The following is a 126,753-nucleotide window of genomic DNA, read 5'->3' on the forward strand; positions in this document are numbered from 1 at the left end:
AGGGAACTGAGGCAAACAGAAGTTGTGACTTGTCCAGGGTCTGGTGTCCAAGGCTGAATTTGACATCAGGTCTTTCTGACTCCAGGCTCTGTGCTCTATCCACTGTTACCAACTGTCTTTGGGGAGATGACATGCCAACAACTAGGTACAAACAAGAGACAGGAAAAAATCGGGGGGGAAGTGTTGGAGGGAAGGCACTAGCATTAAGGGGGGGACTGGGAAAGCTCCCTTTAGAACAGAGGATTTCAGCTGGGACTTGAATCAAAGTGGGAAAGCCAGCACGCAGAAACGAGGAAATGGGGGATAAAAAATGGGAAACGTCCCTAACCCTAATCCTGAGACTGGCAGGGAGACTGAGTGTTTAAGATAATAGAAGCTGGGTAGTTTTGAATGAGGGAGGATGAAATCTAGGATTTGACCACCCCTTTGTGGAGCTGGGGGACATGGGAGATGAAATTGAAGCCAGCATCCATAGACCACATATACAACAGCCACAAGGCTGTAAAGGACCCCAGAACTCTCATGAGATTAGAGAACTGGTGAGGGAACCTCTCTGCCCATCACTCTCTGGGGGTAGGATGGTTACATGTCAGGCCAGCAACAAGGTGCCGGCTGGTTTTTACTTAACTGGACACATTTATTTGTTAAAAGTGAAGTTTCTCTTGGTGAGGAGGAGGGCAAAGGTGAGAAGAAAATCCTACATATCAGTAAAGCTTTTGAATAAAAAAATCCTCACATCACCAAGGACAAGTGCAAGAGCAGAGAAGGCTGTGATCATGCCAGGTACTGAACTTGGCTGACGCCAGCAGGTGACAGAAACAAGGGTCTGGACAAGATGGTCCAGGTCAGAGGGAGTAAAACCTGAAGCTGCTGAGGTGTGGTAGCAGGGTAAGGTGTGGCCATGGAAGAGGGGAGCAAGGAGGGCTCAGGGTGTTAAGGTGCTTGGGTAGAGTGTGTCCAGCCCGGAGAGGGTGGCAAGAGGTCAATTTAGTACTCATTTATTAAGCACCTGGTATACAGAACATTATTGGGGAAGATCAGGCTTAGTCACTGACTTCATGATCCTCCTTGGTCCTGTAAGGATGGGCTGAGAGGAGGGAAGTGATTTGTCCCATATTACAAGTGAGTTTGCTATAAACAAGCAGTACGGTGTAGCAGAGTAAAAAAAAAGCCCCAAATTTGGAATGAATGGACCCCATAGAACTCCCAGGCCTGCATATATCTGTGTGATCTTGGGTGAGCCCCTTCCCCACAGGAGGCCTAGCTTCCTCCTGACCCAGATGGTTCCTAAGAAGCTTCCCGCTTGAAATCTGTATCCCCACAACCAGTGTTTAACCGGGTTTCAAAGTAAATGTCAATCATCAAAGACAAGAGACACCTTATACACAAAATTGATAACATTTATTTAGGCCAAAACCCACACATTCCTTTCTTCGCTGCACACTCCTCCCCCACAACTGCTCACACAAGTCATGGACTAGTTGGAAATGTGGTACCATCCAGGTATGGTCTAATCCGGTCTATCGGGCCACAGTGGTAACAGTGCATTGGGGCTGGATGACAGAGAACCTTTGAGGGGTGGGGGGAAAAGGTACGGACATTATGCTTTCGGATGGACTTGTTACACAAGGAGCCGAGAAGAGCTGAAAACCACAGCAAAAGAAGAGATGACAAAACCAGAGCTCAAGGTTCCCGGAACTCCCGCCAATGTCCCGGGTATCTTGTGTTTGTTTATCTGGCCAATCTGGTGACTCAGGCTCCTCTCTCTCTTTGTGCTCCCAAATTCCTGATCTTGTAGAAGCCCATGATTATTAACCTCTTGGTTAATATGAACACCCCCCCCCCAAAGGAACGGAAGTAGAATTCTGCCAAAACGAATCCAAAGCAGAACATCTGCAACCACCCGATCAAACCACAAGGTCCCCCGGATTTCCCACAAGTGACTTGGCCACCTCTGGCTGGGGTGTCGAGAGCTCGGCAGCCCCGTCAGACGGGCCGCTCCAAACACACCTCCCGCTCCCAGCAAGGAGAGAGGGCCTACCTGCCCCCCTAGCTCCTTTCTAGCAGGCTGGGCCCATTTAGAACTCTAACCACCTGAAGCATCCTGTCACAAGGATAAAAGAGCACACCCAAACACGGAGCACCCGTGCTATGCTAAAAAAAAAAAAAAAGATACAGCGGTTAATTTAAAGGCCACGCAATGAACTCTTCCCAGTGGTTTCAGCATACACCACACACATCGTCATCCTCTGAAGACAAAGCCCACACTGTTCCCCAAAGAGACAAGCCAAACATTCAACACACACACTCTATCCATTCCCCAACACCATAGTCTGCAACATCTGAATAAGACTGGATGCAAGGGTACACAAACATCCGCAAGCCTGAGTAGGAGACAGGTGGGAGGCACAGACCTGGAGCAAAGCCCACCTGGCCAGCAGCTAACAGATGGGAGCAGGCTCCAGTCTGAGCCACTCTAGGATTGAAGACCTTTCCTGAGCTGAGGCCTGACTAGGACTGTTAGCCTCAAGCCATAAGCTACAGGATATCCATTCAAATATGGCGAGAGCACCCGAAGACCAGATGCAGATGCTCTCGAGTGTTTCTGTCGTTCTTTTCTGTCGGGTTCTGTTCAAATTGAGCAGGGGAAGAGAGGAACAAAGAATCACAGCCAAAGGAGGCCACAGGCATGGAGGCAGGCCCCCACTCATCCTTGTCTGAGGGGGTGACAGCCAGCAGCAGGAAGAGGGGGAAGCCAGACAGCAAGTCAACCCCTCTCCCAGCCTCTGGACCAAGGTTGGGACCATGATGCCCTGTTCTTGTCCCTCTTCCCTCAGCACATGACCTGAGGGATTAATCCTGAAACACCATCAGGGAAAAATCAGGATGAGCTAAAAACCATCCTCCAATGGATAGGTGCTAGCTTAGGTCACAAACAGGCTGGACCCAGACCTTCCATTAACAGCAGCAATTTCCATCAAGTCTACTCTACAGAACTGGGGCTTCTTAGTACAAATGTCTGCCAATTCAGGGATCCCCGCAAACAATCTCCTCTTAGGCTCATGGCCCACCATGATTTGGATGTCCACACCCCCATACTGCAGATGGGAGAGTTGCTAATTGACACTAAAGAAGCATTCTTTTTTTTTTTTTAAGTGAGGCAATTGGGGTTAAGTGACTTGCCCAGGGTCACACAGCTAGTAAGTGTTAAGTGTCTGAGGCCGGATTTGAACTCAAGGTACTCCTGACTCCAGGGCCAGTGCTCTATCCACTGTGCCACCTAGCCGCCCCTAAAGAATCATTCTTGATCACAATTGCCTCTATTTCCTAGAGTGAAGTCTTAAAGAGTGAGGGGGTCCTATGTTCTTAAATTAAAAAAAAAAACAAAACAAAGACACAAACTAACCAGCCTTCGACTCCCACAGGTAGGAACCGCTGCCTTCTCGGCTGGAGAAGCCAAAGAAGCCTCTCCAACACTTCTTAATTCTTGTTCATTGCACAAACTGAGGGTGCTTCTATGTAGTGTCAAAGTCACAGCCAAACACACAGGGGAAAGGCAAAGGTCGCTAATGCTCCTGGTCAACTTTCCGGCCTAACCAAATACAGCTCTAACTTAGTATCTGTCCTGGTGCGCGTGCTGAGCTCTCTCGAGATTTTCCAAGGTCCAGAATGCACATCATTCCTTTCCCTTCGCACAGAGTGCATGGATGCTGGAGAGTGGTTCCACCTTTGTCCACTTTGTGCTTGACGAAGTACCCCTGGCCATAGGAGAGGTAACTGCGGAAGGCACCAAACACTCTCAAAGTGGTGCTCTTTATTCAGCGTTACAGTGCTTGGCAACAGGGAGGGCCAGGGCACTGCCCACGGGACTGGGGCCATGTCATACCAGCTCCAGTCACCGTTTACGTACGTCACAGTCCAGCTGGATCTAGGGTCTAATCCAAACAGTCTGGGGCCTCCACGAGTCACCACACCACACTAAGAACCATTGAGGAAAGAAAGGCACTAGCATTTTTAAAGACAATCGGGGCAAGTGCCAACTGCTGGCTGGGGGGTTCCTCCTCCAATGGTTCTGCCCATCGCCGATGGGGAAGAGGGTAGGATGAAGGTTAAATTAAACTTTAAATATTCATGCTAAGAGAACAGCTGCCTGGCTTCCACTGGAGTGCCTGTGCTGTGATAGAGATGAAAAAGGGCCTGTCCATCTTCCAGATGTTTTTAGTGATTTCGTGAAGCAGCTCCTTAGCCCAAGCCCAACCCTTCCACGTGAGCAGCACATGTGCTTTCATCCTGTATGGGGTAGAACAGAAGGGGGAAGCCAATTCCTCACAGATCTCTGCCTACCCCCCAAAGGTGCTGAAACCGGAGGCAGCAGATAGATGGTGGCTTCAAGGCCGCTAACAACGGTCCCTGGTCCTCAGTTCAGCTTTGATCGGCCAAGTATATGCTCTATCCTGCCAATGTGTCACATGATACAGTCAGTGACATTTAAAAAACAAGCTAAAATAACCACACCCAGAAGGAAAAAGTGAAATTAAATTCAATTTTATACGAATGTGACATCAGGTTTTCTCTCCCCTAAAAAAAAGAACCTGCTGTTTCCCACACCTGTGACAACAGGCCAAGTCTACAAGACTTCCTAATCCTATGGGATTGGAAGAAATCCAATCACCATGAATTGACTAATTTTCTTCCCTTAGGCAAATTCAATTTTCATTCTGACTAAGCTGATTCCCAAATTAAAGTTGAATTCTTCTTATATTCATATGAAATGAGACCAAACAAAGATGTTAACTGCATGCTAGTAAGATAATCACATTAAAGAGGAGACTTAGGAAACGACCAGTCTGACAAATGTCCCCCTCCCCATCTAACTTCAACATGTCAATTCAAACCTCTGTGTAAAAGAACGGTTGCTCCAGGGCAGTGACAGTCATGGCATACAGCCAACATGGGCTGTCTTTCCCACACAACTGGATCAATAACCAACTGATGCAGCTCCTTGCTGAGGCAAGCGCTGGTCACAGGGTGTTCCAAGAAGGCCCCACTGCAGACCCCCATGACTCTTTCCTATTGTGCCGAGTCCTAGAACAGCAAGTGACTTTTTAGGTGGTTGGTTGTCAATCAAGAGACATTTTCTTGAATACACTGATGAGGGTCAACTGATACCCAGCAACTGCCAAATTCCTTCCTTAGTTGTCTTTTCCTCCTTTGGCAGGGAGATGGGGACAAGACGTTAGAACGAGAACAGAGATGACCAAGGGCTTTGCACTTCAGGACCCCAGTCTCCATCACTGTCAGCATTTCTCCCAACAGGACAGGGGAGCATGTGGTGCAACCTTGGGCTCCCTGGACAGAGACAGACATGAAATAGAGAAGAAATGACTGGGTGACCCACAGGAACCTGTATACGGATGCACACCTCCACAACTGTGACTTACAAGCAAGGGGGAACTTGGGACATTTTACAAAGAAACAAGTCAGAAAGATTTTTTTAGGAGGGAAGGGGGTTAGGTACCAAAAACTTTTACAAGCCAACGGCTGAGCAGCCTTCCCAGGACGGAGAGAGAGAGAACACACATGCTTGGCTGCTGCACCAGGAGAGAGGTGTCTCAGAAAGAGAGGCCCTGTGAGCAAAGCCACACTCAACTCCTCTACACTGTTCTCCCTCAAAAGCCCGCCATTCTTCTCCTTGTCCAGCGTGTTCTCTTCCATCCATTCCCTACCAGCCACAGCCTGGTAAGTGGTCTCTGCCAGGTGAGGATACAGAACCCAGCAGCTGGGCTGCCACTTGACTCTTCTCAGGGGATGCCTTGGCAGAGGAGGAGGGGCCAGGGCACCCACAGGCAGAAGCTGTGCCAGGCAGAGAAAGCAAACCACGTATCATGCCAAGCACCACCTGGCTTGGGAGGGTTTTGCAGATCTCCTGAATGTGGAGCAGTCCCTGCTCGTGCACTGAAGTTTATCATAATGATGCACCATCTCACAAGCACAGGAATATTCACACACCAAAGGAATTATGTGGAAAGGTCTCTAAAGGGCGTCAGAGAAGGATGAGTGGGACTCTTCTCTTGCCTGAAATTCTTAAAAAATCACAACAGGAATTAGAGACTTGCTTGACTGGGCATCACTGTCCACGTCCACTAATAAGTGGCAGCCCATCAGTGGTATGGTGCCAGGGCTCCTTGCTGCAGCAGGCCTCCTGACCCAAGCATAGTGCCAGGCCTTCTGTGGCCCCGTGACCCATAGCGCTCAATGGAGCTTGGCCTGGGACTGCTTTTTCCCTGGGGGGGGCCGCCCGTGCCGGACAATGTGTTTTTCCAAGCTGTCCAGGATGGCGATGGCGATCTGCTGAACGTGGGGGTCGGTCTGGTCCTGCTCCTTGATGTTGTACAGATGCTGCAGCCCGCCCTCCTCGATGAGCATGCTGCAGTACCGGGCCGCTGTAACAAAGAGAGAGACGCAACTGAGCTCCGTGGCCTTCTGCCCTGGAGCTATGGCCAGGCCACACGAGCTAACTGCCCAGTTCCCACTGGGGGAGCCCCAGAGCCAGGCCTCATCAGTGGCCCCTATGTCACCTTGATATCCCCATCCTCGTCTTCCTGACATCTGCACGAGGTTCTCACAGCAACTCTGTGGAGCTCATCCTATTCTTAGCCCCATTGTACAGGCTCGGCAAGACCAAGTGAATTGCTCCTGTTAGGGGTCACGTTTGAACCCAGGTCTCCTTGGCTCCAGGCCCCTCAGACTTTGGATCATGGACTGTGTGGATCTAGGAGGGGGGCTCCTTAGCCCAAGGTGGTGGGCAGCCGAGTGAGGACAGTGCTACCCCTGCCCCACTCCAGATGCCCTCTCCCAGACTGTCCCCAGTCAGTGCCTACTTGGTGCCAGGTGTATGCCAAGTTCTGGGGACACCCAAAAAGGCAAAACCAGGCCCTTGCCCTCAAGATGCTCACTCTTCTGAGCAGCTGGTGGTACAGTGGGTAGAGCAGCGGCCCTGGAGTCAGAAAGACCTCAGTTCAAATCTGGCCTCAGACACCAGCTGTGTGACCTGGGCAAGTCACTTAATCCTGATTGCCACCTCCCTCCCCCTTTCCCCCCAAAAGCTCACACTCCCAAGGGGAACAAAACATGCACCTAACTAGGTACACACAAGCTATATCCTCCCGTCTCTGCCTCATGATGTTCTACACTCCCTTCCAGGACCCTCCCCTGACCAGTGGGGAGCCAGAAGGGATCCTGCCCTTTTCTAATGGACCTCAAGCCCACAGGCATTTATTAAGCACCTACTCTCCGCTAAGTCCTGGGCTAGGGGCTGGGTTAGACCCAACATGTACACAAGTCAGAAAAAGAGGCAAGATCTTAGTGTGCCTGTGGGGCTGAACTGTTCATCTTTGTTCTTCCTGCAGTACTTAGCACGGTTCTCATACACACTGTGGGCCTTTACTTAAGTTTGTCCAACAAACGCTGACTGACTGTTCTATGGGAGAACAGATATCCAGATGGGTTCTGCTTCACACCCAAAGGCACAACCAGGAACAAGAGACTGATATTGCAAGGCGGCATACTGACTCGTTATGACTTTAAAAACCTTCCCAAAAATTGAGAGTGGGCCAAGGAGCGACTGGATTGCCCTCAGAGACTGTTCTGTCCACTACACAACGAATCGAGACCTCGTAAAGCCACACCATAAGGACCAGCACAAGGAAGTACAGGAATTGGCTGAGGAAAGGAATTTAGGATGGACAAGACAATTATTATAACGTATTTGAAGGGCTGAAATATAGAAAAGAGATCATACTTTTCAAAAAGCAAGAAGCTGGAGTAATGAGTGAGAGATGCGAAGGGACAAAGAAAAGCTTCTTAACAATGAGCACTATTGCAGTGTGGGATGCACTGCCTCTGGAGGAGGTGCGCCCACCCTCTTTGGAGATCTTTCAACCAAGGCTGGACGGACCATTCTTTGGTTGGTTAGGAAGTGGAGAAAGCTCTTTGGCAGCAAATCTATGATGTGAGCAGCATCTTGGGCTTTTCCTCCAGAAATGACCGAAACAAAAGCATCACAGCCATGGTCGCCCTGGAAATGGAAGTAGCCTTTTGGACCATGGTCTCCTTTAACCCTTTCTAGTCAGCCAGGGAGCCACCAAAGAGACAGGAGCTTACCGGCACACACACGAGATTCCTCAGGGCATTTCAACCTCACTCACTAACCACACATCCAGTGAGAGCAGGCTGCTCTTTTTCAGGCTAACCACACAGAAATAGGTTGGTGACCGAATGAAAACCCAACTCTGCCACCCAGCGCCCTGATACATACGGTTCTTGCTGCAGACGTGCTGCATGGCCCACACCGCCCACAGCTGCACACCAGGGGTTGCAAAACAGCCAAGCAAGGGGAAAAATGGATTGAAGGACCTGAAAGTTAACAAGAAGATAGGTCACGATTTTCCAGAGCGGGCTTCTAAATGTAGGCATCCTATTTTAAGCTGAGGGGGAATGGATTCAAAGGGAGAGGTCAGAAACAGAAAGATGGGGAAAAAGGGACAAAACCAAATGTGAGTGAAGGGGAAGTCATGCTCAGGTAGGAGGAAGAGAAGGCACATGCTTCACATTTCTAGAGCACATCAAGGTTTACAAAAGGCTTTGTTTTGGATATGATACACCTGCCTTTTGAGACAAAGATCACTAAGTGCACTGAGAATGTGAAATAATGAACGATGATGAGAATTCTAATTTTTTAATCAAACAAAAATAATTTCTCTGACTCTTGTTTTTGGTTGTCTATCCTTTTTTTTTTGGGGGGGGTGAGGCAATTGGGGTTAAGTGACTTGCCCAGGGTCACATAGCTAAAAAACCCCAATAAGCTAGCCTTTCTTGTGCCCAATAAAGTTGGTCAGCTAAAGCAGGAGGACCAAGGCAGATGGGGACAGACCCTGGTTAGGCTACCTTCATAAGCAACTGGAGAATTTCCTTGAGATGTGACCACCAAATTCCTAGGTCTTTTAATACCCATAAAGAGCCTACAAAATGCTTTTTTTGCAACAAATCTGTGAAGCAGGGGAGGCTGGTGTTGTTAATCCCATTTTACAGATAAGGAAACTAAGGTTCCTTCCTAGAAGGGAAGTAACTCAGGTACCCTGACTCTAATCCAGCCTTTGTGTAAGCCACACCCCAGCTGTCTGGGTTTGCTTCTTCCATTTTTGAAGTAGTCTACTTCAGTCTGGAAACTGGAGGGTTGGAGGGGTAAACCAACAAAGAGCTACTAGGGAACAATCTCATGCTATTCTTTTCTAGGAAGCACCTTTGGGATCTGGGGGCAGGACTGTGAGTGACAGCAACCACCATATTAAGATTTTTTTGCATTTTGAGTCATTTTGTTTGCTTTTGGTTTTTTTTTTGCAGGGCAATGAGGGTTAAGTGACTTGCCCAGGGTCGCACAGCTAGTAAGTGTCAAGTGTCTGAGTCTGGATTTGAACTTAGGTCCTCCTGAATCTAAGGCCAGTGCTCTATCCACTGCGCCACCTAGCTGCCCCCAACAATTTGAGTCATTTTGGAGGACAACGTAGAGAACCAGGCCAGGTTGCTGTCACTTTGCAAAACAGCACTGACAGGGTTTGGAAGCCTCCAAGTGTGGCTCATGGGTCCATGGCCTAAGGGCAGGTGAAACCAGAATGCAGGAGTCAAAGAGGTAAACGACTTAGTGGTTAGGAAGACAATCACAAAAATGAACAACAATGACTTCCTCATGGCCCAGCTGCAGCTAAATATGCTTCATCCTGAATCCAAAGCCACACCTTCCTCCATGCTTCTATCTCCTCTAACTAAAGGGGCGGTGCTGGGAAGGCAGAGAGCAGAACACATTTAAAGGATTATTTCAAAGTCAGAAGAGAATCCAGGTATTGAAAAATCACCCACTTCTGGTGAAAAGGTCCACGTCCCATCGAGGTAAGCAACAGCCTTCTGCTCCACAAGGCTGGGTTACCCTACTACTGACTTTTAAGTTTATTTTTATTTTCAGATACAAGTTCTCTCCCTTTGTCCACTCCTTCCCCACTTATTGAAAAGGCAAGAGATAACAATTATATATGTATGTATATATATATATATATATATATATATGTATATGTATATGTATATAGTCATGAAAAACCTATTTCCGCGGGAGCTAGGTTCTAGGGGAAAAATAAAGAGAGAGGAAATGCTTCAATCTGCACCCAGACCATCAGCTCCACATCCACAAGGGGACGGCATTTGACATCACGAGTCCTTAGGAGCTGTAGTAGATTAGAGTTACTGGGTCTTTCACTGTTGATAGTCTTTATGATATGCCTATTACTGTGTACATCGTTCTCCTGGTTCTGCTCACTTCACTTTGCATCAATTCATACAAGTCTTCCCAGGTTTTTCCAAAGCCATCCTCTTCACCATTATTTATAGCACAGTAGTATCTGTCACATTTACATAACACAACTTGTGCAGCCATTCCCCAATTTGTGAGAATCCCAAGTTTCCTTTTTTTTTTTTTAAGTGAGGCAATTGGGGTTAAGTGACTTGCCCAGGGTCACACAGCTAGTAAGTGTTAAGTGTCTGAGACCAGATGTGAACTCTGGTACTCCTGACTCCAGGGCCGGTGCTCTATCCACTGCGCCATCTAGCTGCCCTGAATCCCAAGTTTCCAATTCTTTGTTGCCACAAAAAAAGTTCCTATCAATATTTTTGTACACATGGGTCATTTTCTTTTTATTTCTTTGGGAAATAGACCCAGTAGTGGTATTGTTGGGTCAAAGGGTATGCACAGTTTGATGGCCCTGTGGGCATAGTTCCAAATTGCTCTCTGGAATGGTTGGATCAGTTCACAACTCCACCAACAGTATATACTGGTGTCCTTATTCTTCCACATCCCCTCTAGCATTTGTTACTTTTCTTTTCTCTCATTTTAGCCAATCTGATGGGTGAGAGGTGGTATCTCAGAGTTATTTTAGTTTTCATTTCTCTCTTAGTGATTATGCACATTTTTTCATGGTTACTGATGGCTTTGATACCCTGTTACTGTTAATGCTCATCTATTTGCCTAATATTCAAGGTCCTCTAAAATCTGGTGCTCCCTTGATCTCCAGCTATCTTATTCTTACTCTTCCCCCAAGGACTGTACACTCTAGCTAGATTGGAAAAGGCTGTTGCCCTGAACAGTACTGGAATTGGCCTCAGGTAGACCTGGGTGTTATTTCTGACTCTTAAACTCACTGAGAGCAGTCTTGACAAAGAATAAGTCCTTAATAAACACTCTATTTGAGCACAGATAAGTCAATTCACTCTGAGCCTTAGTTTCCCCATCTGTAAAGTGGGGTTACTACCATCTGTAGCAAGGGGTTTGTGAAGGTCAAAGGCCATAATCCAAGTGAAGAACAGAAATGCCAGCTCCCACTGCCTCAATCCTCTCCCTTTTTTGCTCATAACATTCTTTTTTTGGGGGGGGAGGGGTGAGGCAACTGGGGTTAAGTGACTTGCCCAGGGTCACACAGCTAGTAAGTGTCTGAGGCAGGATTTGAACTCAGGTCCTACTGAATCCAGGGCCAGTGCTCTATCCACTGTGCCACCTAGCTGCCCCTCATAACATTCTTTGTATTGGAACCGTCTCCCCATACCCTCCTGGACAACTTCCCTTCAGAACTTCCATGGTCCTTTGGTTGGCCTTCCCACATGTTTCTGTTTTCTATGTTGGTGTCTGTCTCATTCCAAAGGGAGACAGTGAGCTTCCCCACCACAGACATAGCTCCCAAGTCCTCAGGGGCATACTTAAATACTTAACAGGTATTTGCCCAACAACAGAGGGACTGCTAATTACCTGTATGCCACCATCTCGCAGTCTGGCGTCGGCCATTTCAAAATGGCTGAATGCTGTAAGACACAAAGACACAACACAACTGAGCATTACCAAGACTGCCACAGGGCAGAGAGGTCCAGATCTGTGGCCTTGTGGCCACAGACCAATGTGCCATCATGCCATGAGAGACACAGGCTGGGCGAGGACCATACCAGATCATCAAGGAGAGCATTTCTTTGGGTGCGGCTCAATGTCCAGGCCTGTTCACCTCTGGATATCAAGTGGGCAATAATTCCAGCTGCAAAGTAGCTGACTTCAACCTCAACGCTGTGCAGGAGTTTACTGATGTGGTCTATGAAGTCCTTCCACATCAACTCTGAATGTAACTCTTTGACTTCGGCTATATTGTTCTGGAAAAAAGCAAAGCACATGAAAACTTTCGATCAGGACAATCTCTTAATGATATACTGCGCTCTACTTAAGTAGCTGGAGGACTGCAACCTTTGACACATTATTGGCACACCTTAGGGGGCCTCTGATGTTGAGTCCAGTCCAACTCTTCACGACCCCATAGACCATAGCATGCCAAAGCTGTCTATGAGGCTTTCTTGGCAAAGATACTGGAGTGGTTTGCCATTTCCTTCTGCAGGGGATTAAGGCAAACAGGTGAAGTGACTTGCCCAGGATCACACTGCTGGTGAGTGTGTCTGAGGTCGAATTTGAACCTAGGTCTTCCTGACTGCAGGCCCAGTACTCTTTCCACTGAACCAGATAGCTGCCTCATAGTGGACCTCTGGTTTGTGACACCGCTCTCCTCTACTTCTCTGATCACTCCTTTATTGGATTCTTAACCAAGTCAGCCCACTAAACCAGGGTGACACCCAAGGCACTCTCCTTTCTTCTTGCTTGGTGATCTTATGGGTTCCCATGGGTTCACTCAGATAGGTCCCACACTTGTGTATCCAACCCTTGTGTCCTAAGCCACAGTCTCAGATCACGAAGTGTCCATTTCAAAGTGGATGTTCTCCAACTCAGCACACCCCAAACAAAATCCATTCTCCTTCCCTCTTGATTACTATCCTTCTGGGCTCCCAGGCATTATAACCTCAGCATTTCCCTTCCTACCTCACTCTACGTATCCAAGCAGTTGTAGGATCTTGTTTTTCTCTTTTTTTGGTTTTTATCCCTTTCTCTCTCTATACACAGCTAATACATTGATTCAAGGTCCATCGCCTCTCATCTGTATTACTGCAAATAGCCAACCTCCTAGTCTCTCCATAATGATGGCAAGCCATTTTCCCAAAGCACTGATTTGGTCACATTACCCTAGCTCACTCTCAGCCTCCTCAAAAGCCTCTGGAGGCTCCCCAGTCTCTCTAGGACCAAAAAAACCCCAAAACCCCAAACTCCTATTGAGCACTTAGAGCTCTTCACTACCTAGTCCCAACCTTCATCATTCCCCATGCAGCCACACTGTCTACTTCCTATCCTCACACACAAGGCTCCATTTCTCCTTCATGAGCTGCCTGCCACCCGACCTGGAGTGCCTCCTGCTCCCTTTTGCCTCTTAGGACTCCCTAAGTCAAGACTCAGGTGAAGCATCATCATCATCTTCCTTTTTTTTTTTAATTAAAATTTTTTTCCTGCCTAGCCTTAAATCCATAATCATCTGCTTGATTTTTTTCCTTTTTTTTCACATTGATTTTTTTAAAACTTTGTGTTCCAAATTTTCTTTCTCCCTCCCTCCTCACCCATCCCTAAGAAATCAAGCAATTCAATATAAGTCATACATATGCAGTCATTCAAAACATCTTCACATTAGTCAGGTTGTGAAAGAAGAGACAAAATAACTTTAGAAAGAGGAACTAACAAAATTATACATCAACCTGTATTCAGATATCATCAGTTCTTTCTCTCTTGATGGTTTGCATTTTTCATACGTCCTTCTGATAGCATCCTGCTCATCATTTCTTTCACAGTTACTATTGCTAACTGTATTACCCTCCATTCTATTCCCTTCCCTTGATATTTACTTCTTTTACCCTATCGCTCCTCAAAAACATTTTGCTTTTTACTGTCCCCTCTCCCAATCTGCCCTCCTTCCCTTCCTTTGCCTTTCCACCCATATTCCCTTCCCCTCCCACTTTCCTTCAGAGCAAAATATATTATGATACCCACTTGAGTGTGTGTTATTCTCTCTTTGAGCCAATTTTAATGAATAAAGCTCACTCACTCCCCCACTCCTTCCCCTCCACTCCATCCCTTTCTTCTAGAGCATTCCTCTTATCCCTTAACTTTACCTTAAAGATGTCATCATGGGTCAGCTAGGTGACAGTGGACAGAGCAACAGCCCTGAACCCAAATCTGGCCCCAGACATAAGCCACCTCACCCTGCCTGCCCCACAAAAAACAAGGATAAACAAAAAATAAATGCTTTACAGATATCATCCTTCATATTCAATTCACACCTGTGTCCTCTAAGTAAATTCCTTTCAGCTGCTCTAATACTGAGAAAGTTCTTATGAGTTGGAAGTATTATCTTCACATGTAGAAATGTAAACAGTTTAACCTTTTAATATCCCTCATTATTTCTTTTCTCTGTTTACCTTTTTATGCTTCTCTGGGGTCTTGTATTTGAAAGTCAAATTTTCTATTCAGTTCAGGTCTTTTCATCACAAATGCCTGAAAGTCCTCTTTTTCATTGAAGTCCCATTTTTCCCCCCTAAAAGATTATAATCAGTTTTGCTGGGTAGGTGATTTTTGGTTGTAATCCCAGTTCCTTTGCCCTCTGGAATGTCATATTCCATGCCCTCCAGTCCTTTAATGTGGAAACTGATAGATTCTGTGTTACCCTGACTGTAGCTCCACAGTATTTGAATTACTTTTTTTCGAGCTGCTTGCAATATTCTCTCCTTGACCTGGGAGCTCTGGAATTTGGCTATAATATTCCTGGAAGTTTTCCTTTTGGGATCTCTTTCAGGAGGTGATTGGTACATTCTTTCAATTTCTATTTTGCCTTCTGCTTCTAGAATATCAGGGCAATTTTCCCAGACAATTTCTTGGAAGATGATGTCTAAACTCTTATTTTGATCATTGCTTTCAGGTAGACCAATGATTTTCAAATTCTCTCTCCCAAATCTGTTTTCTAGGTCAGCTGTTTTTCCAAGGAGATATTTCATACCGTCCTCTATTTTTTTATTGATTTGGATTTGCAATGTGTCTTGATTTCACATAAAGCAATTAGCTTCTATTTGCTCTATCTGAATTATTTTTTTCTTTTTAATTTGGGTTTTATGGGGTTTTGGTTTTTTTGTGGGGCAATGAGGGTTAAGTGGCTTGCCCAGGGTCACACAGCTAGTAAGTGTCAAGTGTCTGAGGCCAGATTTGAACTCAGGTCTGTCTGAATCCAGGGCAGGTGCTTTATCTACTTCGCCACCTAGCTGCTCTCCCCCCCATCCTAATTCTTTTTTTTTTTTTTGGGGGGGGGGGGAAGGGCAATGGGGGTTAAGTGACTTGCCCAGGGTCACACAGCTAGTTAAGTGTCAAGTGTCTGAGGCTGGATTTGAACGCAGGTCCTTCTGAATCCAGGGCCGGTGCTTTATCCATTGTGCCACCTAGCTGCTCCCCTCCCAATCCTAATTCTTAAGCAATAATTTTCTTCAGAGAGTTTATATATCTCCTTTTCCATTTGGTCAATTTGGCTTTTCAAGCTGTTGACTTTTTTTCCATGACCCTCCTGTATCACTCTCATTTCTCTTTTCATTTTTTCCTCTACCACTTTTACTTTATCTTCAAAGTCCTTTTTGAGCACTTCCATGGCCTGAGACCAATTCATATTTTTCTTGGAAGCTTTGGATGTAGGAGCTTTGACTTTGTTATTATCTTCTTCTGAGGGTGTATTTTGATCTACCTTGCCACCAAAGAAACTTTTGATGGTCTGCTGCTTTCTCTGCCTGCTCATCTTGGCCGCCTATTTCTTGGCTTTTAACTCCTTCTTAACATGGAGCACTGCTTCCAGGATGTATTGTTGCAAGCTACAGGGAGTCCCAAGTGGTATGATTAGGCTTGTTCTCAGCTCACCTGGCCTGTAAGTAACCATGGCCTGCTTTCTCTTTAACCTGGAAGCAGAAATCTGATTCTTTATGGTTGAAAGCTTGGCATGCCTGTGCCCCTCCCCCACTGGGACTCTGCCACTCAGGTCCATTTCCTGGGCAATGTGCACCTCCTCTGCTCCCTAAGAGACCCCCACTATATCCCCCCCAGGCAACCACTGGACCCCCTCACCAGTCCATAAACTGAGTTTCAGAAGAAGCCGCTGACACTGAAGATTATGAGGCTCCAGAGGCACAGCCTGCCTGGGGCTGAGCTCCTCTATCACCCTGTACAGCCGATGATCCCTGCCATCTATTTAAGCCGTCTTTGGCTGGAAAATAGTTTCACTCTGTCTTTTTGTGGGTTATGCTGCGCCAGGAGTTGTCTTATGGCATTTTTTTGGACGTATGTGGAGCATATGTCAGGAGCATGGAGACTCAACAGCCTTTCATCCTCCATCTTGGCTCTACCCCACCCAAAGCATCATCTTTTGTAGAAAGTCTTCCCTACACTCCCCAACTGTACCCACTCCTTTTATTCTACAGTTATCTTCCATGCACCCACTGATACGCATGTTGTTTCCCTCAGTGGAATATCAGCTTCTGGAGCATAGGGGCTAGGCTTACTCTTTCCTTGTATCTCCAGGCTTAGTACAAGGCCTGGCACACAGTAAATGCATGCTGATTATGTGGTGGGCAATGTGCCTGCCTGGGGATGGGAAGCTGAAAAAGAGAATACATGCCCTTGAGGAACTGACAGTATGGTGGGGGCGAGAAGGTGGGGGACAGAGGCAAATGACATTTTTTAAAGTTTAATTTTATTTTTTCTATGAACAAAAATCTAATTTCTCTCTAGCCTATCCTCCCGTGATTGGAAAACAAAATAACACCAAAAAGCAGGCACAGTCAACTAAAACACATTTCCACACTGGCAATGTCTGGAACATCTCAGTCTCATCTATACAGAGTTCATCGCCTCTCAGTCAGACAGTCAGTAACACCGAAATGTTTTCATCATGGGCTCTCTGAACTGCAGTTGGATCAGAGTTCTTAAATTTATATAAACACTGTCTTTCCAGGTTTCTCTGAAGAAGTCCCCATCACTTTTTCATGTGCCACAACGGCATTCCATTCCATTCCATCCATATACCATAATCTGGGCAGCCATTAGCCAACTGATGGGCACCCCCTAAGTTTTCAGTTCTGTCCCATGACAAAAAGAGCTGCTACAAATGTTTCTGTCCACATGAGTCCTTTCCTTTTATCTTTTTTGGGGAAAGGTTATCACTGGCTCAAAGGATATGCACAGATAACTTTTTGGGCATAGTACCAAACTGTTTTCCAGAATGGCCGGACCAGTTCCCAGCTCTACCAAAGTGCATCAATGTGCCTGTTTTTCCACAGTCCCTCCAGCATTTGTCGTTTTCCTTTCCTGTCAGTTTTGCCATGTTGACAGGTGTTAAGTAGTATCACAGAGTTGCTTTAATTATTAGTCGTTTTGTGCAAACCATCAACAGAGAAAGAACTGATGGTATTTGAATACAGATTGAAGCATAATTTTATTTGTTAGTTCCTCTTGCTAAAATTATTCTTCATATTTTCTTTCACAATTTGAGTAATGTGAAGATGCTTGGCATAATTGCACATGTATGACTTATACTTAATTGTTTGATTCTATAGGGAGAGTTAGAAGGGAGGGAGGAAGAAAATTTAGAACACAAAGTTTAAAAAAAAAATCAATGTGAAGAAACAATGAACAGGCAGATTTCAGAGAAACCTGGAAGGACTTACATGAACTGATGCTGAGTGAGATGAGCAGAACCAGGAGAACATTGTACACAGTAACAACAACATCATGTGTTGATCAACTGTGATAGACTTTTCTCAGCAATACAATGGTCCAAGATAGTTCCAAAGGACTCATGATAGAAAATGATCTCCAAATCCAGAAAAAAGAACTTTGGAATTTAGATGCAGATTGAACCATACTATTTCTACTTTTTTTGTTTTTCTTTTGTGAGGTTTTTCCCTTTTGCTCTGATTCTTCTTTCATAGCATGACTAATGCAGAAATAGGTTTAACATGATTGTACATATATAATCTATATCAGTTTGCTTGCCGTCTTGGGAAGCGGGGAGGGGAAAAGATTTGAAACTAGAAATTTTATAGAAACAAATATTGAAAACTATCTCTACATGTAAATAAAAAATAATGAAATACTATATTAAAATAATTATTAGTCATTTTGGAGCTCTTTTTCATATGGTGGTGCAAATGACATGTACAGAGGTAAGAAAAATAAGAGGCAGACTGTAAAAGAAGAGAGTCAAATGAGTTACTCTAGAAGATCTGAGAACATCATTGCCCTCTATTATTAACCACCTTGTATTTAACTCTTACATTTTTGTCTTTGTTGCTAGTGCCTTGCACAGAGCAGATAAGGAAGAAATATTGGCTGACTGATGAAGAGATCACACTGAGCTCAAGTAAGGAGGGAAGGCTTCACTAGGAGGCAGGAAGCACCTGAACAGGGCTTTGAAGGAAGAAAAGGATTATTTCCTTGTCCACCAGGGTCAATGATCCTCGTTCCCTGCTTCTAGACAAAATAGTCTTTCCAAATGTTCACCTTATTGCTCAGATTCCTCCATCTTCTTGGATGCCTAAATTATGAGAGTAGCTTATGTTTACAAAACACTTTGTAAACCAACATTACACAGGAGAGTTCCTATCATGGAGGCAGTTGGTCCATTATTGTTACTATCATCTTACAGATCAGTATCTGACCTTGACCATACACACCAGATTCGGATGGTTTCCCTGTTAGAAACAGTACAGTAAGACAAAGAGTTGCGTGAAAACTGAAAGGGCAGTCAACAATGCAATGCCCCAAACTGACAAACTACTCCTGTAAAAGAGCTTAATTAATTGTTGTAAAACAAGCAGAGATCCTCAAAGGGACTTGAAAGTTGGAGGGGTAGTTACTGACCCCTCTAGAATGTGGCACTGACTCCTTGGAGTTGGAAGAGCAACGAGAAGACCAGTAGCCAAGCAGCTGGTAACCGTGGTTAGGAGGGAAAGAAACCTCTTGTCATAGGCAAGAGAATACCAAGACGGTGGCACTAAATTCTGCAAAGATTTTTTTTTACTAAGGAAACTTACTTTTCCATTTCAAGGCTCTACTATACCTATTGCCAGAACAAGTGGCAAATGCTCGGCCTCAAAGTTGTTCAGATTTTTTCTCCCAAAGGGCAGAGAAGTATTGTCCTCATTGACAGAATATGAACCTTGATAAATATACTGAGAAAAAGAGAACGGTACCAGAATTACAAATATTACTAAATGAACAGAGAATATTATGAAACAATCTTGTAATGGGTCTCATGTCACAAAAGATTAAGAAATTTACCCAAGAGACATGGATAAACTGGCTTCAATGGCTTGTGAACATGCTTACTTTAAACTCCATTAAAAATATATGGGTTAGGGGGCAGCTAGGTGGCACAGTGGATAAAGCACCGGTCCTGGATTCAGGAAAACCTGAATTCAAATCCGACTTCAGATATTTGACATTTACTTACTAGCTGTGTGATCCTGGGCAAGTCACTTAACCCTCATTGCCCTGTCCACCCCTCCCAAAAAATGGGTTAGTGGCCAGCTAGGTGGTGCTGTGTGGATAAAGCATTGGCCCTGGATTTGGGAGGACCTAAGTAGAAATCCGGTCTCAGACACTTGACACTTACTAGCTGTGTGACCTTGGGCAAGTCACTTAACCCTCATTGCCCCACCAAAAAAAAAAAAAAGGGGGTTATAATCAAAGTTAGTGACTGCATTCCAGTGACTACAAAATGTAAATGGAAAGGGCTCCTACCCCGCCCCCCATGCAAACCCCAAACTTCAAGATAAAATGAAGAGGCTGCCCCAAAGAAGGTACTTTTCCCTACTTCTTTGTAGAAGTGTAGGATTACAGGTACTATTTGGGATTTGGGGTCAGAACTGTATAAGGGATAGCTCTGTGAGGGGGAAGGAGATGATCCTATTGGGAAATGTAGGTGCTAAAAAGACAAAAGGTCAGTAAAAGGCTATTTAAAAAAAGAATGAAGTGGAGAATGGGGGACCTTTCTGTGAGTGCACCAAGTGACACAAAGGGGGAGAGGGACGTGAATCACACCTTACCAAAAGGCCGAGGACTTTCTGCTGAATGGAGGACTCTGTCGGGAAGGACTGTAGAGAGAGAAGGAGAGAGCAGGGTCAGTCACTACTTCTCTGCCAGCAGGACGGGACCAAGCCTCCACTGCCCAGCTATCCTCACCTCCAGCACCCTCATGAAGAGCTCGAGCCCTTGGTTCTCTATGAAGTGCTTACAGGTCGTTGGGGACTCATCTGTGAGGTTCCAGAGGGCGCTCAGAGTGAACTTGAGGGTCGTGTCTACAGAGTTCTGGCTGGTTTTCTGCTTCACTATCTGGAGAAGTTGCTGGAAGGAAAGAAAGGTGGATTTAAACTCAACGACACCTGATCCATGAACCTCCCAAATTTAAAGCAGCCACCAGATAGCCTGGTAGAGAGCACCCTAGATCCAGAGCCAGGAAGACCTGGGCCTCAGCAAGCAGCCAGGCACAGTACTTGCGCCCCTCATGGCCCGAGGCACCATGGTTCCATCATTCACACCTGCCTCCCAGCAATCTGTGCTCACCTCTCCATTTTAGGAAGGACACTAATGGCTGCAAAGCATCAGGAAGCAGGTAGGCAGGTGTCCAGGATGGCAAAAGCCCCCAGATTGTGCTCTCTGAAGCAGGCTGAGCCCAGAAAAGGAAGACTTGGGCGAACAGGATAGCAGTCACCTGGCAGTTTAGACTTGGGATGCTTGGCCTCAGAGGGCAGGATGAGCAACAATGGGTTCAATTGCAGGATGGCAGATTTAGGGCTGACAGAAGGAAAACTCCCTAGTCTAGCACTACCACAAGAAAAACAAGCTGCCTTGGCAGAGTGGACTCTGCACTTCTGGCAGAAGCAGAAGCCTTTCAGAAAGAAAAGAGTGATTAAATTCTAGGCATTGCTGCTTACAGAGAGAAACCCAAAGGGACAGAGACATTTGGCTTTTGAAAATCTTTCTGAGCCAGGTCATTTTCTACTTTAAAATTTAAAGAGCTCAAGAACCAAGACAAAATTCCACAGTCAAAATTAAAGTTTGTGTCATAGTTCTTGTTTCATTGTCGGGTACAATAGTAACTTACCTAGAGAATCCTTTCCCTAAAGCTATTCAACTGAACTAACTCTGACAGGCAGAATTTCCAGCCTCACTTGTATAGGGGTTGTACTGGGTGATCCATATCCACAGATTCAGAGGATTTTAAAGCCAGAAGTTCCCTTAGAGGCCCCTAATGAAAATCCCTCATTTCACAAATACAGATCTGGCAGCAAAGAGGCAAAGGGACTTGTCCAAGCTCACCCAGTGGCAGACTCAGGACTAGCATCCAGGGCTCCCATTCCCAGAGCAGTAGTATCCCTTCCTTAGACCACTCTACTTCTCTATCAGAGAATGAAAAAGCTTCTCTCCCAATATCCACAAGGAACATCCCCCAACAGATTTGCTCCAATTCAACCAACATTGATTTAGGGAGGGCACAGAGGCTATGAAGATGAAACACGGTGGTCCTTATCCTCAAGGAGATTATAAAATGACACCAGGGAAATCAGATGCAAGCAGAAATCAGCGTGCTAGGATGTGGCCAGTGAGAAGGGAAAGGAGAGATCAGGAGGTGGTACAACAGGAAAAGCTGAAAGGAGATCATGGGCACAGAATGAAAAGGGGCAGTGAAGTGAGCTGAGCTATTTCAGCTGGCTGGTCTTCCATGGCCATCCAGGACAGGCCTGGCTGGATCAGTAGGGGTAGGGGCTATGCTTCTAGCAGCAATGTGAAGGGCACAGCAGTGGGGAGGACAGCGGGGAGGACGCTGGAGGTCAAGTTCGAGGATACTAAGGGCCGACGACCAGGCTGCTAAATCGAACACATACATCGTCTGAAAAGTGTCTGGAAAAGAGACTCTGCTCCCCCAGAGATGCCATCGACCTACCCTGACGATGAAGAGCTCAGCTCCCAGCTGGGCAGTCTGCTCCGTAGAAAGCTGCAAACAAACAGTAATAGGTAAATGCCAAGGAATTCTGGCCAGGAGTCACTAGGACAGCCTCCCCCCTTCTCTGCTGTAATGGGACGCTGTCCCAGTGGTGTGTCACTTGTCTTAAGAGGAGACTGAGAACAGCCTGGCCTGGGAGGTACCTTTGCGGCGAGGATGGAGATGATCGCCACAGCCATCCTCTGCATGTTCTGGTCTTCGTGGTTACAGAGCCACTGCATGACAAGCTTGGCAGCTTCAAACCTGCAAGGAGACGGGGGTTCCACAGATGATTCCTGAAGGCAGGAAATCTGCGGCTTAGCAAGATGGGGCAGGAAAGGTTCCAGGCTATTTCCTGGGAATCAGAGGGCCTGGATTCAAGTCTTGTCTCTACTACCTGGGGGACACGGGATTGTGGGCAAGTCACTTCACTTCTCGGCCTCAATTTTCTCATCTGCAAAATGGGGCTAGTAGAGCGGCCCTGCCCGCCTCCATACGCTGGGTGGCTCCAGTGAGCTCACGGACAGGATAAGTGATACCAGCTCATGGAATTATGATGTCCACTCTGGCTATGGAAACCAAAAGAGTAACCGAGGGGGGGCACGCGAGAGGAGGGAATTTCTGAACCATCCACGGCACAGAAGGGAGCTAGTACAGGATGCCGAGGGGAGAGCTCGGGTTCACATGCTGACTCTCTGGGCGACTGGAAACATTGCTTAACCTCTCTGAGCCTCAGTGTACTCACATTCCCTGTGCCACCTGCCTCACCTTAAACTGCTCTAAAAAAGAGGCACAGCTAACTATCTGGCACTTTCTACTCCAACTAGACACTTAATTGGTTCTCATCGGTAGTCATCTCTCCTCACACCTTCGACTAGCCTGTGACCTGAGGGTCAGACCGTGACATCTGTGAGGGCGGAGCAATGGCTCTGGGGTAAGAACGCCCCCAAAGGTTTGTGATCTCTAGAATGGGAAGGGGCAATGAGCTGCTCTCAGTCAAGGGTGCTCTCCGCCTCTGTATCTCCCCAGAGCTCAGAGGGGTTGCATTCCGTACACAGGAGAGGGACTGGGTGAAGGATGGATGAACCAAGATGCCAAATGACTCTCAAGACGAGGTCAAGCCTACAGAGAGGCCAAGTGGGTGATGCCCCAGGGCCCAGGGAGAATGCTTACTGCTAAGGACCTCACTTGCCTGTTAAATGGAACATCCTGAAGGATCCGGTCACTGCACAGTGAGAGGAGGCAATTTTTCTGCAGCTGTCAAGCCAAGGGGAAAAACCGGGTAAAAGAGCCTTTGAAAATGATTTATGACAAATCAGCCCCAGACAGGCCAGTTCTCTTCAGGGAGAGGCCAAGTCTTCCCAACACATCTTTACGCCACTCCCCAAACCTTTTCTCTTTCCGCCTGCTTAGTGCCAGCCCCGCCCTGTGGGGTCTGACCCAAGGCATCAACACTCTGGTTACTGATCTCACAGAGGAGCCAATTAATGAACATCCCTCAACCAGCATTAAACAGGCTCACACCAGGTGACAAGCCCAGCGCTAGGTGCTGAGGATACAAAGACAAATGGCACCCAGTCCTTGGCCGTAACAAGCTTACAATGGAGAAACAATGCCCAACACGTGTGAGAATATATGGAATAGAGACAAAAGAGATGAAGGGCAGTTTGATGCGGGAGGCACAAATCAGGGAAGGCTTCCTGGAGGAGGGCTGAGTCTGGAAAGAAATCAAGGATTTTAAGAGGTCGAGGGAAGGAGGGAGTGTATTCCAGGCATAAGTCAGAGAAGGAAGGCACAGAGATGGGGTTGTCGTGTATGGAGAATGCCAAGAAGGCCATTTAGACTGGAATGCAGAGAGGACAAGGTGGAAAGGTAGGAAGGAGCCCGGGGCTGAAGGGCTGTAAGAGCCAATGCAAGAGTCTATCGTCAGGGGCAGCTAGGGGGCACACTGGATAAAGCAACCACCCCTGGATTCAGGAGGACCCGAGTTCAGATCCGGCCTCAGACACTTGACACTTACTAGCTGTGTGACCCTGGGAAAGTCACTTAACCCTCGCCCCCCCCAAAAAAGATTGGGGCAGAAAAGGCAGATCTGAGAATCATCAGCTGAGAGATGGCAATGCAGCCCTTGGCAGCTGATGAGGTCACCACCAAGTAGTACAGAGGGAGAAGAGAAGAAGGCTCAGGGCACAAAGTCAAAGGCCAATGAAACTCTGGAAACTGCGTGCCAGGCACTGAGCCAGTCTGTGTGCAGGTGAAAGCTGAAAAGGCTCTCTGGGGGTACACATGCCCCATGGGGTAAGGGGGTTTGGGGTCATGTCAGCCATGGCAAGGCACCTCTTGTGAGGGCAGCAGGCCTGGCCCCAGAGCCATGCCATTCCACCTGCTTTTGGAGGGCAATCTGACCTGACCAAAGGCACTTGAGACACAGACCCTGAAAGATGCGGTCCACAGAGCAGACCTGTGCACTGGGACCTTCTAACTCCCACTCTTCCTCACCGGAGAGTTCATACAGGTGGGGTTAGCAAAAGGGAGGGAAGGTGAATAATTCATAGACAAAGCAAGAAACACCCTGACAATGGAGCAGTGAGTGACCCAGCTGGGACTCTGTGACCCCAACAAGGTCATTTATGGAGTGGGTGAGCTGCGAAATGTCATCTATAAGAGATCAATGTTCAACAAGGTGAAAAGAGGCTCTTACTGGCTTCAGTAAGTATCCTGGAGGGAAACATCTTGCTTAAAGGAGAGACAAAAAAGAAGCATAAGCCAGAAAATGGGCCACCTAGTCTCCAGGATCATCCACAAGAACGGGGGTACAGGTAGCAGAAAAGGAGCAGCTGAGAAGGCTGGGGTCCTATCAGAACACTCATGAAGATGTGTTGGAACCACCCCTCCCCCCCAGCTCTGCTCCTCACAACCGGAATGACCTTGCCTGGAGCAGGGCCTGGACCCTGGCGAGTGCCTAATCAGGTACTAGTTGGCTGACTAAGCTTGAGGAAGTCACTAAGCCTGTTTGGGCTTCAGTTTCCTTCTCTGGAAAATGGAGGGGTGGGTGGCTTGAAGAGATGGCCCGTCTGTGTCCCTAGGAGGAAACAATCAGCAGAGCACATGCTCCTCTGGGGAACACAATTCCCTGGGTCTGTATTAAAGGCCTGAGAAGAGTCAGGCAGCCCAGGCATACAGACTGTCCCATCAGTGGCTTGGGTGATGCACGTGGAGACGGCTGCCACCAGCACTAAGCAACTCCGCAGTCCTAGGAGGAGGCTGAGGCCCGAGGGCCCAAATGGAAAGCCACGGGGCCACAACACTGAGTGAAAGTGAGGGAGAGCTGGAGGAGGAAGGCAGGTCTGGGGAAATGAACCATGCCTGAGCCAACTCTGTGGGCCCCAGCTAAAATACAGGAATGACAGACGGGCTCTTCATAAGGAAGAACTAAGACCACCCAACAGAGGCTAGTGAAAACCTGGCAGTTTGGAGTCTTGCAAATCTAATTAAGAACACTTCTAACCAAAATGATGGGGAGAGAGGGAAAGCGGCTTGAAGAGGAAGGCCATGTAGTATTGTGCAAAAACACTGGACATGAGTGCAGAAGAGATCTAGGGTCCAACTCATCTCCAAGATTTCTGGGCTGTGTTACCTGAACCCATTTCCTCATTAAAAATAATCAAGGGGCAGCTAGGTGGCACAGTGGATAAAGCACTGGCCTTAGATTCAGGAGAACCTGAGTTCAAATCCGGCCTCAGACACTTGACTTACTAGTTGTGTGACCCTGGGTAAGTCACTTAACCCCCATTGCCCAGCAAAAAAAAAAAGAAAAAGAAAAAGAAAAAATAATCAAGGGGCAGCTAGGTGGCACAGTGGATAAAGCACTGGCCTTAGATTCAGGAGAACCTGAGTTCAAATCCAGCCTCAGACACTTGACATGTAACTAGCTGTGTGACCCTGGGCAAGTCACTTAACCCTCATTGCCCTGCCAAAAAAACCCAACAAAACAACCCAACAACAACAAAAATAATCAAATGAGATAACGGAGGCACCTCAAACTGCTATGTGTGTCAGATCTGAGGTGTAGAGTAGCAGGTACAAGAGAAGAGGAAGAGGAGGAGGAGAGGCCCAGTGACTCAGGAGACAACACAATCCATGCCCACGCCTCTACACAAAGGCCCAAAGGGTGGGCAGGGGACAAACAGTAGAGATCCTAATGGAAGGACTGGGCCAGTGGCTGGCATTTGTCTCCAGAAGGCATGATTCATTCAGAAAGGAGAAAGACAAACAAATGGTAGGAAAAGTAAGAAGAGTGAATTCTACACTTGGGCTCAAATATTCAGGAGGGAGACAAGACTTTAATTCTACCCAATATGTGCCGGATGCTGGGAATAGGGGTCAAAGACTAGCCTTGTGGTTTCGCTGGCACAGAAACCCCCAGGTGAATCTTCCCCTCTCAGTGCAGGACAGCACCATCTCCAGCACTTTTCATTTTGAGAGTTGTCAAGGGCACCGAGTGGCTGATTTTCCCAGGGTCAACCAGTCAGTGGGGATCAAAAGGAGACTCCAACCCCCATCTCTCTGACCATGACATCACATGGCTGCTCTAGATCACTTGGGCTCCAGGCTCCTGCCACCACCACTGGCCACCCACCCCAAGCCCAATCTGCCTGTGGGGCTGACGCCAGTTACCTGCTGGTGATTAGGAAAGTGCTCCATGGCCTTGAGCAGTAGGTGGGTCACGTCGGCCAGCAGCCGCACGGGCATTCCCACAGCTAAGTCCTGCTTGGTCAAGTTAAACACACACGCGCTCGCTGCCAGCTGGACCGGCAAGTTCATGGGGTGGTTCCTCATTCCAATGACCACCAGCTGAAATGAAAGAAGCCCTTCCTGGAATTCAGGCATGTCAGGAGCAGTGGCCCCCAGAGCATCAGGGAAGATACCAGATGTGACCACCTTAACCTATCCCTTGGGGCTAACGCTGGTGATGAATGGGCTCTGGGTCTGACCCTGGAGGCCTTTTTAACACTCCCACTGACCATTCAGGGAAGCTGCTGCTGCTGCTAAAAAGGTCAGAGTCTTAAGGTCTAAGGTTAAGGGGTTTTAATCCAGCAGCTCCTTCCAGTTGGATCTCCTTCCCATCATCTCTAAGCAAGAACATCTCTTGAGATCATTCTCCCACTGGTTTCTAGAATCTGTCTCAAGCAATACAGAACAGAGAAACCAGAGTGAGAGGCAAGAGGCCAAGGTTAAGTCCTGGCCTTGGCTGTAAAGTGGTCATGAGAGGAAGCCATTCCCCCTTGGCACTCCAACTTTACCTTCAATATCTCAGGCTTTGTTTTTTCCATGACATGGGTCAGGCTGAAGAGGTGAAAGAGGGCTTCCCGGACAAAGAAGGCCCTCTCACTGTATCGCTTCAATGCTTCCGAAATCTGAGTCTCGTTAGCTTCTCCTGATACCTTTAAAATAACAGCAGGTAAGAACAGCATGCTCTCAAAGCTCCAGAATCTGTCTTCCACATTTGGAAACATGCTATTTCCACATCTGACCAACCCATCACAGGTACTCCCTGGCCCAGTCTCTTTTCCAACTCTGGCCCTGAGTCTGAAAGCTGCTCAAAAATCTCTAAGACCACGAGGGTTTCTCTCTCTCATAGAGTTAGAATGCCTGAGTCAGGCACATCTAAGGACACAAATGGACAGATACAGAGCAAAGTAAGCAGAAACAGGAGAACGGAGTTTTCACAACAACCATAATGATGGAAAGGAAAACAGCCCAGGAAGATGACTTCAGAACCATGGCAAGGGCAGGGTACGGTGGCAACTTCAGAAGGCCAGCAGTAAAGCAGGGAGAGGGCGGACTACCAACATAAAATGAAGTGCACGTTGTCAGACAGGACTAATGGCATGTGTTTTGATGAATCATATTTTTGTTAGAAGGGAAGAAGAGGAGCATTATGATAAGTGTTGACACTGTGAAAAAAAGCAACAATAAAATGTTTTAATTTTTAAAAGAATGTCTATAAAGATAATCAAATTAGATGGTGTAAGCAAAGGGGTGTTTAGTGGGGAGGAGTTAGATGTGATAGAGACCTTTCTCTATTTTCTTCTCCTCCCTGCCTCAACCTCTCTTGTGTATATGTATAGGGGGGTTAGCAGGGGGTATACAGGCAGGTAGATATTTGAAGAGAAAACATATTATAGCAGAAAGAGTGCTGGTCTTAAGATTAAGAAAATGAGGGGGCAGCTAGGTGGTGCAGTGGATAAAGCACCGGCCCTGGATTCAGGAGGACCTGAGTTCAAATCTGGCCTTCAACATCTGACACTAGCTGTGTGACCCTGGACAAGTCACTTAACCCTCACTGGCCCGCAAGAAAGAAAGAAAAAGAAAGAAAAAAAGAGACTAAGAAAATGAGGGTTTAGGAGAACACTGTACACAGTAACTTTGTGTGATGATCAGCTGTGATAGACTTAGCTCTTCTCAGCAATACAATGATCCAAGACAATTCCCAAGGATTCATGATGGAAAATGCTCTCCACATTCATGAAAAAAACAAACCCATGACATCTGAATGCAGATCAAAGTATACTATTATCATTTTTTTGTTTTTTTTCTTTCTTGTAATTTTTCCCTTTTGTTCTGATTCTTCTCTCACAGCATGACTAATATGGAAATATGTTTAACGTGACTGTACATGTATAATCTATATCACCTTGCTTGCTAGCTTAGGGAGGGAGAAAAATCTGGAACTCAAAATCGTATAAAAATGAATGTTAAAAATTATCTTTACATGTGACTGGAAAAAATTAAATACTTTTAAGTTAAAAATAAGAAAATGAGGGTTTGCGTTGTTAACTCTGCTGTGTGACTAGTCATGGAAGCCTCAGCAAGTTAGCTTGCACATCTGTAAGAAGAAAGGGTGAGAAAATTTGACCTTTCTGATCCTTCTAGGTAAGACTTCTTAGAAGAACTGAGATCACAACAGCTGCTCAAAAGTCAGAAGGAAGAAGAGATCAGGGTCAAAGGAGGCAAGGAAAGGCATGCCCACTGAAAAAAAGAGAACCTGCATGAAATAATGCAGAGTGAAACAAGGAGAACCAAGAGAGCATTGTACAGTAACAGCAACATTGTTCAGGGAGTAACCGTGAATGACTAAGCTAGTCTGAGTAATGTGAACATACAAATCAACTACGAAGGGCCTATGAAGGAACCTGCTCCCCATCTGCAGAGAAAGAAGTGATGTATGGAAATGGGTATTCTGTGTCCGCACATGTATCTCTTATGAAATTTTGGCTTCCTGTAATGCAGGGAGGGAGGGAGACAACCCAGAACTCAAAATGTAACAAACAAACAAATGAAAAACAGGAACTGAGTAAACTTCTCTGGAAGGGCTATGGATTAGAAAGAGAACCCATGTCAAAGGTTGGGGGGGGGGGCAGATGGAAGAGAAGAAAAAGCAGAAATGAGTCCCAATCCATTGTGCCCTGGAATCTGCCAGCCAGCCAGCCAACTATGTGCCAGGCAGCAGAGATACAAATACAAAGAATGCACATAGAAAAAGTAGTTATAATGCTCAGTTTGGGAGGGAGGGAAATCACATTTGGGAGGATAAGGAAAGGCTTCGTATAGAAGACACTGCCACAGTTGTATCTTTAGTTTTTTTTTATATCGTTCATTTTTATATCACCTAAATTTTCCCCTGTATCCTTCCTCTTCTCCTGTCCTGGAGTCAACCCATTTTATAAGGAATATTTTTTAAGAAAAAGAAGAAAAGAAAAATAATAAGCAAAACTGCTAAACACACTGAGAAGAGTCTGAAAATCTATACATGTCCCACAGCTGTGGCCTCCTCCTCTGTAGAGAAGTGTGCGTGGAGGGCCACGGGCCTCCTCGTGTCTCTTCTTTAGGACCAGCCTGTTCTTTGTAACTTGCAACATTCACCTGAGCTTGTTTTGTGCTTGTTGCTCTTTCCATTCACTCTGTGTTGTTACTGTTGTTTCTGCTGACTCTACATTTTATTAGTCCATGTAAGTCTTTCCATGACTCTTTACTTATATTCCTTGATTCCTACAGCTCGGTGATTCTCCTTGACACTCAGGCTGCACACCTGTTCATCCATTCCTTAACTGATGGGCATTCACTTTCCTTCCCAGTTCTTTACCACCACCAAAGCGCTGCCAGAAATATTCTGGTATACATAGGGTCTTTCTTCTTAACTGACCTTATAGGATAGACCTCCTTGGGACATATGCCTAGCAGTTGGAAATCTGGGCCAAAGGGTATAGACAGCTCAATCACTTGATGTGCATAGCTCCATACTGTTTTCCAAAATGGTTATACTAATCACAGCTCCAGCAACAATGAGCTAGGGGGCCTATCTTCCCAATCTGCTAATCTGCTGGATAAGACAATTGCTTTTTCAAAACTATTGTTTTGCCTTTCCATTTCTGTTACGATTGGTGATTTGGAACACTTTCATACACTTGTTAGTAGTTTACAACCATTTGTTCCTATCTTTTGACCACCTGTGGGATGGCTTTTGGTTTTGTTACTTGAGAGTGTGTGTGTGTGTGTGTGTGTGTGTGTGTGTGTGTGTGTGTGTGTGTGTGTGTGTGTGTGTGTGTACAAGTGTGCCTATGTATGTGCTGAGAATGAGTTCCATCTTAAAGGAAGTAGAGGTAAGGAGGAAGTGCATTCCAGGCACAAGGGATGACTGAAGAAGTGTCTGATCTTCTGGAGAAGATGGGAGGGCATGGGATCGAGTTCCCATGGAGAGGGAAGGGCCAGCCCTGTCAGAGATTGGGGAAAGGGAAGAGAGTAGGACATAAAGTTATGGGGCTTTGAGATGAAAGAGAGAACCCAACTTTCTCAGAGAAGTCAAAGGCAGGGTCCACAGCTGAGAGAGAAGGGGTGTGGGGAACTTTAGGGAAGAAGAGGTTAGGGATAGCATCTGTGGGAAGTGAGAAAGGGAATCCATCAGGGAGGAGTAAAGAACAGCCTGGCTATGGGAGGGCCTATCCACAGGTGGGGAACATAAACTGGCAATGTATCTATTCAGTGGGAGTACAGGATTGAAAAGTGCAGAGCTGAAATTCCCAACTGCTTGGGTTAAGGTTGGGGAGGGAGGAAATGTGAAGTCAGAGTGGGGGAAAGGGCAGAGAGCAAGAGAGCGTTGAGGGATGGAGAAAAGTGAGTCTTGATGAGGGCAAAGAAGAGGTGTAGGGGTTGGGGGTAAAGCAGAGGGAGAAGGGGAATAAGAGGCAGTTGGGGTCTGATCAGGAACATCAGACATTCCAAATGAGGAAAAAGAACCCTTGTGCCACCCTTTGTATGGATGAGGCAGAGTGAGAGGGTGAAGGGAGGCAGATAAAATGGGAGGTGAGAGAGTTTGAGGGAGAAGCTATATGAACATTAATGTTTGGAAGCCCATCCATAGTCCTGAGGAGGGAAGGATTATGGTGAAGTGATGAAAGTGCCCACCAAGATGGCACCAGAGAGAAGGAGGCCTGAACTCAGGTAAGAGCTGCGGAATGAGAGAGAAAGATGTGGAACCAGGAGAAACTACCAAGAAAAAGCAACCTCATCTGACATCAGCATGAGCACTGGCAGGAAGGGACAACAAGGAGTCAACAATAGTCACGAGAAGGGTACAATGATGGTCCGAGGTCAGATGGCATGGCCTTGTAGGCACAGTACGAGACCACAACGCTGTCCAGAGGAAGGGACCAAACCCCAGCGAAAGTTCAGGGGTCAGAGGCAGGTTTGTGATCCCAGTACTGACTGTGTCTGATGTGCAGGAACGGGGTGATACCACCCACAGGACAGTGAAGAGCCAGACAAGGGACAGGGAGGTAAGGTGAAAAAGGCCAGTCACTCTTTCCTTACATCTCCTGTAACAGGCACGTTCCTCTATCCTTTTAATATGTGGTACCGTGTCCAAAGCACTCTGCTGTCAGCAGTTGTGTTCATTTTACTTCTCTGGGTCTTGGTTTTCTCTCTGTAAAATGGGTGTTTGGACTAGCTACATGACAGGGCCATTTGTTAAGGTCATAGATTCAGAGCACCAAGGGACCTGAGAGATTATCTTGATAACACACTCTCATGTTACAGAAGAGGAAACTTCATTAAGGCTTTATAAACTTCTAAGTGTCATAGGAAGTGATGTTTGTATTATTATGGTCATCAATGGGTTCCATAAGACTCTACCAGCCAAACTAACCATACTGGGTGCTGTTAGTTCCCATAATGTTCCCAATGTGATACCGTCAATGAGGAAAACGTGACAGCCAGTGATAAGAGAATCACAAGATCCCAGACCTAGATGGGATTTGCACAGCACCAGCCCAACCAAAGCCTGCAAAGTCGACCTCACTACACCAAGCCAGACAAGCCCTGAGGATGATGCTGGGGGAGGTGGGATGCTCCTGCAGTATTCTCTTAGCTGAGGAACCTGATGATGGCAACAACTTTCCTTTTAAAAAGAACATTTTCCTCGGTCACCATCCTCTGCCACCACATGAGCCCCCTCCCCTATGGGAGCCACAGCACAGAAGTTAGCTGGGGTTTGGCAGGCTGTGCACATGGAGAAGGTCCTCTGGAAGTCTCTGCCAAGTCAGTATGGTGCCAAGCACAGGACCAGTGACTGGTGACTGTTCCAGGGCCCACAAAGTTTGGAGAGATTGAGCATCAGGAAAGGAGCCACCAGCAGATAAGGATTTTTTTTTTTTTTGGCCAGCACAAGTCATAAAATTATCTCCTAAGGGGTGGGGAGGTTGTGGTCTATTCTGGTAGAGGGAGGACCCATACTGAGGAAATCCCTGTTCTTCCAAAAGACTCCAGACAGAACTCCCTTTACTTGTTTTGTTCAACAAGCAGAGGCATCGGGAAGAAGGCTGGGCCTGGGCTTGAGTGCCCAGTACTGACTCTGATCCTCTTGGATGTGGACGTGGGAAGTTCTGCCTAATCCTGAGTGTCTTTGCCTAAAATGGGGCTGAAGGAATGAGACAGCATTCGCTACTGAGTGACTGCTCTCAGTAATCTTGTTACAGCTGGCACTGTGCACGTATTTTAAAAAGCCACAGGCCTTACATAGGCCCTACAAAGAGCTTTCTATTAATAGAGGAAGACAACACATACAGGGGAGTGGTAACTAGGGAGGGGAGTTTGTTCTTTGGAGGTAAAAAGAAGGTGGGCGTAGGAGACAGATGGTGAGACAGTCTGAGGTCTCAGCCAGCCAGGCGATAGTGGGATAAGTGGGCTGCTCTATATATATACTCAGTCACCAATTAAGTGGGTTGGGCCCTACAGAAGGAGCTCAAAATGAAGGGAATTTTTCCTCAGGGCCTGAAGCCTGGATTCTGAAAACCCTGGTGTGGAAGTCCAGGTGTCAGGTCAGGGATGGAGGGTCCCGGTCCGAGTGGGGAAGACAGGTGACCAGAAGCAGGCTTAGTTCAGGGTTCTCTCTCCCACTGGCTTCTCTGACACACCATCTGTTCTGTCATCTCTCTGCAGATGACTGACCTCTCTCCCTCTCTCTCCTAGCTGGTCTCTAAATGTTAATCTTGGTATTCCCATAGTTCTCAACTGCTTCCTCTTATCTTGCTCCCCAAATGAGAAACAGAAAGAGTACATTATTCCAAAGTCTCCAGTCTCACCTCCAACATACAAAGATTTTGTCAAAGGTCTTAAATCAGAGGTATAAACACACAAAAGACCATGAGGAGGAAAAGATCTAGGCAAGACATTGTCCATATTCTGTTGGTTCCGGGGGCGGGGTGTGTGTGTTGTGAATATCCTCTAAAAAATACAGACCCAAACATAAATGAAGGGACTCTCCATTACTGCCATGTCAACTATTCACAGCCAATTAAATTGCCTACACATTTCATAGGCTGATCAAATGCTTTTCAGCTGATTCATCAACTGGGTTCCTCCAACTACCCTAAGGTTCCAGGATTTCCTTAGTCTGATTCCTTTCCACCGACACAGCTCAGGGTCCCTTCTCCTCCACGATGAACTGTCATGAGTTACTACAGCTCTTTTCATGATCCCATGGTCAATCCCAACGATGAACTAGAGTGGTCTATGGATGACGATCCCTTGCTGGCCTCCTTACACCTCTCACCAGGCTAGCCAACATCCGTTCGGCTTGGTAGGGCTTCGAAGGCACAACCTTGTGGATCTCAGGGTCATCTCCACACCATTTCAGGGAGACATAAGAGCTAGACTTAGTGGAGGTCTTTGAACTATACACAATTCAATCCATAATCAATTTTAATCATTACCATGCCAAATGACAAGTTTGAATGCATTTAGTTTTAAATCATGTACCCATTTTGACCTTCTTTTGGTATACAGTGTTAACAACATCTATCTTCCAGTTTTCCCAGCAGTTTTTGTTAAATAGTGAGTCTTTATCCCAGAAGCTGGAGTCTTTGGGTTTATCACACAGTAGATTACTAGTCATTTACTACTATGTCGCCTGTGCCTAACCTACTCTACTGATACACCACTCTATTTCTTAGCCAATACCAAACAGTTTTGATGACTGCCACTTTATATAGTATAGCTTCAGATTTGGTACAGCTAGCCCACTTTCCTGTGCATTTTTTTTTGTCATTAATTCCCTTGATATTCTTGACCTTTTGTTCTTCCAGATGAATTCTGTTATTTTTTTCTAGCTTCAAAAAATAATTTTTAGATAGTCTGATTGGTATGGCTCTGAATAAGTAAATTAATTTAGGTAGAACTGTCATTTTTATTATATTAGCTCAGCTATCCACGAGCAATTTATATTTTTCCAATTATTTAGATATGATTATATTCCTGTGAAAAATGTTTTGTAATTTTGTTCACAGAGTACTTGGGCTTTTCTTGGCAGATAGATTCCCAAATATTTTATGTTGTCTACAGTTACTTTATTTGTTTTGTTTTTTGGCAGGGCAATGAGGGTTAAGTGACTTGCCCAGGGTCACACAGATAGTAAGTATCAAGTGTCTGAGGCCGGCTTTGAACTCAGGTCCTCCTGAATCCAGGGCCAGTGCTTTATCCACTACGCCACCTAGCTGCCCCCTAGAGTTACTTTAAATGGAATTTCTCTATCTCTTGCTGCTGGGCTTTGCTGGTCATGTATAGAAATGCAACTTTGTTAAAGTTGTTCATTGTTTCAAGTAGTTTTTTAGTTGATTCTCTGGGTTGAATGCATTTAGTTTTGCAGACGTGTTGTCTGTGTACCCAGGGAACTTACAATCTAAGATCACTTTGTACATAAAAAGCCACTGTTTCTTTTCTTGATTGGACGGCCCTCTTTTGTGTCTTGCTATTCAATGGTAGCTATCACTAAGATCCTTCTTTTCTTTGGCTACTAGGACCGCTGGTTAGGCACTCTGGAATGGTTCTTAAGCACAGAGTCTGGGGAAGGAAAGCCCACTTCAGAAGCTTCAGAAATGCTGAGTTGGAAAAGACCTTTGAGATGATCCAAGTTCAACTTCTTCTGCCTGAAGCTTGAACCCCGTCTATGACATCCCCAAGGAATCATGCAGCCTCAGGCCCAAAGACCCACAAGAATGCAGGGATGGGAAGCCTCCTACTCCTTCACTGCCTGAGGTAGTCCATTCCATTTTGGGGAAGGTTATTATGAGGAAATACCTCCTTATATTTAGATGAGATCCACCTCCCTAAAACTCTCCACTCTATTCCTACTCACCCGAATCCAATCCAGGGTCAAACAGAATACTTCTAATCTCTCCTTAACATGAAGTTTGATGTTGTTCAATTGTTTCTGTCTTGTCCGACTGTGTCTCCATTTGGGGTCCTCTTAGCAAAGATACAGAAGTGGTTTGCCATTTCCTTCTCTGGCTCATTTGACAGACGAGGAAACTGAGGTAAACAGGGTGAAGTAACTTGCCCAGGGTCACACTGTTAGTAACCGTCTGAGGTCAGATTTGAACTCAGGTCTTCTTGAATCTAGGCCGAGAGCTCTGTGTACTATGGTACCAACTGAAGAGAACTATCATGGCCTTCTAATTTTACTTTGGCAGGTTCAACATTCCAAGTTCTTTCAACCAATTCTCATATGAGTTGGTGCCAAGTCACCTCACCATCTTGGTTGCCTGAGTAAGGACTCTGTGAGGACTGAGAAAGTGATGGAAACTTGATCAGGTGAACATTTGGGGAGCTGGACCTGACAAGACGGAAACCTGGGATGGGTGAAGTCAGTGGTGACATGAGTAGGGATTCCATGGGGTTCCCCAAGTTGCAGTAGGAAAAGAAACTGGGGTGGGGAGGGAATGTAACAGCCCTAATTCAAAACATCACAAAAACCAAGAAGGAAGGATATTTTAAACTGTCTATTTTTCTGTTGTTAAAACTGTTCAAATGTTTTTTTGTATGGCCTAAGAAATGGAGAGTCAAAAATAAATGTGAGATAATACATCTTTAAACCCACCCAAACTCAAAGCATGGGACATAGATTGCTTTCTCCTTAAGTCAAAGATCTTGTCTTGTTTACTTCTATACCCATCTCAATACATATCATACGGAATTGATGCTTAATTAATGTTTGACGAAAAGAAAATTGAACTGGAATGCTATAAAATTACAATGACCAAGCTTGGGCTAAAAATGCAGAGAGGAGACCAAGTCTCTCTCAATTCTTTGCAAAAGTTGGGGATTATGGATGTAGATGGGATGCACTAAAAATCACTTTTTTCCAGAGGTATGCAATGTGTGCTAGTACCAGACATCACACCTTTCTTAATCTGGGCTCAAGATTTTCAAATGTAAACAGTTTTAAACTTTTGAAAGCAATGCCTTTCACAAAAGGATGATAGAAAACATGCTTAAATTTCAGGTTTACGAGGTCACTTTTAAATCTTACTGAGTTCTGTGAGTTGAGATAGGAATCAATCAAGACCTAATATCAGAACCTGTGGAATCTAGTACTTCATGGAACCTTTGCCCTGATTATCACTTGGCTGGTGATTGACCCACTTATGCCATTACAGAATCAGTGCCTGGCTCATAATCTTTCTTCTCAATCTTCTGCATTGATGCTCCTCAACTATCCTAAATCCCTAGTTCCTCATGTTATCCAATTCCCATCACCTACATTTGACACAATTCATCACTCCCAAATAATCTTTCTTGGCCCCCCTCCTGGCTATATGACCACTCTTTCTTCTCGCTTCTGCTGGATCTTCAGCTAGGCCACACCTCTTGACTGTGGGTATCCCCCAAGGGTCTGTCTATTCTCCCTCTATATTATCTCACTTGGTGGTCAATTTTCATCTCTATGTTGATGATTCCCATATACCTGTAACAGGCTCTAAAATCTCTCTTGGGCCACAACACTGAATCTCCACCTGCCCTCTGGACATCTCAATGGATGTCCAGTGTGCACCTCAAACATATGGCCAAAACAGAACTCAGTCTTTCCTCCAAACCCTCTGCTCTCTTCAACTTCCCATTACCAGCATCACCAACCTTCCTAGTCAGCCAAGCTCACAATCTCAAAGTCATCCCCGCCTCCTCATTCTTATTTGTCCCATATTTCCAATTCCGTACAAGATCCTGTCATTTCTACCTCTCCAGAAAACATCCCTTATATAGTTTACTTCTCTCTATTCACAAAGCTACTCAACTAGTTCAAGTTCTCCAAGACGAGTGCAATGTTATTTGATGGATCTGTGACTCGTGTCTCACCCTCCACTTAGCTGTCAAATTGGGTCTTCCTAAGTTGTGGCTCTCACCACACCCCCAATATCACCTAGGATCAACCACCAGACTCTTCTGTTGGGCATTTAAAGTCCTCTATAATCTGGTCCCTTTGTACCTTTCCAATGTTCTCAGGCTTTCCTTGCCTCCACATATTCTATATCCTCCCTACTACACTGGCTTACTTTCCATTCTTCCCCCATGGAAGGACCCATGTTCCACTGCTCTGCCTCCACACACCTGGAATGCTGTCCTTCTCACCTGTCCTGGCTTCCCTGGTCTCCTTCAAGATGGCATTAAGTTCTACCTTCTGCAGAAAGCTTTTCCTGGTTCCCTTACTACTAGGGCCTTCCCTCCGAGGTCCCTTCCCATCTATTCTGTGTATATCTGGAATGGACCTGGCTGTTTCAGTGTTTGTTTCCACCTTGAGAATGGGAACTCCTCAAAGGGTAGGAACCATGTTTTTGCCTTTCTTTTGTACAGGTTTAATAAGTGGTTTTTGTTATAATCTTAGCATTAAAGTGAGGCCTTAAAGGCGCCTGGGATGATGGCCCTCTACCGCCTCCCCACCAAATCCCCTCCTTCTCCATGCGAGCTTCCCTCCTGTAACCTCCTTCACCCTATCTAGACCAAGTGGAGTCCCACTTCCTCCATGAAGTCAGTTGTTCCCTGACCCCTCCGCCGAGAGCAGCTAGGACCACCTTTGGATCTAACAGGAGTTCACAATATTTAAATCTGCAAAGGACATCAGTGATAGGCCCAACATCCTCATTTCATAGCTGAAGTCCAGATCAATGAAGTGATTTGCCCAACAGCACCACAAGTAGCAGAACTGATCACTCATCGACATGAAGCTCTCCAGCCTTGGTGCTACTGTTTATTTAGCACCTTTTTACTGATCTGTAACATCCACTTTTCAATATTTAGTAGATGACTTAAGGAAGTATACTAAGCACTAGGGAGTAGCATCTTATTTTCTCCATAAGAACGAGCTTTTGGGGGGCATGAACTTAATCTTATAGGGAAGTATCCCAAAATAATTAAAAAGAGCTCTAGACTTGGAGCCAGGAGGGAACTGGGTTCAAATCCTGATTCCAATGCTTACCAGGTCTGTGACCATAAGCATTTTATGTGACCCCTCTATACATCCCTCACTTCCTTCATCTAAAAGATGGGTATACAACCCGTATTACTTACATCAGTGAGTTGTTGTGAAGATCAAATGAGAATCTAAGAAGTGCTTTACAAACTTTAAAGCTCTGTATAAATGTCAAATATTATTATTTTACTTCTCTTGAGTCCTCACAGGTATTTAATAAACTAAAAGGCATTTTCCTGGCTCCTTCAGGCAAAAAATGGAATTTATAAATGGTTTGTGGCAGAAATGCTGGCCATGGCTCCACAGCTCATGGGCTAGAGTGAAAGGAACGCTGGGTTTGAAGTTGTAAGACCCATTTGGGGCCGTGTACCTCTCCAGCCCCAAGGTCAGGGGTCTCTCCACTCTGCCCCATGGCTGGCTGCATCTGCTTGCAGAGACAAGCCATGTCACAGGGCACTTTCAGGATCTATCTTCCTGATATCTATCCCTCTGGCCACCACTCCCCTAAATGTGCTGGTTTCCCCTATGAACATGTAAGTTCCTTTAGGGAAATGCTCGCCTCTACTTGTGTTGGTATCCCCAGCACTTAGCAGAGGGCATTCCTGAGAGCCTCAGTTTCCTCAATTGTCAAATAGAGACAATAATTTCTGTACTATCTTCCTTGTAGGGTTTTGAAGAAAGCAGACTAAGAATGCTAACAACACCTGGCCCTGAATATTACTCCCAAGGCTAATTCCTCATCTTCTCAGAGCCAGCACTTCTACCACTACTGTCCTGGTGCCTCCAAGCTGAAAGCGTTTTGTAAAATGTACTAACCTTTAAATGGCCTTCACCAGTGAGGAATTCTGAGTAGCCAGCATCAGTGGCCAACAAGCCTACAAACTGCATGGTAGGTCGCTGCTGGATAAAGGCTTCCACAGCTTTGTCGGTCACATGCTTCCTCCCAGAAATGTCCAGAGACACAAGATTGGGCAGAATATCCTTCTGCTCCAGGAGGCGAAGAGCTATGTCAGAGGTGAACTGCTTATCATCAGAAATATCCAGGTGGTTCAGGTGCTTGAGTTCTCTGATCACGTCCAGGATCTGCGTGGTCGTCATTTTCAAGCACTTCAGGTGGTGCATGGTCAGGGACTTGAGTCGGTCCTTGCAGGCGAGTAGTGCTGTGATGTCTGTCACTGATGTGTTGGAGATGTCCAAACTCTCCAGTCTGGGCAGTGAAGCCACATCAGCCAAGTCTTCATTGTAGAAGAGGACATTGGTAATGCTCAAAGCCCGGAGACCAGACAGCTGGCTGAAGCACCTTTCATAAGGATCTTCCAGGGAAAGAGTGAGTGAGTTCAACACCAGGCATTGTAAATTCTGCTGAATCCATTTGTTACTGCCAAGCCCACTGATGATGTCTGTGATAGTAATGTCGGCATTCACACCAGTGGCATCAAGTTCTACCAGCTTATGATGGCAAAAGGCCTTCCGGAAAGCTACTGCAGAGATTTTTGCTTTGCGGATACAAGCTCGCTTCAAGCGCATTTGGCTGCCTCGAAAAATTCCCACAGTTCCATCATTTAGTAAGCCTAGGAGAAAGGAACAGCATTCAGAAAATTTTCATCCTATCTTAGGAGGCAAGCTCTCCTGGTACATTATTATTTTTTTATTTTTATTTAGAATATTATTTTTCCCAGATTACATATAAAAACAATTTTTAATGTCAATTTTTAGAACTTCATGTTTCAAATTCTCTTTTTGTTTTTGCAAGGCAATGAAGGTTAAGTGACTTGCCCAGAGTCACACAGCTAGTAAGTGTCGAGTGTCTAAAGCTGGATTTGAACTCAGGTCCTCTTGAATCCAGGGCCAGTGCTTTATCTACTGTGCCACCTAGCTGCCCCCCTTCCAAATTCTCTTCCTCCTTCCCTCCCCACCCCCCATTAAGAACGAAAGCAATTCAATTTAAGTTATACATGTGTAGTCATGCGAAACATTTCCACATTAGTCAGGTTGTGAAAGAAAACAGACAAAAAAATTTAAGAAAAAGGGAACAAAAAATTATGCTTCAATCTGTATTCAAATACCATCAGTTCTTTCTCTGGAGATGGACTGCATTTTTCATAAGTCCTTCAGAGTTGTCTTGGATCACTGTACTACTGAAAACAGCCAAGTCATTCACAGCTGATCATCTTACAATATTGCTGTTACTCTGTATATAGTACATTTCACTTTGCATCAGTTCATGTAAGTCTTTCCAAGTTTTTCTGGTAGCATCGTAATCATAATTTCCTATAGCACAATAGTGTTTCATCATAATCTTATCCCACAATTTGCTCAGCCATTCCCCAATTGATGGGCATTTCCTCAATTTTGAATTCAACTTTTTGTTTTTTTATCTCTTTTTGGATAGCAACCTCTCCTGGTGCTTTATTAAGTCAATGACCAGAAGAACCAAGAATATGTTTAAATGAGCCACAGGTTAAAAATAAGGACTGGGAGGTACATGTATAGAAGTTGAAATTACTCAGGAATCATGCAGAAGATTATTCTTGAAGTTGCTTAGCCACTGATAAATATTCTCAAAATTAAATGATGAGGCCAAATGTGCAACAATCTGACATATTTATGGATAAAAGGAAACACCAGGAAAAGGGACACTAAGCAGACGTTATCAATACTAGGAGACACCAAAAAGGGAAAAGGCGCTATATTATGTAAATGTCTACTATTCCCTTCTTAGCCTCCCAATCTCCACCTGTTGAAATTGTATTCATGGGGCAGCTAGGTGGCACAGTGGATAGAGCACCGGCCCTGGAGTCAGGAGTATCTGAGTTCAAATCCGGCCTCAGACACTTAACACTTACTAGCTGTGTGATCCTGCGCAAGTCACTTAACCCCAATTGCCTCACCAAAAAAAAAAAAAAAAAAAGAAAGAAAGAAATTGTATTCATGCTTCAAGGCCCAGCTCAAATAAGCTTGAATACCAGTTCTTCCATTTATTAGCAGCATAACCTTAGGCAGTTTATCTCGATGAAGCCCAATTTCCTCATATATAAAATGGACACAATACTACTTGTACCACCTGTCTCACTGGGTTACTGTGAGTTCAATGCTTTATAAACTGTTTTTTGTTTTTGTTCAGTCATTTTCAGTCACATCTGACTCTCTGTGACCCCATTTGGGGTTTTCTTGGCAAAGATACTAGAGTGGTTTACCATTTCCCTCTCCAATTCATTTTACAGATAAGGAAACTGAGGCAAACAGGGTTAAGTGACTTGCCCAGGGTCACACAGCTAGTAAGTGTCTGAGGCCAGATTTGAACTCAGGAAGAGGAGTCTTCCTGATTCCAGGTCTGGCACTCTACCCACTGTGCTATCTAGCTGCCCCTTGTAAACTGTAATGCACCATAAAAATGTGACCTACTATGGCACATATAAATAATAGTAATAGCTAACATTTACATAGCACCTACTAGTGCCAGGCACTGTGCTTAATTCTTTACAGGTTTTACCCTTACAATGACCCTGAAAGGTAGATGCTATTATTATCATCCCCAAAACAGAATTGAGCTGTTAAGTGATTGGCTCAGGGTCACACAGCTAGGAAGTGTCTTGATGCCACATTTGAACTCAGGTCTTCGGAGTACAGGCCATTACATCCAATCTAGGGTCACCTAGTGTCCTTAAGCCCGCATGTATGCATAGACAGACAGACAGATAGACAGCTATAGATATAGATCCCACACACATATATACATGTAGGTTCTAATGCTATTAGTTAATGCTCTGGACTCACATAAGGTCTCCGTGTCAGACAAGGAAACAAACCACATTCATGGGCATAGTTCGACAAAAATAGATTTGTGCACATTAGAAAAACAAGTTGGTGCATGTGGAGGCTCCTGGTGTCCAAACCAGGATGACTGCTTGTCAGGGCTGGGAGTGAGCCCAAGGTCACAGGACACTCTTCAGAGCTAGAAGGGCCCTCCCTCTTGGGGGCCATCCAGTCCAAGTTCCTCAGTCATTTCACACGCCCCGGGCCAGATGCTAGTTGGTAGACAAGCCAGGATTTGAAGCCGAGTTTTCCTGACTCTAGTCCCTCCTCCATCATGACTCTTTACAGTGAGAACACACCCTTCATAAGACCAGCATCCCTCTGCAGTCAGGCACTGAAGCTGCCCCCATGGGTGCCCACAGCCCACGGGTGCCCACAGTCCACTGTTGCAGCGAGTCGATTCCCCTTCCCCAGCCTGGCTCACACACCCGGCATGTGCTGCTGCCTCCTTCTCCTCCCCTCTACCTCTTCAAGGCCTCGGCTGCCTTCCCTCCTTCCCTCTCAAATTAGCCTGTCCTTTCTTATCTCCAACAGAATGAATGTAGCAAGCTCCTTGAAAGAAGGGATGGCTTTTGGTTTTGTCTTTACATCCCCAACACAGCTCCTAGAAGGCAAATGCTCAAAAGGAGACCACTGAATGGAATTTCTTTCTTTTTTTTGTGGGGCAATGGGGGTTAAGTGACTTGCCCAGGGTCACACAGCTAGTAAGTGTCAAGTGTCTGAGGCCGGATTTGAACTCAGGTCCTCCTGAATCCAGGGCTGGTGCTTTATCCACTGCACCACCTCGCTGCCCCTTGAATGGAATTTCTGAATCTTGTTGTCTAACGTGCTTGAGGCATTCCTAGCTTTATGTCATCAGCAGATTTCAAAATCATACTACCTCCATCTTAACAATCGTGAACAACACAAGAGGGAGGTCCAATGCTTGGGGTAGTTAAATAAAGAGCTCTTTCCAAGGTGACACCAGCCTGTGAATAATTACTCCTGGGGTGCAATTACTCGATGAGTTCTGAATTAATTTCTCATTCCTCCAATTTGCTCCATTAAAGATACAGGAGACTGTCAGACGCCTGGCTAAAATCTAAGACTACGTCTACTGTGTTTCTATGATCTATTGATCTAGTTACAGTGTCAAAAGAAGAGATGAGGCTTGTCTGATGTGACCCATTCTTAATTAGGACATCATAACCTTTCCTTACCACTCTTTCCTATTCTCTTTAATACAATGTTGGGAATTTACTCTTCTGCACAAGTTCTCCTCTAATGCCTCAAGTCTGGTGTGGAGGTGGCTGTGCAATCTCAATGGACCCTTGAGTGCTGCTGCCTCTGAGAGTGAGACTTGAGAGTTGCCTCTGGCGGGGTCCGGCAGACTTGCATACCCAAAGGGAGGTGCAAGCCTACAGGGTAGTTACCCGGTGCAGGAGTTAGAGGAGAACAGAGTTGCCCAGGGCCGGAAGGCCAGGCTGGGGCCCTCCCCATCACTGGGCTCATCAACCCAGGCTCTCTGGTCTGGAGTTTAAGAGTTTTCCTTTTTCTTTCATTGCAAATCAGAGCATCTGGTCTTTCCTAGGGCAGCAATGGTGCTTCTAGATGCCAGCTTTTCTCCAGGATCACTGACTGCAGCTCAGCAATGCCACCCACCAGCTCTTTCAAACTGTCAGCATGTGTTGTGTCTCAGCCTAGGGATCAACTCACTGGGAGCATTTAGACACTGGACGACTACTGCCTTACTTAACCTCAGGGTGCTTCTATCCCCTGCTAACCATTTTTGTTCCATCACTCCTGGCCCAAAGAGCATTTGGCTTTCATGAAACGCCGTGAGCCAAAATACACGTACACTAGGACAAATCCATCAAACCACACAATTGTTTTATTGCAAAAGCCAAACAGGGCCTCAGACACCATCTAATGCAATGCTCTCATTGCACAGAAGGGGAAATGGAAGCTGAGAGAAATGACTTGTATATGGTCACATTGTATGCTGGAGTCACGGCCAGTGTTGTCCTAGCTGGGTCTACTGACTCCTGTGTGTTTGTGTCTATTGGCCTAGACGGAGCAGTTAGGATTTCCTTACCTCTCAGTAGTGATTCTGGGGAATAAATTTTAAAGGTTTGTCTTCATGGTTTGAAAGATCAAAAGCAGGATTTCATTTTCTCATAATAGTGCTGTTCCTCCTCCTCCTCCTCCTCTCCACTGAAAACATGGTATTTTGCACCAGATTTCTAAAAGTTATTTCAAACCATGTGTGTTTGAAGGGAAGTTATTCCTGTCAAGAGACTGACTACTCACACCAAAATGGGCAAGAGCCCAAGCCAATTTATGAGGCCCTCAAATCACAAAATGTGAGCTGGAGAGGGGTCTTGGGTCCTTAAAGGTCATCTGGTACAACTCCGACCTTACCAGACCTTCCGTACATTTCTGATAAGTGGGCCCTCAGACTCCCTCCTGAGCACCACTAAGGAAGAAGCCTTGGAGGCAGCTCTCATTGTAAGCAAGTTCTTCCTTACATGTCAAGCAGAAGCTGCCTCTAAAGCCATAAAGACGACATCACATCCTTCATCCAGGAGCTAGCCCTTCAAATCACATGTCCACCCTGTTTTTTCTTCTCTATACTGAACATCCCAATGCCTCCAACAAGCTTTCATCTGGCAGGCTCTCCAAGGCTTCTCCCCTTCCCCAAGGCACGCTCCAGTCTGTCAGCATCCTTCCAATATCTGAAGCAAACACAGTAGTATGGGTCTTGTTGGCCCAGTATAGGCCAGATGACATCCCAAACAACAAAGAAAGTACCAGAACTGGCTAGAAGCAAGTGAATTCTTTCCCCTCCCCTGGAATCACAGGATTACAGTTTTAAAGATGGAAGAGACCTCAGAAGTGATCTGGTCCAGCTCCCCCATTTTATAAATGAGAAAACGGATTTACTGGGGCTGTCTTGCCCAAAGCCACAATTTGTAATGGTCAGAAAGAAGAGTCCACTGGAGTCTCCTGACCCTGAATCTTGTGTTCCTTCTACCACACCATGCTTGCTGCCTTCTTTAACGTTCCAATCAAACATACAACATTAGCTTCCACTGATACGAAAGCAAAGAGTTGCGTGTGTAGCCACACTAGCTAGAAGGCAACTGGGTGTGTTTCACTGTTGGGTCTTACCGTGAAAGGCCATTGTCTGGAGGAGCCTATCAGCCACTTCTTGAGGGAACATGCCTGGTTCCTGCAGGCACAGAGTTCCATCTTGTCTTTCTGAACAGAACTTCTCCAGGTGAGTGGTCAGGAAATTCAAGCAAATATCCAATAAGGAAAAGGGAGATGCTTCCTCCTATATAACCAAAAACAATACAAACAAAATCCCACAAATCAGTGTCTGTATGCATGTGCATCCCCACCTACACACACACACACACACACACACACACACACAGACAGACAGACACACACACACACACACACACACACACACACGGCAGCTAAGGGCTAAGGGAATCCAAGTAAAATAATCAAGATTGAACACTAGCTTAGAGAAGCCTAATCATAACACAAGAGGGACTCACTGGGAATGTTAGTTCAAGAGAATCTTAGCTTAGAAGAGCTGGGAGGGGCCTCAGAAATCCCAGCTAGAACGCCAAGTGAGAAGGAGCCTCATTTCAAAAACGGTTTTCAGCAAATTCTGATGCTCAATGACGACGACACTTTCCTCTTAAAATATTCAGATGAAATGACAGCAATAGCAAACATCCCTTGACATGAAAATAGGTCGACATTTTTTCTCTTCTGCCCCATGATTCCCCTGGCCCACCTCCGTCCTGTGGGGATTCCGTGCTTCCCACCCTTCTGCACCAAGTTTGATGGGTTCTAGCCCTAAATGTCCCATATCTAAACTCAACTAAGGGATGCTGAGCTAGTCCAATGCCCTCCTAGTCCCTGAGGACCATGGGAGGTCCAGCACTCCGCCTATGGCCAAAGAGCCCATTGAGGCCGAAGGGCATCTCAGTCCTCTGCTCTTCCCATGGCCTCTACCCCAGCTATTTCAATGCTGCCTCAGTCAGATGACAACTTGGGACTGCCGAGCAAACTTCAGACATGGCCAGCCTTTCGACTTGTCTCCCCATAGCTCAGTTTCACTTGAGATTCCAAGAACTTTCATTTCTGCAGCACCTTCAGGTCAAACAAAATGTTTTCCTGTGAAGAGGGGTAGTGTCAGCATCGTTAGCCGCCTTCTGGAGAGGAGGAAAGGTCACTAGAGACATACTGCGATGCCTCTTCCTGGAATGGAAGGGGCCCTGCGCTCTCACAGGCCAGCGCTGACTGGGCCCACTCAAGCAGAAAAGGCTTAGTGATGGACTGCCTCAGCCTGAGGTCCCCAAGGACCAAGCTAAGGCTGCCAACACTCCAGGTCGGCCATGGAACACAAGGGGATTTCTCAGCCACTCCAGCTCAGGAAGGCTATCTGTTAAGACGTAGCAGGGTACCAGTCTCAAGTCACTGACCCTTGAGGTACTGAAGCAAAATATTCTTTAGGTAAGGAAATGGAGAATCAGAAAAGGGAAGTGACATCTAGGAGGTGGTAGATTTGGGACTGGAAACCAGGACTCCTGAGCCCTCCATCTGGTGTTCTTTCTGCTAGACCATGAGGACATGCACTTGTCAGATGGAACACCTCAGGGCTTGGGGCACGTACCAGCATACTGCCAACCTCCGTATCATACATTAGTCAGCAGACTCTGATTGAAAGGAAAACAGAATCCTCCCCAAGATTTTAAGCCCAGGAGATCTCATCTCCTAACAAGCTTCAACCAGTTGTCAGTGCTCTCTCCCTCCTCAAATGACCATTTATAGACTTACCCATCTCCTAATAAAATGCTCAGAGAAATGCTTTGAAAACTAAAAAGAGCATCTGCTAAACATGGCCTGTTATAACAAATACCTTCCTAAGCCACGCACTGCCTCTTGTCCCCTGGTCAGTGCACTTCCACAGACATGTATCACTTTTCTTTTTTTTTTTTTTCTTTTTCCCCAACTATGGAGCAAAGTCAGGTTTTCTATTTATAAACTCTGGGGTTTCAACTGTCTTTGTATTCCCCTATAGTGCCTAGAATAGCACCCTGTAAGAACAGGCATTCAGTAAGTATTGATTATATTTGACCTTAAACCTTTTAAAAATCTCTTCCGAGGTAGATCGTCTGATTCCCAGTCAGGGCTTCTTCCTCTTAAAATCACCTTGTGGAACTTTGCACATACTTTGCCTCTACTTCTCTGTGTCCATTCATGTTGTATTTCCAGGATACCCACAAATCCTTGAGATGAGGAACTGCTTTGTGTTTTTATTTCCAGCAGCCGGCACACAGCTAGCACTTAATAAATGTTTGTGGAACTGAATTTTCCCTACATGGCATTGCCTGGCCAGTCTTGGTCCTAGAACACAGATGCCAAAACACACTAGTTCCTCTGGGTAAAGAGATGTTGAATTCTGGGTACAGAATGCCTTACACACTGCCAAAAGACATTTGGGTTCTGCCGAATCGTTTTCCTTTCTTACAAATGATAGTTCTGGTGAGGGAAGGGCTGGTATATAGAGAAATGACTATGGTGTTAAAAAAAAAAGGCAAAAACAAACTAGCAACAAAGCTTTAAAATGCTGAATTAGCTATACTGTCATTCATGTTTTCAAGAGCCTTCAATAAATAAAGGAGTTCCTATAGAACAGAATCTGGCCTCTTCTACTTGGGGTATAAGATCTGACCTCCATAGGTTCTGCTTGGCCCCAGGACAGAACAAGAAGCAGCAAGTGGCAGAAGAGCTGCTTCCCAACAATGAGAACTGTCCAAGAGTGTGTGTGTGTGTCCCATCTTCAAACAATGGCTGGATGCTCATATCCCAGTTATTTTGATCACATGATACCCTGCTTTGGCCCTGGGTGCTCTCTATCCTTGTACTCTGTATACTCTGTTGTCCTTTCTCTTTCCCCCAGCTCTCTGTTTATTCCCTCATCCATTCAATGAATAATTGCTAAGGGTACCCCCAGGAAGAGTGTTATTCACCAAGGCAGCCGGAAAATCTTTCCACTGGTTAAGGATCCTCCCCCAAAGGGGGAGAAAAGAAGAGCAGAGGGGAAGATTTAAAATTTGTGTAGCAATCCTCGCTGTGACCTGAACATGTTTATTGTCAGACAAAAACAAAGTACCTGCTGCAGAATAAAGCTGAGATGGCTTCCCTTATCTTGTCCCTTTCACTGTAGAAAGACTACCAAGTTCAAAGGTTAAATGATTTCTACTTCAATTACCACATTTCAAGCAGCCTAAGCTGTGGATATGGTTCTTCGCCCTGAGCTGAAAGTCATCAAATACTTTTTCTGGAGGTGCGCTCCTTGTTTGTTTTACACATCAGAGATACCATAAAGGTAGCAGATAATCACAACAGTCAAACACCCCAAATAGAAAGGTAGTTGTGTAGATGGGCAAGAACTAGGGTGGGTCAATCAATAAGACTTGGCAACTGCCTAGACCAATCCAAGGCGACTCTGAGGCCTGAATCCTGCCTAACTGGGAGAATGCCAGCAACAACAGGAATAAGGAAGCTGGGAGAAGGGGCAAGTTTAGACCAGCACGACGAATCCTATTTTGGACATACTGAGTTTGAAGGATTAGGGGAAATCAAGCAGGAGATGTTCAGCAGGTGGTTTAAGATGTAGGACCGATATAGCTGACTGCTTACTGCCTCAGTGAGGGGGGAGGAAAGGAAGGATAGAATTTGGAACGCAAAACTTTAAATAAAGATGTTTATTATTAAAAAAAAAAAAAAGATGTAGAACTGAGGCTCAGGGGAGAGCTAGAGGCTAGACATGGATCTGGGATTCATAGGCATAGAGAAAACCATTGAAACCATGGAAAAAGAGAAAATAACCAGAGAGAGAGCCAAGGACAGAGCCTTGGGGAACCAAAGCTTAGCAGAAAAGAACAGAATGATGAGAACCAGAAAAGAATAGCCCACAACCAGCCCACAACCAGCCAGTTGCCAAGATTTGTCAATTCCACCTTTCTCCACAAGCACCTTAGTGCAGGTCCTCATCAGTTCTTGTCAGGACTATTGCAAGAACCTCCTTGCTTCAAGTGTCCTTTCAATCCAATGCATGTTCTTCATTGCTGCCAAAATTATTTTCCTTTAGTGTTGATCTGACCATATCACTCCTTTGGTCAGGAAGCTTCAGTGGCTCCCCATTGCCCTTAGGGTAAAATAACTCCTATATCTGGCATTTGTCTTCACAATTTGCCTCCAGCCTACCTTTACAGACTGGCTTTGGCTGGAGCCTGGAATCAGGAAAACCTGAATTCAAATCTGACCTCAGACACTTACTAACTGTGTGACCATGGACAGATCTCTTAACTTAATGTTTGCACCCACCCCCAGGGTTATGAGAATCAAATGTGATCATTATTTGTAAAGCATTTAGCACAGTGCCTACCATATAGTAGGTGCTTTTAAAATGCTATTCCCTCCCCATTCCCATTCCTTCTCTTTGTATTTTAATCCAAACTGGCCTGTTTACTGTTCTATATAAGCCTTCTACTTCCCACATCTGTGCTTCAGCACTGGCTTTCACACTACATCTGGAATGCTCTCACTTTCCTCACTCTACCTATTAGAATCCCTTGCTCCCATCAAGTCTAAGCTCAAGAGGTCTTTCCCTTTCTAATTCCCCCAGTTATTAGTGCCCCTCCAAAAAATGCAGTGTATTTATTTTGTATGGATCCTGTGTTTACTTATAGGTAGACAAGCTGGATCTCCCCGGTAGCAGGGGCTATCTTGCACAGTGATTAACTGAAGAAACAATGAACCAAACAGGAGGAAAACCAGAGAAATGGGCATCCCAGAAGTGAAAGGAAGAGGCAGAAAGAATGCGAGAGATAATGCTGCAGGAAGGTCAAGGAGAGAGAGTTCTCCAAATCCCCTAAAGTCAAGCCCCAATGTCTCTTCTTTTACTCTTCTTGTTATTAAGAGGGGCTCCTTCTCCTTGACGAGGTACAGGCTTGAGCCTAATCCCTCCAAGTCTCCTTTAGCAAACTGCCCCCATAAACATCCACTCTCTTCCTTCAGTCTTTTTCCTTTCTTGCTGTCTTCACATGTGCCCAAGTCTCCTCCTCCAAAAATAAACCCTCACTTGTCTCTACTGTACCTCCAAGCCACTGTCCTTTCACAGAGTCATGTACTCCCATTTCCTCCCTGACGGCTCCTCCGCAGCTGCCTCTGCTCGGTCTTCCTCCTTGTCATGCCCACTAATGGTAGGCATCCATTCCATAAGGCTCTACTCCAAACCCTCTTCTCTGTACACTGTCTCTGTGAGAACATGTTCAAATATCTCTCTGCAGATGACTACCACACACACACACACACCCCTCACATGCATGGGACTTAAAGAAATGAGAAGCTTTGGAACCACCACTATGGGGAAAGAAGGGGAGTCACCCAGAGACTGATAAAGGATATGAAAAAATGAATCCACTGGATCAGCTATCCAGGTACCACGTGGCTGAGAGAATCCTGGGTAATTTCTACAAACAAATCCCTACTTTAAATAAACAGCATCTTACTGTTAGCTTATTTTTTTGACTGCCAAATTCCTTTCTGAAGTAGCACATAATCCTTTCGATTAATCAGTTTATCATTTTAAAAAAGGAAAGGAAACTCAAGAGGACAGTAAACTGAGGAAGAATGGTTAGAGCCCTGGCCTACCAGTGAGGGGCTCCTAGCCTCCAGCAGCATTCACAGCACCTCTGCCTGCCCACCTGCCCAAGCTGTGCATGATGTGACACCTTTGGAGGGGCCTCAGTAGAGTTCACTCCATTTTTTTTCATTCTTTGGATTCTGTTTTGATTTCTGGTGTCTCATGGAGTCATTAGCTTCCATCTGTCCAATTCTAATTTTTAAGGCATTATTTTCTTCAGTAAGCTTTTGCACCTCCTTTTCCAGTTGGCCAATTTTACTTTTGAAGGAGTTAATTTAATTTCTTCAGTGGATTTTTTTTTTAACCATTTGGCCAATTGTATTTTTTAAGGAATTGCTTTCTTCAAATTTTGTGCTTCCTTTCCCAAGCGGTTGACACTTTTTCATAATTTTCTTGCATAACTCTCATTTCTTTTCCCATTTTTTTTCTTCTATCTCTCTTATTTGATTTTTACAATCCTTTTTGAGCTCTTCCAAGAAGACTTTTGGGACTTGAGACCAATTCATCTTCCCCCTTGAGGCGTCACATGTAGACATTTTGACAGTGTTGTCCTCATCTGAGTTTGTGTTTTGGTCTTCCCTGTCGCCCTATGGTAAGGGTCCTTTTCTGTTTCTTACTCATATTTTAGCCTATTTTGTGACTTTTAAAGTTCAGGTCTGCTCCTGGGCCACAGTTGTCGCAAGCTTCTGGTGCTAAGGGATAGGGGCCTGGTCACTGGCTTTCTGCTCTGAGACCTCTGGGCTTGCGGATTCCTCACCCCTCTGAGCTTGTTTCCTGAACTGGGATGGTTTGGCTTAGTTATCCCTGTCCTGTGGGTGGTTCTCTAGCTGGTAGTTTGCTCTGTGACCAAGAGCCTCCTGCTGACTTGCCCAGACCCCCTCCATGTTGTGCTGAGCTACACTGTGCTCCCCTTTTGCCCAAGTGAGATACACCTTTCCTGAAGTCTTCTAAATGATCTCAAGTTAAACGATTGTGTCTCTCTGTCTTTTTGTAGGTTCTGTAGCTCCAGAATCCATTTAGAGGCTTGATTTAATGTTGTTTCTGAGAGAAGCTCAGGAGAGCCCAGGCAACTTCCTGGCTTCTCTCCACCATCTTCAGAGTTCTCTTTCTCTAAGGAGCTTTCTAGCTCTGACAGTCTGAATCTTGCCCTTTAATAAAAAGTGACAGGGGGTCAGACAGTATGACCTCCCACCTTTCAGCCATGGTCAAAGTCAGAGATGTCAAAACTCACAGGAAACACCACCACAGAGAGCAGCTCCAAAGAGAATAAAATGTAATTGGGAAATAATTAGCAAATAAAAATACAATAACACACAGGTAATGTTTAATATATAGTTTCCTAAATCAACATGCACCTGTAGAAACCCTTATGTTTGAGGCAGTGGCCCCCTTTTCTATTTGTGCTGGCCACCAGTAGTCTGAGCTTGATGCTGCCAAGTAAAGTCCCCCAACAGCGGTTCTGTTCTTAGTTTTGGCTTACCAGCTAATCCCAGGGTGGCAACAAGAAATGGCAAGTTTCTGCCACTGGGAGATCCCATAAACTTGGGAAAAGAGGATTAGAAGGTGGGGCAGCTAGGTGGCACAGTGGATAGAGCACCGGCCCAGGAGTCAGGAGTACCTGAGTTCAAATCTGGCCTAAGATACTAAACATTTACTAGCTGTGTGACCCAGGGCAAGTCACTTAACCCCAATTGCCTCACAAAACAAAAACAAAACAAAACAAAAAAACAAAAGAGGATTAGAGGGGCTGGGCTAAGAAGGGTGGAGCTTTTAGCCTGAGGGCAGACCCTTACTCTTATTAGAAGAAGAGGGGAATCAAGAGATCTAGGTTTGAATTTTACCCTCTTATTTACTAACAGTAAGACAAAAACAAGTTGCTTAACCTCTAGGAAACTCAGTTTCCTCATTTGTAAAATGGAGATGATAAGAAACAACAACATCCATTTCATGAGGCTGATGTGTGAAAAGGATTTTTAAAAGTTTAAAGTACCACATCAATGTGATTATACATTACTGTTTATCTAAAAAATATAGTTTATATTATAATAAAGTATCATGATGGTGTCATGGAAAAGGACACTGGAATTAGGTATCAGGAAGGTCACAATTCAAATCCTAGGGCTCTGCTACCACTGGTAAGTCACAACCTGAGACTCAGTTTCCTTATCTGTAAAATGGGCAAAACATCACTTACACTATTACCTCAAATACAGTTTGTAAACCTGAGAATTTAAGAGAAATGTGAAATATCATTTCTGCTTAACTTTTATCTCCCCTAAGATAATATAAATGTAAAGTGTTATACTTGAATTCAGGAAAAAAAATCAATCTTACAAGTATAAAATGGGTGAGGCATGATCAGATAGTGATTTGTCTGAAGATAATCTAGGGGTCTTAGTGGACTACAAACTCAATATGAATCAAGAGGGTAGTGAGACCATCAAAAAGTCTAACGGACTCTTTCGTTGTATTAAGAAGGACAAAACTTCTAGAAATAACAGCGCTAGTCCCTCTAATCAGACCTCATGCAGATTACTATGTTCAGGTCTGATTACCCCATTTTCACAAAGACCTTGACAGGCTGGAAAATGTCCATTTAGAAAGCAACCAAGCTGGTAAAGGGCCTTAAGTCTGTGTCTGGTGAGGAGCAGTTGAAGGGACTGGTTACATTTAAGTATCATAACCCTGGAGAATGGGGTGGAGTTGGAGGTGTGTGTGTTGGGGGGAGTTATGAGAGCTATCTTCACGTATCTGAAGGATTCTCATGTTCTGTACAGCCAAGAAGACAAAAGCAGGAGCAATGTGGGTAGGAGGGGGAAGATTCAGATTTTGATAGGAAATCAGGAGAGCTGTCCAAAAGTGGCATGGGCTGCCTGCCTCACTAGGTGGTGGTTTTTCTTCATTGGAGGTGTTCAAAGCAGAGCCTGAATGGGTACTTGTCAGCTATGTTCTATCCGGGGATTCCTTTGGTATAGAATAGACTAGATCAAGGCTTCTTAAACTTTTTCTACTGTGACCCCTTTTTGCCTGAGAAATTTTTACATGACCCTGGGGATGTGTGTGTATGTGTGTGTGTGTGTGTATATATGTATGTGTGTGTGTGTGTGTGTGTGTATGTGGATATGTGGATGTATATAAAATACATATACATAACCTTTTACTGTTGCCAATTTTTTTTGCAACCCCCACATTCAGTTACTCGACCCCCACAGTTTATGAAGATTTGGACTAGCGGCCCCTGAGGTCCCTTCCAAGACTCAATTGGAAGAAGCTATCATGTTATTATTACCTTTGCCCCACATAGGTCCTTGTATAAGGGAGGTGGTCAGTAGATATCTAAATGATGCTGAGTGTCCCTCCAAATTAAGGACAAAGCCCATAGAATGGTATCTCTTGGGCCACCTGGGGCTCCTTCAATGGCTTTTCCTTTCTTCCAGAATTAATCTTAAACTTTCTCCCAAACCAACCTGTGTTTATTTTTCTGTCACTCCTGCCCCACCACCTTGGTTTTCTTGATCTCTCTTTAATTGTCTCTTTTTTTCTTTTCTTTTCTTTTTTTTTGGTGAGGCAATTGGGGTTAAGTGACTTGCCCAGGGTCACACAGCCAGTAAGTATTAAGTGTCTGAGGCCGGATTTGAACTCAGGTCCTCCTGACTCCAGGGCCGGTGCTCTATCCACTGCGCCATCTAGCTGCCCTAATTGTCTCTTAAGAGCTGCCTCAGGAAGAATTTAGGACCAAAGAAGATACATAATAAAACAAAATGTAAAATAGGTCATTTTGATTATATAAAATTATAAAGTTTTTGCACAAACAAAACTAATGTAACCAAGATTATAAGGGAAGCAGAAAACGGATAGAATTTTTTAAACAAATGTCTCTGATAAAAGCCTCATTTCTCAAATATATCGAGAACTGAGTCAAATTTATAAAAGCACAAGGCATTCCCCAACTGATAAATGGTCAAAGGATCTGAACAGGTAGTTTTCAGACAAAGAAATCAAAGCTATCTATAATCATATGAAAAAATGCTCTAAAACACTACTGATCAGAGAAATACAAATTAAAACAACTCTGAGGTATCACCTCACACCTATCAGAGTGGCTAACATGACAAAAATTGAAAATGTTGGATGTTGGAGGGGATGTGGGAAAGCTAGGATGCTAATACACTGTTGGTGGAGTTGTGAAAAGATCCAACCATTCTGGAGAGCAATTTGGAACTATGCCCAAAATGCTATAAAACTGTACATACCCTTTGATCCAGCAATACCACTGCTAGACTTATATTCCAAAGGCATCCCCAAAAAGAGAAAAAGACCTATTTTTACAAAAATATCTCTAGCAGCTCTTTTTGTGGTGGCTAAGAATTGGAAATCAAAAGGAATGCCCATCCATTGGGGAATGGCTAAACAAGCTGTGGTATATGATGGTGATGGAATATTACTGCGCTGTAAGCAATGACAAGCAGGATGACTTCAGAAAGGCCTGGAAAGACATGTATGAACTGATAAGTAAGCAGAACCAAGAGAACATTTTGCACAATGACAGCAATATTGTTTGATGAAGAACTGTGAAAGACTTAACTTTTCTCAACAATACAATGATCCAAGACAATCCCAAAAGGCTATTGAAGAAACATACCTTTTATCTCCAAAGAAAGAACTGATATTGATAGAACACAGACTAAAGCATGCTATTTTTCATTTTCCTTCATTTTTTCCTTTTATTCAAGTTTTCATATACAAAATGACTAATATGGTAATGTTTTACATAATCATACATGTATAACCTAGATCTGATTGTTTACTGCCTCAGGGAAGGGGGAAGGGAAGGAGAGATAAAAATTAGAACCCAAAACTGTAAGTAAAAATGTTTATTACTTTAAAAATAAATAAATTTTTTTAAAAAAAGAGCTGCCTCACTAAGTCCTGAGTCTAGGTCACCTCTCCACGGAAAGAGACTGGGCAGAAAACCTATGAGGGATGAGGCAGAGGCATGTAAGGGGCTAAAATTCTAGCTAGTCTGTCTAAAATATCTAATGACTGGTCGCCAACAAATTATAAGCTTTAGCAAGAGTTAGACTTTTAAGCATTTATTAAGGATAATAAGAATTTGGTAAAGAGAGAGAGAAAGGCCTAGATTCATCTATCTATTAAAGGGAGAGAGCATTCCTAGCTCCACCCTCAACTGGAGTCCTGACAAAAGGGAGTGAGAGCACCAGCCTGGACCCCTCTTCCTCCCACAAGCAAACCTCACTTCCTGATGCCAAAGAGCCGCATGTCTTGCCCTCAGATGCCGTCTTCTCATGGCGGAGCATCCTGCAGTAAGTCTCCAGCAGGTGGCGTCATTCCAATAGTTACAGGCAATTTATATACTTCAGCTAAGGGATGGACCAAATGTGCTTAATAACATAAGCATTTTGTAAAATGTTAAGTATTAATAAATGTGAGCTAGTATTGTAAAAGGGAACCTGGGAGATGAAGATGCCAACGGGAGATGTTGCTGAGTAGTGATGACCTTTCCCTAAGAGTTTTTACTGGGAATTTTTTTTTAATTCTTTTTTTTTTTTTTGTGGGGCAATGGGGGTTAAGTGACTTGCCCAGGATCACACAGCTAGTAAGTGTCAAGTGTCTGAAGCCGGATTTGAACTCAGGTACTCCTGAATCCAGGGCTGGTGCTTTATCCACTGCACCACCTAGCTGCCCCTTACTGGGAATTATTAAATATTTCCAACTCCTCATATATTATAAGTAAACTGAGGCCTGGAGTAGACAGGGTTTCCAGAGAAGGTTGGGGGGGTGGGGTGGAGTGTGCAGCAGTGGCCACTTGTTTAAGTAAGTAGTAGCAGTAGTAGCAGTAGTAGCAGCAGTACTACTACTTATAAGTTAGACTTATAGTAATTAATAGCTGACATTTCTATAACTCTTGGCAATAATCCTGGGGGAGGTGGCATTATCATCTCTAGTTTACAAATGAGGAAACAGAATTAGAAAGTTTAAGTAACTTGCTCAGGGTTTGCTGGGATATAACAGAGCAGCCTCAGTCCTCCCTCAATACTCTGACTTCAAACACAGTGTTCTTCGCATTATACTCCTGACCTTTTTCCTTCTTTAAAACAAACATATTTTCCACAGCCTCTAAAGCCTGGCCTTCTGAATCACTGGAAATCATGGGGTGCTAGGAGCTGGAAACCACCTTAAGAGTTCTTCTAGTTCAACCCCTTCATTTTACAGATGAGGGAACTGAGGACCAGAGGGGAAATGACTTGTCCAATGTCACACAGCTTCACTTGAACCCAGGTCTTGAGTCCAAACTGTTTTCTACTGCACCCCTCTCCCTCACTATGACTCAAAAGATGTTAGAGTGTCCTGAGTTACATCTCACAGGTAGCATTTAACATATTAAGCATTTGCTACATGCATGCCAATGTATGTTTAGACCCATTAGACTGGAAGCTCCTTGAGAGCAGGGACTGTCTTTTATCGTTCTTTGACTGAGCTTAGAATAGTGCCTGGCACATAGTAGGCACTTTAAAAATCCTTGTTGGCTATTTATTACTTTTTTCACATGAACACCATGCCTTGGAGGTCATTTCTATGCTTCATGCCAAAAATACTGCGATTTCTGGCTCTGAGGGGAAGATACCTTGCCACAGAACACTGGGGACATTCTGTGACTCCAGTTTGCTGTGCAGTACAAATCACTGTCAATAGCTAGGTGTACTCTTGTCTCCAGCACAATCCAGGGGAAAAGGATATTTCTAGGGGCACCTTGGACACAGCTTTGATACCTGAACACTCAAACTGTACTGCAGGAAGGCCCCCTGGGAAAAGCTGCAGAGGGCAAGCTGTAGCCTCACCTCTGAGGGAAGGTTAATCAGTCATGTGGGGGTGAGACACCAGTGCGGGAGGGAGGAATCTAGATATGTCTCAGGGTCTCAGATCCTTCATCTGTAAAATACTGACAGTGACACTCCTACTAACTCACAGGGCTATTGTGAAGAAAGTGATTTGTAAACCCTCAGATACTATTATAATATGTATTAAGAGAGGAAGCTTGGAGTCAGGAATGCTTGGATTCAAGTCTCATCTGGCACACTCTGCCCATGGGCTTCTGGGTAAATCTTTTAACCCCTTGGTGACCCAGGTAACTCCCCTAAGTTGCTCAAATAGTGTTTTTTATATGATTTGATAGGCGGGTTTCCTCCTCCAGAGCTTGCCAACCCAGCAAAATTACAGATACAGGATTTCTTTTCTTTCTTTTTTTAAAGCCTGGACCAGATGGGATAACACCCCCCCCCAACCCCCCCCCCCCCCCCCCGGCTCACCATATGGGGTTAGACTTTATACTCCAAGGTTACTGAGATAGAAGCTGACTGACTACAGCTCGAGGAGATGCCACTGGGGAATTCAGCCAGAAGAAAAGAGCTCCCCAGAGACACAGGAAAGGAGGCTCGTTTCCCCTGGTACAAAGTGAGAGCACTGTGAAGTGTGCTGTCCTATGAAGTCCTAAAGCCACTGATCCCAATGGACCTTCCACCTTTTAAAACCTGCCAAGGATCAAGTTTGTTCTCTCGCTGGAAGCTGCTTCTGACCTGTGTATATTTCTAGTGCCTGAACTCTCAAAGACAGGCAGGTTCTCAGAGAATCTACCAAGATTAGAAAATCCAGGTTACTGGTTTTAACTAATTCACCAGAAAAAAAGCTGGTTTCTAGATAAGCCACTATTTTTATTATCTATAAAAAATAAGTTGCTTATTCCAGAGGACTCATGATGTTCTCCACAACCAGAAAAAAAGAACTATGGAATCTGAGTGCAGATTGAAATGGACTGTTTCTACTTTTTTTTTTTGAGGTTTTCTCCTTTTGTTCTGATTCTTCTTTCACAACATGACTAATGCATAAAAAAATAAGTTGCTTATAAACAATAAGCAACACACCAGGTCCAAAGAAGAGCCACCAAATCTACCTCTTCTGCTACCCTAATTTATCTCTACTTACAAAGGTAGAAGGTAGCTTAATATTTGTCAAGTGCTTGCTCTACATACAAGCTTTGAAGCCTAGACCTTTGAACTATTTTTGTCAAGTTAAAACACACACACACACACACACACACTCTCTCTCTCTCTCTCTCTTTTAATCTGAGCACTGTGAGGCAGTTTGGTGGAGTGAAAGGAAGGGATGAATCTTGTCTTCTCTTTCCTTTCTGAGTAACCCTGGGCAAGTCACTCTCAGAGGGCCCCAACTTGTGTCCTTGTGTACCCTGCTAACAGGCCTCAGGAGCAACTCTGTAGCTGCAGGCCCAGCAATTGGCCAGTCTCATCTATTACTAGCATTACAAAGAGCAGGAGCTTTAGACAGTGGCAGGAACAATGGCCAAATTCGGTGACTCCTAAGAGCCCCTGGAACCTCTGCTATCCTTGCTGGAAATCCATCTATGTACTGAACAAGTTTAGTGGCTCAAATAAGTCACATCTGAAAACAAGAATAAGGACGAGTGATCAGTTTTTAAGTTCCTTGGTTGAAAATGCTTCCTGGATCTCCAACAGGGGTAAATATTTCTTTAAATATGTAAGGGTGGCTCCCACCCAGTGGGTCCTATCCAAACCCCAATTAATCACAGAAGGCCCAAACTCTTAAAATTGGGTCAATCAAAATAACGGCTAGCATGTATTTAGCCATTTAAGGTTTGCAAAAGCATTTTTCATTACTTCTTGGGACCCTTAACGGAAGTGTTACTATATCCAGTTCACAGACAGGAAACTGTGGATGTTAAGTGACTTACTTGTTCAGGGTCTCAGAGCAAATGTTGGAGGGAGAACTTGAACTCTGCTCTTTCTGACTCCAGGTCCAACTCTCTATCTTCTATGCCAAAGCTTCTTAAGCTGTGGGTTACAACCCCACATGGGGTCACGTAACTGAATGTGGGGGTCACAAAAAATTTGGCAACAGTAAAAGGTCATGTATACCTATTTTATATACCTTTATACCAGGGTCACATAAAAATTTCCTGGGGGACAAAGGAATCTCAAGGGAAAAAGTTTAAGAAGCCCTGTTCTATGCCACCTGGTTACTTCTCCCTATTAATCAATCAATACTGTAACTAGGTATTAAGGAATTGGTGAGTGTCTTATCAACTCCAATGAGTGGGAGCTTTGTTAGACATCTGACTCACTACAGTTAGAGTCTCTATACCAAGAGCTCTAAAACCCTTTTCTGTGCCCTGGACACCCTGAGGAAGCCTGGCCGGAACCTTTTTCATAATGTTTTCAATTCCATAAAATAAAATTACTAAAAAACCCAGTAATACTGAAATACAGCTAACAAAGTTTTTTAAAAAACAAGTTAATGGGGGGGGGGGCAGCTAGGTGGCGCAGTGGATAGAGCACCGGCCCTGGATTCAGGAGGACCCGAGTTCAAATCTGGCCTCGGACACTTGATACTTACTAGCTGTGTGACCCTGGGCAAGTCACTTAACCCCCATTGCCCCACCAAAAAAACCCCAAAAAAAACCCAAGTTAATGGGCCCAGCTTAAGAATTCCTGCTTTACAGGTAGCTACCAAAAATTATTGTCATTTCAGAGTTAAATAATCTAGCTAGCACTAGGTGACTTGAGTCTAACTGTCAAAGAATCACTGGCCAGGCTTGCTGGATCTTCGAGATCACACAGCTTATGCCCTACTAGCTTTTAAAGAGACCGTGATATAGTTACCCCAGGGAGAAGCCAACCTCAGAATAGTAATTACAATACTGAGGCAGCATAATAACAGAATGTTAGGCCTGAAAAGACCTTAGAAATCACTGAGGACTTTTTTGTCATGGCCCCTTTTATAGATTAAAAAACTGAAATCCAAGGAGGGGAAATGATTTGCCTGAAGTCACCAAATTAGGCTGTCGCAGGGGGAATCTATGCTAAGTCATGAGCACATATTTGCTACATAATAAAATAGAATACTTGGGACATTTAAAGCTTGCTTCTAGGTCTCTCTTGGAGGTGACCCCAACTTTCACAGCCATTAGAAATGTTAAGATTATTCCAATTAGTCAAGATTTTGTTTGTTTTGTTTTGTTTTAAATGCAGTCAAGTCAGAAGTAATGATGAAACATCTTTTTATTGCTGGTCACACTAACATTCACATTAAAGATGAAAGAAATGAGCACTTCTAATTTTGCTGGTGTCTTTATTGGGAATTTCAATATACTATGGCAGTCACACAGATAATTTATGATTTACATGGGCATTTTGCTGTTTTTTTCTAAAAGCCTGCCACCTCCCCCATAGTGACTGATAAAGTTTGCCAGTTGTGCTTGCTCTCCCGAGTGACTAGCACACAAAATGTTAAGCAGCAAGCCCCAATGTAACATTGAAAGGCTACAAAGAAGCAGGACGGGGCAATCTGGGCAGAGTGTTCCCAAACCCATCTGGAGGAAACAAGGGAGGCTCACACAGAATGTTTCCACTTTCAGCCTGTGCTTTTTGCTTATTGTGCTTTTCTTGCTGAAATGGCCAGAGCCCCATCCATAAAGGAGCCTAGCTTGAGAATCAGCATGGGGGTTGAGAATCAGCTCGGGGAAGGAGTGGGGAAGAAGGGGAATGAAGGTAGAGGGGAGGAAGAGATCTGATCTAGAGCTCACAGCCCCTGGATCAAACAGCAAGTCTTTGCTGGAAGCTACCGATGGACTCTACAACATAGGACAAGTCATATCACCTCCCCATCCCTGTGTCAATTGCATCATTTATAAAAAGGAGAGACTACCTGTCCTCCCCAACTCAAAGTGATGCCCAGGGACCACATTCTATTATGTAAAACACTAGAGAAATTGAAATCATTATTACTCAACTTCCACTTAGCAGCCCATCAAGCCAAAGTTAACTCCAGAGTTCTCAACCTTTCCAACAGGGATAAATATTTGACTTAAGTCATCTTCACTCAAAGCTCAGCTTCCTCTAGCTTCAAGTCACTTGGCCTCTCTCTGCACCCCAAAGGGTTCAATTAGATGATCTCCAAGTTCCCTTCCAACTCTAAAAAAAGTCTATGATTCTATAACTAGTCATATTTCATTATGTGTTATCCCATCTGGGTACATATCTTAGGAGACTGACTGTGAGACCTATGAGGGCTGGAGCTGGATCATACTTAGTAGCATAAGTACCAACCCCACGCAAACCACTAACAAATATTTTTTAAATTCCTGTTTGTGGAAATAGGTTTAATGCGATTGTCCATATATAACCTATATCAGATTGCTTTCTGTCTTGGGGAGGAGGGAGGGAGGGAGAAAAATTTGGAACTCAAAATCTTATAAAAACAAATGTTGCAAACTATCTTTACAAGTAACTGGAAAAATACTATTAAGATTAAAAAAAGAAATTTGCTGCTGAATTATTAAAAAATCAAGATAAGGTGGTCCCCATGAGGGAGATGGGGGTGAAAGGTTTTGCCATTTAAACAAAAACATATCATGAAGGATATAGTGAGTTATGAGTGTCAGGTCAGATCAAGTCTAAATTATTGGAATATGATCTCAACTGGTCAATTGAACTGGTAAATGTCACTGACACTTCAAAGACCTGAGAAGGAATGACAGCCACACAAACTTGTCTGGTGAGGGAGGGAAGGCACAAAATCAAGTTCATCACTTGGTGGAAGGAAGCACCATTAGCTGGGCAATTTTTGTTAGGCTGAGAGTTGTCCTGGTCTAGACTTGGCAGCCTCTTAATATCCAAGTTTCAGCAACAACAAACATTTGTTGAGAAACTGTGGGTCCTGTCTCAGAAGCTAAGGCATTAGAATAAAGGTATCTCACTGCTGCCAAATTTCAGTTATCCGTGAGTTCCTACAATAAATGAGAGTTTTGAAAAGTGCTGCACAAATGTTAAAGGATAATGAATTATTTATTAATTCCATAAGCACATATAAGTCATGTTAATACTCGCTGACATTTTGGGGCCACCCTGTCTCTAAAGCTCTTTCTCACGCATTTTCTCCTTGAGACTCACAGGAATCCTGATAGACTCGTCCAAGATTTTAGAGCAGAAAGGGACCTTGGTGCTTATCTGGTCTAAACTTATTTTAGAGATGAGAAGACAGGAGGATCCCAAGGGGAAAGTGACTTGCCCAAGGACGAATAGTCAATCAGTGGCAAAGATTCCATGGCAAAGTGCCTTCTGGCTCTAGGTCCAGTACTTTCAGGTACATTCTATGTCCATGGTTCTGAGATAGTGCGAGATGTACAAATAAAGAATAAATTTTAAATCTAAAATTTAAATACATTTAACTTTGTCCCCCACTAGACCTTAACTAGATCAATAGGTGAAGGATCTGGAAGGATCTAATATTCTGTTTGTGTGGAAACTCCTACCGATGCAACCTGCTTGCAAGCCATTTTTAACACAGGCTTAGAGAGCACATTACCTGAAGTTCAAAAATCCAAACATCACAAACGGGCCCAGAATCCAGGTCTTTTTTGGCTCAAGTCCAGCACTCAATCTGCTCCATCAAGCTCTTGACTAAGTGCTTAATCTTCAAAAGGAAATTAATAATAGCTGACATTTCTAGATAGTCCTTTAAGGTTCACAGAGTAAAATACAACATTATTCTTCGATTTTAAGAAAAAAACAATCGATAAATCAATTTTATTTCATCTTCCCTGCCCACTCCATGCTAAGTAGCAGCTCAATGGCCAAACTCAGGAGAAGGGCTTCTAGTACTGGCTTTTCGGCAATCTGGCCACCACAATCAGTCCCCTGAAAGATCAGAAGCTACTGATGTCTGCTATAATTCTTGGTCAGCACTGGGTGATTTACAATGGGCTTTTAAAGTAACAGCAGCTCTGCTGCAACAACTTCATAAGACTCCTCAAAATCCAGTCCTCTACCACCATTAAAAGCAGTCTAGGGGCAGCTGTGGCTAAAGCTGTGGCGCAGTGGATAAAGCACCAGCCCTGGATTCAGGAGGACGTGAGTTCAAATTTGGTCTCAGACACTTGACACTTACTAGCTGTGTGACTCTGGGCAAGTAACTTAACCCTCACTGCCCCACCAAAAAAAAAATCCACCAAAAAACAAAAAAACAAAACAAAACCCCCCAAAACCCAAATGGGGTCACAAAGAGTCAGACACAACTAAACAACAACAATAATCAGCTGTGGAGCTGAAAGGATACAAGTGGGGTTCTTTTCAATTACATGACTTCAATTCCCTGAGGACTAGATTTTAAAGTTAAAAGAAGCAAATAGGTTAGAGTTTGGGTGAGAGTCTCAGAGGCTCTCTCACAAATTAGGTAGCAATTAATCAAAAGCTGCTCCTGCTGGGACTAGCAGTGACGGCTCTGCCACCTCCATGTCAGGAATCTGCTCTTTGGCAATCCTACAACTTCCAAATTCTGGCCTGAAGTAAAATAGCTAATAGGATGGTAGGTTTCATGGACACCCAAATAATCCATTTTAAGGTAATCAATGGAGCCAGTGAGAAGCTAAAACATAAGAATATCAGCTCCTAAGGTTGGAAGAGAACTTACAAGTCATGAGACATGCCCTCATTTTTACAGCCGGGGGGGCAGTCCACAGAAATTAGGTGACTTGACCAGGGTCACACAGTACTGCAGGATTCAATGTTCCTTCCACTAGATTGTGATACCTAGGTCAATGGCTGTTTACTAAGCACCTACAAGGTGCTAGACAAGATTCAGGACTCAGAAGAACCTGCCACAGTTCCCTTCGTTTGAGTTTAGCCCCTGAATATTTCATACCCTCTGTTTGTGTTAACATAAACACTAGGCACTGGTGCTTTATTCTATTTCAAGGGATACAACAGAAACATCAAAGAATGTCTTTAGGAAAAAATTCAGGAAACACTTAACATAATTCTCTTAAGACAGTTTGTTATTTCTTTGACAAGAAGCTGACATGCCATCTCCAATTTCCATTCTATTTAAGGGTGTCTTAAGAAGTTTCTCTAATGCATATATAAAATACCTGCCTCACATCCTAAGACTTTTTACAGAAATGCCAACTCCTTGAGAGCAAGGTATGCTTCATTTTTCTTTTCATTGGTCTGGCACATAGTAGGTGCTTAATAAATACCTGCTGAGCAACTGATTAATTACAAAGGCCATTCACCTCAAAACGGCTTATAAAGGAAACAGATCCCATAAACCAAAGTACAAAAACAGCTGTTAAATATGACACCCTCTGATCTCCTAAAGCCAGAGCACTGGGCTGGAAGGGGCCTTAGGGAGCCTCAAGTCCAAACCTCCCACCCCATTTGACAGTGAAGATGCCCAACCTCAGTCACACAGTTAGTTAGTGGTGAGGTCAGGGTAATCTTGCTCTTTCTACACCATTAGACTGGGGACAAGGTTGGCATTCCACATGAACCTCCCAGGAGAACATGATTAACAAGTTCGTTTTGCCTAAGACTTCTATCCAAATGGGGCAGGGATTTTGGCTTACTCTCGACTATGATTTAGGGGTTTCAAACAGCCTATGGGTGACAGTCTAACTGTGCAAAGAACCATGTAGGGCGATTCCCAAGCTAAAGTGTCAATGCAATCTGAAATGGGGCTGGGCACACTGCAAACATCAAGGAACCTCTGACTTGAGCTAAACTGAGTAAGTCAAATAATTAACCAATGAGCAGGTTTCTAGGATAAGCAGACTTTGGAGAATTTCTCATGTATATATATATATACCTATGTGTGTGTGTATATATATATATGTATATATACATATATACCTCTGTGTGTGTATATAGGTGTATATGTGTATATACACCTACACACACACACACACACACACACACACACACACACACACCTGCAAGAGAAACAGATTCTTTCCTCCTAAATTTCCTCCAGATTCCCACTCTGGCCTCTAGCCCAACCATCACTATTCTTTCTTATTGAATTTAATCCACATTATTTTGCACAACAGTCACGAGGGGACTTCCCGCCCCCCCCCCTCAACTTCCCATGTTCTGTGCTGGCTTCACCCTCCTGAGAGCTCCCACACACACCAGTGCCCAGGTGTCCAGTCCAATGCTCTGGACACCAGAGATGTCCCAGCGATTCCTGAACTAAACAAGCAAAAACTATGCCCTAAAAGTAAACAGTCGGTTCAATGGGATAAAGGTAAAACTGAAAGTGACCTCCTGTAAATAGACTTTTTTAAGGTCCCAAAGTACACCATGTCCACACCAAACACTGCTTAAAAAGAAACCATTTTCTTGTCGTGAGAATAGCTTCTCCAAGGTGACAGAGGGCAGCCTAGACAAACTTGTGGGAGCAGGGCTTCCATGGGGGGATTTGAAGCCAGGTTCCGTGCTGGGCCAAGCCTCCCTCATGGGCTGTACCGCTCCCATGCTCGGCAATAATGCCAGGCAAAGGCTTCCCTGCTTTTCCCACCCATGCCCCGGGGCACTCCATCACGGAAAAGAGAAAGGCAGAGAAAGGCGTTTGCAGCTCCGCTCCAGCCTGGGGTCCCCCTTGGAGGTTCTCCTTCAGACAGCTCCAGCGGGTATCAAGCTGGGCCCCTTCTTGCCCAGGTGACCACTACCTGGTGGCCTCCCTTAGTGTCCTGCTTTGGAACCTGGGACCGGGAGGGGGGGCTAAGGTTGCCTCTGAGAGCCTATGGAATTGAGGTGGGGGAGGGGGTTGGGATAGAGCGCCCCGAAGAAAAAAGGAAACGGAGAAGGGGGGAGGGAGGGGAAGCCGGAGCCAGGCCGCCACGGCCCCCTCCTCCCTCGGCACAGGGCGCCCGATCCTGGAATGCAACCCCTCCTCACCTTCCTTCTTAGAACCCCCGCTTTCTCCAAAGGCTCTTCTGGATTTTCCCCAGGTTGGCCGGAGCGTCCTCCCGCACCCCAAAGAACCATCTCTTGGGCAGACGCTTATCGATCCCTGCCCCTGAGCTGGAAGGAGCCTCGAAGGCCATGGAGTCCAACCCCTGCATTTTACAGGCGAGGGAACTGAGGCCCAGGCAGGCGCCTCGTCCTGCCCAAGGTCACGGAAGTGTGGAGGAAGGGGCAGAGTCGGGATTGGAACCCAAGTCCGTCCGCTCCAGAGCAGCCCCCTTTCCTGCCTCCTTCCGGGTCTCCCCCCAAACGCTGAAGCTCCTCCTCCTCGTCTTGGACACCCCCTCGCCCCCACCCCCAGTGTCCAGCTCCTAGAAGATGCTCACGGAATGCTGGACAGGATGGAGGGGGAGGGGGATGCGGGGGACGGGGCGCGGAAAAGTCTGCGGCAGGTGGGGGGGCAGAGGAGCCCCCCCCCGGCAGTGAAGGGCGGGAGGGAAGCGGGGGATCAGAGGGGGAGGGGGCAGAGAGAAGAGGGAGAGAAGGGAGGGGGGTCCGAAGAGAAAGGGGAGCATCGAGGGGGAAGGAGGCAGGAGGGAGGGGGGGCAATCCAAGGCGAAGAGGCAGAGAGGGCGATGGGGGGGGGGGGGGACATCCACGGGGGAGGGGAGCTGGAGTAAGCAAGAGGTGGGTCATCTAAGGGGAGGGGGCAGAGAGGGCGATGGGGGGGGGGAGACCCAAAGGGAGGGGGCAGGAGAGGGCACAGGGGCCTGGCGGGAGAGACATCCAAAGGGTCGGGGGGCAGGGGTCGGGGTCAGCCCCACGGGGGCCTCGGGTTCGGTTGGCCCGGCCCGCCCGCCCGCCGGGTCCCCGCCGCTCCGCCCCCGCTGCCCCCCGCCTCGGCCGGGGGCTCCTCACCATGGCTGCGCCGGCCTCGCCTCGTTCTCGTCCTCCCCCTCCTCCTCGTCTTCAGGTCCCACGCTGGTTGCGGTCCCGCGGGACGCTCCGGACGGCGGCGGCTCCGCGGGGAGGCGGCCCCGGCCCCGGCCCGGCCTCCTCAGCCTCTTCGGCTCCTTCAGCCTCAGCGGAACCTGGAAGTGAACCAGCCGCCGCCGCCGCCGCCGCCGCCGCCGCCTCCACTGCGCAGACTCCCGGAAGGAGTCCCCGCCCCCAGCACCGCCCTTAAAGGAGCCGCGCCCCCGGCCTGAACTGTCAATCAACCGGCCGCCCTCAGAGTCTGCACCGCTCGGGTCATGGGCCCAGGGTGAAGTCTGACCCAAAGGCAATAGGCCGCCCCTCTAGGAGCTTACGGTCTATGGGGGTCCCGCGCATGCTACGTAGCCTCCAGGATCCCCGCCCCCATCCCACAGCATTCACAAACTCCTTTTAGTACCCCTGACCACAGCCCCCCCACCATTCTGGTCCCAGCAGGAATCCCAAATCTTACTAGTTTCTTCCCACAGCCCGTCTAAATTCCAGCGGCTTCACTCCATCTCACTTATGACCCGCTGTTTCGCCCCAGAGCTGACCCCCCCCATTGTTTCCTATCTCTAACCAGTCTGGCCTTCTCACCCTGCTTTCCCCCTCACATCTGCAATGGCCTAGTCATGCCCCATAGTATCAGGCCCACTTAGAAATGTGTGCCTTGACTTCTTGTTCACAAAGGGCTGAATCAGCCAGATACCTCTTTCTGATTTAGAGTTAGAGATTCCTTATAATTCTCTGCTTGGTTTCCTTTTTGGGTTTGTTTTTTTGGGGCAGGGCAACGGGGGTTAAGTGACTTGCCCAGGGTCACACAGCTAGTAAGTGTCAAGTGTCTGAGGCTGGATTTGAACTCAAGTTCTCCTGAGTCCAGGGCTGGTGTTTTATCCGCTGCACCACCTAGCTGTCCCCTCTGCTTGGTTTCCTTAAGGAGATCCTGGGCCCCAAAACCTATTTTGAAAATTTGTCAAAGAAATCTCACAAAGTTGTTTATCATTTCTCTCCACTCCGCCCCCCCTGCCCCCCCAAGAGCCTCCAAAATGCTTTGGGCCTGTCATGCAAATAAATCTGAGCAAGTCAAAAGCTAAGCCGGAAGGCCAAGTTCACAGTCTTCCTCTTGACAAGCCACATTCCACACCATCCAGCTACAGTAGGGACAAAGGCTCAGAATTTTCCCAATGGAAGGAATATCGGCACCAAGTTGAACTCATACTCAAAAGAAATCCCTCGTAGTAGGCACTTAACAAATGCTTACTGACCTTACTCTGCCATGATTGATAAGGCCTCATTGAAGACCTTCATGGGGAGAGCCCATGGTGCCCAGAAGGAGGGCAGGCATAGTTCCTTCCTTCATACTCTGCCCTGGTTATAGCATATCTGGTATATTATGTTCCATTCTGGGGTTGTGTTAACTAGAAGGAAAGAGAAAGCTTCAGTCAGGGTCTACAGCTATGTATATTTCTTCTCTTCGAAACTCAACTCCCCTTCCTTGTTTTATAATCTCAGGTGGCCCCCAAGTGTGCTTATCACTCTGCTCTTTAATATCACCTTCAGCCTAATTAAGGACATGGGAAACAAGCGTATTGCAGGTCTCCAAGTCTATGCCACTGAAGAAACTCAGAATAACATACTTTTAGAGTGGAAAGGGACCTCAGTGACGATCTAGTCCACAGGAATTTTCACCATAACATCCTCAGCAGTTGATAACAACAACAACAACAACAACAACAATAATAATAATAGAGTAAGGGGCAGTTAGGTGGCACAGTGGATAAAGCACTGACCCTGGATTCAGGAGTACCTGAGTTCAAATCCGGCCTCAGACACTTGACACTTACTAGCTGTGTGACCCTGGGCAAGTCACTTAACCCCAATTGCCTCAAAAAAAAAAAATAGAAGTAGTAGTATTGGTAGCTAATATTTATATAGCACCTACTATGTGCTATGCATTACTACTGTGCATTATCTCATTTGATCCTCAAACAATCCCTGGGAGGTAGATGCTATTATTACCCCCATTTTACAGATAAGAAAACTGAGGCAAACAGAGGTTAAGTGATTTGCCCAAAGCCACACAGCTGAGTGTCTGAGGCTGGATCTGAATTCATGCCTTCCTAATTCCAGACTCAGTACTCTATTATTCACTGTGAAGGGATCACCCCAGTCTGTTTGATGATCTCTAGGGAACAGGAACCTACCACCTCTCAAGATAGCCGGTTCTACATTGGGACAGTTCTAATTGTTAGGAATCTTTTCCTGACATCAAGACTAGATTTGGCCATTTTGCAGCTTCCATCCAGAGCTCCTGGCCTTCTTGGACAAAGCAAGATGGATTCACAGGAGAAAATGATACCCGAGGTGACCTTTGGAAAAAAGCTAAGGATTCTAAGAGGCAGATATGAGGCAAGGAAGACTGATCCAGAAAGTGAAGGGATCAGAATTCAACTGAGGAGTGTGTATTTTATCCTTGAATTAAAAGGTGATTTCTTTTGAACCAGAGAAAGAAGTGAAAGCACACTCCAGTCTGGGGAACAGCTGTTTGTCAGAAATAGAGCCGAGGGTTGGAGTGGACTTTAAGCTTGACATAAATCAACCTCAAGCTCTGGCAACCACACAGGCTAACTCCACCATAGGGGAAAGGGAGGATGGAGGAAGGGAACAGGCATTTCCTAAATACCTGGCATATGCTAGGTATTGTGCTAATATTATCTCTACAGATATTATCTCATTTGACCATGGACTCTTTTGAGACCCAGAGTGCTCAGATCCAGGGCAGCAATAGTTCTGTGGTACCCTGACCTTGTTAGATTACACTTAGAACATCATGCTTAGTTTTGCCACGTTTTGGGGAAGGACTCTGACAACTTAGGGGCAGCGAGGTGGTTTGGTGTCTACAGTGGTGGACTTGGAGTCAGGAACCCCTGAGTTCAAATCCTAAATTGTGTGGCCCTGGGCAAGTCACAACCTCTGACTCCCCCAATTTACTCATTCTTAAAATGGGCATGATAATAGCATCTACCTCCCAGGGTTGTTGTGAGGATCAAGTGAGATCATGTCATTAAAAGCATTTTGCAATACTTAAATTGCTTTTTGAATACTAGCTGTTATTCTATGGTGGAGGGTGTCCAGAAGAGGGAAATCAGTGTGGTTATTCTCATATGAGAACTGGGTTAAGGAAACAGGAATGGTTAGCCCGGGGAAGGCTCAGGGCACATGCTAGCTGATTTTGAGTAAGGGCTGTCACCTGAAAGAATTAGCCCCAGTGAGCAGAACCAGGCAGGATGGGAGGAAGTTACAAAGAGGCCATTTTAAGATATAATGTCAGGAAAAACTTCCTAATGATTAGAACTGTCCCAAAGGCGCCTGGGCAGCCTCCAGAGATGGTGGGCTGTCCCCAGACACATACAATGGCAGACTTTAAGCCAAAGCTGTGGGGCAGCTTTGGGCAGATTTGGGGGTGGGGGTGAAGATTCCTCCTCAGATCCCTCTTTGCCCCATCCTCTCTGATGATGCTCGTTCCCACCCTGAGGTTCTGTGGTCCTGAATCAGGCATCCTTTAATGGGGGGTAGGGGGTGCTGCAGGGGAGTGGAAGCCTCTATACACCCACAGGACTTAATTTTATCCAGAATAGAGTGAATTTTCTCCAACTGGGCACCTGCCATTCATCTGCCACGTCCCCTGGCTGGAGACCTATTGACCCTTTGACACAACTCTGATGATGGTTAATGATTGATGACAGCTGATTCAGGGCTAGTTCAAAAGCATCGGTTAAAATCCTGAACTCAGCAGGACCAGGGAAGGGTAAGAGCTTCATTTGTTGCCCCATATCATGGCCCATGACCAAAACAAACTGAAAGTCCCTGCCCTCCAGAAGTTTGCATTCTATTGGAATGAGAGGCTAGGGAAGAGGAGTATTGCTAGCCTGTAGTTCCTGAAAGATGATCTGGGGGTTTTAGTGGGCTACAAGTTCCATTTGATTAAACACTGTAATGTGGCAGGCAAAAAACCCAAATAGGATCTTGGGCCTAATTATGAGAAGCTGGGAGGTAAAGGAGATTCTAGGGAAGCCTGTTGTACCCTACCCTGGTTAGAGATCAGCTGTGATGTTGTGTTCAGTTCTGGATAATCAATTCTGGGAAAAACATTAACAAACTGGAACACACTCAGAGGAGGGGAACCAGGATGGAGAGGGACTCTAAAGGGTTTCATATGAAATGGAGTTTAATTAATTTGAACCTAACTCCCATCTTGGTTTTAAGCAATTACAGGATTGCTGAAGTGGGTTAGAAAAGAAAAACAAGGGGACAGCTAGGTGGTGTAGTGAATAAAGCACCGGCCCTGGATTCAGGAGGACCTGAGTTCAAATTTGCCCTCAGACATGTGACACTTACTAGCTGTGTGACCCTGGGCAAGTCACTTAGCCCTCATTGCCCCACAAAAAAAAGAAAAGAAAAACAAACAATCCCTAACAAGTTGTAGTGGTTGTTCACTCTTTTCAGGCTTTTTGTGACCTCGTGTATCTCTGTGCATGGGATTTTCTTGGCTAAGATACCAGAGTAGTTTGTCATTTCTTTCTCCAGTGGCAAACAGAGGTTAAGCGACTTGCCCAAGGTCACACAGCTAGGAAGTTTCTGAGGCTGGATTTGAACTCAGGATTTCTGACTCCAAGCCCAGTGCTGTATTCACTTCACCACCTAGCTGCCTCCAACCCTAATAGTCCTTCTCTGTAAAAAACTTTTTTGATCCTGAATCCTGTTTGAGCAAGTGTTTCTCTCTATCGTTAACTGCCTGTCCCATCTATCACCTATATCTTGTCAAAGCAGATGTTTAACATTGTGTGATGATCAACCATGATAGACTTAGCACACCTCAGCAGTTCAATGATCCAAGACAATTCCAAAGAACTTATGATGGAAAATGTTCTCAACATTCAGAAAAAAGAACTATGGATTCTGAATGAAGATTGAACCAAACTGTTTCTACTTTTGTTTTTGTTTTTTTGTTTTTTGAGGTTTTTCCCTTTTGTTCTGATTCTTCTTTCATAACATGACTAATGCAGAAATAGGTTTGATATGATAGTACATATATAACCTATATCATATTGCTTTCTGTACTGAGGAGGAGGGAGAGAAGGAAGGGAGAAAGGGAGGGAGGGAGAAAATTTTGGAACTAAAAATCTTATGAAAACAAATGTTGCAAACTATCCTTGCATGTAACTGGAAAATAATAAAATACTTTTATGATTTTTTTAAAAAGAAAAAAAACAGATGCTTATTAATTATGGGTTTGCTTTTCTGTACTGCCATGGATTCCTATATCTTGAAAATGTATCTAATTAGCATATAACAAGCGTTTCCTTTGATTTTGTTGTTTTTCCACATAAAAGAAGCCTTATAGGCAGGTAGATTACACAGTAAAAAGAGTACCTGGAGTCAGGAAGACTTGAATTCAAATGTGGCCTCAGACACTTAATAGCTGTGTTACTCTGGCTAAGTCACTTAACCTGTTTGCCTTAGTTTCTTCATTTGTCAAATTAGCTGTAAAAGGAAATGGTAGGGGGCAGCTAGATGGCGCAGTGGATAAAGCACTGGCCCTGGAGTCAGGAGTACCTGAGTTCAAATCCAGCCTCAGACACTTAACACTTACTAGCTGTGTGACCCTGGGCAAGTCACTTAACCCCAATTGCCTCAAAAAAAGAAAAAAAAGGAAAGAAGAAGGTATAGACTCTGAAAGGTAGAGATGAGGAGAGAATTATTACACGCATGGAAGATGGCAAATACAAATGCATGGAGGCAGGAGATGGAATGTTGAGTTCAGAGAATGACAAAAAGTCTAGTTTGGCACGAAGTAGAAGACTACAAAATAAGGGGAGGAATGTCAGATTGTGGAGGGCCTTGAATGCTAAGCTAATGAATTTGTATGTGAACCTCAGGCTCATTGGAAATCACCAAAACTTTTGAACTGAGGAATCACATGGCTAGACCTGTACCTTAGGAAAATTATTTTGGCAGCTGTCTAGAAGATCAGTTGGAGAGGAGAGAAGCTGGAAGCAAGGAGAGCAATTAGGGATCTATGGAAATAGTCCAGACAACAAGGAGAAGAGTGCCCAAATTAGAATGGTTTCTGTTGGAGTAAGAGAAAAGGGAGCAGATGGGAGGAGAGTCATGGAAGTAGAACCACCAAACCTTGGCAACGGAATGAATATGGCAGTAAGGGAAAGAAAGAGTCAGGCATAATCTCTGAGTTGGGTTAATACACTTCTGTGGCTAAGAGATCAGTGGTTCCCTCGACTGAAAAAAAAGAGGAAGTGGGAAGAATGTTGGCTTTGGAGGAGAAATTATAAGTTTCCATTCGGACACGTTGAATTTGAAATGCTAATTGGACGTCTTGATGGAAATGTGCAGATGAGTGGTTAGAATTCAGGAGAAAGATTTCAGTTGAATTTGTAAATTTGGGAGTCCTCTGTATAAAGATGCTCCTTGAACCCTTTAGAACAATGAGATGGACGAGGAAGACAATGTAGAGAGGGGATGACGCTAGGCTACAGTGGGTACAAGGCTGGACTTGGAGTTAGAAAGACCCAACTTCAAATCCTGCCTCAGACATTTACTAGCTGTTTGGCCTTGGGCAAATCACATAAACTTCTTCAGCCTCAGTTTCCTCATCTGGAAAATGGGGATGATAATAGCTTCTACCTCAAATGAGAAAACATAAGTAAAGTGTTTTGCGAATGTTAAAAGCTATGCAAAGGGGGCAGCTAGGTGGCGCAGTGGATGGAGCGCCGGCCCTGGAGTCAGGAGTACCTGGGTTCGGGCCTCACACACTTGACACTTGCTGGCTGTGTGACCCTGGGCAAGTCACTTAACCCCAATTGCCTCACTAAAAAAAAAAAAAAGCTATGCAAAAGCAATCATGATTGTTGTTGTTGTCATCGTTATTATTATCGTTATATTCAGGAAAAGAACCTGAAAAGATATGCAGGAGAAACAGGACAGAAATCCCTAAGGACTAAAGGGAAGAGAGACTCAAAGCTGGTGGGAGTAGGTCCAAAAGCTGCCTAAGGTCCAAGCTGTGTGAAAACCAGAGAACCAAGAACAGGCTGATGAAATTTATTGGTTTTTTGGGTTTTTTTGCGGGGCAATGAGGGTTAAGTGACTTGCCCAAGGTCACACAGCTAGTAAGTATCAAGTGTCTGAGGCCAGATTTGAACTCAGGGACTTCTGAATCCAGGGCCAGTGCTTTACCCACTGCGCCACCTAGCTGCCCCCTATTGTTATTTTTTTTAATTTAATTAATTTTTTTTTTTTTGCGGGGCAGTGAGGGTTAAGTGACTTGCCCAGGGTCACACAGTTAGTAAGTGTCAAGTGTCTGAGGCCAGATTTGAACTCAGGGACTTCTGAATCCAGGGCCAGTGCTTTACCCACTGCGCCACCTAGCTGCCCCCTATTGTTATTTTTTTAAATTTAATTAAATATTTTTTTTTTTTTGGCTGGGCAATGAGGGTTAAGTGACTTGCCCAAGATCACCCAGATATTAAGTGTCAAGTATCTGAGGTCGGATTTGAACTCAGGACCTCCTGAATCCAGGGTCCGTGCTTTATCCACTGTGCCACCTAGCTGCCCCCAGGGCTGATGAAATTTAGCTGTTAGGAGACTATGTGGAAAGTCTTGGGCTGGGGACTGCTGGGAACACAAGCAGGGGGGATTGTTAAATTTTTAGTGTGGGCATTTATATCTCTTGTTGCTATTGTTTTTGTTGTTCAGTCCTATCCCTGTGTATCACAGCACACCAGTGCTGTCCATTGGGTTTTTATTCTTTTTTGGTTTTGTGGGGCAATGAGGGTTAAGTGACTTGCCCAGGGTCACACAGCTAGTAAGTGTCAAGTGTCTGAGACCAGATCCGAACTCAGGTCCTCCTGAATCCAGGGCTGGTGCTTTATCCACTGCACCACCTAGCTGTGCCCCACCCCATTGGGTTTTTAATGCAAAAATACTTGAGTGGTTTTCCCTCTCTTTCTCCAGTGGATCAAGGTGAACAAGGTTAAGGGACTTGTCCAGGGTCACATAGCATTGAAGGGTCTGAGGCCTGATTTGAATTCAGATCTTCCTGAGACCAGTGCTCTACACACTGAGCTACCTAACTCAAAAACTGGCAAGTGTTACAAATCAGGACTTGATTGATTGTTTCACTGATTGTCTAGACTTGAAAAAGTGATAAAGAAAATATTAATACCAATTAAACTTAAAAGTGGGTTGTGTGGACTGCCCCACATTGTTAAATATTTACTAGCACACCCCTGTGAAGGTGAATCAAAGTTAATTTCTGGCCCACGGGGACCTTCAGGAAGGACAAAGATAACAGGTAGACTAGTTTTACAGGATTCATGAGTCTATCAAAGCTGGCCCTCCCTCCACTAGTATAATCACTTCTCTGTCTCTGTCTGTCTGTCTGTCTTAGATATAGACAGGCATGTGTAGAAGTGAACTTGCCCAGAGGTTGTGGATTGTGATGATAAATTTAGCAAGGGAAGGGAAAAACTCCTGGTAGGAGTAAATGGTGCCCAAACCCCCTTTTGAGGGTAGGCACTCTGTTTTTGTGCCTGGTATACCATAAGTGCTTAATCAATGTTTGTTGACTGACTACCAGGGTTAAATTTATGACAAGCAAATCGTGTGTGGAGGATTGTGGTGTAAGGAGTGTTGATCAGTACTCTCAGTTCTGGTAGGTCCAGGATCCTGTGATCCTAGGTAAGAAATCCATCAACGTGCACTTATTAAGCACCTACTTTGTTCCAGGCACCCTTCGGGGTTCTACAAGAGCAAGAGTGAAACTGTGGGGAGGGTGGAAGCCAATAAGAAGAAGCTCAGAGGGCAGAAGTGAGGTCCCTGTTGTCCTCAGAGACACCACCAAGAGGTGTAACATCCACTCAGTGCTTTGTGTGAGTGAGAATACTTTCTCTTTTTTCTGCCATGGCAAACACCAGAGATACGTCTTTGATCAGCTTCAGGAAGAGAGACTGGGCCCAAATGTGGAATGAATCTACAACTTAGATCTATATTACATGTGATACTTCCACTTTTAGTATCTTGACTCTGATTAAACAACAACAAATAAATGTTTATTTATGAGTAGCCTTAATTAGCTTTTTTAAAAAATTGAATTTTTTCCCAATTACATGTAAAGATAATTTTTGATATTCATTTTTAAAAACTTTGAATTCCAAATTCTTTCACTCCCTCCTCTCTGAGACATTAAACAGTTTGCTATATATACATGTGCAATGATGCAAAACCTAGTTCCATATTAGTCATGTTTTGAAAGAAGACAAAAAAGAAATTCACAAAAAATAAAGTAAAAAATAGTATGTTTCGATCTGTATTCAGGCTCCATCAGTTCCTTTTCTGGAGGTAGATAGAATTTTTCATCATGAGTCCTTTGGAAGTGACTTAGATCAGTATTGCTGAAAATAACTAAGTCATTCACAGTTGATCCTTGTACAAGATTGCTGTTATTGTGTACAAAGTTCTCCTGGTTCTGCTTATTTTTACTTTGCATCAGTGCGTGTCTTTCCAGGTCATTCTGAAACCATCCCCAAATGAAATGGTAGTGATGTACATCTTGTGAGGAGCACTCATACCTCCAGGTACTGAAGGACTTCAGTGTATTTTTTTTTTTTTTGGCTGGGTAATGAAGGTTAAGTGACTTGCCCAGAGTCACACAGCTAGTAAGTGTCAAGTGTCTGAGGCTGGATTTGAACTCAGGTCCTCCTGAATCCAGGGCCGGTGCTTTTATCCACTGCGCCACCTAGCTGCCCCCTCAGTGTCCTTTTTATCTTCTGAGAATCCCCAGCTAGATTCCCTGGGCTTGGCCATCATCACCACAACTTCAGGATCATCGGCATTCCTTGACTGGGGTACAGCCAGGTTCTTTCAGGAGAATAGACCCTCCTTCTAGAATTTATAGAAGGCTTCTCTCAACTTTGAGATTTTTTTAACCTTCTAGTCAAGAAGTAGAAGAAGAGGTCTTCCCTTTTAACACCCCTTACTGACTGAATCAAGGGCTAGAGAACAACAATAATGATTAGCATTTATTTAACATTTTAAGGTTTACAAAAAGCTTTGTCAAACATAATTTGCCTCAGACACATGACACTTACTAGCTATGTGATCCCAGGCAAGTCACTTAACCCCAATTGCCTCACCAAAAAAACAAACAAAAAACAAACATTATTTCATTTGCTCCTCACAACAACTCTGGGAGGTAGATGCGATTATTATCCTCATTTTACACATGAGGAAACTGAGTCAGACAGCCACTAAGTGACTTATCCAGGGTCACAGAGCCAGTCAAGATCTGATTTGTTCTTTCGTGTCCCATTCTTCATTACCCAATTTGGGGTTTTCTTGGCAGAGACTGCAGTGGTTTGCCATTTCCTTCTCCAACTTATTTTACTGATGAGGACACTGAAGTAAACAGGCTTAAGTGACTTGCCCAGAGTCACACAGCTACTAAGTGTCTGAGGCTAGATTTGAACTCTGTACCATCTAGCTGCCCAAGGTCTGAGGCTAGAGTCGAGGTCTGGCCTTTGTGACTCAGGTTCCAGCATTTCATCTACTGCATCAACCCGCTATCTACCTGGCTGAGTCCCTTTGGTGAGAGATTTTACCCTAATTTATGATGACCATTTGGCACAAAATTCTAGATCATCTTCCCTTTGGGCATACCTGGGCAATGACCATTTGCCTGTTAATCACTCTGGGGTTCAAGGTTCCCCAGTTTGTTTGGTTGTTTGGTTGTTTTTACTCTTAGTTTCTCCTTTTGGTCTATGCAGATAAATGGCTGGGAAACAAGCGTTGAGACAATCTGTCCCACGGCCAAGTTCATTGCCTCTCCTGACCTTTTTGTATACAAATGAACTGAGGGAATTAAACCAGCAAGTGGTTAATTGTGGGAATTGAGTGAACCACACTGATTCCACATTGTGATTCAACTCTGGAGTTATCTCAGTTCCCTTTCTTTTCTTTTTTTCTTTTAGTGAGGCAATTGGGGTTAAGTGACTTGCCCAGGGTCACACAGGTAGTAAGTGTTAAGTGTCTGAGGCTAGATTTGAACTCAGGTCCTCCTGACTCCAGGGCCGGTGCTCTATCCACTGTGCCACCTAGCCGCCCCTCCCGTTCTTTTCAATAAGGGATCCAGTTCAATTTCTGTCTTGTGAGAAAACTTTATTCATTTATGAGAATCGTGAGAAAACTTGATTATATTGTTTGTGTCTGGGAGGTTGCCGCTTGGAGACCCTTTTAACTAAGGACCAAAGTTATGCAGAATAGAACCTGGTCAGATCCTAAGACTGAGGCAGGGAATTTTCCCACAAATGTATAGGTGGTGCAACATGGATGTCTTACCTGAAAACTGGCCCCATACTGATCAGTAAGTTCCTTTGATTATATACAGACACTTTTTTTTGGGGGGGGGGGACACCTCTTCTGATTTCAGGGAATTGTGCCTGTTCACTCTTCCCCCTCCCAACTTGGAAAGCCCCTAATCCATCCTCCAGTTAGAAATTAGATTACCTAAATGTGCATCCTGATCAGTTGCTTTCTTTTTGTGAATTGGTTTTATTTGATGAATTGTTTTTAAAGCATAAAAGTCTGTCTCCCCCTGTATTTGGGGTCTACTGCCAAGCTGAGGAGGTCCCATCCCTAGCGACATGCATTGCTTAATAAATCTATATGCTTGCAAACTGGAACTTTTGTTTCCTCAATTATTTCATCTTTCACCCACCACAGAACTACTAAAAGCGTCTAATGCTTTGCCAGGGGTAGAATGATTAAATCACACCCAGGATTATGCTGGAGTAAATTCAGACTCAGGGAACAGGTTGTTAAATTTTCATTGTGAGCATTTACACTTTGGGAAAACAGCAAATGCTACAAATCTGGGCTTTGTTTGTTGTTTTGTTGATTCTTTAGAAATAAGATGAGAGGGGGCAGCTAGGTGGTGCAGTGGATAAAGCGCTGGTCTTGGATTCAGGAGGACCTGAGTTCAAATCCAGCCTTAGACACTTGACACTTAACTAGCTGTGTGACCCTGGGCAAGTCACTCAACCCTCATTGCCCTGCCCCCCCCCCCAAAAAAAAAGAGAGAGAGAAATAATTTTTTTTTTTTTAGTGAGGCAATTGGGGTTAAGTGACTTGCCCAGGGTCACACAGCTAGTAAGTGTTAAGTGTCTGAGGCCAGATTTGAACTCAGGTACTCCTAACTCCAGGGCCGGTGCTCTATCCACTGCGCTACCTAGCTGCCCCAAGAGAGAGAAATAAGATGAGAAAATGTTAATAGCACAGATTAAATCTAAAAGTGTGACATGCATTTTTTTTTTGAGAGCTAGTTGTTAAACATTTACCAATACAACTCCTATTCATACCTGAGATGGCCTCATTCTGTTGTTGAATCATGTTAGTCGTGTCCAACTCTCCGTGATCTCATTTGGAGTTGTCTTGGCAGAGATACTGGAGTAGTTCGACATTTCCTTCTCCAGCTCATTTTACAGTTGTGGAAACCGAGGCAAACAGAGTTAAGTGACTTGCTCAGGGTCACACAGCTAGTAAATGTCTGAAGCTGGATTTGAACTCAGGAAGATTAGTCTTCCCAATACAGTCAAAGTGGCTACTAGAATGATTTGTTTACATCTGAAAAGGGACGCACCCTTATATATCTCCTCCTCTTTGTTACTTCCCCCCTATATTCTGCAAATTTTCAAGAGTCTAAGAGGGCAAACCCTTACTCAAAATTTGGACAGTCCCCCTTCCATTCATGGGGCTCCCATTTTCAGAGGAGGCTGAGACACAAACACAGATAATTATAGTTCACAGTAGTATATAATATGTGCATTGGAGAGATCCAAATCAAGTGCTCTGTGAGGGGCAGATATGAAGGGATGCGTGGCTACTGGCCCAAGGTGATCAGGGAGGGTTCCTGGAGGAGTAAGGATCTGGAAGGGCAGGTAAGATTTAGAAAACCCAACATGGAAAGAAGAGCATCCCTTTGCAATTATTCTCATGTTATTATTGCATGTCTTTATATTAAATTCTCCAACTAGATTGAAACCTCCCCAAGAGCAAGAGCCCTGCCCTTTGCTTACTGGCCAATCCCCCCACCCTCTATCCCCTAGAGTGGCTCATTACAGCTCACTGCACACAGGAGGCCCTGCACTGACTGACTGTGCATCTCTGTCCATTAGCATCATCTCCAAATGTTCTGACTAGAGGTCATCTTGGCATAAACAAGGAAGCCAGAGGACCCAGCCAAGCTCTAAGGTCAGGGAGAGACACAGGGCTCATGTTTCTTGCTAAATGATCTCAGGTCTGAGCAAAGACTTTGTGGCTGCTGAAGCAGCTACTGGCATCTCAGACTCCATGAGTACAAATCTCGTGTCCTTACTGAGGCAGCTGATAGTCCCACCCTGCTCTGCTGAGACTGAACTCCATCTAGACCACTGAGCTCAGTCCTGGGAGCCACAAGTTCCTAGGAGAGAACTGGGTTATGTTCAGAGGAGAAAAGCCAGGCCCTGGGAGCCATGTCACACGAGGGTCAGCATGGCGGAGTCAAAAAGGGCACTAGACAACTTGTGTGAATCTGGACTTCTATGCTTACTTACTGTGTGACTCTGAAGAAGTCACAATCTTTTCAAAACTTAGTTTCCTCTTCTATGAAATGGGTATAAGAGGTCTCTTGACTGTTGCCTAGGGAAACTAGCTGGTTTAAGGTCGAAAATCCCCATACTCTGAGCCCCCACTCATTCAATCACCTCCTTGGATCAGTCAGAATCTAACATGGTACCTCTTTTGAAGTGAGACTAAGAATGTACTTTATAATTTGCTAATGGTTTATTTAGCATGGGGTTAACAAGAAAACATCAGTCAACAAATGACTTGTGAGACAAAGCCAATGCAACCCTTACCTTTAGCTGCCCGCTCCCACAACCCTATTCCCAACTGTGGTGGAAGTGAGGGTAGGCCTGGGTTTGTCCTTTCTCGATGTGAGAAAAACCATTTTAGAGCAAGCCTTTATTTGCAGTGTAATCAGTCACATCTAATGCTTCTGTTTTCCCTTCTCTTACCCCATTTCTTGTGCAAGGACAATCCAAAGGCAAACAGAGCTCATCCTGTCTTGGACCTCTGAGGCCAATGATAGATGAGCGGATTGAAAGTCTCTTTTCCCTCTCATGGAACACGACAAAGTGCCCCAAGGCCAGCAGCTGACCAGTTGTCAGCCCAACACGACTGTGTGTTTTCTGTATTCTATAAATACCAATGGGAAATGGCTCCTATTCAGGAGTCTATTTGCCCTGGAGAGACACACTTCCCCAAGTTCCAGCTGATGCTTTTCTCTGCCTTGACAACGTATGGAATGAAGCCTTTTACGGATTTATATTCTAAACTGGAATAAAGTGGATTTTCTTACTGCTCCACAAGTCTGAGAAAATGGGCTGCAAGGGTCCAGTGAGGGGGCTAGACTGGAGCTTCTCCCAATCCATGGGGACAGGTAGGTGGGATGGGATTTTCCATAGCTAACCATGAAACGTCCTGTGGGCAGCTGTGGCTTTTGTCACTGGATGGACAAGTCTTCTAGGGTCTAGCATCTTCAACCTTAGAAGGGTAAAGACTCAAATGTGCAATGGATGCAGGAAGTCCTCAGGGCTGGTAATAGTTCTGTAAACTGAGACAAATGCTCTCTTTAGGGAATTTAGATCTCTCTTTCCCCCAAAGAGGATGATCAGAGCGTGCCAAGGCCAGTTCTCAAGATTTAAGTCCCCGTTTTCCTAAGAGGGAAGGAAACCAGAGAAAGACAATGCCTGTGACATTAGAGAAAGGTTTTATTGAGCAGGGAAGAAAAGAAAAATGTAATTTGCTACATGGGTACTATTCAGCCTATGCTGAGTAGGACACCAGGTAATAGACTGTGTGGGTTTATATACATTTCCAACAAAGGCAGGTAAGGAGTTTTGAAGGGAAAGCTGGGCTTAGAAAGGAATGAGTCAGTGGGTCCCATTCCCAAGGGGAAGGGGACTGAGGAATTCTAGGGGTCAGGGATGTGACCTTTGATATACAAATCAGAAGGCATCCTTTGTGATAAGCAGTTTACAGTTCAAGGCTTGATTAGGAGGTGTTTTGATAACAAAACCTCTCAAGAAACAGGATAATTCTGAGAGCCCCATAGCCAAAGTTAGGGGAGTCACTGAATATAAGGGTGTCCAAAAAGACCATAAACAGTATGTATCCATAGTCTCATAGCCCACAGTCAGGTAAGTCTTTGAAGATAGAAATGTCTCTTGAAGGTCCATAAACCACAACCACTACCAAAGGGCTCAGGATCTGCTTCAAAGCCGATAGGAGCTTAATTGACTTCAGAGTTATTCATTTTCTACACGTCCAGCTAGGTTTACTTTCCATCGCTGCAAAGGATTGTCAAGCAATTATGTTCCTTAGTCAATACAGCCAGTCCTCACACAGCTCTTCTCCATTACCTGGATAATTAGGGAGTTCAAGCTGGTCAAGGTAGTTAGTGTACTCATTTACAAATACACGCATACACCACAAAGAAGAAGCCTCACCGGGACTGATCCTGAACTCTTGTATCAGACACCATCAGCAGTGGCAGCAAGAATGAGAAAATATCAATACAATAAAACACCAATACATAAATAAATAAAACCCATTTATTAAATGCATGCTTATACCAGTCACGGTGCTATATATAAATGCACAAGTAAGCCAGGCCCTGTCCTTGGGGGGAATTAAGTTCTTATATAGAGAGACAAAAGGGGCAGAAAAGTGACCAGGAAAGTGGGAAGACAAAATGGGCATATATATGTATATATATACGTATAGATATAACATATTTACACACACATACATATAGATACACACATATATACACATACACACATACACACATACACACATGCACACATACACATATATACACACATATACATATATACACACATATCACATATATACACATATATGTGTATATGCATACATGTACTATTTCCCCCATGAGACTGTAAACCCCTTGAGGGCAGGGACAATTTTTGCCTTTCTTTGTATCCCCAGCTCTTGGCACAGTGCCCAGCACAGAATAAACACAATAAATGTTTGTGGTCATTGTCATACTGATTTGATTACTTTTCCCAAAGCAAGAGGTGGAAAGAGTGGGTAGGATTGGGACTGGGTGGCAGAGCAGGAAGATGACCCAGTTAGCCAGCTGGGGCCAGCTAGACGGAGGGAGCTCTCCCCAAGGCCTGAGCCAGAAGGCCAGTTGGAAGGCTCTAACAGGCAGAGAGGGCGATCAAGCTTTTATTAAGTACCTATTCTATGCTGGGCCCCTGTGTCAGGCACCGGGATGTAGTCTCAACAGTTGGTGTCCTCAGTGGGCATCCTCAGTTGTAGTTGTGGGTCTCTCCAAAGCTATACCCACCGAAGGAAATCAGCTTCAGGACTCTGTAAAGGCCCTAGCTCTCAGAGCCCAGAAGAAGATACTCCTTGGGGGCGTATGTAGCTCTGTGAGGCTTCCATGAAGGGAAGTAACCAGAAGGGTGTGAGTCACCCTCTTGGCTAATGAGTCTCTAGCTTTGAATTCAACTCTTCTCAAGGGACCTTATATGTGTGAGGGGAGAGCTGACTCCCAGTTGGGGGGAATGTTGTATACTACTCTTTTCTAAAGGCTGATTGACTTCGGCTGCAGCCCACCCAATAAGGGCTTGTGAAAGACATCATTAAGGGAGATATAATATACATAACAGTGGAAGGAAGATCACTCAGGAGGGAAAGGCTCAGTTACATGGGAGGACCAAGGATGACTCTCAAGAAGAGTCTGGGGACACAGGGTAATTGTCTTTGAATGTCTGAAAGACACATTTGTATAAGAGGGATCAGATCTGTCCTGCTTGGCCCCAGAGGGCAGGAACCGGACAAATGATGAGGGCTCAATATTAAGCAATCAGTCAACAAGCCCTTGTTTGTTTATTAAGCAATCAATCAATTTTTTATTTAGTTTTTTTGGGGGGGGGGCATGAGGGTTAAGTGACATGCCCAAGGTCACATAGCTAGTAAATGTCAAGTGTCTGAGGCCAGATTTGAACTCAGGTCCTCCTGAATCCAGGGCCAGTGCTTTATCCACTGTGACACCCAGCTGCCCCTAACAAGCATTTATTTATTAAGTCCCTATGATGTGCCAGGCACTGTGCTGCTGCTGCTGCTGCTGCTGCTGCAAAAGTAAGTCAGTCCTTGCCCTCAACCAGACAACAGGTACATGCAGTCACAGGTATATGCAGTCAGTCAATCAATCAATTGTTCAACAAGCATTTATTAAGTGCCTACTATGTGTAGAGCCCTGAAGAAGAAACTTCTCAACTGGAGCAGCCTGACAATGGAGAGTGTTGTCTGGGAGATCAGGGGTTCTCTGTCAGGGGAAAAGTTTAAGAAGAGGCCGAATATTCCGAGGGCAGAGAGGGCCTATGGAGCAGAGGTGTCTAAAAAGTGGCTCACAAAACTCCCAGATGAAAATATAACTTGGAAATGCTTAACGAAATAAATAAAAACACAATTTCTGTTCTTCGGTCATGTCCGACTCTTCATGACCCCATTTGAGGTTGTCTTGACAAAGATACTGGAGTAGTTTGCCATTTCCTCTCCAGCCCATTTGACAGATGAGGAAACTGAGGCAAACAAAGTTAAGTGACAAAGGGTCGTACAGCTGGTAAGTGTCTGAGTCTGGATTTGAACTCTGGTCCTCCTGACTCCAGGACTGGCACTCTATCCAGTAGCTGCCCTCCAAAACCCACAATATAACATAGGTATTAATAATCCTTGGTTGTTGTAAATCAATACGCTGCTGCAAGATCGCCAGTTTCTATCCGAGTTTGACACCCCTGCTCTAGGGTCTCAGCCATTCGGAAATTCTATATTCTATAAGGCTGGATGGAGAAGGAGGTGGGCAAGGGGTGAGGGAAGGAGAGTGGTAAAGGGAGAGAAGAGCTGGGTGTTTCAGCAGAAGTCTTGGATGACGTTTTCCACAAAGAGGGCTCCTGCATCTTTGAAGAGATTATTATTCTGTTCCAGGAAATGTGGGGAGGGAAGTTAAGCTGTCTATTATTAACTATATGAGTTCATGAACATGACTCCCTTAAAAAATAAATGCCACCACCTCCCCCTCTTTAACAATTCAATAAGGAAAAGCAATTTGCTGAGTAAGCCCAAAGAACACCTGGCTGGTCCCTGGATGGAGAAGAGCAGGCTGCTTCTGTCTGCTTCACTGGCCCAGAGATCTCAGGGTTTGAGTTTCTGGGATACTGTTGATGCAAGGGACATTTAGAGTATTTCTGGAAATCCCCACCACAAGAGCAAAAGGAGGCTGATGGAGCACATCTTGAAAGTGCAGGATTAGTTCTGCCATCCTCTGCCCTGGTCAGGAGTCTTTGTGGTCAATTCTGGGCATCATCCCTTAGGGTACTGGGAAGTTGGGGCATGTCCAGAGAAGGATGGCTATCATGAGAAAGGACCTCAGTACCATGACATATCACAGGAGTGCTGTCTTCTAGAGCCTTAGATAACTCAGTTAGTGGATAAAGTATTCTGACCTCAAGTCAGTAAGACCCAAGTTCAAATCCAACTTCAGACGTTTACTCGAAGTGTGACCTTCAGCAAGTCACAACCTCTGTCTGCCTCAGTTGTTCTCATCTGTAAAAAAAAAAAAAAAAAAGAGGAGGGAATAATTATAGCACCTACCTCCCAGGGCTGTTGTAAGGATCAGATGAGATAATATTTGAAAAATGTTTTACTTTAAACACTATAGAAATACTGCTACTACTACGACGACGATAACCACCACCACCACCACGGCTACCACTACTACCACCACCACCACCACCGCTGCTGCTGCTACTGCTACTACTACTACTACTACTACTACTTCATGGCCATCATGTGGATTGTACATGTATAACCTATATCAAATTGCTTAATATCTCATCGAGGGCAGAGGGGAGGGAGAGAAAAAAATTTGGAACTCAAAACTAAAAAAAAACAAATTTTAAAAATTGTTTTTACATATAGTTGGGAAATATATATAAACAAGATTGTCAGGCAGCTAGGTGGCGCAGTAGATAAAGCACCAGCCCTGGATTCAGGAGGACCTGAATTCAAATCCGACCTCAGACATTTGACACTTACTAGCTGTGTGACTCTGGACAAGTCACTTAACCCTCATTGCCCTGCAAAAAACAAAAACAAAACAAAACAAAACAAAAAACCCCAAGATTGTCATATTGCAGAATGCAGAACCATGAACAATAGAAGCAGGAAAATATGAAGAGGTAAATTTAGTCTTGACATAAATATATTAGGGTCCAGATATTTTTGATATTACATGATCTAAATTTCTCCCAGTATCTCTCCCCCTTTTCTCTCTCCAGAAAGTCATCCTATTTAGCAATTTTTTTTTTAAATAAAGGAAAAGGGGCAGCTAGATGGCGCAGTGGATAGAGCACCGGCCCTGGAGTCAGGAGTACCTGAGTTCAAATTCGGCCTCAGACACTTAATACTTACTAGCTGTGTGACCCTGGGCAAGTCACTTAACCCCAATTGCCTCACTAAAAAAACAAATAAATAAATAAAGGGAAAAAAGAGTAATAGAAAAACCCAGCAAAACTACTCGATACACGAGAAAAGTATGAAAATATATGCAATGTTTCATACTTGTGGACCCTCATTCCTGTGAAAATGGGTATCTTGATTTGCTTGAAGCATGCCCCCCCTACTCCCCACCCCCATTTATCCAGGTAACTAGAACAATTGTATAAAGACTGGCTTCATTGGTCAACACACCAACAATCCTTTGTATGACTGAGAGTAAAGCCAGCTGGACATGCAGGGAATGAGTAACCCTGAAATCAGTCAAAGACTGGACTTGTAAGATATGCCACTGATCTTCAGCTATTCCCAACTTTGGAATAATCCTTCTTCTTTTTTTTTAAGTGAGGCAATTGGGGTTAAGTGACTTGCCCAGGGTCACACAGCTAGTAAGTGTTAAGTGTCTGAGGCTGGATTTGAACTCAGGTACTCCTGACTCCATGGCTGTTGCTCTTTCCACTGCACCACCTAGCTGCCCCCTTGCTTTTGAAGAGATCTCTTCATTAAGACCTTTAAATGAATTGCCTTTCACCAAAAATGTCTTCTGATTTGTGTATCAAGGGCCACATCCTCCACTCCTGGAATTACACACACGCATATACACACACACACACACACACACACGCACACACATACCCCCTTTGGAAGTGGGCCTTTGTAAGCCCACCTTTCTTCCAAATTCCATACCAACTGTATATAAACCCTTGCAATGTATTGCATGGTGTCCTATTCTGCAGTAGGCTGAATAACACCCATGATCGGGTTAGACTTTCTTCCCTGCCTAATAAAATCTTTCTTTCAATTTTTACAGGCATTGTCTTTCTCTGGTTTTTCTTCCCTTTAGGAAGAAGGGAATTTACATCTCAAGGACTGGCCTTTGCATTCTGAGCCTCCTGACATGGCCTGCCGGCTGGAGCTCGAGCGATCTAAATTGCATTTAAGAGAGCATTTGTCTTGGTTTGCATTTCCCAACTCTTCAAAGGAATCAGGGAATGTATATTATATCTCTTCTTTGGGGTCATGTTTCTTATTTGTTATGCTGCCATATTCACTTTTTTTTTTTATAATTTTTTTTTTTTTGCAGGCAACGGAGGTAAAGTGACTTGCCCACGGTCACACAGCTAGCAAGTGTCAAGTGTCTGAGGCCGGATTTGAACTCAGGTACCCCTGAATCCAGGGCCGGTGCTTAACCACTGCGCCATCTAGCTGCCCCCATATTCACTTTTTAAAAAACAAATTTTGATTAATGTCATTTCATCACTAAAATTTCCTTTGGTTTCCCTTCCCTTGCCCTCTCAGAGAGCCACCCCATATACCCAATTTTAAAAAAAGAACAAAAGAAAAAAGAAAAGATGGAAAAGGAAAAAGAAGAAAAACCCAGCAAAATTGTTTGATACATGGTAAAGCGTCTGAAAATGTGTACAGTGTTGGCCCCCTGCCTCTGCTGAGGGGTGAGGCCCACTGTCTTTTCACCTCTTCCCTGGAGCTGTGTTTGTCCTCTGTAAAGCTGCAATACTCCTTGTGATTTTGGGTGGCTGCTCTTTCTACTTATGTTGTACTCATTGTTTTGTTGGCTTTGTTGGCTTCCCTCTGAGTTGGTTCCCACAGCTCTTTCCATGTTTCTCTGCCTTCATCATATTTGTCATTTCTTAACCACATTGCATTCACTCACAGGTCATGGTTTGTCCAGCCATTCCCTGATCGATCGATCGATCGACGGCATCTTCTTGGTTTCCTGTTCTTGGCTACCACCAATGCTTCTAGGGACGTTTTGGTGTCTATGGGAGAATACTCCCCTTCTCAATGTGTAATTGAACCAACACATACCTGCCCTGTTTGACCTACATGAGTCAGGCCAGATGGCAGATCCCTCCTGATCCTGCGCCAGCAACTGGGGATTTCATCGTTGGTGAGAAGATGGGAAGAAGAAGGAGTCTAGGGGAGTACAAGAGGTCCTAAACAAGGACAAGCTGCAGGCTGAGTTAATAGGGGGTACAGAGCCAGTGGAGACTGAAGGTTAAGATTAACATGTGGAAGAGAGAAAGAGAGATGTCCCACTTTAGGGAATCGTTGCTTGAGAATGTTTCTAATGTTTGCATTTTCACTTCCTATTTCATTTCAATTAAATGCTTTTGCTAATACAGCATTGTCTGCCTAGATTTCTGTTGGTGCAGAATAACTGAGCATTGATTAATAAATCAATCAGCATGTATATATTAGTGAAGGAAGGAAACAGGCATTTATTAAGCACCTACTATGGGCCAGGCAATGTACCAAGCTCTTTACAAATATAATCTCATTTGATCTTCACAGCAACCCTGTGAGGTAGGTGCTATTATCATTTCCCTTTTGGAAATGAGATAGAGATCAAGGGACTTGACAGGGTGTAACGATTGGAATGACGCCACCTGCTGGATACTTACTGTAGAAGAGTTCTTGGCGGGAGGAAGTGACGCGGACTAGTGGGAGGAGGAAGGAAGAGACTGGGGCTGACTCTAGGGCTCTTGCCTTCGGACTCTGGTGGAGAGCGGAGCGAGAAATGTGCTCTCCCTTTAATAGATAGGAATCTAGGCCTTTCTCTCTCTCTTTACCAAATTCTTATTCTCCTTAATAAATGCTTAAAAGTCTAACTCTTGCTAAAGCTTATAATTTATTGGCGACCACTCATTAGATATTTTAGACAGTTTAGCTAGAATTTTAGCCCTTAACAGATGGCAACCACGAAGGGATTATCTGTTAAGGGCTAAAATTCTAGCTAAACTGTCTAAAATATCTAATGAGTGGTCGCCAATAAATTATAAGCTTTAGCAAGAGTTAGACTTTTAAGCATTTATTAAGGAGAATAAGAATTTGGTAAAGAGAGAGAGAAAGGCCTAGATTCCTATCTATTAAAGGGAGAGCACATTTCTCGCTCCGCTCTCCACCAGAGTCCGAAGGCAAGAGCCCTAGAGTCAGCCCCAGTCTCTTCCTTCCTCCTCCCACTAGTCCGCGTCACTTCCTCCCGCCAAGAACTCTTCTACAGTAAGTATCCAGCAGGTGGCGTCATTCCAATCGTTACAAGGGTCACACAGCTAGTAAGTGTCTGAGGCTGGACTTGAACTGAGGTCTTCTTGAGCCCAGGTCCAGAACCTTTACTATGTGCCAGGCAATGTGTTAGGCACTGGGGATACAAGTACAAAGAGTAAATGAAACAATCCCTACTCACAAAAGAGCTTACCTTCTACTGGGAGAGAGAGGTATATGTACAATAATATGCAGCATAAATAGGAAGTGAATAAATACCAATAAATGCAAAGTGGTTAATGCAAGGGAGCTAGGGAGGGAGGGCACTAGTAGCCGTTTGTGAGGATCAGGAATGACTTCATGTAGAGATGGCATGTGAGCTGCATCGTACGGGAAGAGAAAGGCTTGCTAGGGGTCTTCCAACTGGTGATTCCCAAGGCCAAACCACAGCGCTCATAAAGCAAAAAGGGGACTTGCTGAGGCATGTGTCAGGAGCTGTCTGTACTCAGGGCACAGCTAATGCAAAGGTGTGAAGAGAGATGAGAGATGGAATGTGTGTAAGGAACAGGAAGAAGGTCAGGGGGCTGGATCACACAGGGTGCTGGAGATAGACCAGGGAGCCTGGAGAGGGTTACACTAAGACTTTTGGGACACCCCTTGTAAGGTAATGTTGCCTCTCCCCATGATTCATTCTGTTCCTTTTTTTTTTTTTTTAGTGAGGCAATTGGAGTTAAGTGACTTGCCCAGGGTAACACAGCTAGTAATTGTTAAGTGTCTGAGGCCAGATTTGAACTCAGGTGCTCCTGACTACAGGGCCGGTGCTCTATCCACTGCGCCACCTAGCTGCCCCACCTTGTTCCTTTTTAAATGAGGTCTGTGTTTTCATTTTTTATTACTTAAAAAAAGATTTTTGGGGGGTTATGTTTTGAGTTCTGAGTTGTCTCCCTCCCTTCCTCCCAACCCTGAATTTTAAATTTTAAATACTTTTAAAATGATAAACTTAATAACCATCAACAAATGCAAATATTTTAATATACAAAGAATGAGACCATTAATTATGAAACTATGACCTTTAGTTTGAAACCACTTTTAGTTCTGAATATATGTGTGTTTGTATTTATATGTCTATACACATGCAATACATACATACATACATATGTGTATATACATACATACAAATGTGTGTATAGATCTATATCTATATAGATCTATATACACATACACCCACTTCCTCCTTTCCCCACTCGTCCTTGTAACAAAGAACAGAAAGGAAATAAATAAAAAATAAATAGAAAGGAATAAAATAAAATAAAAATAAATAAAAATAAAAAGTATAGAAAGTTTAAAAAATGCAGTTTGGCAAAATTAATCAATAAATGAACCTAGTCTGAGAGCAAAGACAATATCTGACACCTATAGTCCCTCAACTCTGCAAAGAGGAAGTATATTTTCTCATCTCTCATCCAAAAGCCAAGCAGCTGGGTGGTGCAGTGGATAGAGCACTGGTCCTGTTGTCAGGAAGACCTGTGATCAAATCCAGCCTCAGATACTTAAGAGCCGTGTGACCCTGGGTAGATCACTTGACCTCTGCCTGCTTCAGTTTCCCAACTATAAAATGGGAATAGGGATCAAGTGGCACTTAGTACAGTGCCTAGCACGTAGTAGGTGTTATGTAATGTGATAGAGAAGGAAATGGCCAACCACTCTGGTATCTTTGCCAAGAAAACCCCAAATGATAGAGTCTGAAATGACTAAACAATAAATATAATGTGAGCTGTTAACAATGATTAATCACACAACATTCAGTTTCATTTGTGATGTGTCTGGTCTTTCCATGCACATTGTTGTAGTCATTGTGTATTTGGGAGGATTGAATTTGAGCTTGCCCCAGGGTATGTGTACCAGTGCTCCCCTGGGAATGCCCAGGGAACCCCAGGGTTGGGATACGATGAAGGGTCTGTGCTTTGACGTGAGAAAGCAATTCCTTTTCAAAGACTTACTTTTCTTGCTCAGTGGCCAATAAGGGAGTTATAACATCATCATAAAGCTTGACACTGGTGTGTAACACGTGCAGTGGCCACATCCCAGTAAAACTGTCTTGGCAGATGTCTAAACCCTGTTTGAGGATAGACAGGTCTCAAATCCATTGGTCAGTTAGGGGTGTGTCTACCCCAAACATGTGAAGATTTCCCCCAGTGGAATAGGTGAGTAAGAACAATTTGAAGAATTTGTCCAATGGCCATGAAGGTGGTTGAAGCAGGCACTGTGAAGCTTGACCAGGCATTGAAAATACCAAGGTCATCCGGTGCATCCTGGGCCAATCGTCCTGACTTTTGTCTTGCCACTGGACTTGGAAAACTGGAAGAAAGAGTGAGGCTGATGACTTTGTGCAACTGTGCCTCACTCAAATTCAATTCACTGGAAAGTCAAGACATCTGTGATGTCACTGGTTATCTTTGAAAACAAAGGAAGAATAACAACAACAAAGCAGGAGCCCCTTAGTGCTGAGTCACTTGCTTCACTAGAGTCTTCCTGGAGATTCCTTCCAAATTTCGGCCTTCCTTGCCCGAGGATTGAGGGTCTCTGGACCTCTCCCACTCAAAAATAAATGCTACAAGTCCACCTCAAGATCGCTATTATGTCATAAATTTTTCTCAGTTGACTGATATAGGATCAGGCAAAGTCACCCAAAGAAGAGGCAGCCAGAGAGGCCCAGGCTCAAACTCACTTTGCCAAGGCCCAGCTCTGGCTGCCACATGGCGACAGTTGCTGCGGTGTCCTTCCCTCCACCCCTACCCCATGGTTAGAAAGGAAAGGAGACTCTTGATATGATCTGAAGCTGGAAGAGCACAGGACAACTAAGTATAAGACAAGTCACTTCCTATTGAAGATAGACAGAGCTGGCTCTTCTGGCTCAGTGGATAAAAAGAAGGTTGCTTTTTTATTTTAATCTAAAGTTCAAGCCCTTCATTGCTGAGTCACACATGTCCCTGGAGGCCCTGGAAGTTTCCAAGGGAGTTCTAGGTCATAATCCCTGGTATATAACTTTTAATTCCGTCTCCACCACACTTATATTGTTTTCCTGGTTCTGCCTATTTCCCTCTGCATCAGTTCGTGTAAACTGTTTTGTAATTGTGTGATCTTGTCATTTTCATTGTTTCTTTTGGTGCCATTAATATTGTCTGTATTGTCTGTATTCAGTGGACATTCTGCTCCACTGAATGTGTAGTTTCTGCTGGACATTGCCCCATTGAATGCTCAGTTTCTGTCAGACATGAATCCACTGAGTATATTATATCTGCCAACCACTGTCAGGTATTATTCCAGTGGACATGTGGTTGTGGAAAGTCTTTTTTGTTTGCAGCTTCTAGCTTTAGCTAGAGTTCTTAGGTAGAGTCCTAGCTGTTCCCCAGGGGAAGAGTGGGCTCTGCCATGCTGGTTTTTTTGGTGAGGCAATTGGGGTTAAGTGACTTGCCCAGGGTCACACAGCTAGTAAGTGTTAAGTGTCTGAGGCTGGATTTGAACTCAGGTCCTCCTGACTCCAGGGCCAGTACTCTAACCACTGTGCCACCTAGTTGCCCCTCTCTGCCATGCTCTTTTAAAGTCTGGAGGCTTTCCATGTGTATTTCAGAGCAATAGCCCTGAACACATGTTACCATGTGACCCACTCTATATGTAGGGGGAAAAAACCCCAACCACTCAGTTTTCTCTTTAGGAGCAGTCAACCATTTTTCTTCTCACATTTTTGACTAGAACAAGCTTTTCATTTCCTGCCATCAGGAGATTCCTTGACCAGGAAGCCAAGCATGTTCAGCTAAATAGTCAACCTAGTTAGTAAGTACCTTGGGGTTTAAGTTTCTCTTTGAACTCCATTTCCTTTTTTTTAGTAGTATTTTTTTCCAATTACATTTAAAGATCATTTTAAACATTCATGTTTGTAAGATTTTGAATTCCAAATTTTTTCCCTCCCCCTTCTAAAACCAGCAAGCAATTTGATATAGATTATACATTACAATCATGTTAAACCTATTTCCACATTAGTCAAGTTGTGAGAAAAAAATCAGAACAAAAGGGGAAAATCACAAGAAAGAAGAAACAAACAAAAAAAGTCAAAATTGTATGCTTCGATCTGCATTCAGAGTCCACAGTTGTTTTTTTTTCTGGATGTGGAAAGCATCTTCCATTATGAGTCCTCTGGAATTGTCTTGGATTATTGTATTGCTGAGAAGAGCTGTGCCTATCACAGTTGATCATTGTACAATGTTGCTGTTACTGTGTACAATGATCTCTTGGTTCTGCTCACTTCACTCTGCATCAATTTATGTAAATCTTTCCAGGTTTTTCTGAAATCTGCCTGCTTATTGTTTCTTACAGCACAATAGTATTCTATTACATTCATATACCACAACTTGTTCAGCCATTCCCAAATTGATGGGCATCCCCTCAGTTTCCAATTCTCTGCCACCACAAAAAGAGCAGCTTTTTTTTTTGTACATGTAGTTCCTTTTCCCTTTTTTTATGATCTCTTTGGGATATATACCTAATAGTGGTGGTTGTTGTTTGTCCTTCATTCTCAAAGAGGGCCATGAAATCAGGGTGATGTCATGGCTTGCATTGAATTTGATTTAAGTGAAGGGAGGACTGTGCAAGGTCACCAACCTCAATCTCTCCTCCACAGTCATCTGGGTGCAGTGGCAAGCTATACAGCAGGATAACTAGAGATGGCCCTGGATATTTAAGGCAATTTTGGATTAAGTGATTTGCCAAGGGTCACACAGCTAGTAAGTGTTTGAAGTGAGATTTGAACTCAGGTCCTCCCAACTTCAGGGTGTGCTGTATCCACTGTGCCACAAAGCTGACTCCTAATAGTGGTCAAAGGGTGTGCTGGGTCAAAGAGTACAAACAGCTTTATGTAGCCTTTTGGTCATAGTTCCAAAGTGCTCTGGTTGAATTAATTCACAACTCCACCAACAATGAATGAGTTGAACTCCATTTCCTGGTCAATAAGGTTCAAGTCTCTGAAAAAGTACTCCTCTCTAGCTTAGGGTGGGCATTCCCTCTGCCTATTTGTCTCAAGTAACTAGACCATAGGTTTCAAACCCATTACAGAGTGCAGGGGTGGTCTGCAGCCCACAACATTCCTAAGTGTGGCCAAACCAGATTAAAATGTGATTGGGGAAAAAGTTAATAAAATAAATAAACATACAGCAAAGCACAGATAATGTTACTATGTGGTTTTCTAAGTTACCATGCGACTTGTAGACATCCTTAGGTATAGTTTAGTGGCTGAGTTTCTATTTGAGTTCCACAAAGCCTCTATGCTAGAGGTTATGTTAATACACTAACAAACTGTAGAACTCCTGGGTTCTGGGAACTCCCAGTTTCTCAATTCCAAAGTCCTTTTACTTTCCCATATAGAAGTGAGATAGGAGAGGGAGGCTGTAGAGACAAATCTCAGCCAGGGAGCTGAGTCAACAGTTTATCTTCCTGTCCCATCTGCACACTCCCCATCCAACGCACACATTCCTGTCTTTTTCAGGTATTGACAGTCAGAATTTCCTTATGCTAAACTATAGTCCAGAACCAGACCTAGGGGCTGACAGGGGGAGGACAGCAGGCCTGCCCCTCTCCACACTGGACGCAGTCTCAGACCCCATTCGCTCCTTCAGCAGCCACAAAGTCTTTGCCCAGACCTGAGATCATTTAGCAAGAAACATGAGCCCTGTGTCCGTTCCTGACCGTAGAGCTTGGCTGGATCCTCTGGCTTCCTTATTTATGCTGAGATGACCCCTAGTCGGGGTATATGGGGATGATGGGAATAGACATTTGTACTGCTCCACAAAGGTGTCACGATACACTGATTCAGGGCCTTGTGTCTGCAGAATATGAAGGATCCTCAGGGAAGGGCATGAAGGAGGGTACAAAAAAATATAAGGAAGTCCTTGCTTCTGACTCCAGGGAGCCTCTAGGTTCCAAACAGGATGGTTAACAGGTAGTATTTGTGTGCTTCACAAATATCACTTCATTTAATCCTCACAATGATCCTGGAAGGAAAGTATTAATATTAGTCTCAATTCACAGATGAAGAAACTGAGGTAGACAGGTGAAGTGACTTGCCCAGGATCATACAGCTAGTAAGTATCTAAGGCTGAATTTGAACTCAGGTCTTCCTGATTCTAGGCCTAGAGCTCTATCCACTGAGCCATTTAGCTGCCTCCAGAACAATAGAATGTTAGAGCTGGAAGGGCCTGAGAAAATGAGGCCAGAGAGGTGAAGCATTGCAACCAAGGTCACACAGCATGTTGGTGCCAGAGTCAGGACTTGAACCTAGATCTCCTGATGCCTAGTGCACAGCAATTCCAATCTCACCATATTTCTTTGACACAGAGCTCTGACCTTCCCTGTTCTAAGGCCCCTCCCAGCTCTGACCTTCTCTGTTCTAAGGCCCCTCCCAGCCCTGATCTTCCCTGTTCTAAGGCCCTCCCAGCTCTGACATCCCCTATTCTAAGTCCCCTTCTAGCTCTAATCTTCTACAGTTTATGAGTCTAGATTAATGGGGGCATTCTTGCTTAGATGGTGTGAGCAGGCTTCCTTCTATTAGTTTCCACACTGAATGCCAACAGTAGACAGCCAGGGGAAGGGAACTCCCTGTTCCTACTGCAGAATGGAGAACTTAGGTAGCAGTAGCTTCCACCTCCCTGGAGGGCTTCAATCAGAGCCCAGAAGAGCATTTGTCAGGGGTGTGGGTCTGGGTTGGACCAGGTCACTTCCAAGGATCTTTCTACCCCTGAACTTTCTGTGAATCATCCAAGGCAATCTTTTCAGGTGCTACCATCTTGGATGTCTCTGTTCAGCCCTCAGCCCTTCCTGCTGATGCTGTTGTTATTGTTTCTGCCCAAGGCTTGCCTTGCAGGCAAGTTTGGAGCCTAATTCATCTGCCCCCAAAGCGATCCCTTCAGTCAGCAATCCTGTCACTGACTAGGAAGGGGGTCAATATGTCAAACATCTGGGGCAGCTAGGTGGAGCAGTGGATAAAGCACCCAACCAGGCTGGAACTCTAGGCTAGATAGACCTTTTCTTAACTTTCTGAACTCCATGTTAATACCTGTATGCTTTAATAAATGTTTAATGCCCAAAGACTGGTGCTGAAGCTTCTAATTTAAGGCGACCACAATTTAAATTTTAAACATCACCTTTTGGCGACCACAATTTAGATTTTAAATATCACAGTTTGGTGACCACGAAGAGACTATCTCTTTAAGAAGAATTTTGGCAACAAAGGCAGCTGTGGCTCGGGGGCTGGGAAATGCTGAATGGGGCCCTCCCTTTTACAGAGGAGTAAACTAAGGACCAGAGAATTTAAGAGGTAGCCCTGACTCCTAGGCCTGGTGCCATAGTTGGTAGAGCCCTGAGCTTGGGGAGAAGACCTGACTTCAGATACTGCCTGAGATGTCTACTAGCCGTGTGACTCCACTATGGCTCGGGTAACTGACTGACCCTGGGCAAGGCACTCAATCTTTATCAGCCTCAGTTTCCTCATCTGTAAAGTGGGAGAAATAATTGTACTTACCTCTTGGGAGGACCCAAACAAATGAGATAATACATGTCAAGTGCTTTGTAACCCTTAAAGTATGATCTCAAAAGTAGCTGTTAATGTGAAGCCTTCCCTAGACTGGTAAGACTAAACCTCTTTTTTTTTTTTTTTAAGTGAGGCAATTGGGGTTAAGTGACTTGCCCAGGGTCACACAGTTAGTAAGTGTTAAGTGTCTGAGGCTGGATTTGAACTCAGGTACTCCTGACTCCAGGGCCAGTGCTCTATCCACTGCACCACCTAGTTGCCCCTAAACCTCTTTGTTTTTAATAAATATTTTCAGAGAGGCTACGTGGGGAGAGCGCCCGGACTTGAATTCTGGCTCCAGGAGGTAAGAACATGCATACCGGGGTGCTCAGGAGGACTGGAGCCTCTGGAGGAAGGGTATCCGAGCCCTTTCCAGGGTTGCTCATCTACCTTCTCCCAACTCTCCCCTGTGACTTCAAGAAGCTGGAGCAGGAGCAGGAGCAGCAGCCACACCCGGTAAACTGTCTGGGCAGATGGCTAAACCAGGGCAATGACAGGCCTCAAAGCCTTCATGAGTGAGGGGCCTGTCTTCCCCAAGCAGGGAATGGGTGGAGGGGAACGATTAGTTCCAAAGGCCATGAAGGCAGCCAAGGCAGGCTCTGTGGAGCGCTTAGAGCTTGGACAGACAGGGAGGATGCTAAGGTCATCCACCACATCCGGGGCTATCGAGAACAGTCTTGTCTTGACTTTTGTCCTGCCACTGGACTTGGATGACTCTGGAAGACAATGAATCTGATGACTTTGTGCAGCCCTGCCTCATCGAAATCCAATTCATAAGAAAGTCAAGACATCACCCCATGATATCATTGGGCCTCTTTGAAAACTAAGGACAAGGGCAGGTAGGTGGCACAGTGGATAAAACACCAACCCTGGATTCAGGATGACCTGAGTTCAAATCCGGCCTCAGACACTTGATACTTACTAGTTGTGTGACCCTGGGCAAGTCACTTAACCCTCATTGCCCCACCCCCCACCCCCCAAAAAAGAAAAAAAAAGACTAAGGACAAATAACAACAACATGCATACTACCTGTATGATTTTGGCCAAGTCACTTAACCTCTCTGGGCCTCAGAATCCCCTTTTGTAAAATGAGAGGGTTGCACTAGATGACCTCTGAGGTCTAAATCTATGACTCTCTGACTTTGATTTAAGTAGGGCCTCTGACTCAGTAGATAAGTCAATAGGGTCATGAAGAGTTGGACATGACTGAAACAACTGAACAACAACATACAACAAAAGTTAAATCTTTATGGGGCAACTAGGTGGTGCAGTGAATAGAGCAACAGGCCTGGAGTAAGGAAGACCTGAGTTCAAATCTGGCCTCAGATATTTACTAGCTGTGTGACCCTGGGCAAGTCACTTCACCCTGTTTGTCTCAGTTTCCTCATCTGAAAAATGAGCTGGAGAAGGAAATGGCAAACCCCTCCAGTATCTCTGCTAAAAAAACCCTGCAAAGGGGTCACGAAGAATCAGACGTGACTGAAAAATGACTAAACAAATAGCCGTGTTGGTGGAGCTGTGAACTGGTCCAACTATTCTGGAAGCAACTTGGAACTATGCCCCAAATTAAACTGTACTACCCTTTGACCCAGCAATACTGTTGTGAGGCCTACAGCCCAAAGAGATCAAAGGAGAATAGCTGAATAAGTTACGGTATAGGAATGTGATAGAATGCTATTGCACTGTAAGAAATAATGAAGGGGAGGGCTTCAGAAAAACCGAAGACTTGTATGAACCGATGCAGAGGGAAGTGAGCAGAACCAGGAGAATAATGTACATGGTCATGGTAATATTGTAAAATGATCAGCTATGAATGACAGTACCTCTGATCAGCATAGTGACCCGCCACAATTCCAAAGAGCTGATAGACTCAGAGGGAAGCCTGAAACATATTTTTTCTTTCTTTTTCTCCCCTCCTCCACCTTTTAAAACATAGCTAATTAGGAAACTTGTTTTGCATTGCCATATAGATACTTCTCACTTCGTCTAAGTGGATTTTTTTCATAACGGGAATTTGCCTGTTGAGGTATAGAAGGCAGGAAGGGAGAAACACACCAGGGGAGGGAGGAGGTGGGCATATCTGGGCAGACACATTGGCCCAGATTGGGCACAGACAGGAGAGGGGCTAGGGACAGACACAAGGTACCTGAGCAGGGACAGAGAAGACAGACAGGTAAGGTCAGTTAAAGAATCAGTTAAGCCCTTCTAGGTGAAACATCCCAAATGGGCCCTTCACAACATACACAGGCTCAACATCTGTAGCCAGGCAGGTGGGTGGGCAGAGTAGACAAAGGTCTCCCCTCTCTGGGTTCTCTCAGCATCCATTCTTCAGCTTTACTTGGAGGGTTTTTTTAGGGTTATTTTCTGTGGAGGGGTGGAAGGCTCCAGTGCTGAGTTGAGGGTCAGGAGGAAAGAGAGAGAACACAGCATTGTACCAGAATTCTTTATTGAAAGTCAAATCTGCAATGGGAATTTATGTAAAAAGAACTGTCTGTACATTATTTGTAATGGCTTTTGTATTTCTTGACTTCTTAATGGTTGGGGATAGGGAGAGAATCTGGAACTGAGAATTTTAAAAAATTGAATGGTAAATATAAAGTCTATAAATACTTCTGTGTGTGTGTGTGTGTATGTGTGGCGCATGCGCGTGCGCTCACACACCTACGGCCAAGTGGCAGCTGGGGCGGGTGGACAAGGAGAGCTGTCCCTTTCCACTCCTCAGAGGAAGTAGCTTGAAACAGTCCTGAAAGGATCTGCAGCCAGAAAGAGGAGAGGAGAGAGGTCCAGGGATGGAGTCACTCCCATTTTAAAGGTCCATGGAGTCAGTGACTAACTGGGGATGCTAATCCAAGTGCAAGTGGTTCTTCGGGGTTGAGTCACACCTATAGTTGGTTGGAAGCAGCCAGGGAGCTGAGATAAGGAGAAAGCCCAGTTATCAGAACCCACGGGGGTCCCAGGGTTGCAGTCCAAGTTTCCAGTGGGGTTGAAGGCAGGAGTAGAGGTGGCATGATCTGAGCAGGAAGAAGAAATCTTGAATGTTCTCCCCCTGGGGTGGGGACATCCCCTGGGAAGCCTGAGGAGGCTGGTAGAGACTTAATCTTTGACACCTTTGGGAGAAGGGGACCCAGAACTCCTCCGTGTCCCAGCATGATCTGCCTCCTCCTCCAAGCAGCTTCCTCCCCTCTAGTCCAAACCTTTTTCCAGAAACTGAGGGCGTGATAGGGCTGCTTCTGCCAGCTCGTCAGAACCAAAGTTGCTGGGGTGGTGGGGGGAGGTGGCAGTAAATACCAGCAGCTGCCCTGAGGAGCCAGAGGAGAGACAGGTTGGGCCAGACCAACTGTCAGTTCCTTGGCATTCTCCTCTGCTCTCCTGATTTAGCACTGATCCTCTCTCCCGAACATGTGCCAGGACTGGTTTTCCTTGGCATTCTCAACCCCTTGATTTGTGGTGTCCTGGTGCAAACCCAGCCTGGCTTTGCGGCTTATCCTGGCTCTTTTCCCAGGAAGGATGTGGCCCTTTTGCCCCAAGCAGAAGCCCGGTTGGTCAAGGCTCCTTGGCTTCCCTTCTTGAACACAAGTCACGACCTCTCTCTTACCTCCCCTGAACCTTAACCTTATCCCAGCCTTCCCTTCCCCTCCCTTGAAGATGAGACAGAGGCAAAGGCAGTGTGGCGCAGTCCTGGAAAGAATGTTGGATTTGGAGTCAAGAAGTATTTATTAGGCCCTTACCATGTGCTAGGCACTGGGCTAAGCCTGGGGACACAAGTGTAAGAGCGGTACCCACAGTCCTCAGCTTCAACGCTCTGATAACTTTGTCAGGTGTGAACATGTCTCTGACCAAGGGGCAGAAGCAACCAGAGATGTGGACTGGGTGTGAATAACCTCCAGACATCTCGGTTGAATCAAACAGTCGTTTAATCAAAGGTAGACACCCTGCCTCCCTCCAAACATGAAGACTTCCCACATGGGGAATGGACGGGATGAGAACAATTTCTTCCAACATCATGAAAGTGGAGGCCGAAGCAGGTGATGTGGAGGCTTAGAGCTTGGTCGGACCTGGAAGATGTCAAGGTCATTCGAGCCACTGCCGGTCTTTCTGACTTTTGTCTTGCCACTTGTCACGACTCTGGAGGAGAGAGTGAGGCTGATGACTTCGTGCAACTCTGCCTCGCTTAAATCCAATTCACACACAGGTGAAGACATCTCCCCATGACGCCATGGGTCCTCTTCGAAAACGCAGGGCAAACAACACACAGGTAGGAACTGAGTGAAAGCAGATGATGCTTCAGGGGAAAAGTCTCTAGTTGGTTGAAGAGAATCAGTTAAGCCCTTCTAGGCTAGACATCCCCAGTGGGCCCTTCACAAGATACATAAGATCAACATTTTTATTTATTTTTTTTTAAATTTTTTTTTAGTGAGGCAAATGGGGTTAAGTGACTTGCCCAGGGTCACACAGCTAGTAAGTGTTAAGTGTCTGAGGCCAGATTTGAACTCAGGTCCTCCTGACTCCAGGGCCGGTGCTCTATCCACTGCGCCACCTAGCTGTCCCAAGATCAACATTTTTAGAAAATCAAAATCATTAGTAAGTGTCTACTGACTGGCAGGCACCGCGCTAAGCTCTGGGATACAAAAGAGGCAAAAGATAGTCCCTGGCCTTGAGAAAGTGGCAATCGAATGGGGGAGACAACATATAAATAGATATAAACAACGTAAGTGACATATAAGAGAAACTGGAAATAATCAATAGAAGGAAGGCACTGAAATTGAGGGTTTGGGGAAGGCTCACAGATCTTAGCTGTGGTACTGGAAGGAACCTTTTAATTTAATCCCCTCATTTTATAACTTATTTAAAAGAGCAAGCTGGTTCAGAGCTTGGCATTTGAGTCTCTGGCCAGCTTAGTAGTGCAGAGCCTCCAGCCATTTCCCTGGGAGGGGAGCGTTTGACCAGAGGGTGACCTTGTGACCTTCAGAAGGTTAGATGATGTGCTCTTCCATGGGTACCAGGGGCAGCGCCCCCATAGCATCCTTGGTTGATGGCTGCATCAGGAGCCTCAGACAGAGTAATTACCTAGAGCAGCGGCAGTTCTAGCCCTTCAGAAGCCCAGGAGATAGCAGGCCACACACTCCAAAGGAAAACTTCCCAAGGCCTCCAGGAAGGGAGAAAAGGACTCTTTTTTTTTTTTTTTAAACGGGGCAATGGGGTTAAGTGACTTGCCCAGGGTCACACAGCTAGTAAGTGTCAAGTGTCTGAGGCCGGATTTGAACTCAGGAACTTCTGAATCCAGGGCCGGTGCTCTACCCACTGCGCCATCTAGCTGCCCCCAGAAAAGGACTCTTGATATCCACAAGCCAGGAGTTACCCTTTGGCCACAGGCACTCTCTGAGCTTGAGTCCATTTTCCCCTAGCCTCTGTCTATACTGATGAGACAGGATGTTCCAGATTGTTTTGTTTTGTTTTGTTTTTCAGGGCAATGAGGGTTAAGTGACTTGCCCAGGGTCACACAGCTACTAAGTGTCAGTCTGAGGTTGGATTTGAACTCAGGTACTCCTGACTCCAGGGCCAGTGCTCCATTCACTGCGCCCCCCCACCCCAATTGTTTTTTTTTTAGCCAACTGTTTTTACTGTACCACTTCAGTAAATACTAATTTCTAAACTAATTAACTCTAGCTTACTAATTAATAATCAATGGAGGTGGAGAAGAGACCAGATAGAAGCTGAAGATCAATAGTTCTAGAAAACCACCCCAAATCCTCAGGGTTGCCCCTAGAAACCTGAAGGAAGAAGTCATCTATTACCCTCTGGGTTGGGAAAATGAGCCCAGAGGGGCTGCTACAGAAAGAAAACCCAAAATTTCTGCCTTCCAAGAACCTACATTCTAAAAGGGGAGACAACATACAAATAAATAGCAGCTAAATGGTACAGTGGAAGCAGTGTTTGCCCTAGAGTCAGGAGGACACTTGACACTTATTAACTGTGTGACCCTGGGCAAGTCACTTAACCCCACTGCCTCACCAATAAAATAAAATATATAAAAAATAAAATAAAATAAAATAAAGGGACAGGGGAAGGTAGTAAAAGAATACTAAATCCCAAGTCAGAAGACCTGCCCAGGTGGATCACACCCCTCGAGGCCAAGTGCTGGAGACACAGTCAGGAATCTGTGTCCAGATTCTGAATGGAACACTCCCTAGCTGTTTGAATCTGGTTGGGTTATTTCTCCTTTCTGGGCTTCCTCATTTTCCTTATCTGTAAAATGAGGGGGTGATATCAGAATCATCTCTCAGATTCCTTCCAGATCCAAAGCTAAGGGCATGATTCCCTGTGACCCGAGGATTGGCTGAAGCAGCTGGAGATGGCTAGCCTAGGGAAAAGAAGACTGGGGGGCAGAAGCTACTGAGAAGTGGGCTGGGGCAGGGTGTCCTAGCTATCTTTAAGTATTTTAACCATAAAAGGATACTATATTCAGAGCTAGAAAGGACCTCAGAGGGCATCTAATCCCACCTCTTCATCTTACAAAAGAGGAAACTGAGGCCCAGAGGTAAGAGCCAGAGCTGGGATCCTGCCTCCCTCATTTTTATGTCAATTGGATTTGATTTATGCAATTTAAGAAACTTTTATTTTTCTCTTTTTTCAGGCCATTTCTTATTCTTTGATCTTAATTTTGTTGTTTCCAACAAAGACTTTATGATATTAAAATTATTTGATAAAAATTTTCAATGCTATAAAAAAAGAAGAGACTTCTCCATTCCAAACATCCCTTTCCTAACTCCCTGTCGCCATCTTGTGTTCATACTTCATCTCTCCTGCATGGAATCTATTGCTTAAAGCTGCAAGGGCCCTTGGTCTAGCCTGGTGTTCTCAAATTGTGTGTTATGGAACCCTAAGCTGTGGAGGGTTTTAAGTTATATAGGTCATCATGTTGAACACATTTCCACATGAGTCATGTTGTAAAAGAAGAATCAGAACAAAAGGAAAAAAAAAACATTAGAAAGGAAAAACCTAAAATAGTATGCTTTGAATTGCATTCAGACTCCACAGTTCTTTTTTCTGGATGTGGAGAGCATTTTCCATCATGAGTCCTTTGGAATTGTCTTGGATCATTGTATTGCTGAGAAGAGCTAAGTCTATCCCAGTTGATCATCACATAATATGGCTATTATTGTGTATAATGTTCTCCTGGTTCTGCTCACTTCACTTAGGATCAGTCCACTTAAGTCTTTCCAGGTTTTTCTGGAATCAGGCTGCTTTTCATTTCTTTCTTTTTTGATTTAAAAAAATTATTTATTTTTATATCATAAAAGTATTTTATTATATTCTAGTTATATGTAGAGATAGTTTTCAACATTTGTTTTTATAAGATTTTTAGTTCCAAATTTTTCTCCCTCCCTCCCCCGTCCCCAAGACAGCAAGCAATCTTATATAGGTTATATATGTTGCTTATCATTTCTTATAGCACAATAGTATTCCATTACATTCATATAGCACAACTTATTCAGCCATTTCCCAACTGATGGGCATCCCCTCAATTTCCAATTATTTGCCAGTGTTTTTTTTTTCCCCAGATGAACCTCATGTTATTTGTTAAGAGACACTAAAAATATTTTTAGAGAATTTTCCTACCAGTGTTCTGCCAAAGTTTTTTTTTAAACAGAAGACTTTGACCACTGTGAAAAGTTTGAGAACCTCTAGCCCAATCGTCTCATTTTGTGAGGAAACAGAAGCCCAGAGAAGTCAAGTAATTTGCCCAAAGTCACACAGCTCATTGGTGTCAAGACTAGGAGTATAACCAAGACCTGACTCTTAAACCTGAATCTTAATCACATGCAGTGGCTAGAGGGCTGGCCTTGGAGTTTCTTTTTTTTTTTTTAATTTAAAAAAAATTTTTGGACCTTGGAGTTTCAAAAGCCTTTGAATCCCTTCTCAGATACAGTGTGACTGGACAAGTTTCTTAATTTTTCTGAGCCTCAGTTTCCTCTTCTATAAGAGAGATGATGATAGCGCTCTACACTACAAACTCCAGTGGCTTCCTTTATTATATAATCTCATCTGTTCAGCTTTTAGAATCTTTCACAACCCTTCCTCTCCTTTCAGTCTTCTTAAACCTTTCTGCCTGCCATCCCCTCTACTGTCTCACCATGCTGGTCTCCACAAGGTACTTCATGTCCTGCCTGTGTGCCTTTGCACTGTCTATGCCCAATCCCCAGAATGCCCTTCTTCCTCCTCACCTCTGCTACTTAACATTTCTGGCTTCTTTCACGATTCAGATCGAAAGCCACATTCTTCAGGAAGTCCCCCCCCCCCTTTGAGGTAACCTTCCATTTACTCTGTAGGTACCTAGTTAAGTGAATGTTGTTTCCTCCATTCAATGTAAGCTCCCATGTTTTGGCCTTTTCTTTGTATTTATTCCTAGTGCTTAGCACAAAACCTGCTTAATCAACCCTTGGTGATTGATGGGTTGATTGATTAGCTTGTAGCTCATTGGTTTGTTCAAATGAGCTCTCTGCAGACTTCCAAGAACTACATCAATACAGTTATTCTCACTCTGATAGCATCAAGCTGAGATGTCACTCATGTCTTGGTCCTCCCTGTGATCCTGTGGAAGAAACAGACAGGTGGAGATAGAAGTAGTGGCAAAGCCAGGAGCAAACTTAGAATCCCTGGGTCTTTGAGCTGCAGGCGGATAACCAGAGGGATCCACCATTTCATGTATTTGATAAGTAGCTGTCTGGATTCTGTTTAGAGGCTTCCAAAGCAGGGGAGACCCCCACCTCCTGAGGCTGCCCATTCCACTTTGGGAGAGCTCTCATTGTTAGGGAGTTCTTCCTGACGCCCAGCCTAAATCAGCCTCTTTCCAGACTTTCCTGCATTGCTCCTGGTTCAGCCCTCTGGGGATAAACAGATCAAGGCTGTTCCCTCTTGCACATGACAGGCTTTCAGATACTTGGACGTGGCTCTCACGTTCCCACCAAATCTCTTTTCCAGGCTTTTTGTCTCTAGTTCCTTCAACCTCTCCTCACAAGGCTTGAGGCCCTTCATCCTGCCTGCCCTGTCAGGTGTCCTCCAGTTTCTCAAAGCCCTAGATTTGGGAGTTGCCTATCCTTTAAGGCATGGAAGCTGATGAGATTTCCAGGGTGAATGTAGACAGAAATAAAGACCCAAGACAGAGCCTTCAGGAAAGGAGGCAGATGATGGGTCAGAAAAAGAGACCAAGAAGGAGAGAAACCAGCAAGGCAGTGTACAAAAACCCAGAAAGGAGTTACCAGAAGGGGATGAGTCACATTGTCCGAAGGTAATGAGAATGAGGGGCAGCTAGGTGATGCAGTGGATAGGGTGCCAGGCCTGGAGTCAGGATGACTCATCTTCTTGAGTTCAAATCTGGCCTTAGATACTTATTGGCTATGTGACCCTGGGCAAGTTACTTAACCCTATTTGCCTCAGTTTCCTCGTCTTTAAAATGAGCTGGAGACCCTGGGAGGTCGGTGCTCATCCCCATTTTACGAGTGACCCCAAAAGGGGTCACAAAGAGTCGGACACAAGTGAAAAATGACTAAGCAACAACAAATAGCCTAGACATGCATTGGGGACACCCACAAAAATAAGATAGTTGCAGCCCTCAAGGAATTTATAGTCTATTGTGGGATACATGTACATATATAAGTAGGTGCAAAACACGTCACTGAGGATGCCCCGCCTACCTTCCCTTCCCTTCTTTTTCTCCCTTCCTTCCCAGACCCCAAAGGGTAGCTTGGTGGGAAGAGTGGCCCAGATGCAACTGGGCACCATTGCCCCTCCTTGTTGACTTGACCACAGAGGCAATGCTAGTCTAATACTCCCATTTCATAGATGAGTAAACTGAGGCTCTGAGAGAGGAGGTAACTTGTTCATGTCACCTAGTGAGTAGCAGATTTGTAGCACCCCTAATGCATCCTGGTCCATCAGGGTGTGGTAGATCTGGGCAAGTAACAGAGCTGATGAAACCCCCGAAGTTTCCTACTTCTCCTGCCCTTATCAGGATTCAGTCATGCCTGCTGACAGTGAGTGTCACCAGGGCTCTCTCCTGGGCCCTCTTTTCTGTCTGTACTATTTCACTTGGGGATCTCACTAGCTCTCAAGGTTTCAATTTATCATCACTAGGCTGACCTTCCTCTTGTTAACCGTGAAAATACCAAAGTGCTCACAGAGGTTATGCACTGTTAGCCCTTACCAAAGAACCACAGAGGTTATAGGTAAAAAACAAAACAAAACTTCTTTATTCCATTGGAGGAAGGAAACTAGATATGCCGGGTTCTCCTGTAGGTGCTAGGATTCTCTTGGCTGCGAGGCTAAGCCTTGATACGTATAGTTGTGGCTAGACAAAGAAACAAGCTGTGAGGTGTAACAGCAACAATGTGGCAAGTTTGCCTAGTAACCAAAAATCTACTCATGGCAGGGCTTTATGACTGGAATGTGGTTTCTGCAGGTGCTTGTCTGAGCTCAGGGACCACCTAGGGTTGGTTTGAGCCAATTCTGTGACTTAGCTGCCCCAGAGGGTGAGTGCAAAGGACTGTTGCTTTGCCAAGCTTGGGGCACAGCTTGCTTGCTGGGCCTTAGCTCTGGAAAGCAAGGTGTCTCCTAATAGTAAGAAAAGAGAGGAGTAGTCTTGGTGTGGGGAGGTCCTGACACTCTTTCTTTCTTTCTTTCTTTCTTTCTTTCTTTCTTTCTTTCTTTCTTTCTTTCTTTCTTTCTTTCTCTCTCTCTCTCTTTCTTTCTTTCTATTTTTTGCAGGGCAGTGAGGATTAAGTGACTTGCCCAGGGTCACACAGCTAGTAAGTGTCAAGTGTCTGAGGCTGGATTTGAATTCAGGTCCTCCTGAATCCAGGGCTGGTGCTTTATCCACTGCGCCACCTAGCTGCCCCCTAGGAAGCCCGAGTTCTAATCCTGGCTCAGGCTGGACCGTGGCCGAGTCACTTAACCTCTCTGTGCCTCAGTTTCCTTACTCGTAAAATGGGGATGAGCACCGACCTCCCAGGGTTGGTGTGAGAAAACGTACAAGTAAAGTGCCCTGCAAACGACATAACTGTTGGTTATTGCCGCGATCCTCTCTGGGCACCAGGGGGCGCAGTGTGCCCCGAGCAAATGCGCTCAGCGCAGAATCTGGGGCAAAGCAGGTGCTTCAAAAGTCCTGCTTCTCTCCTTTCTCCTGCCCTTCTTCCGGCTCCCTTCCTCCCCTCTTTTCCCCGCCCCTCCCCTCCCTTCCCCCTCTTCCCCCGCCCCTCCCCTCCCTTCCCCCTCTTCCCCCGCCTCCTCTCCGCGCGCAGCCTCAGTAGGTGCACGTCCTCGGTCCGGGTCACATGACCTCAGCGGGGTCCGCTCTGACTGGCTCGCGGGGCGGCGCGGCGCGGCAGCGGCGGTCATGGCGGGTCTGGTGGATTTTGAAGATGAAGAGCAGGTGGCATCTTTCCTTGAGAACATGGAGGTGGAGTGTAACTACCAGTGCTACAAGGAGAAGGACCCAGAAGGCGAGTCGGGCGCGGGGAAGTCGGGGCGGGGCTCGGCCCAGGGACTTCAGCCGGGGCTGGGTAGGGAAAGCAAGAAGGGAGCGGGAGGAGGGTCCGGGCCCGAGGCGGCCTCGTTCCCTGGGACCCCCGGCCTCGGGTCTCCTTTTCCCGGGCTTCCTCCGTCAGCCTCGGTCCCCTGCCCTAGCCTCCTTCCCTAGCCCTCCTCCATTAGTCTCCTTCCGACGACCTTCCTCTATCAGCCCCGCCCCCAGCCCTCAATCCTCCTCAGTCCCTTCTGACCCCGCCCCTTTGGTCCTCCCTATCGGCCCCTCCCCAGCTCATCTCCGCCCCCCCCCCCCCGGGCTTTCCTCGGACCCCCGCACTGTTCGGGCCGCAACCTCAGTGTCTGTGCCCGATGCCCCTGGCCCTGCTCCAGTGACCTTCCTAAAGCGCAGGTCCGATCATGGCCCCGTTCTACTCAGTCTGTGAGTGATGGAGGAGGCCGGGAGGGGTCAACAGAACCTAAGAGCTGAGCTCTTAAAGGGGCCAATGGATAACCTGTCAACGCAAGCTAAAAGGGCTAACAGAGGGACTAAGGTTTGAATGTCAAGTGTAACTCTTGGGCTTGAGTCCCTATCAACAGAAGCCTAAGGAGAAGGTAACCAGGGACCATTAATCATTAATAGCCATTAATATTTCTAGATGACAGGAAACAGAAACTGCACCTAGAAACCAGATCTTAAAGTAGAGAGATAGCCTAAGCCGAGAGACCCTGGGTGGGTGGGAGGTTGAGGGGTCTGACAAGCTTAAACATGTCTTTTAGGAACGTGTGCAGACAGACCAAATGTGTCCTTAATTCACCTTAAGCCGTTTAAAACCCAAAAAGGATGGGGCGGCTAGGTGGTGCAGTGGATAGAGCACCGGCCCTGGATTCAGGAGTACCTGAGTTCAAATCCGGCCTCAGACACTTGTCACTTACTAGCTGTGTGACCCTGGGCAAGTCACTTAACCCCCATTGCCCTGCCAAAAAAACAAAAACAAAAACCCAAAAAGGTACCCCTAGTTCGAAAGGTACTTGCCCCCCAGTCCAAAATAGGATGTGAACCTCCCACAAGGAAGAGATTAGGATAATGAGGAGATAACCCACTTTTCTCACTATAAATATGACCATTTTCCTCTCTCTGTTCAAGACACCTTTGGGTGATTCTCCCTGTGGCCTCACAGTATTTTAATAAAACTTGGGAAACCGAGTCACTGAGTCTTGTAATTCTTTGGGATGCCTCATGATCAATTTGATCATTTCAACCCTTCCCCCACTACACCAATGGCTTCTTATTATCTCCAGGATCAAATGTAATAATAATATACATAATATGACATTATGCTTCATATAATATGTGAACTATAACAATAACAAGTAATAGCCAAAAAAACCAATTAGCATTTGCATAGTGCCTTAGGGTCTCATAGTATGAATATTTATTAAGCAGGCATTGGGGCTACAAAGGCAAAAGAGGATCCCTGCTCTCAAGGAGCTCACAATCTAATGGAGACTATATGTGAATAACTTTGTACAAACAAGCTATGGACAGGATAAATAGGGAATAATTAAGAGAGGGGAAGGACTTCCTGTAGCTGGTATTGAGGGAAGCCTGGAGGCAGAGATATTTGACTAGTAGTGTAAGCTCAAATTTCAGTCGTGTGTGTGTGTGTGTGTGTGTGTGTGTGTGTGTCCGTCCTGTCTGTCCTATCCCCCGTGTCCCCCCCCCCCCTTTGAGGTTACCCCTATTTACTTTCTCTTTTTCTCTCTCCATCTCTACCTCTCCTCTCTCTGCACCTCTGCCTCTTAAAATTCCTTGTTTCTTTCAAGGTTCAACCTGTGTACAATCTCTCATGGTTCTCGTAATTGTTAGTATTCATTCCCTTTTCCTCATAGAGTAGTGGGATACATGGATACAGTAGCTTCCCTCTGACTTTCCACTTAGAACACAAGCAGGAAGGGAAAGGAAGGATTTCTGGAGGCCTCAAGGTGGGGCCTGAGCCCTTAAAGCCATGGATGGCTGATGTGTGGGAAGAGACCAAGGTGTGAGGCCAAGAGCTGAGCTTCCTTAAACTTTGCATGACCTTGGGCCAGTCATCTGATGGCTCAGCACCCCAGTGTCCTTGTTGGTAAAAGGCAGACATTCTCTAAGGTCCCTTTCAGTTCTCTATAAACCAGTTGAAGAACCTGATTTTTGGAAGTTAGGACTGTTTTCTAGGTGGTGCAGTGGGTGGAGTATTAGGGGTGAGGTCAGGAACACTAGCGTTGGATTTCTGCCTCTGTGGATAAAGGGTTGTGTGGCCCTGGGCAAGACACTTCATCTCCTATTCTGTTTCCTTATCTGTAAGTGGGAATAAATAACATCCCCTCCCTCAGTAGAGAGAAGATGGAACCTGCTTAGTTTAGCACACTTTATGGGGTTATATCAGTGCTGGCTATTAAGCTATTTATGTTACCAACTTAAAAATCAGAGGATTGGCCTGGGACTTTCTTGTGACCTATTGGGGTGGTCCCAGACCTCCACCCCCCAGCCAGCCCGGGCAGTGACGACTGACTTGTGCCCTTTGGTTTCTGCCCTAGGTTGCCACAGGCTGGTCGATTTTCTAGAAGGGATCCAGAAGAACTTTGATGAGGCAGCCAAGGTATTGAAGTTCAATTGTGAAGACAACCACCATAGCGACAGCTGCTACAAACTGGGAGCGTATTATGCAACAGGGAAAGGTAAAAAGAAGGGGCCCTCCCAGTCAGCCCAGACCGTATATACATGTCTTGTCTCCAGCCTGGCCTGTAGATTCTGCAGCGGCTGAAACTAGGTCTTCGTCTTCATGGTCACTTCCATGGTGCCTCGTCTGGAGCCTTTTATAGAGCTTGTCAGTAACTCTTATCTTCAACTCAGCATATCAGAAACTGAACTTAGGTTGTCTTAGCCCCAAACCCTCCCCCTTCCAAGCTTCCCTGTTAGTGTTGAGGGCACCACTGTCTTCTCAGTCCCAGCTCGAAACCTGCATGTTTTCCTTGATTCTTCATCGTCTTTGGCGTCCCCAAATGTAAGGGGTTGCCAGGGCCTGTGGACTGCACTTTTGCAACGTCTCTGGAATACAGTCCCTTCTCTCCTCTAATGCTGCCCTCATCACCTCACACCTGGATTATTGCAGTAGCTGCTCGTGGGTTTCCCTGCCTCAAATCTCTCCCCACTCCAGCTCACCCTCCATTGAGCCAACAGAGTGTTTTCCTTATCGCTCAGGACTGACCCTATCTCCCTCCTCAAATACTCCAGGAAGCTCTATCGCCTCCAGAATCAAATACAAAATCCTTTTTTGGGCATTCAAAGCCCTTTATGACCCAGCCTCCTCCTAGTCTTCCATTCTTCTTATGTGTCGCTCCCCATGATCCCTCCCCATGTACTCTGTGACACTGGCCTCCAAGACACCCCCATCTCTCTGCTCTGGGTGTTTTCACTGGTTGTTCTCCAGGCCTGGAGTGCTCCCTCCTCATCTGCACCTCCTGACCTCCCTGCCTTTCTTCATCCCTGCTGAACTCTCACCTTCCGAAGGAAGCCTTTCCCAATGTGCTTTCCCTCTGTTAATTATTTCTGTTTATCTTCTACATAGCTGGTTTGTGCAGATTTATCTGCTTATCATCTCCCATTAGATTGTGAGCTCTCTGAGGGCAGGGGATGTCTTTTGCCTCTTTCTGGTCCCCACTGCTTAGTTTCCCTGGTACATAGTAGGTTTTGTTTGTTTGTTTTTTTTGTGGGGCAATGGGGGTTAAGTGACTTGCCCAGGGTCACACAGCTAGTAAGTGTTAAGTGTCTGAGGCCGGATTTGAACTCAGGTACTTCTGAATCCAGGGCCGGTGCTTTGTCTACTGCGCCACCTAGCCGCCCCCAATAGTAGGTTCTTAATCAGTATTTATTGTGTATGTTCTTTGAGTCTGCTCTGCATCATCAGAAATCATTTCTATTTATATTCTTCATATTCATTACGTTTATGGCTCGGTAATATTCCATTGACAGAACACAGCTTATTCAGCTTCTAGATCATTTCTGGTTTTCTGGCTTTTTGACATAATGGGTTTTTTCTTTTGAATAAGATCCTTAGAACATACATAGTTCTGGCTCTGACCCTTCCAGTCTGTGTGACCTCCCCTCCTGGGGCCTCCTCTGCCGTCCTCCTCTTTCAGATGGAGCATCAGAGGTGAGGGCCTCCAAGAGCCCTTTCAGCTTCCTTGATTAGGTGCTGCCATGCTTGCTGCTCTCAAATTGGCTGTTGATTGTTGAATGATTTTGTGCATTTCAAAACAAGTCTGATTCTGTTATTTTGAGCTTTATGATTGACTCAGCGTGTTTAACCCCTATTATTGGCACCAGGCACCAGGATTTATTTGTCTTTATATTCTTTAGTAGTTGATAGGATGCTTTCCCTTGAGGAGGTTTTACACCTCAGGGGACTAGTGAGGTCTTCAATCAATTTTGTTCTCCTGGTAATTAATAATCAATTTCTTAATTAGGCTAGCAAATAATAAATTGATGGTTAGTGGTCTTTCTCATCAACCAAAGGCAAAACCATGGCGGTCCCTGAATGCTTCAATACCTTTGGAAAAGGAGGTACTCTGACAGGCAAGAAGCAACCTTAATTGGTTAATGATTAATGAGTGGGTAGACTTTTTTTCCCTTCTTTTTATATATATATATATATATATTTATATATATATTTATGGGGGGGGTTAAGTGACTTACCCAGGGTCACACAGCTAGTAAGTGTCACATGGTAGACTTTTTCTGATGAGGAGGTGGGCTAAAAGTCTTCAGTTCCTCTTGCTGAGAATACAACTTGATCATGAGACTCGACTGCTTCCATCTTCCTGGATGTAGGAATCCCTCTCCACCCAGGTGTCTTCAGTCTCTTAAGGAAAATATTTTATGGATGCCCTTTTTTAACACCCAGCCCTGTCATTCCCAGTGACCTCTCCTCCTCCAGTAGACCCCTCCCTTGTAACAAAATATACAGGTAAGCACAATAAACCAGAACACTGTGTCTGAAAAGCCCATGTCACCTCACATCTGTGTAGATTCTCCCGTGTCTGTGCTGTATGGTTGGCAGCTTGTTTCACAGTCATTCACCCCTTGGAAGTTAGGACAGGTCAGAGATTGGATCAGAATTCTGAGCTGGTATTGTTGTGTAATGATTGGAATGACGCCACCTGCTGGAGACTTACTGTAGAAGAGTTCCGCCCATGAAGCGAAGGTCTTTGAGGGCAAGACCAGGAGTCTTTTCTTTGGAAAAGGAAGTGATGCGGGCTCCTGGGAGGAGGAAGGAAGAGACTGGCGGCTCAGTCTCACACTCTTTCCTCTGGACTCTGGTGGAGAGCGGAGCTAGAAATGTGCGCTCCCTTTAATAGATAGGAATCTAGGCCTTTCTCTCTCTCTTTACCAAATTCTTATTCTCCTTAATAAATGCTTAAAAGTCTAACTCTTGCTAAAGCTTATAATTTATTGGCGACCACTCATTAGATATTTTAGACAGTTTAGCTAGAATTTTAGCCCTTAACAGTTGTTCGCCTTGATCTTTTTGTGGACTCCTGGTTCCTATTTCATTCTGTGTCAGTTCATTCCTATCTTCCCATAAGTCTCTTGAGTTCTCAGCCCTTCTCACTGTCCCCTCCAGCATCCCTGCCCCAGACTTACAATGATAGATAACAGAATTATTTTACCAGTCCTCATCTCAAGTTGATATTATGGCTCAGCCACATGAGGAAAAAGAGGCTTTGTGGGCTCAAAACTAGTCATTCTGTAATTGACTGTTTTCTAGGGTTTTGCTGGCAGGTTTGTTCTTCAAGTATTAAAAGTTCTTTTTGGTGGGGGGCAGGGCAATGGGGGTTAAGTGACTTGCCCAGGGTCACACAGCTAGTAAGTGTCAAGTGTCTGAGGCTAGATTTGAACTCAGATCCTCCTGAATCCAGGGCCAGTGCTTTATCCATTATGCCACCTAGCTGCCCCAAGTATTAAAAGTTCTGACCTGACATGAATTTCTTTTCTTCCCTCTCTTTGCCTATAGGAGGATTACCCCAGAACTTGAAAAATTCCTATGACTGTTATTTAAAGGCTTGTGAGAAACCTGGGAAGAAGTCGATAAATGCTTGTCACAATGTTGGACTGCTGACCCAAGACGGGCGAATCAGCAGCGATGAGCCAGACCTGGTGCGAGCCCGAGACTACTATACAAGGGCCTGTGATGGCAACTATGCTCCTAGCTGCTTCAATCTCAGTGCCATGTACCTCCAGGGGTCCCCAAGTGTCCCCAAGGACATGAGCCTGGCTTTGAAGTACTCTCTGAAAGCCTGTGACCTGGGCCACATCTGGGCCTGTGCCAATGCCAGCCGCATGTATAAATTGGGAGATGGGGTTGCTAAGGATGCTGCCAAGGCCGAGGCCCTCAAGAACAGGGCCCAGCAGTTACATAAGGAACAGCAGAAAGGGGTCCAGCCCTTGACATTTGGGGTGTGAGGTGATCAGCCAGTCTCCTCTCCCCCCACCCGGAAATGTATGGACTTTCACAGGGATACATCTCTGGTGCAGGAAAAGCCTATGGTGTGTTGGCTGCTGGTATTATTTGTACCAGGTGCTGTGGTCTGTGTTGCCTGTGAGATAGTTATTTTCTCTAAAATGTCTGAATCAATCTGTACACCATGGAGGCTGGGCTCTAAGCAGCTCCCCCAAAGTGGAGGGACTGGAGAGCATTGGGGAGGTGGGAGTTGGGGGAAGAAGTAACCAGAGGGGCCCAGTGAATCATGGAGGCACCTCACAAAGTGTCGGGGCAGGTGTGTGCACATGAGGCTTGTGTGTGAGCGCGTGTGTGCGTCCAGCTCCTTGTGTATTTCTGGGTTTGTATGGTTTCATTTGGGGGGAATTTGTGGGAATGTGAAAATCACGAGGTGCTCATCATTCCCTGAGAGTGAGACTTCTTTGTACCTATCCATCTTCTGTCAATCATTGCAGTTGTAATCATTTCCACCTCCTAGAATGATGATTTTTGTGGAAAACATTAATGATATTCAGCAGTAATGTGCAGTCTAAAGAGTTACCTGTCATTATCATGCAGGGCCAAGAATAAGAACTAAAGACATCGCAGCCCAAGCTTCCCTGGAGACATCACACTGGCTGATAATTAAGTGAAACTGACATTCCAGATACCCGTTTGCCTTAAATGTTCAGACCCTAGATTATTGGGTGTGTAGAGACATCCATGAAAAGTTCTAAAGCAAAAGATTGTAATGTTTGAACTGAGCCTTTGAAATTGCCTTGTGAATAAATTAATTTAATTTATTATTGATGTATTATTTAACTAGATTGCAGGTGGGGGGTTAAGGTTTAAAAATGACTTGGAAAAACATTTCCGTTTTTCTAGTAAGCCCTTGGTTTAGCACTAGAGGGCAGTGGAGCACAGTTGTTGCACAAGATTATTTCTCTTCCCACCTGCCTTGCTGTTGCCATACATGGAAGAGAGCGTTCTCTGATTGTCTAAAAGTTCATATGGCAAATTGGATCATTTGTACATTCCCATTTGGCAGGTTCTGTCCAAGGAGCAGAGAGAAGCTTAAGTCACTGTATTCAAAACAGTGAAATGAATATTAAAAGCTTTTGCACTATGAAAGTTAATTTAGAAGGCAAATTAATAAAGATCTCACTTTTTCTCTTTAATTCAGGTAGGTTTTTTTAATTCACTTTGTTTTGAAGTCATTGTGTTTTAGATCTTTGTGGGCTTTCCCCCCTCCATTTATACCGGAGAAGGGGTTAACATTGAATCGTACTTTTTTCTTCTTGAGTGAATCCTATTTGCCAATTTCTTCTGAAACTACCACATTCTTGTATCCAGATCTTTCATTGTCAGAGTCCATTGGTGACAACACCAGCAAAACAAGGAATTAAAAAATTCCTAAGTCACATAATGTGAAGTTAACAGTTAAAGCCGTAGTGAAATAATTTTCCTGGATAAGCCCATTTTATACCCACTAATCCTAATTCAGTGTGGGTGTTATGGGGATGATTTGGATAAAAAACCCTTTGTTTTTTGTGGTGTCCAGGGGGTAGCTTTCAGATTGACAACAGGAAGATTCCCCCCCCCCTTTCCTGTCCTCTGGTATTTTAAACTTATTTAATGCTTTCTAGCTTTTTTTTAACAATGAAAAAAGATGACATTTTATAATTATTTTAAATTTGCTTATATTCAGTTTTATAATCAATCAGATTTATTCCATGGGATCCAAGAGGACAGGAATAGGAGCCGTGGGGGGAAGTTACCAGGATTGAGATTTCGGCTCCAGTATATGGAGCTATCCAACAGTGGGGCCCGTTGTGGAACTTGCCTCCTCGGCGGGTAGTGATCTCTCGTCTTTGGATGTGTTCAAGTAGAAGCCAAGTAGTCACTGAGGATGCTGCAGAGAAGATTCTTGCCTTGGGAGGGAGGCTGGAGCAGGTGGCCATTGAGATCCCTTCTGACTCAGCTTCAGATGTTCAAAAGATTCCAATTAGTTTACAAGTAGGATACTTTTTTTTTTTAAATTTAATTTTATTTTTGAGGCAATTGGGGTTAAGTGACTTGCCCAGGGTCACATAGCTAGTTAAGTGTTAAGTGTCTGAGGCCGGATTTGAACTCAGGTCCTCCTGACTCCAGGGCCGGTGCTCTATCCACTGGCCACCTAGCTGCCCCAGTAGGATACTTCTTGAACCCTCCTAGCTTTTTTTGTGTTTTGGGGGTTTTTTTTGGTGGGGCAATAAGGGTTAAGTGACTTGCCCAGGGTCACACAGTTCCTCCTGGCTTTTTGAAAAAATAATTTGCCCTCTCTGTTTTTGCTGTCCATTCCAGTGCCTTGGAATCTGTTCTCCCCTTGTGCATTGTGCTTGGTCACTGAGCCCCTGCCACTCCTCAAATGTAGGCCAGGAATGGGCCAGATGGTGCACTGTGTGTGTGCAAATAAGAAGAATGGCCTGAATTCGATGGGTCCCTCTGCTTTCATTAGAGGGCATCCAGACATTTCCTGTTAAGTACCTATTATAGTCAGGTGGTCACATGCTCCAGATATACCTCTTTGGATGATGTCATGATGGTAGCACTGAGGCTGAGAGCAAGCATTTTTAAAGTTCCTGCCACAGTCTGGCTCTGTGATGGGTACTGGGGTTACAAAGGCAAAAGTACAATAGGCCTTCCCTTTTATTTATTTTTGTGTGTGTGTGTGTGTGGTTTTTGTTTTTTTTTTGGTGAGGCAATTGGGGTTAAGTGACTTGCCCAGGGTCACACAGCTAGTGTTAAGTGTCTGAGGTCAGATTTGAACTCAGGTCCTCCTGAATCCAGGGCCGGTGCTCTATCCACTGCGCCATCTAGCTGCCCCATGGGGCCCCCCCTTTTAAAGAGGGAGATGGTCAGAATTATACAGGGTAATTGGGAAGGCTTCCCCTAGAAGTCAGCATTGGAGCTGGGCTTTAATGGAAATGGATTCTGGGAGGCGAGGAGGAAGCACACCCAGGCACAGGGACAGACAATGCAAAGATGAAGGTGAGTGGCTATGAGGATATAGACGAACGAGGTAATGAACGTGTGGTACAAATGACAAAGGTTGACAGCTGATGAACGTGGCAGTGGGCAAGAGGAGTTATGTCGCCCAGGGGTGAACTCCAGTGATGGGAAGGATGGTAGTCCCTATAAGAGAAAGAAGTGAGCTTGGAAGGTGGGTGGGTCTGGGGGGAAAGTCCATACAAAAAAAACCCAGTGGAAAAGTATGGAGAGCTCGCTTTGGTGTTAGGAAGCCATGGCTTCGAGTCCCAACCACCTCAGACACATTGGGTACTTAACCTCTTGGTACCCCAGACAGTTCTCTAAGGCTGAGTTGCAGAGTGGATGTTGATCTGCATGGGTGGAGTTTTCCTCCCTGGGAGTTCTCTCTACTAGTGAAATCATAGATCTGATCCAAAATGCGTAGTTGGAGAGCTGGTTCTTAGTATACGCATTCTAGGGGAGCCCTGAGCTAGTTGGGCCCAAAGCTGCTTTAAAGGAAGAGATTAGGCTGTGTTTTCTTTTTTTTTTTTAGGTTGTGTTTTTAAGGGCTCTGAGTTTTTTGGTTTTTGTTTTTGGCAGGGCAATGAGGGTTAAGTGACTTGCCCAGGGTCACATAGCTAGTAAGTGTCAAATATCTGAGGCTGGATTTGAACTCAGGTCCTCCTGAATCTAGGGCCATGCTTTATCCATTATGCTACCTAGGTGCCCCCTCTTTGTTTCAACCTGCAGTAAAGCCCTCATCTTTTTATCTTTGAAAATTCTATTGATGCCCTTTAAAAAAACAAGCAAACAAACAAAAAAATCACTCTACATTCACAGCCAAGAAAGTACACCATGCACAATGCATCAAGGGTATCCTGCGTAAAAATAGGGGAGGGTTGTGAAAAGAGGAGGATTGGCAGGTTATTCTCAATAGCAGACCACACCTTCAGTCATATGATTGATTGAAAGATTCAGGGAGTTTGAGTTCTTGCTTTGCTTATTGTTGATTATAAGATAAAGCATTTGATGCTCTTAACATTATCAGACAAACATGTGACAATGAAAAGGTGGGCCAGTCACCCAGGAAGAGGAGGGAGAGAGCATGGGCGGGTCATGTTCTCCTTGGCCATCTAGGGAATCTCAAGAGAACCTGAAGAAGTCTTGCACACTGGATTTATTGGACTGATGAGGGTCTCAGCACAGGCTGCAGTCTGCATCACTGGAGTACTCAAATTGATGAGGCCATGTATCCACCGGAGTGTAAAAAAAGCATTTCAATTCATTCCAGTTCAGTGCCAGTACTGCCCTTGATGGAGCTCATATATAGTCTACAGGGAGAGAGCAACATCTATTCCAATAAGTAATTACAAATACAGGTACACACACATGTACACATACATGTATGTATACAGGTAAATAATATATGCATATGCAAACACATGTATATATGTGTACAATGTAAATGTATGCATATATGTGTAAATGTGTACACACACATCTACATACATACATACACACACATATCTCCAAAGCTATTGGGAGGGCACAGAGCACTAACAACCAGGGATGACGTCACTCTAGTTAGTTTGATGACACCCAGAAATCTGATTGAAATGATTTCTACTTGAGTTAACAATTGTTTGCTGTCTGACAAAGTAAATTTCATTTTTTGTGTTGTCCTTTCCAGTCCCTTCTGACTCTCAAAGTATTTGTGTCATGTGGGCGTGAGGCTACTTAATGCTTCACAAATCTTTGGCTATATTCATTTCTCAGAACTAAAGTGTCTTTTTTGTTTGCCTTCACGCTGCAATCATGGCCTGTCAAGGTTCATTTGACTTAACTTGGAGGATCTTGGCACGCTCTTCCTAAAATTCTTCCTGTGCCACAAATGTCAGAGCACGAGTCATGGTTCTCTTTGGTCTTTGTACTTACCTTGGTAAGAGCCACGTAAGGTGTCCCATGATGTATTTCTTGTTGCCTTAGAACACGAGATGAAGCCAAATCTGCCGTTTTTCTTATTTCCCTTTCCAAGGAGAACTGGGGAGTCACCCTTTTATTGAATTGCAATTTCATTCCATATTTGGATGTTATTTCTATCAACAATATTGATCTTGACATACTTCAGTACCTCTAATAGTGTTTCTGTAATACACGGGTGTTTGTTGGATAGCCCTGGGATCTCACTGATATAGGCGGCTCCCTCTGCCAATGGAGATAGCGACCCATCCATGCCTGCCCAGTTGTGAGACACTGATTCATGTCCTTCTATAAGTCCATCCTAGAGAGTACAACCGATGTGCTAGAACCCTCTGCTAGCTCTCTTGGCCTTGCATGGATACTAATGGAGTGCATGGACTGTCCACTACTTATCTCTTGATGTTGCCTCATAACCATTCCATCTTTTTCCAGTCTCGTGCTTCTCCAGTAATATCATTTATGCTGCTCTTCCTGCATAATTACTTGTTGGTAATGTGCTTTGGTCTCCTTAGACCAAACTTCTCTGTTGGCCTTTGGGTGACTAATTCTTTGGAGATTGTGGTTTTTTCTGACCTACCAGATTGTAGTATCATAGACTTAACAATAAAAGGAACCTTAGAGGTCCATCAAGCCCATCTCCTCATTTTTCAGATGAAGAAACTGAGGCCCAGAGATGGTAAATGACTTTCAAAGTTAGTATCTGAGGCAAGATTTGAACTCAAGTCTTCCTGACTCCATGTCAGCTTAATAAATGCTTGCTGATTGACTGGTTGATTTAACTGGAAGGGATTAGCCATTCAATTTTGGATCCCCTGCGCTAGGGCTGTTCTGATTGATGAAAGGCCATTATAGCTAGCTGGCCCCAGACACCAAATCATGCTTTCCCCTCCCCCCAACCCTATTTTCTTGCAACGTGTAAATTCTCCCCTCCTCTCCCCAGCCTTTTGCCCTGTCAAAGTAGTTAAAACAATACTATTGTGGCCTCTGGAAAGAGTGTCCAACATCTACGCTCACTATGCCTCACTTCTCAGTCCAGAACTTTCCTGGCTACCACTCTGCTATATGTTGTCTTCTCCCTATTAGTTTGTAAACTTCCTAAGGACAGGGACTGCATCTCTTTTGTGTTTGTATCCCAGTGCTTAGCATTGCTAAAATAGTGCTTATAGGTGGTTCCTCACACCCTCTCCTCTCATTGCCAGAACTCTGCCACCATCGTCGTAGAAGCAAAAGATGAGGGTCAGGGTCCAAGGGCACACATAGCCTAGAACCATTTTGTATTTTATTTTGGTCATGGCACTCTGTGACCAAAGAATTCATCTCCAAGTGGCTGGGGATGAACCTACTGGTGATGAGCTTCCCTGGTCTTTGGTGGGGTTAAGTGACTTGCCCAGGTTCACACAGCTAGTAAGTGTTAAGTGTCTGAGACTGGATTTGAACTCAGGTCCTCCTGAATCCAGGGCCAATGCTCTGTCTACTGCATCACCTAGCTGCCCCTTCCCTGGTCTTTGGAAAGCAGACTTAGAATGTTACTGAAACCATATTCAAAATTTTTGCAGTAAAGGTAGCACTTACCAGATTGTGGGCATAGCCTTCAAGAACCCAGGCAGACTTTGTGAAGGTCTTAGGAGATGGGGATGGAGATTGGACCTATGATTTCATTGCTATAGGGAATTACTGGGTGAGGAAACTCCCTCTCCATATGCAGGTCAAAAGCTGTTCTACAAATTAGAGAATTTCCTAGAGCACTAAGAAGTGAAGTGATTTATCCAGGTTCACGTAGCCAGTAGAGGTAGGACTTGAACCCAGGGCTTCCTGGCTCTGTGGACAGCTCTCTCCCTACCCAGTCACTCCTCCATGCTGCCTGGAGGTTGTACTTAGTAACAACAACAACAACAACAATTCACATTTATATAGCACTTTAAAGTTTGCAAAAATACTTTCTTTGCAATAACCCTGTGAGGTGAGCAATGCAGGAGTTATCTCTATTTTGCAGATGAGGAAACTGAGGTTAGGCGAGATGTTTGTCATGATACATAGCCAGTGTCTGGGGCTCTTTGCTGTGCTGTCTCTCAGTGGACAAAGATTCCATGTTCAAAGGACCAAAGGTCATATTAATGATTATTGATGATTCTTAGCACCCTCTGTTCTTTTTCTTTCATTTCTGAAAATGGAAAATTGTACTTTATTAAAGCCTTTTGTCTTTACATCGTAGTCATTTCTGGAAACTCTCGCCACTCCCCCAACCCTCTTGGCATGAAGGAAAACAATGACCTCTGTTCCTTTTAAAGCAATTTGTTAAATATCTGTGGTTTTTTCCTGTCGTAATCATGTCTCTTTATATGCCCCACTCCCAATTGCCCATCCTTGCTTGTAGCCAAGAAACAGCAGTCAAGGAAAATCAGCCAATACAAGAGAGCAACAGTCTGTGCCTGTTACATTGAGCATCCGTTGTCTGACTCCGGGAATCAATATTGATCATTGTAATTATTCTTAACATAGGTGCCTTTCTGTGGTGTTTTGATTTACAGTCTGTTAGCCATTGTCATGAACACAGGCAAGTCACACAAGTCTCCCTGGGCTTCTCCTCATTTGTAAACTGGGGAATCATAATTTTTATCATCCGTGCCTGGAAAGTACTTTATAGCCATCAAATACAAGAAAGCTAAGCTAACTTTAGAGAACATTACAGTAACCGTGACAACTGGAGAAACAAAATGTTTTCTGTATCCTGTTATATGATTGTTTTCCTTTGTGCTTGAAAAGGATCCGAAGGATAGCACTCTGTTAGGCTCAAGGTACAGTGTGTGCGACTGGGGCTGATCAGACCAATATGAGCTCGGAAGGCTCTGCCACAGGTTGGGCACAAATTGTCCTTATGGACATTTGGAGGGGAGATGGCTCTAAATTGGTGCTGCTCCTGGTTTTTTTTCTTTTCTTTTTTTTTTTTTTTTTTTTGGTGAGGTAATTGGGGTTAAGTGACTTGCCCAGGGTCACACAGGTAGTAAGTGTTAAGTGTCTGAGGCTGCATTTGAACTCAGGTCCTCCTGAATCCAGGGTTGGTGCTTTATCCACTGCGCCATCTAGCTGCCCCTGCTCCTGTTTCTTTTGAGCTCCTGTAATAATGCTTTTCTCCTGGAGCATGGCACCATCTTTGATGTGGGCCCGCCATGGTGGAGGTCCTCTGCCAATGTCTCCATGACTCCAAAGTTCTTCAGAGAGACCTTGGGAGCCTGCTTGTTTTGCTTCTTCTGACCTCCACGGGAGGGCCTGCCTTGTGTGAGCTCTCCATCAAATAGTCTTTTAGGCAAATGTATGCTTAGCATTTGAACGATGTGGCCAGCCCACTGGAGCTGTGCTCTCTGCAGTAGGGTTGAAATGCTTGGCAGTTCGGCTCCAGAAAGGACCTCAGTATCCAGTTCCTTATCTTGCTGGGTGATCTTTAGAGTCTTCCAAAGACAATTCAGATGGAAACAATTCCGTTTCCTGGCATGGTGCTAGATGAATACCAATGTTTAACTTGGAGAGGATGAGTCTCTGAATAATCCAGTACTCTGCACCACACACTGCACCACACTCTCACATCCTATCTGTTGAGGGCAGCTAGGTGGTGCAGTGGATAAAGCACCAGCCCTGGATTCAGGAGGACCTGAGTTCAAATCTGACCTCAAACACTTGACACTTACTGTGTGACCCTGGGAAAGTCACTTAACCCTCATTGCCCCTCAAAAAACAAACAAAAAGGGGGCAGCTAGATGGTGCAGTGGTTAAAGCACCGGCCCTGGATTCAGGAGTACCTGAGTTCAAATCCGGCCTCAGACACTTGACACTTACTAGCTGTGTGACTCTGGGCAAGTCACTTAACCCCCATTGCCTAAAAAAAAAAAACAAAAACAAAAAAAAAACAAACAAAAAACCCCAAAAAACATCCTATCTGTCTCTTCTTACAAGGACGTAGTCTATTAAATGTCAATGTTTGCTGCAAGGGTGCAACCATGAAGTTGTATTGTGTTTAGGTAAACAGAAGACAGTGATGGCAATGAGAAGCTCATGGGATGCACAAGTCTTCAGCAGTAAGTGACCATTGCTGTTGCTGTTTCCAACTCTCTGCCTCCCAAGGACTCTCCGCCCTGTCTGATAGTCTGTGCCTGCTCTGGTGTTAAAGTCACCCAGAATCCTAAGCTTGTCTTCTTTTGGAAGATTGATAAGGATCTCTAGGTCTTTATAAAATTCTTTTTTTGGCCTCATCAGGGTTTGTCATTGTGGGAGCACAGGCACTGATGATGGTGGAGTGGTGCTTTCCTGCAAGTGGCAATGCATGATGGTGAACTTGTCATTCTCTCCTTCTAGGAGGCAGATAAGCTCGTTGACTAGATTAATTTTGGGGGTGGGGTGGGGCAACAGAGGTTAAGTGACTTGTCCAGGGTCACACAGCTGGTAAGTGTCAAGTGTCTGAGGCCGGATTTGAACTCAGGTCTTCCTGAATCCAGAGCCAGTGCTTTATCCACTGCACCACCTAGCTGGATACCTGCCGAGTTCTCTCACGACAAGAGCTGTTTGTCATTCAGGTCTACTGGATTTTTGTGTTGTCCATAAGTGTGCACAGATTCCACGTACCAATGGTGAGTGGAATCATCTTTGCAAAAGTTTTTGGACATTTTTTGTATTTCGACCACGGGGTAGGATGCCCCCTGATACAGTAAGTAGAGGAGGGTTAGGTTGGGTGAAACAGCCAGTTTTTCAGGCTCCTTTTCTAGCCCCTTCCTCATGCCAGGAGGTGAGCGGGGCAGTGGTTAGAAAAGGACTGCTCAGATAGCCAAGGGGTTGCCTCAGTCTAGCGGGAAGATGAATGACCCTGAGGCCTGGGCCGCCCATGTGCAGGGCTGTGACTACAGCACCTGCTGCTGTGTCCCTTGCCTGTTGCCACAGGACTTTGAGGTAGGTAAAAATGGCAAAGTGGTACAGGTGATATTTTTTGACTCAAACATTTATTGGATTTAAGTGAGGCAGAGTTACATGAATTCATCGGCCTCACTTTCTCTTTCAAAGTCATTAGAGTTCAGTGGGAAGACAAAAGTCAAGATGACTGGTGATGGCCTGGGATGTGTCTTCAGAGTCTCCTCTAAGTGCCCCATAGGGTCTGCTTCTGCCGCTTTCACGGCCTATTGGAACAAGTTGTTCACATCTGCCTATTCTGCCGGGGAAGTCTTCTCATGCTTGGGGTAGATGCCCCCCTAACTCACCAACTGGTTTGAGCCTCCTTGGTTACCCATAACCTGGTTTAGC

General features: G+C 44.9%; 2 protein-coding genes across 3 annotated transcripts; one reads left to right on the top strand and one right to left on the bottom strand.

The window, feature by feature from the left end:
* Positions 1 to 1,379: 1,379 nt before the first annotated feature.
* Positions 1,380 to 68,270, bottom strand: ZYG11B (zyg-11 family member B, cell cycle regulator). 2 transcript variants are annotated; one of them, XM_044005325.1, is made up of 14 exons: positions 68,068 to 68,268; positions 45,790 to 45,955; positions 39,640 to 40,394; positions 27,329 to 27,469; positions 26,703 to 26,879; positions 23,218 to 23,282; positions 22,190 to 22,289; positions 21,987 to 22,037; positions 20,225 to 20,386; positions 20,089 to 20,136; positions 12,037 to 12,234; positions 11,846 to 11,898; positions 8,318 to 8,415; positions 1,380 to 6,443 (listed from the first exon to the last, which is right to left on the bottom strand). In XM_044005325.1, the coding sequence occupies exons 1-14, from the start codon at positions 68,068 to 68,070 to the stop codon at positions 6,253 to 6,255; spliced, it is 2,208 nt and encodes a 735-aa protein (XP_043861260.1). In that variant the 5' UTR covers positions 68,071 to 68,268; the 3' UTR covers positions 1,380 to 6,252. The 2 variants fall into 2 exon arrangements, with proteins under 2 accessions (XP_043861260.1, XP_043861261.1); XM_044005326.1 differs by lacking the exons at positions 1,380 to 6,443; positions 8,318 to 8,415; positions 11,846 to 11,898; positions 12,037 to 12,234 and adding an exon at positions 17,999 to 19,212 and having other exon boundaries at positions 68,068 to 68,270.
* Positions 68,271 to 109,789: 41,519 nt separating this feature from the next.
* Positions 109,790 to 117,284, top strand: LOC122752750 (cytochrome c oxidase assembly factor 7). Its single transcript, XM_043999644.1, has 3 exons — positions 109,790 to 109,941; positions 112,541 to 112,681; positions 116,017 to 117,284. The coding sequence occupies exons 1-3, from the start codon at positions 109,836 to 109,838 to the stop codon at positions 116,463 to 116,465; spliced, it is 696 nt and encodes a 231-aa protein (XP_043855579.1). The 5' UTR covers positions 109,790 to 109,835; the 3' UTR covers positions 116,466 to 117,284.
* Positions 117,285 to 126,753: the final 9,469 nt, after the last annotated feature.

Source organism: Dromiciops gliroides, chromosome 4 (assembly GCF_019393635.1).
Source record: "Dromiciops gliroides isolate mDroGli1 chromosome 4, mDroGli1.pri, whole genome shotgun sequence".
NCBI classification, from domain to species: domain Eukaryota; kingdom Metazoa; phylum Chordata; class Mammalia; order Microbiotheria; family Microbiotheriidae; genus Dromiciops; species Dromiciops gliroides.

Bases quoted from the DNA above. Each gene is read 5' to 3' on its own strand.
- LOC122752750 (XM_043999644.1), top strand. From the start codon at position 109,836: ATGGCGGGTCTGGTGGATTTTGAAGATGAAGAGCAGGTGGCATCTTTC. The intron at 109,942-112,540 runs GCGAGTCGGGCG...TTTCTGCCCTAG, and splicing joins CAAGGAGAAGGACCCAGAAG to GTTGCCACAGGCTGGTCGAT. The intron at 112,682-116,016 runs GTAAAAAGAAGG...CTTTGCCTATAG, and splicing joins GTATTATGCAACAGGGAAAG to GAGGATTACCCCAGAACTTG.
- ZYG11B (XM_044005325.1), bottom strand. The intron at 22,038-22,189 runs GTACCTCCCAGG...GTTTGTTTGCAG, and splicing joins TCTCCATCCTCGCCGCAAAG to CTTTCTACGGAGCAGACTGC. The intron at 6,444-8,317 runs GTATGTATCAGG...TCTTTGTTACAG, and splicing joins GCACGTCTGCAGCAAGAACC to CGGCCCGGTACTGCAGCATG.